Source organism: Trematomus bernacchii, unplaced genomic scaffold (genome assembly GCF_902827165.1).
Source record: "Trematomus bernacchii unplaced genomic scaffold, fTreBer1.1, whole genome shotgun sequence".
In the NCBI taxonomy this organism is placed as follows: Eukaryota; Metazoa; Chordata; class Actinopteri; order Perciformes; family Nototheniidae; genus Trematomus; species Trematomus bernacchii.
The window spans coordinates 14,906,577-15,021,252 of NW_022987564.1; the positions used below are offsets into that span (position 1 = coordinate 14,906,577).

The 114,676-nt window shown below is 40.6% G+C and overlaps 9 protein-coding genes and 1 non-coding gene across 13 annotated transcripts in view; 6 read left to right on the forward strand and 4 right to left on the reverse strand.

The window, feature by feature from the left end:
- The window catches only part of LOC117477562 (UPF0500 protein C1orf216 homolog), a 3,344-nt gene extending 2,152 nt beyond the window's left edge, over positions 1 to 1,192 (forward strand). For both annotated transcript variants that reach the window (XM_034124254.1, XM_034124252.1), the window contains exon 2: positions 1 to 1,192. This exon is cut by the window's left edge and continues 344 nt beyond it. In XM_034124254.1, coding sequence (XP_033980145.1) covers positions 1 to 767 — 767 coding nt within the window. In that variant the 3' untranslated portion in view covers positions 768 to 1,192.
- Positions 1,193 to 13,334: 12,142 nt separating this feature from the next.
- Positions 13,335 to 14,975, reverse strand: cdca5 (cell division cycle associated 5). Its single transcript, XM_034125139.1, has one exon. It carries the CDS (start codon positions 14,794 to 14,796, stop codon positions 14,029 to 14,031), a length of 768 nt encoding a protein of 255 aa, XP_033981030.1. The 5' UTR covers positions 14,797 to 14,975; the 3' UTR covers positions 13,335 to 14,028.
- Positions 14,923 to 28,950, forward strand: psmb2 (proteasome 20S subunit beta 2). Its single transcript, XM_034125141.1, has 6 exons — positions 14,923 to 15,163; positions 16,003 to 16,125; positions 16,299 to 16,369; positions 27,578 to 27,740; positions 28,072 to 28,121; positions 28,734 to 28,950. Exons 1-6 carry the CDS (start codon positions 15,073 to 15,075, stop codon positions 28,833 to 28,835), a joined length of 600 nt encoding a protein of 199 aa, XP_033981032.1. The 5' UTR covers positions 14,923 to 15,072; the 3' UTR covers positions 28,836 to 28,950.
- Positions 28,951 to 34,604: 5,654 nt separating this feature from the next.
- On the reverse strand, positions 34,605 to 45,517 carry tfap2e (transcription factor AP-2 epsilon). 2 transcript variants are annotated; one of them, XM_034125230.1, is made up of 7 exons: positions 45,288 to 45,517; positions 43,611 to 44,051; positions 41,537 to 41,591; positions 38,375 to 38,600; positions 36,509 to 36,627; positions 35,850 to 35,988; positions 34,605 to 34,916 (listed from the first exon to the last, which is right to left on the reverse strand). In XM_034125230.1, exons 1-7 carry the CDS (start codon positions 45,312 to 45,314, stop codon positions 34,655 to 34,657), a joined length of 1,269 nt encoding a protein of 422 aa, XP_033981121.1. In that variant the 5' UTR covers positions 45,315 to 45,517; the 3' UTR covers positions 34,605 to 34,654. The 2 variants fall into 2 exon arrangements, with proteins under 2 accessions (XP_033981121.1, XP_033981122.1); XM_034125231.1 differs by having other exon boundaries at positions 41,528 to 41,591.
- Positions 45,518 to 47,300: 1,783 nt separating this feature from the next.
- Positions 47,301 to 53,549, reverse strand: ncdn (neurochondrin). Its single transcript, XM_034124445.1, has 8 exons — positions 53,313 to 53,549; positions 52,825 to 53,125; positions 51,049 to 52,114; positions 50,335 to 50,501; positions 49,389 to 49,627; positions 49,058 to 49,273; positions 48,823 to 48,965; positions 47,301 to 48,035 (listed from the first exon to the last, which is right to left on the reverse strand). Exons 1-8 carry the CDS (start codon positions 53,465 to 53,467, stop codon positions 47,617 to 47,619), a joined length of 2,706 nt encoding a protein of 901 aa, XP_033980336.1. The 5' UTR covers positions 53,468 to 53,549; the 3' UTR covers positions 47,301 to 47,616.
- A 350-nt stretch (positions 53,550 to 53,899) lies between these two features.
- On the forward strand, positions 53,900 to 84,356 carry kiaa0319l (KIAA0319 like). Of its 2 annotated transcripts, XM_034124442.1 has the most exons (26): positions 53,900 to 54,040; positions 61,303 to 61,467; positions 63,894 to 64,000; positions 66,439 to 66,707; positions 67,033 to 67,113; positions 67,365 to 67,590; positions 69,188 to 69,286; positions 70,250 to 70,347; positions 70,504 to 70,591; positions 71,381 to 71,473; positions 71,614 to 71,746; positions 72,207 to 72,312; positions 72,438 to 72,560; positions 72,655 to 72,778; positions 73,955 to 74,087; positions 74,288 to 74,436; positions 74,894 to 74,896; positions 75,700 to 75,851; positions 75,948 to 76,086; positions 78,008 to 78,167; positions 78,681 to 78,823; positions 80,577 to 80,699; positions 80,856 to 80,946; positions 81,054 to 81,145; positions 81,845 to 82,002; positions 82,153 to 84,356. In XM_034124442.1, the coding sequence occupies exons 3-26, from the start codon at positions 63,907 to 63,909 to the stop codon at positions 82,282 to 82,284; spliced, it is 3,009 nt and encodes a 1,002-aa protein (XP_033980333.1). In that variant the 5' UTR covers positions 53,900 to 54,040; positions 61,303 to 61,467; positions 63,894 to 63,906; the 3' UTR covers positions 82,285 to 84,356. The 2 variants fall into 2 exon arrangements, with proteins under 2 accessions (XP_033980333.1, XP_033980334.1); XM_034124443.1 differs by lacking the exon at positions 74,894 to 74,896.
- Positions 84,357 to 85,649: 1,293 nt separating this feature from the next.
- cap1 (CAP, adenylate cyclase-associated protein 1 (yeast)) lies at positions 85,650 to 97,500 on the forward strand. The gene is made up of 12 exons (XM_034125383.1): positions 85,650 to 85,787; positions 90,062 to 90,166; positions 90,672 to 90,772; positions 91,090 to 91,167; positions 91,903 to 92,046; positions 92,855 to 92,940; positions 93,549 to 93,654; positions 94,236 to 94,601; positions 95,046 to 95,169; positions 95,340 to 95,422; positions 95,586 to 95,729; positions 96,318 to 97,500. The coding sequence occupies exons 2-12, from the start codon at positions 90,064 to 90,066 to the stop codon at positions 96,399 to 96,401; spliced, it is 1,419 nt and encodes a 472-aa protein (XP_033981274.1). The 5' UTR covers positions 85,650 to 85,787; positions 90,062 to 90,063; the 3' UTR covers positions 96,402 to 97,500.
- On the forward strand, positions 91,498 to 91,627 carry LOC117478460. Its single transcript, XR_004555425.1, has one exon. It is a non-coding gene; the product is annotated as a small nucleolar RNA SNORA35 (small nucleolar RNA).
- On the reverse strand, positions 97,498 to 106,004 carry ppt1 (palmitoyl-protein thioesterase 1 (ceroid-lipofuscinosis, neuronal 1, infantile)). Its single transcript, XM_034125386.1, has 10 exons — positions 105,918 to 106,004; positions 105,094 to 105,215; positions 104,066 to 104,175; positions 103,162 to 103,289; positions 102,893 to 102,963; positions 99,999 to 100,101; positions 99,792 to 99,882; positions 98,939 to 99,037; positions 98,788 to 98,859; positions 97,498 to 98,008 (listed from the first exon to the last, which is right to left on the reverse strand). Exons 2-10 carry the CDS (start codon positions 105,206 to 105,208, stop codon positions 97,886 to 97,888), a joined length of 912 nt encoding a protein of 303 aa, XP_033981277.1. The 5' UTR covers positions 105,209 to 105,215; positions 105,918 to 106,004; the 3' UTR covers positions 97,498 to 97,885.
- Positions 106,005 to 106,025: 21 nt separating this feature from the next.
- Positions 106,026 to 112,606, forward strand: rragcb (Ras-related GTP binding Cb). Its single transcript, XM_034125384.1, has 7 exons — positions 106,026 to 106,495; positions 107,008 to 107,211; positions 107,297 to 107,496; positions 110,315 to 110,429; positions 110,520 to 110,662; positions 110,753 to 110,901; positions 111,663 to 112,606. The coding sequence occupies exons 1-7, from the start codon at positions 106,313 to 106,315 to the stop codon at positions 111,788 to 111,790; spliced, it is 1,122 nt and encodes a 373-aa protein (XP_033981275.1). The 5' UTR covers positions 106,026 to 106,312; the 3' UTR covers positions 111,791 to 112,606.
- Positions 112,607 to 114,676: the final 2,070 nt, after the last annotated feature.

Genomic DNA, 114,676 nt, shown 5'->3' on the forward strand with positions numbered 1-114,676 from the left:
TCGAGTGTGGGGATGACGGTTATGGTCGAGTGCCCCCTGACGGAGCGGAGGAAGGTAGGATGCAGGAAGAGGAGAGGAAGGAGCTGATATACCGGCATGAGGAGAAGCAAAGAGAGAAAAGGGAGCAGCAGAGGAGGAAAAGCAGCTCGGGTTTCAGAGGAAAGGAGGAAGATGAAGACGAGGCGGCGCTGGAAGACGGTGACGAATGGGGCGACAGCGACTCTGAGTCTGAGTTCAGCCACCGGTCTGGCGGGAGCATGTCCTCCCTCAACATGGACATTGGAGGCGAAGGGATGCTCATGGGAGGCTGGGACCGCATCGGCGTTGGGGAACCGAGGTCCAACCACAATGAAAGTGACGCAAACCGAAACGGTGACGGAGACTCGGTCGGGCGACGCAGAAGCTTCGCCCGCAAGTCTCTGACAGGAAGCAACCTAGGAAATCTTCTGGAGGAAGGAGCGGAAGAGAAAGAAGACGACAACTGCTCCTCTGACTCAGACGGGGAGATCCCTGAGCTGATGGATGCGGTGTGGACGCTGCGAGACCGCGAGCGCTTCAAGGCCCAGGAGATGGAGAAGCACCAGGTGCAGCTGACCATGTACCGCCGCCTGGCGCTGATCCGCTGGGTCCGCACCCTGCAGAGCCGCATCCAGGAGCAGCAGAACCGCCTGCAGAGCAGCTTCGACATCATCCTCACGCAGAGGAAGGAACTACTGCGTATGGGTGCTGCTAACGCCGTCCCCGCTGCTGCCGTCAGCCAGTCGTGAGGAGAGAGAACTATGGGAGGAAACAGGAAGTGGTCTGATTGCTTCGGTCCTGAAAAAAAAAGACAATCTCCCATCATTCAGTCTGATGTTTTTAAGTTCCAGTCTCATGTTGCTGATTGTAATGACTTTAATTTCTTTACTGGTGTACCACCCAGAGCATCAATAAACCCTAACCCTAACTGTATGTACGTCAAATCATGATGAACACTTTGTTGTGGGAATAATATGATGTTTGTATCGAAAATAATCTGTGTCTGTGCAATGTCTTGGTTTGTCTTGACCTGTGAGTAGAAAGAAAAACCCTGCTGTACCAAAAAAAGAATTGAAAAATATAATGTAGATGTAAAAGATGATTTATACCCTGAGATAATGCTGTATAGAGAGATATTAAGAACATTTAAAGAATAAATAAAAGTATCTTCTATCTGATTTTTTGTGTCGTCTGTTTGTATTTCAGCTGATCTAATGAAAAGGAGTTATTGTAGTGAGTCATAATAGATACATCTTAAGGGGAAGTCCCCCCCAAAGTCTTCATTTCATTCCACATCATCATGTTGATCTCCTAAAGCTGGTTTATCAAAGCCCCCTCAGTGTAGATAGGACATTTTTTTAATCTTCTAGAGCTGTACTTGCTGTTGTGGAGCCTAAGGACGAATGACCTTTCAGCCAACAATTGCCTCTTTGTCAGCCGAACAAAGTTGGTTTGTATCTGCTCATCACACGGGGCTGGGGAGTGTGTGTTCTGCGGGGAGTGTGTGTGTTCTGCGGGGTGTGTGATAGCCGTGTGAGGCTCAGGCGTCAATCTCCATGGGCATGGCTGCTGCCGCGGGCACTCCACCATCATCTCACCTCCTTCCATGTGCATGTGTGTGTGTGTGTTCACAGAGATACCAGCCGCGTTGCCACCCTGTAATCTCCATCCTGAGCGGGTCGTGGTGGTGGGGGCCCCCGGGGAGCCTGTCAGTCTGCGCCCCGGGGCCCTGCAGGTCCTATCCGGCCGCGGTGAACAGACGCCGGTCCGGTTGCGCGCAGGAGAGCCAGAACCCCGGGGCAAGTTTGGGATAATCCCTAGCTATGCCTCTTAACTAACTCCAGTCTATTTTTTTCCCAAGCTTATCGCCTCCCCTGGACGCAGGCGTCGCAGAGAAAGTCTGAGTCGATTTACATATTGATCCCTTGTTCGCTGGCTGAAGCTCGGAGGTTTGGGAGGCATCAAAGCGCGAGGATAACATGTTTACACCGGAATGGTGACTTGTAAGACGTGCAAACAGACACCTCTGAAAAAAGGACATTTAGGAGGAACAAACACGCCTTTGATGCTGATTTTCTAAACCACCGTGACGTGATTTCAGGGTTAGGACAGGTTATTTATGTATCCAAACAAAGCGCATGAAACACGGAGATAAGTGAGCCTAAAAGCTGCTTTAACTCACAGGGAAAATTAACTGATCAGTTTCCCTCAGAAAAATGTGCTTCAGTATTTTTAGAACAATGACAGTATTGTTATATCTCTTTGTGGTTCAGGTATATTTCTTCCAGGGAAAATATAAAACACATTTAGATGCCATTTTCAATAAGGCACTCTTTATAAAGAGTCCATTATTGGTTAGTACATCATTTTCAAGAAGAGATAGCTGTGAGCCATGAATTATAACAGCTTTTTATCTCCAATAAAGCCTCAATAAAATCTTTCTAGTCATAAATCTGCAGCTTTTAATGTCAATGAGGTCATTAATACTAAGGTTCACATGTTTTTCCATTTTTCATAACCCAGAATCATGAGTTGTAAAAGTCATATGTAACTTGTAGTTCATCACTTCAAAAAATTGCACATGTTTAGTTACATAAATGAATGGATTGTTATCCAGATGCCCTTTTAAACCCTTTTAAAAAAAGGTCAGAGGTCATGTGGTCCCATGAGCAGATCTCCCTGATGAACTAGATGAATAGACAAAGGAAGTGACCACATCGGAGGAGGATAAAGACCATGCAGAAAGATAAACCAACATTACTGATGCATTCATGAAGACCTTTTTAGCTGATGAATCAACAATAAAGTGAAGTCAAACTGCCTTATCATACTGACATTTGCAAAAAGACAACATGATAGTTATATATCCATGTGACATTTAGAACAGAATGTTTGTGAGATTTGTACTCTACTCACCCGGAACACTTTCCTCGAGACGGCATGGACTCATGCTGTGTCTTTCTACTCTCTACACCTTTTAATTCAGGCAGTAATAAAAAAGGAAGGTAAACAATATATAAAAAAAGGCCAGGTGGATATTTTGTTTAATGTAGAACTTCCTGGAGAGCAGAGCGATGCGCACAGCGTGGCCTAGTGGCTCCCCCATGGCGACATACAGGGGCAGGAGGAGGATCTGTATTTTCATTATATTTTTAAATGAACTTTTCTTCAAAACAGTGTGAGCATGACAGGCCTGCATTTCAATCTCTGATAAAGATTTAAAAAAAAATTTTCCTGGCAGGGATAAAAACTTCTAGCCTATAGGCCAACATTAGTTCTATAATGTATTTGCAAGTATTAATACACAAATCATGTGACACAAATCATGTGATTCTTTATAAGAACAAGTACCTTTCCTCCACAAAGTCTGAATTATTATAAGTCTGCCATAATAGATCTTAGTCATACCAACATTTAAAGAAATATGAAGCCTAATTTATCTATCTATCTTTGAAAAAAAAAATCTTGATTGATTGATTGTAGGCCATTTAAATACACAATCATTCTGCACATCAGTGGTTGCAATACTACGCAATAATAAAAGCCCCGCCCTACAAACACACACACACGCACACACGCACACACACACACACACACACACACACACACACACACACACACACACACACACACACACACACACACACACACACACACACACACACACACACACACACACACACACACACACACACACACACACACACACACACACACACACCATGAAAACACTTAATTCATTCCTGATTTCTAATTCCTTTCAGTGAATTTGACACAAAACAAATACTATACAAGTAGAAAACATAGACGGTTGTTTTTAACTGCCCTTTTAACCCAAAGAAAACAAACAGTACATAAAGAGTGGCAAAGCTTACATGATCCAGGTTTCCTTCAAAATACAAACCAGGCTACAAAGGACTGCATTTTTCAGTTATGATTTAAAGAAGCAGGGACTATAAACGGTCAATAAACAAGTCTTCAGTGGAGTATTTAAAGACTGAATTTAATTTGCCTGAATTTCCCTCAGATTGCTGTTTCACATTTAAAAAAACATCCATTAGAATCTCTTTCTCACTCTCTCTCTGACTCAGAGGACACACAGGAGTGTCCAGTAGGGGGAGACACTCCATCACAGACCCTCATATCAGACCCCCACCTGCTGATGTTCCTACATGTGTTCAGACTCCAGGGGGCAGCTGTGTGCACCTGGGGAGGGGGAGGGGGAGGGGGGAGGTGGAGGGGTGATCATCCAGCAGTAGTGCACTCACAGGGGGACCACCTGGGAACTATGGGAGGGTTCCCACTGGGAGGCAGTGGATTGTTTTTCACTACATGTTGGATGATATAACGCAGCGGTTCCTGACCTGCAGATCAGGACACAAGAGGACAGCAAAGCAGTTTTCTTTTAGATGTACCTCTAGGTGTTTACCTAATTTTTTTGTGAACACATTTTCAGATGAAACAAAGCAAAAAATATAATTAATTGTTTTGTTGAACTGGTTGCAACCTGTAGGCTTAATATGCAATAATGTGAGGTTGCGAGGCGACATAGCTTTGTTTAAAGGGATCGCAAGCAAATGTTTTAGAATCACTGATTTAATATCTAAGGATGTTTTTGTTAATAGTTCTGTTATTTTAAGTTCTGGAAGCTTATCCATTATGAATTCCCTTTTCCTTTTTTAAAAGTGGATTTCTTTGGCGAGAGTTTTTTGTCAAATGTGCTTTACATTGAAAAGTTATCAGTGACATTCTCCTGTTATTGTGTTTCTGCCCCTCTGTGAACCATTTTAATTCCCTATGAGTGACCTTATCTTCTTCTATCCAATCTTCTGACAGTGTAACAAAAACATCTTTATTTAATTGTTCCGGCACTTGAAAAATAATAAAAATATGATGTACATTTCTCTGAAATTCACACTGGCATATTTAGTACTGATTGAAAAATTGTGATTAAGAATTGAATTAAAGCTATGTGATCTGGGGTAACTGCTAAAAAACTATAACTCAGAGGGTTGTTTTTAGTAGTTTATTGTAATTTTTTCTTTCTTGCTACTCTATAATTTTAATTCATATATATAAATTGTTACTGATTGTTAATCATTTGTGTATTCTTTACATTTTTCAAATGTCATTTTCACATTATTTTACAACTTGCAATACATTTGAGACAGTTTAAAGCAAAATTTGAAAACAAACTCTATGACTGGCTCAGAATTACTGCTGGGTTTACGTTAAACATGTTTTCCTACATTAGTTTATTCTCATTTCTTCGTTATTGTCTGCACACACTGTTTAAAAATAAGCTAAACTTAACGTCCTTTGCCTAAGTTCACCTCATTCTGCCCTGTAATGAAAGCAGATAGTGCTATTTAATGGATTTATAAACCTTTAATCTTTAACAGTTTTATCTTTCTGTCCCGCTTCACATTAGGATTCCTCAGGAGCCAATCGGAGGTCTGTCTTGTATTTGGATGCCCTTGACATGGAAAAGTTTGGGACTCCCTGCTGAAAGCCGGGGCTTTAGCTGTTGTGGAGCTTTTTGAACACAGATATACATATATACCCTATCATGCTCTCTCTCTCCCCTTCTTGCCTCTGCCTGATGTAGTGTGACAGTGTGTTTGCCCGCAGCACTCTGCTGGCGTGGAAACAATCAGCTTTGACAGAAAGGGGGTGGTGGGGTGGGGAGGATAGAGGGAGGTAGAGGAGTTGGGAGGGATGAAGGGAGGGTGGAGGGATGGAAGGGGGGAGGCTGCGGCCCGGGGCCTGTGTATGATGAACTGGATAGAAAGACCTGTCGTCAGAGGAGAAACACAACACATAGAGGGGGATATATAGACACATATACATATACAGATAGATAGATAGATAGATAGATAGATAGATAGTAAATACAAATATTTACGAATATAAGCTTTATGAAGGCTGTATTGTATTACTTTTGCACAAAGAGTACTTTATTCTTTAAATGAACAACTAAAACAATAGTAACTTTAATTACATTTAAAGCATTTTGTTTTTCAATGAATTTGCTCAAAGTTATTTGCTCTTATTATTAAAAATGTTTTCTGTAAAACACGCAGACATGACAAGTTATATGAAACTATCCTAAACAGTAGGTCACAGATATTTTAAAGCTTGATGGATGGATGTTTTAAGGAAGTGTGCTATTGTTGATCTTTTCTTTATTCTGGTACATTTTGTTGCTGTATGGTGTGTTTTAAAATAATAATTAGTATAGTAAAATATAGTGTTTGGACAAAAACTAATTGTATATAATGTTAAAGACACCCACCCTGAGTTCAAAGGAAAAAACTAAAATGATTAAGGTGTAATTCAAAGAGTACGGAGAAAGTTCCCATATTAATTACACAAAAGTGACATTTACATGTTTAATTAAATGTCTCATTGTACTCAACTGTTAATTATAATTGTTGTATTATTTTGCTCATGCCTGAAGAGACAAGTTATTACATTAAAATAATTAACAGCCTCATCAACAAAAGTTTTATAAAATCAAATTGTTCTTGTCAACCATCATGCTCTAAATTGACTTAATTTGAGCCTAAATTGAAAACCGTGGACAAAAACGACACATTGCTCAAACATTAATTGACAAAGAAGACAAAAACAGGTCAAATCCTCTTTGGAAATGTGAAACTTTATTAACTAAAACACCTAATAATGTATTGTACCAACCTGTTGACTGAAACAGAGAAGCACACTGCGTTTCAGGCCTCCGTGACCCCGGTGTCAGTCACACACTTGACTCTCTCCACTAATTCAGTTAAAGCAATCGGGTCCATTAAAGGGGCCCCTCTCAGGACGCAGCATTTAGTCAGAGTTTGATTCCTGGACTTAAAGCTTGTGTGTGTGAGGAGGAGGGGTGTGTGTTAATGGTTCAGCTGCCTCGTCTGCTATAACCAGCTAATAAATATGAAAACAGCAGGTTAAAACTTTTTTATTCGTCCCGTGCCTGAAAGGATTATACCCTTCTATAGAGTCCCGTGGAAAATCCCCCAAACCTCATAATGCCCAATGTTGTCCCATAAAACTGTGTTGGACAAAAGAAAGAGAAAGGGGGCTTTTTCACGCATAAGGGGTTTTCTCAAGAGCACATTGAGAGGAGCCCCGGCCCGGACCCGCCCATAGATTATCTGGCTGTCGGTGAAAGAGCGGCTGGGAGCGGCAGGTGCGTGTGCCAGGCACGGGGGTCGCGGGGGCCCGATGACCATGCAGAGGGTGGTGGACTATGGAGAATGCTAACGCAGCTGCCGGCAGGAATGTTTGCAGATTGTCACTTCCATTTAACTTGCTCTTTTTCTTTTTGTCTCACCCTTCCTCCCCCTCAGAGATGGAGCACGGTCTCCCCCACTTTCAAGCCGCGGAGAGGGCTAAACGGTGACACCCTGTCCACAAAAGCGACAAGCGGCGCGGGTCGTCCCCGCCTCAGCACCGTGAAATCGTGGATTAAACTGATAAGCAGCCAGAATGATACACATCCCACATTTTTTGAGCGAGTTTTATTGGACTAAGTGAGTGCCAAGTAACTCATGAGGCAGGGTTAACGCACTCTTTAACTCCGTCTCTCTTTGGTCCCCAGAGGCTTCTTTCATACAGGTTATTGGATTGCAGGTTTCTGAAGCGCACGGATCAACATATGGTGTTCTGTAGATGAAGCTGAAGCTCTTTAATAATGCAGCTCATGAATTTATCCCCGCAACTTTGCCAAAAAATTTATCAAATAACAAAGAATGCAAATTGTATAAGCTTTTGTCATGTAGGCCTCTTATGAACGCATCCCCTCTTATCTTAATTTTCATGCATTCAAAGTAAAATCTGTGTATTATTACCAGAATTAATTTATCAGAGAAGATAGTCTTCCCATGTATTGACCCACGCAGGCTGTCTTTGCCTGGAAATGGCCTCTTTGCACCAAACCTTGGTGTCTAATCTCTGTCGTCCAAACTGTGTCCCCTTTCCAAACTGTGGCCTAAGGCTATGTGTGGGTCCGCTGCATAATCCCCCTCAAAACTCTGCAGTCCCTTTTATTCCACTGGGGTTTGGCAAAAGTGCAGCACAACGCGGCTTTTTCACACCATCTTCTCGCAAAAAGGGGATTAATGTCGCCACCATTATGAATAATGAGAATGAATAACAAACAGCCGTCTGTTTATCCCGCATGATTAAATAAAGGAAAGAGTGTCCTTGTGCTTTTTTATTGAACAGTCTTTAGGGTGTTTTTGGAGGTGACAGAATGGGATGAAATGTGTGAGTTAAGTTACCATCTGATGCTTCAGGCCAAAGTACTGCCACTGAATTTATCTCTTAATTAATGTTGAAACAGAGAGCTTTAGCTTTTGTATGTTTTGTATGCATAGAAGACAACACAAGATCAGATTGATTCCACAGAAATGGAACCATGGTGTTAATATGTGCTCATGAAAAAATGAATAGACATTAATATATCAATGTGTATATTTGAGTACTTTAAGCACTCTGTTTAGAAATACAGTTTACACAAAGAGATAACTAAATTATACAAAAGGGGAAAACACAAAAATATATTCTCTTTTTCTTTGGGTTTCTGAAAGAGGTGTAGGCAATAGTGACCTTAGTGTTTCTGAAAGAAAATACTGCATTGTTCATGAGACAACATAAGCTCTTAGGAGAATTAAGACAGTCAGTCAGTGTGACCAAAACAACTTGTAATAATGAAAACTTGTGATCATCTTAAAATGAGACTATAACAATAAGACATTCTTCCTTTCACAAAAGTCTAATTAATTCTAACCAATACATTTAGGAGGTTTCCTGCAACAGCCTTTACCAGTCCAGTATGACCAATTGATTGTTATCTTTTGTTAGCTCATTTCAGCTATTGTTATCTTTTGTTAGCTAACTTTAGATATTGTTAGCTTATGCTAGCTATTGTTATATTTTCTTAGTTAATTTTTGCTATTGTTATCTTTTATTAGCTCATTTGAGCTATTGTTAGCTATTGTTATTTTATGTTAGCTGTTAGCTTTTGTTAGCTTCAATTCACTGGCTTTGTGACTTTTCTCTACCATTAAAGTACATAGACTTATACACTGTGTATATTTAAGCATTGATATACTGGCGTCAATGTGCGAGTGATATTGCGCCTAGCAGAAAAGTTTTGGTTTTCAACATAATGCGTCCTCTGCATTTTGGCCTTAACATTTCTCTTCCACACATCAGTTTTGCCCATTTTCTGTCATCACACACACCGGATTACAAGGGCCAACATGTACAGCAATACTGTAGAAACCATGTATTTTATGTATCACAGAATCATTCCTAATGCGACCAAATCAACATAAATAACAAAGAATTTAGAATTGAATGGCACCTTTTGGTCTTAAAGGTGGGGTAGGTAATTTTGGAGAAACCGGCTCGAGATCGCTAGAATTTGAAAATACACAACCGGAAAAAAATCTGCCACTTCCTTACAGAGCCCCTCCTCCAACACACACGAACGCGCACATGACCAATGAGGGCACGAGATACATTTGTGCCCCGATGGAAGGCTGACAGGCAGGTAGGCCATCCAGTTATTTTAGCCGGGCTGGCTAAAATGATTGGTCGTGCTTTTTACAGTATTACGGCTTCCACAGATGACATTTTTTGTCAAAGCACTTAAGATATTCATTGCTATCGGGATGTTAAGAGCATTCCATGGAATATAACAAAAAGTGTATCTCGAGCCGGTTTCTCAAACTTACCTACCCCACCTTTAAGTGTTGACTGAAGGGTTTTCAATGGATTATAACTCAGTCCACAGCTGCCAAAATGGATTATTGACCCAGCAACAAGAGTAGCCTTGTGATGACAATATGTGCAACATCGCTCATAGTAGACTTTTGGGACAAAGTGATGATTACAGCCAAATTAATTTTCTGTCCACCTTTAAACTCCACTACTTAATAGCCTATGTTCCAACATGCACTGGATCAAAACTCACATTAGGTAATGTAAATGAGCTACACTGCTTTAACAGAAATATGTATCTGATGGTCAATGTGATGAAATCCCATATGAAAGTGAGCAATAATGACACTCGTGGACCTCAGTGATGACAACAAGTGCCATGTATGTCTCCTTAAAGTGTTTTTTATGTATCATGACCTAAACCTTCCTCCTCTTTGCATTTTCTCCTTCTTTATCAGTATTCACAGAGTTTGCACCCACTGCTGCCAAAACGGACAATGCAGCTCGGAACGGGGATATGAAAATGAAATATGAAACAGTAGTGTGATAAACTGGTAGATAATCATCTTTTCATTAAACTTTCATCCCTAGTGACTTAAATATTCAAGAGCCCAATTACAGAGCTTGTATCTCTCTCTCTATGTCTCTCTCACTCTCGCTTTTCTTAACAAGAGCAGTCAGGGGGAGAGAGGAGGGTGAGTGGCTTAGGGGGTGAGTGAGAGCATCATTATGGAGCGGTCACACGGAGGGTGGGGGGGGAGAGAAAGAGATGACCCGTCGTCCCTCATCGAGGACGGGGAGCAGCAGGCCTGATGCTACTGTCCAAACACACCGGAATGGGAAGAAAGAGGGAAATAGAGATGAAGAGAGACAGACAGGCAGCAGATAGACATGTTAGCAGAGTGCAGCCATGCAGGTCTGACTGATGGAGGGAGGCTGATGGTAGGAGACAGAAAGAAGAGACAGAAACAGACAGAAGAGCTGAGAGGAGTATAGATTTTCCAAGCAGATAGTGGAAAGATGTGTGCATCCTGATGAGTGCCACAAACAGGGCACATGACTCTCTCTTGTCTGCCTGTTTCTGTGTGTGTGTGTGTGTGTGTGTGTGTGTGTGTGTGTGTGTGTGTGTGTGTGTGTGTGTGTGTGTGTGTGAAAGTGTGTGTCAGTGTATTAGCAGTCAGAGCACTGAAGCCCACGGGCGATTCCTGTGTGTGCTTGCGATAAAGGGAAAAAAGGGAGGAAGTATAACGGAGGGGGGAAGCGGGGCGTGGAGGAGGGGGTGAGAGGAGAGATGAGGAAGTTGGTTGGGGGGGTGGGGGGCAGTGTGTATGTGGGGGGTGGGGGGCAGTATGCATGGAGCAAAAAGAGGGAGAAAAAAAAGAAAGGAGAGAGGGAGGAAAGAGCATCCAGCAGAGCAGGGAGCTTCCTCTGTGCTGTCAAAGCCTCTGGATCATGTCCCCATTGGTCTCTCTCTCTCACACACACACACACACACACACACACACACACACACACACACACACACACACACACACACACACACACACACACACACACACACACACACACACACACACACACACACACACACACACACACGTTCCCTCACCCAATTGCTCCCTTCTCCCTCAAACCAACCTCCCTCCCTCCCTCCCCTCTCATGAAAAGAGTGTCTTGGCAGGGTAATTAAGAATGGCCTCTAAACACAGGAGAATGGCAAGAACGCTCCAGATGAAAGTAAATGATTAAAATAATTACAGGCTGAGAGCTGACGAGCCGGAGTGTGGGGTGGCCGCCGGACATTTGTCGGTAATTAGATAATTAATCTGAATGCAAATGATGAGCCCTAACGAAGCAGTCAAGCTGAACCAGCGACAACTGCCGTGAGTGAAATGTAGGGAGGGAGGAAGGGGGGGAGAGAGGGAAAAAAAGCAAGAGGGGAGAGGGTAAAAAAAACACATGAATATGAGTGTAAAAGACCCAACCTCCCCTAAAAAGATCTACATGAACAGACTCAAACCCAAGCAACAGCAGCATTGTAAATCAATAACTGTTTCTGGCAGTGGCAGCTCCAAAACACTCTACTTTCAGTCATAGTGACAAGCAGACATGAATACCTTGTTAAAAATATGCAGAAAAAAGAGGCAAGCCACCATGTGTTGTGCTCTGCAAAAAAAAGTTGAAATATGTCTCGTCTCCCAGGCAGCTGAAATGCCAAATGAAGGGTAAGAACATGAAATGGCACCTGAGGAAGAAAACAGAGCAGGCTTTGCACACCCTAAAATGCGTGAGCAAATTGTTGATTTACTCACTCGCTGCTACACACTCATTATAAGTCTCTTTTGCTCACACACACACAAATACTATCAGCATGTGTACGTGCTTTCAGCAGATGTAAACAACCAACTTCATAGTTTATAACGTTTTTTTTCAAGGTTGGTATAACAGGTGAAGATATAACTTGTCAGCATCCTAAAACTACGCTGGGTGACTTCTTTACATGTATATAAAGATCTTTTGGTTTTATTTATTGTGTATGTGGCAGTACTGGCGTTGTTTTAATTGGGTGCTGTTAAAACAACTAAGGGTTGAATAAAAGCTGGAATAAAGAGCATCTGGGAAATACACTTCAACACCAGTATGGATCAAGTGGCTCCCAAAACGTTCAAAAAAGATTGAATGAAATAATAAAATGTCTAAATATATTTTTTGAATAGTAAATGGAAGAGCATTTGTTTACTTCGGCTTTTAAGTACTGCTAGATTTACTGAGTTATATTACAAATACCAAGACAATACTAAATCACTGGAATTTCAAATGTCTTTACTTACAAGATATTCCCCATGCACATTTATGAATACAAATTGAAAAAATGTTGCATTCAAAGCCCAGCAGTAGTTGTTTCTGTCCCTTAATAAGATCCATAATGTCTAAGATAAAACTGTCATAAAATATTATTATTACAACATCAAGAAACCCTACTTTAAATAGAAATTATACATTTTTGTGATGTTGAAATTGCAAGAGCCATGATGACCCTTTGGTTTTATGAATGAAAGTTGGACCTGTATGAATCCATTCAGCTTATCTGAGAGGATGCTGCAGTTAGAGGCAGACATGACAGTTGATCACTCCCCCTCGTTAGAGCACATTATGCAACACAACCATTTACACCTTTAAGAGACTCTAGAGGAAAATGTTTTACCTGTCCACCATTCTCATTAAATCCAGACAGATCGCACAGACTGCCTCATTATAATCACTGGAGACCAGTGCTGCGTATAGGAATGTGTTGTTAGCATAAACTCTATATATAAAGGTTGAGACAGAAGCTTGTTAGGGCCCTGCGCAGGTTAACCTCATCACTAACAAGTGCCATCACTCTCCCTCACAGCTCCAACAGTCACTTTTTAAAGCTCAGAACACTTTTAATTATATTAATGTGTTTTGTATGACAGTCTCTTAACTGCAGTCATGTTTCAATATGTAAAGGACTGTGTTGTTTGTTCAAAGCCTGTGCTCTGCAAATTGGTTTTTCGTTTTATTAAATTTGAACTATTACTAAAAAAAAACACCTCAAAATGTATTGTTAAGGCAGAAGACACATATTTATTTAAAATAGACAGTATTGTTGCTGAAGGACCCTCTAAATCAGGGGATTTGATTTGTTGACATTTTATTTACAGGCAAGCAAAAATAAATATAGATTTCTTATATTTAAGAAAGGTCAGATGTATTTCTACTGGTATAAAAACATCCCTTTATAGCTTTCGGACCCTATCATTACTCAAAATAATGTTTAAAAGTTTCAAAACTACAGCTACCACATGGGATAACTATCCGTATTAAACTGTTGAATATTTTTCCAATTTTAGTTATTCGCTCCATCAATAAGTTTGGTATTCAAAATACAATTAAAACGTTTAAAACAATTTAAAATTAAATACATTTGTTTTTGTTTATGTTGGACCTTAAACATGACAGATAGAAGATATTTAAATCACAGTAAAGAAATCTGTATAATGTTTAAAAAAACAACAAAGAACAGGTTTAAGGGTTTACTTGTCTGCCTACTGATACATAGAACATGTCCCAAATAAACACAATGAGAGCATTTAACTGAACAACTCAAAAGAATGTACATGATATAAAGCTAGAAATATACAAAAACATGTAAGTGTGAATATCAGTGTTGTCCTCTCAGAAGCATGTTTTCCAGCATGTCTGCTAGAACATAGCATGCTATAACAAATTCCTTCAGTCTTTCAGTCACATTATTTACTCCACAAGCAACTCAAACTCCTCTGCCTTTTCAAACTCTTCGTTCATCTGGGCCGCCAGTGCCTCCATCTCTGTGGTGCCGATCTGCTGGACCTTATTCCTCCTTCTCTTCTGCTTCACCACAACTACTCCGGGGATGTTTAGGTCCATCTCAGGTATGGCTGATCCACAGTCCTCCGCCTCAAGCAGAGACGTGAATGAGTTCAGCCCAGACAAGGATCCAGAAAGCTCCAGACCTGCCTTCGGCCTCTCGACTCTCCGGATCACCTGTGGGGTGTTCATGTTCTGAAAGCCGAACATGTTCTCCTTGCAGTCGGGGCTGTTTATGGACTGGTCGCTGAGCCTGCTGTAGGAGCGGCGCACCTTCTGCGACCACACAGCGTCCCCTGGTTCCACTGTCGGGGGCTGGGGTTGAGAAGGGCCCGGCGGTGAGGAGGGGAGTATCGGGGAGAGGATAACGGCCTTCAGCTTCTTCTTCTTCGCCGAAGAGGAGCCCCCACGGCCTGGGACAGGATCCGGGGTGGAGACCTTCGGCTTATTCTGCTGGGCTGGCGTGTTTTCCTTGTTTTGCTCCGACGGAGCGACTGTTTTTCTGGGTGCTATTTTCCTCACAGTAATGGAGCGTTTAGCAGCAAACGCCATTTTGTTGTCAGGTTTAACCTGGATATTAGCCGGAGGAGAGCTCAACCGCGGTGACCGTCTTCTCTGCGAGTCGTTCATGGGTTTTAACTCAGCCATTATGTTTTTGGGCTTCCCCTCGTTCATACTGACCGTATCCTGGCGATATAACCGAGTATGTTTAGATGAGTTCTACACTGTAGAGTAATATCGCCACAAGGCTGTTACAAACAACAGCAGTCCGCTCAAATTGCCCGCCCGAGTCGCGTTGAAAGGACGTAGTCGCGGTTTCCGGTGACGACAACATCCCGCGCCACCTATCTCAAACTTTTGCTGTGTAATCTGGACAGTCGAGGCTAAAAGGAACTTGTGTGCTATTTCTATAATATTTAGGAATACTTCACGTCTTACCTGTTATACAAAATGGAATATTTAGTCGGGATACAGGGACCGGATTTCGTCCTGGTTGCCGCCGATAATGTTGCAGCCAGCAGTATCCTTCAGATGAAACACGGTATGACAACGCGTTAGCTTAGCATTAGCCATTATGTCGGTTGATTTTGCTATAACCTGCTAACAACACCTGTTTTTATAGTTCTTGTTCACACTTAAACCCGTTTCTGTTACTGACAGAGCATGCTTAAATAATTCCAATATCACGTTATATTGGTGTGTAATATATACATTATTCTAATATCACATAATTTACTCATATTCCGAATTGAATTTAAGCTAACAAAGCTAACCCTAGCTAACGTTACGTTAAAGTCGCGGATAATCTTACATATTCTGTTTGTACACAATTTCTTTCCATTACTCACATTTGCATGTGTGTAGGGGCAGAATAATGATTATGTACTGCACAGAGTTACATATATTTTACGTCTTTTAAATAAATAAAGAAGTTCGCCAGGTTAGCACTAGCTGCCAAGTCAGGCTTCTGACAGTGAAAGTGAAAGAGCTTACTGATTTCAAGTTACTCACTCTGGGAGTCGCTTAATGGCCAATTTCTGAAACCCTACAATCTATTTATGTTTCAGGGGATATATTTTTCACAGCCTATACACATACATATTTAGATACTACACCAAAACTTAATGTATTCAATAATCGCATGTCATGTCAGCCAAACAGAGTGTGCAGGGCTGCTGAAGTAACACAACTGTTGTTGTATGTCTGACTAGATAAAAGTAATATTTATGTGATAGTGTTTTGGGGGTAAGGGGTTGATCAGAGTAATTTGATATTGTGCTAGGCGTGTTATGACTCTGAGATTTACATCTGAATAACTGGGTATAGGAAGGCAGAACGCACAGGATAAATAAATTGTGGGTTTTTTGTGTTGCTTTTCAGACCAAGACAAGATGTTCAAACTAAGTGAGAAAATCTTGCTGCTGTGTGTTGGAGAAGCGGGAGACACGGCACAGTTTGCAGAGTACATTCAGAAGAACCTTCAGCTCTACAAAATGAGGAATGGTAAGGACCCCATGGCTGTTAATTCAGCTGTGAAACATTCATTCCTTTTTCTCGAAAGTGTCCTTTATCTCTAGATGTTGGCAAAGTTGCCATATTGGAAGGCAAATTGTATATGCCAGAGAAGAAGTGACCAGAAATGTTGTGTCTAATATTTTGTCTATTGTTTTTCTCAGGTTATGAACTCAGTCCATCAGCCGCCGCTAACTTCACAAGAAAGAATCTGGCAGACTACCTTAGAAGCAGGGTAACTATTATTATACACACTACTAATACAACACAATCAACACAGCTTATACAATTGTTTTTAATGTTCTGTTGGTTGAAATATAACAGCTACATATAATTTGCCAATTCAGATGAGTGTCTTATGACAAAACAATTTAAACTCTGTAGAGTGTAGGCCATATAATCCAGTTAGCTGTGTATGTCCACACAAACTGTAGGGATTTACAGGGTGCGTACGGGTGCTGGAAATCCTTGAAAATGCTTGAAATTGTACGAGGTGTTTTCAAGGTTTGAAAAGTGCTTGAATTTTGGGAATGGTGCTTGAATTTGGGATAAAGTGCTTGAAATTGTAAATGATTTACCTCGCTTTTTAGATTAAAAGAAAATAAAGAAGTCGGAGCGCGCTTAATTGCTTCGCTTTTACATAAAACAGCTCCGCTCCGGCCTTCCCGCGCAATGCGCGTGACCGGCAAGTGTTTTTGTTATGTGTGTGACCTGGGCATTCTGATGAGAGTGATAGATGACAGTATGCCAGGAGGTTGCCGTTTCAACGAGCGTTGGCTAGCAGAAGACAAATACAAGCCATGGCTAAGACGAGGGTCAAGCGAAGCCCAAGAGTAGCCTCCTGCAAAGTGTGCAACAATAACGATGCGAGAGTCTGCGCTGACGAGCCACACACCACACGAAAGGTACGCCGTAGTAGAGTATTTTAGATTAGGCTATCGTTGCATGTAAAATACATGACACTTTTCTCTGTGCGCGGCAAAACAAGCTCGCCAAAATGGCTTCACTAGTCTGGCAGTATTTTAAGTGTCCGAAAATGACAATAAAATAGCGGTATGCAACGTGTGTGTGAAGCAGAAATCCTGCAGCTCCACCCGCTGTGACGGACCGGTGAGCGGAGCAAAACACACATTAAGAGTTAGACCTAACACACTTAGCTATTTTATCTACCTCTGGAACAAGCTAAACTAGTTATAAATATATTTATTCTTCACTGTCGGGTCGCTCATTACTGGATCAGTGAGCTGCAGGAGATACTGACAGGCTGTCAGGAGAGAGAGAGAGGGGGAGAGAGGAAAAGAGAGCGATATCGGTATCGGCCGATACTGATTCCGGCGATCGGCTCTAAAATTGGCGATCGGAGCATCCCTAATAATTGTATATGATATGTTTTATAATGATTGATCATGAAAGTGTTCTCAAAGCTGGTAAAGGTGCAGCTAGTTTGAATGACTTTGTATACTACAGAGTAGCTTGTGAATTTACTCCAGGTGGAACTAAAGTCTGATTTAACACTTGATTATATTTCACATCATTCATCCACATCTGTAAAGTAACTAAAGGTATTAAATACATGTAGTGGAGTCAAAGTACACCATTTACCTCTGACTTGTGTTTACTGCCAACCTAAAAGTACCTCAAAAATAGTAATCAATAATATATTGAAAAGTTATTTGGCTGATTGTTTTATATTGGCTCAGCCAGGTTATATGGGATGCTCAGTCTACGTACAGATGGGTCACTCATTTTGAAATATTAAACTTAGTTTTCTTTTCTAACATTTTTAATTTTTCATCCTCATGTAGAATGCTATTATGAAACACACATTTGGTTGTTTATAGCATAAAGACCATCTGATTTAATGTGAGGTAGGGAAATAATCATTTGAGTATAAGTATGTGTATATAAATATGTAATTTACAACAGCTGTAAGATGCTTGAAAAGCTTGAAAATGCACCTTGAAAATGCTTGAAAACTGCTTGAATTTGACTTTGGAAAAGGTGTAAGAACCCTGGATTTAGCTGTTGTGGGTTTGTAAGGAAAAATGTGTAAACAATCAAACTTTTATAGCCAAAGCATTAAAAAGACCACATATCAAAGTGAAGAAAACTGCATTATGGTGTGTGTTACCTGACATATCCATTACAAATGTATCCCATTTCTTTTATTGATGTGTTGATTTGAAATTGTTGTCTGAAATAATGTGTTTCTGTTGGCACTGGTAGTTTCTAAATCCGATGGTCTTTTACTCTCAGCCCATTAAACAGCCATCAGCTTCCTAAAGCTGTGGTAGTAACTTTGATCTCTTTGAAATGTTTCCGTAGGGAAGATTTTGTTTGTTTTACAGTTTGATGAGAGATATGACAATAATCATAACCATAGTATGGAGCACATATCTTGTTTGAACCTCATTTCTGCACACTTTAGCATCAAGAGAAGATTTCTTCTGGTTGATCCACTTCAGGTCCTCACAGCAACTAGCCAATACAATTATAGTAGGGGGGTTTTGATAAAGAATAAAATCGCTTTGATAGTCAATCAGTTCCTATGCATGTATTTTCTTATTTAACAAGATAATCTCCACAATTTAACACACTTTTTAACAGAATAAGTTAATAATAATGCGTTTATTTTATATAGGCGCCTTTCAAAGCTCTCAAGGTCGCCGTACAAACACATAAAAAACAAGATACACAATACATAACACCAGCATAAGAGACATAAACAAGACAATGCAGTATATAAATCAATCAAATAAATAAAAACAGAGGATGTGTGATGGATAATGATCAGGGTGGATATGAGAGTGTGAAGAGATGTGTTTTGAGACGTGATTTGAAAATGGGGAGAGAGTCAGTATTGCGGATGTCAGGTGGGAGAGAGTTCCAGAGGCGGGGTGCAGAGCGGCTGAAGGCTCTAGACCCCATGGTGGTTAAACGGAAGGGGGGTGCAGTGAGGTGGAGGGAAGCAGAAGACCTGAGAGTGCGGATGGGTGTGTTGATGTGCAGGAGGTCGGAGAGGTACAGAGGAGTAACCCGTTTCTCAAAGTTCCCACCGGCCAAAAGGGTTTTCTAGATATGATAGAGCAACCAGCTAATTAATTCACCATATTTTGTTCTACTGTAATATACAATTAGTTTTTATTATACTGACTGATATGATTGTGTGAAATTCCAAAGAGGGAACTTTTGGATTTTAGCCCTTGGAGACCATTTACATAACAAAGAAACGCCATAATAGAGAACCGCAGTGACGTGTCCTAAAACCCGGAAGTAAGTTAGCATTTCTACCACTTCCGGTTCCTTCGACAAAAAGCAAAGCAATTTCTCCATAGGATTTTGGAAAATAGCTGGAAATAAGGTCTGTGGTTGACACAAATTGAAGAGACAGATCACGTTTTGTTCTACGACATTAAATACATCAGCAGTGACCCCACTGGTGATTTTTGAAGAGTTTACGTGTCTGAAAAACGATGGTTGTTAACAAGTGGCTGAATAGGACTACAGAAGTTGTCGAGGCCGTTTTACGTCATTACACCGAACACGTAAAACACTCCCGCTAAGTTTGTTTGCCCTGTTCTGCTTGAAAGCAAGTGCCTGCGCTCTTGCAAACTGTTAAAACAAATGCTTCAACTTGTACCATTTTGAATCTGTAGTTTTTAATATCGATCTTAAGTTGGCGTGACGTTGAAGCAGCGACCCTGCTGTAGTTCGTTTATAGCATAACGTTAGCATTTTGCTTCTGGCGACTAGATTTATGATTTAGAAAATTATAAAAGTAGGGTAGACATGTGGATATTATCCGGCTGAACAAAACGTGATCCGTCTCTTAAATGTGTGTCTATACCACAGACCTTATTTCGAGCTATTTTCCAAAATCCTATGGAGAAATTGCATTGGTTTTTGACGAAGGAACCGGAAGGAGTTTACTTCCGGGTTTTAGGACGCGTCACTGCAGTTCTCTATAAGCCCTTCTTTAAAAATATTTTTCAAACCATTGCAAAAACATTTAACATCTGTATCTTGTATATGTCCTCAGTTAACAAAACAGTATCTTATGAATCCTCTGTACTAGTCAATTAAGCATATTCATTATGCAGTAATTAGTGAACAAACTTATACATATTTTAATTTCTATTTCTACTTAATTACAATCCTCTGTTTGCATTTGCAATCTAATTTAGCTGCAGGGAACCAATGATCTAATCACAAATTAATTTATATACAAAAGTAATACTCACTTCACTCAAATGACAGCGACGGTAACATATGTGGAAGGTTTACTGATCCTAATCAAAGATGGAATTATCGATTTTTGGCTAAAACAAGAAACTCGGCACTCGAACACAACAGCGGCCATTCCTCTCTTAATGTCATCTCTAACATGACACTGCTGGGATGTAGTATTGGAGACGTTCTACTGGGAATTATGTCTCCCTTGTAATTAAAGCCCCTGTTTGTGCCCTTATCAGCTTGAGAACCAGTAGCATTTTGACAGAGCAGGTACATTTGTCAGCTTGTTGTGAGTGGTGACGGAGGTTTCTCCCTTTGAGACTTAATGAAACCACCTGAGCCTGCAGGAGTCTCTCACCATTACCCTCCAGTTTCCCAGGGTATATTCATATCAAACACTACCATTGCTTTGACCTTAAACACTTCAATACCCAAATCTGTCAAAAAATCTGTAAGAACAGAATTTTGCCTTTTTATTATTTAAGCCTTAGCTTAGTTTTCCAAAAGGAAAATAAACCAGAAACCATTAATCTTCAGTGCTTAAGGCCTGCGAGTCATGTAGAAGCAAAATACACTTTTATACCACAAACTACAGGGCAATAACTTGTTTTTATGTACATTTATACTATAAATTTAAACAAACTGTAAGACTTACAGTAGTTAATTTATCACTCAGAACTATAGGTTAAGTTTTAAAGGTCGGTTGATTTTCCATTACACCCCCATTTGCGCGAGTATTGAACATATCCATCAAGTACTGATTGTTTCTCTGTTAGGCAACTTTTTCTTCTTCTTTTTTAAAAGTGAAATGCATTCAGTTTATCCAAACTAATCTCACTAAAGTGCCTCATAGGGTTTTATGTTCTGTACAACAAACACAACCCTTGATGCTTAGAGGGAAACAAAAAACTAGAACAAAATATGCCAAACTGCTTAACACATCAAGGGTAAAGAACTTTAAAACAGTACATATTAGATTAAAGAGGAAGTAAAAGCATTTAAGAATGTCATTCAATACTCTATTTAAAAAAAGTAGTGAAGTTTGATACCCAGCCCTAGTAACACATATTATGCAGACTTGTTAGCACAAAGTGCCGCTTGTAAAACATTAGGATACCCTTTTCTATCAATTATTTAGATGTTCTACTGATCAGAATAAAGCCACATATATGACCTTTTGCACATAAGACTGAAAGCTGCACATTGTCACATTTAGGAAGCATTAACAGGCCAGTAATAAAAACAACTTCAAGTTTCTATCTCCGCTTCTTTCTATTTAGCTGTAAGCAGTTATTGCGGGTGTGTTTTGCGTCTTAGTTCCCAGAGATCCAAACAATGTCAACAATTGGGATTTTCCCCAGGAATGTCGCCAAAGACACTCAGTTCGTAAAACGACAAATGCAATGGCTTTCATCATTGGGCTGCTTCATCAGTCGGTCATAAATACGCACTATCATTGTGCGATAGATGATGACTCAACAGGCATTCATTAAAGGAAAATCTTTAAGAATATTACTTCGACTCCTTTTTTCAATTATTTCCATATTTTTCTTCTCATGGCCGTATCAAATGATCAACTAATGATCTTTAGCCCTGCCTATTCTACATTTGCTTTTACCTTGCAGCACTTACGTTACTGTTTGTGTACGTAATGACATATGTGCGTTGAGATGTCACGCCCATTGCTCTCGTCAGCTCCGCTTCTCGTATCCTGGCATCGTAACTCTTGCACTAATTTGTTAAGAGTAGTGCAGCCGCTGCCTGTCACAATAGCAGAAGGGTGAAAATAATTACAAAAAACAATTAGTGTGGCAGAGGAGGGAATGTGGGACACATCGAACGGGGGATAGGGGTAGAGCAGGAGCAGGAGGAGGGGGAGGAGGAGCGGGGGTCCCAGGGGGAAACAGCCAGGCCCAGTAGACAACAGCACACAGACCGGAGTGTGAGAACGAGTAGGAGTCAACATACACACAGAAATACAAGATGCAGGAGGGACCTATAGGATCGTTTTTATTCTGTCAAGGTTGCTCATGTTGTGGAGGATAACATTTATATTCATGTCTTGCCATAAGCTGCGAGTGTATCGTTATTTTTCGTGCCTCACGGTTATGAATTTGGTTTTTATGAGTGCAGGATTTACTAATGCTGCGTTCTCAGGAGTGCTCAGAAACTGAAGCAGTAGCAGTTTCTCCGCTGCTTCCCACACCTTCCTCCAGCTATGCTCTCCTCACATTCATCAACCTCCAGAGTACACAGACATTTGCAAATTATGTTGTATAAACAGTTTTTTTTGTAATGGTTTTTTTCCCCCCAGAACATCTTGAGTATGTGGAATAGTTAATGTGTGGTGTCCATTTGAATGTGAACATCTTTTAACATCAACTACAAGTAACACTTCTTTTACAAACGTGCAGAAGATCGAAAATGACCTGATTTTGTGTCTTATTTTGGTCGATAATGATTCCCTTTGAAGAAGTGTTAAACAAACAATTTCTACAATCACTCACAACTCTTATTTTCTCATAGATCAATCTATTCTCTTTCACATTCATATATTTATACCGTTAGATCTACAAAGTAGAAAAAATATATTTGTATTCAACCCTGAACTCCAAATATATTCAGTGATCAGCGTCACACCCTGACGTTTAGGAAGTAAATCATTCATTACTTGACACACTTGTTAAAATATGTCAGTTGTTTATACCATTTTTAGCTTTACACAATTTCTTTAAATGTAGGATAATAATATGTTTTACAGAACTTTCTACATCTATCAATACTTTGGTCAATTGAAGAAAAACTAAGTCTTACGTTATGGTGTTTGCTTTAAGGAAACACAACTTCCAAAATTGATTAAAGACAAATATATAAAGTTGTTGGATCCCAAACAAAACATTTCTAAAACATGTTCGGCATACATTAAGCCAATTAGTTGACTAAAGCAACATTTCATGTAAATGTTGGTATACACCGCCTGTAGTCCAAGACAATGCTCAGTCGCTGTCTGGGGAACTGGCTGCATATGTTGGACTTTATTTTAATTAATCTGATTAAATCATTCCAGATTCAAGTTGAGGCCAGACAGAAAGGAAAGATAATGATCTGCTTTTTGTATCAAATCTTTTTTTTTTCTACCATCCTTAAATCATCTTTCAAACAAAAAAAAAATCCTCATGTGATCCCACTGGCACATCCAGAGCCTTAGGTTAAAAACCACTGGCTGATAAATTAATCGGTGGTATATTGTTCATTCTGATGGCCTTATTCCTGCAGGATAAATTACAGACGAGTCCTTTAGTCTGAGAGATGTCATACCCCAGTGGCTGCAGACCTCCGGGAGGTGTAGTTAGCTAAAGTCAGCAGAGCATGTCGGCGCAGAGTAAGCGAAACCCCGTTCACATACGGCCGTGTGCTTACCAGCCGCCCGTCCACAAAAACAACTCCGCTAACCTCTGGAGTACTGCTCTCACTCAAGCTTTAGAGAGGAGACGAGAAGAAAAAAACCGGTAAGCAGAATCACCTGAGGCCTCGACTCTGCTGCCTGCGTATCGGTAATGATACACATGAAATTCACTGCAGAGCAAAACAACAACTGCTAAAGTTTTAAGGGCATTGAAACTCAGCATCTGCTCTGCCTCTATTGGTTTTAGCTTCCTGTCTGATGTGCTGCAATATTTGCCAAAGAATTGCAGATTGAAGAGGTGTGCAGATTAAATTGATATTGAATTGACGAATGTAAGACGTCTGAGACATGAGGTAAATAGATACAGGAAGTGGAGGCAGACAGGTTATAAATATCACTTCGATTTTCTTTTATTACATTTTTGTTTTACATATGTTTTGTGATATGAAGCCAAAAAACAAAAGCTATTTATTTTCAGATTTTCAATAGCCGCAGCAACAGTTAGCCTCTGAGTGCTGGTGGTCTACAGCTGGCCCCATATGGGTTTGTAAAATATTTTGTAGCAGGGGCGGGCACACAATGGTTACAAATAATTACTAGTGCCATATTGCGTACAGCTCCCCTGCTCCTGCACAGATGAACAATTAATACAGCAGATTGAGAGAAATGCCAATAAAGAGAACATGCCCCGGGGCAGGGTGCAAAAATAGGGGGAGAGGGAGGCAGTGGGAGGAAGGAACGGAGGGAGGGAGTGCTGGAACGTGGCAGCAGAGAGTTTGGGGATCAGTTTGCGATGATTTTTAGCGGCCTGACCTTAATTTGTGTAACAGCTAAAGCTCTTTTATAAAAATTGCTCAGAGTCTTACATTCATAATGTGTTTAAGGGAGAGATCGTCAATTTTCCTATTTTGTGTTGCGTTTGTTAAGAGAATCAATCGCACTCGTGTTCTCACACTGAATATGAAGCTACTTCTAGATGCCCGTTAGCTTAGCACAAAGACTAGAAACCGCTAGCTTGGCTCTTTCCAACGATAACTTGACAAAGCTCTCAAATTAAGAGTTCAACGTTTTAAAAATAATAATCCTGTAAGTCAGTGTACAACTGTGATTGAACATTTGATTGATTTGACAATTCGTTTTTGCCATTTTTAAAGCTTAAATTGTAATACTTTTTGTGTTTTGGGAAAATGTAGCTGCCATTTTTCACAAATAATGATGAAAATATTTGTTAGTTGCCGGCCTAATTACAACAATAATTTATCATTGTTGTTACTAACTTAAAAGCTACACTTGGTGGTTTATGGTAGTTTGAATTATCTCTCGGCTAGTTTTTTGTAAACCAGGCTAGCAGTTTCATTCAATTTCCAGTCTTTGTGCTAAGCTAAGCTCGTGCTAGCTGCGGCTTCATTTTGATCGTACTTGAAGGTGGTATCAATCTCATCAAGAATGAAAATAAAAGAATATTTTTAGAAAAATCCCTAAAAACAATTGGAGGTGGTTAGTGTCTGCTGAAGGCATCAGAAAAAACACACAGTTAAAGCTTTTGTTTCAACGGTCTCCTTGTTTGGCTGAGAAACAAACGGCAGCAGGGGTGGGGTGGGGGTTAAAACATATGATGTGTATTGTTTGTATGTGAACATGGGTGTGAGTTCAGGTGGCTGGGTTAACAAGGTGCCTGCTTCCCTCCTAGGTGACATGGGAAGGGAAGGTTATTTTGATGCCAAGTCCGTATTATTGTTACATTGTAACCAGCGAGACAGGTGTCTGGTGGGTGGGGGTGACACCACTGGGGCGTTCACATGCTCACGGAGGAGTTAAAGCACACACACACACACACACGTAGATATCCAACCTGAGAATCACGCCTGTTGTGCACACTAACAAACACACTCTCTCACATGTGTGCGTTCATCGTTAACACACAGACTAAAGCCTGCTCCACAGGGAGCATAACGATCATCATTGCCCTTGTGGCAAACACAGCTAACACACAAGTCACAGAAATAAGCAGGCTGCTCAGAGATAAATTGAAATGAGAGGGCAGGTGCGCAGATCACAACTCGCCTGGCGTCGTATGAATCACATTTGCCTCACTGCAGGATAGAAAATGCAGTATTATATTGTATTCTTCTTGCATTTCAACCCGACACAGCGCACTGCTTCTGACTCAGTCAAACATGTAGGCCATAAGTTGTTTTGAAATCTGCAAAAACTGTCTAGCTTTTAAAGGGATTTTTTTTAAATGAGGAACAGTAGCTTGCAACAACGAAGAGAGAAAATTAGTGTTTTGGAGGAAGAGAACGGAGAAGAGGCTGGAAGCGTAAAAGATGTAATTTAATAAGAGAGGAAGGGGGGAGGGAGGAAGGGGGCAAGAGAAACGACTTTAGAAGTTTTTAATGAGCCCTGGCACTACTCCAGGGCACAGGGTGAAGACGGCAGAGAGGGGAGGAGGGAGGGAGGTAAAGAAGGGATGAAGAGGGAGGGAGGGCGCGATGGAGGAGCAACAGGGGTGCTGACTCCCAGCAGATGTCACACTGCCGGTGACACCCTGATTTCCCCCCTCCTCTCCAACACACTCACCTCCTCTGTCCTGTGACGCCCTTTCACCTTCCCTAACCCTCCAACTCTCCCCGGCTACCCTCCCTGAGATCTCTCTCTCTGTTCTGGGTGCTGTGTTAAAGTTGCCGCCGTGAGAGTCACTTCATTCAGAGCCAGAAAGTCTGAGTTAAATAATAATCGCAATTAGTGCAGAAAGAAGTTGTGCTTTTCAAGTTGTAAGATGTCTCGATCGCGTGATCTGGTTCCTGAAACCTACTGATGGTAATGTTGGCGCCTCTAATTGGAGAGAAGAACTATTCATATGCAATATCGTGCAACATGACGATAAAATACACGCAGCATATACTCATGTTTACATATCCAGGCAGTTGCCAGCTGTTAAGCTTTCTGTAACGCTTTCTCTGGCGTAGTCTCCATACTGAGGAAGTGCCGTAGAGATACGTCTGGCTTTGCAACATGTATGTGGAAGCACATTTTCTCTATTCAATCTATGCAAAGTTACCGGAAGAAGGGAATCTGAGCCGGGTTTCGCATAATGTGGAAGTTATAAGTGTTCAATTTGCCTTAAATTGAGAGACGCTGCATCGCAAAAGCCTATCAGTCCTAAGATGCTCCTGAAATCGTTAAATCAGAAATGAAGGGAGAAAAAACCAACTGTGTGCACCCTTATGTCGCTGTGACATGCCTCATTTTTATGGAGTGTTATACAGGCATCCCTTTTGATTTGTTAATTGCTATTAAAGGGCCCTATTATGCTAATTGAAAGGTTGATATTTGTAATTTGTGCCTCTACTGGGACATGTTTACACACTTTAATGTTCAGAAAAGCTCTTTTTTTTTTTTCATACTGCCTGTGCTGCAGCACCTCTTTTCACCCTCTGTCTGAAACCAGAGCCCAGTCTGCTCTGATTGGTTAGCTGGCCGGCTATGCTGTGACTGATCAACCACTTAGGCTAAGGGGAGGGACATATCAATGTGTCACATTGTACATGCGCCCTAGCCAATTGAAGTGTGAGTGTTAGATTGTGACATCACTATGTTACGGGAGTAAACAAACTGCTGTAGTAAAGCGGATCAATAGCATAAAGAAACAACGTTTGTTTCTACATGTTAGTCCCTCGTCCTCTCAGCCTCCCAAGAGTCTGAATTAACACGAATGATCCCAAAGGCCAGACTCCATATTTGGTGTGAACAGCATTACACCTTGTTAAATCCCTGGATCCTAACCCTCCTCTCTGCCTTCAGACTCCTTACCATGTGAACCTGTTGCTGGCGGGCTACGATGAGACGGACGGCCCCGGTCTCTACTACATGGACTACCTGTCCTCCCTGTCCAAGGCCCCCTTCGCTGCCCACGGCTACGGAGCCTTCCTCACTCTCTCCATCCTTGACCAGCACTACAAACCAGGTCAGTGATGCCTCATGCATGATGTCTTTCTCTTTATCGCTCCTGTGAGACGAGAGAGAAATAAAGGAAATGATTCAGGACTGTAGTGGATTCACACTCTAGCCCCGGTACAGACTTGCATCACTGTAAGGGCTCTTTTCAAATGTAATCATTGAACCTAAATGCAAAGAGTAGTACGATTTGTATGTTTATGCCATGGCAGTATGAAGTGAAAATATCCCTGTTGAATCTGTAAAACTGGCATCAAATATTATTTTGCTTGATTTCTTAACTATTAAAGAAGTGTTTCCTCTTTGTTTTAATATGATAATAATATGTTTGTGTGTTCTAGATCTGACCCGAGAGGAGGCCGTGGATCTGCTGAAGAAGTGCATTGAGGAAGTGAGTTCAATACATTTAACTTATTCTGTCATTTCGTATTAATAGGAATTACAAGCACCTTATTAAACTATTATGATGTTGTTTAGCCTCTGCTAAACTTAGCTCTGCAAAAAAGTGACGTCTACAGGACCTCTGATTTGGCTCACATGGATGAGCCTCAAAAGCAAGATGTAGAAAACACAACATGATATTACATAACAATTGTATATCATATTTAGAATAACTAATTTTCCTCTATGTTTGGGATACTAACTAGCTTGCCATTGTAAATGACTATATTATCTAACATTACAAATCCATCAATGCCAGATCCATGTCACCTAGTTAAGTTACAGCTATGCGGCTAATTATTGCTTAGCTTGAGTTACAGTTAGCTAATCCCCTTGCCTTGCATCGCTCTTGGCTAGTAAAAAGGGAATGTTATTCACATTTACTTTGTACCGAAGCGTCATTTATATATTTATACATGTTAATGTATATAAACGTACATAGGTTCAGTAATGGCAGTATCCCACTTTGTTTATCATCCTGATTTTACATCCATTCTGCTTATTCGTGCCTCATCTTAATATTTCTCGTGTGTTTCCCCCCCCCCCCCCCCCCCCCCTCCAGCTGAGGAAGCGCTTCATCCTGAACCTTCCCTCCTTCACTGTCCGTTTGATTGACAAGGAGGGCATCCATGACCTGGAGAAGCTCTGCTCTGGCGCCAAGTGACCGCTCACTGCTTAACAACCGACCCTCACGCCCTCGTTTCTTTCCCTTTTTTTTGTACCATTGACCTCCTTGCTCTTTCTGTTCCAATAAAAAGTGACACACAGTTGAGATACAAGCTCTTTGTCCCTGTGGTGCTTTCTCGTTGCTCTCTAGTCTACTCATCTGCACATGGAAAGAGAACAGCCTTCTGGCTGTGTACTTTTGCACTTGTACTCAGTGAGTGTGCGTGTGCAATGTACACAGCTCGTGCTTGTACACGTGTAATAAAACAAACATGCACATATGATGTTACTTAAAAAAGGGAAAAGTAGATTTCTGATCAAATGTGTTCTGCAAATGAACAAACTACATGGTATTAATTGTTAAAGTAAAACCAAAGATATTTATTAGTTTCAAGCTAAGGCCTACTTTATTTATCCCTGCAGGGGAAATTCAATGTACAAACTATGTGATATAGTTTAATTAGGTATCTAAGAAATGGATGATATCTATTAAAACAAGGTATTTGTTAACATGAAACCCTGATATTATTGAAATCTATATATCCATGTAGTTAATTGAATGATCTCCAAAATATGACCTGAAATAGAGCTTTATCAAACCTCTGATGCAGTCGGTAAACAACCTGCACAGAGTTGGCATCAGATGCAGAACTAATGCTTCAGCTTAAGTGGTACAGGTGTTCTGATACTGATTCGCCTGAGCAGGGTTAAAAGTAAATCCAAGTTGAAATACTGTATGTGCTGTTATTGGTGCAGCCTCTGGTTATTTCACCACCAATACACTGAATTATGAAATATGAACCAAAGTGAATTATTATGTGCCAAAGACATCATCAGATATCCATTCTATCAACACTGCATTTTGAATAGGCCAACAAGCAGAAGATACAGATCAATCCAAGTGTTTGTGTTTTACTGCTGTTATTAAGGTGTAATCAAGGTCTGCTTTTCATGGGGATATTAATCACACCTCGCAGTCTTCATCAGCAGATGTAGTTCGCTCAGTTGTTCTAATAAGTTCTACACTCTCCAGAAAACAAACTTGTATTCTTTCTTTCTTTCTTTCTTTCCCCTTCTCTTTCAAATAATGCCCCAGATATCATCTTCTGAAAAGAAAGAAAGATCATTCTGGTCTTTTCAAAACAGTTTTTGGTTACACAATTTGACACTTTTCCTCACCAATTTCTACTAACAGTTAAAGTAACTATCAAGATTGACAGTCACTCAAGTCACATGCTGATGGGTCAGTAATTGAGCTATACATAATTATAGCTCATTATCAGGGTGCAATTGTATACAAATACACCAAATCTTAAATGTCTAAGTAGCTCAAAACCATGTTATTCACATCTGCTGGATAAGAACACGATAAGATTTAAATGAAAGCGTTGATTTCCTGCACACTGTCAGCACTATGATTATTGATACTGCACCGTCTCTGTTACCTCTGTCAGGCATCACATTCCTGATATGAAACAACTCCTCAATGCTAAAGCCACAGGCTGCATTTGAGTAGATGTGCTGACACTGTGCTAAAAAGAAAAAGTATTTGTTACTGAAATTAGTTTGGAAGTATCAAGGATGAGCCTGTAGGCAGTTGTGGAAAGTATATCTACGCAAGTACTGTACTTATTACACATTTTAGGTGCTTGTATTTTACTTTTAAGGCTTACACCACTACATTCAGAAATAAATATTATAATTTGTACTCATTTTATGAACCAGCTTTATTTACAATTTCAGATTTGTTCACACTGAGAGAAAATTAATTGCAATTTTTTTTTATTGTTCATAAGATTTTTGAAGCAGAATTATTTAATATATTAAGATATTCATTGCTATCGGGATGTTAAGAGCATTCCATGGAATATAACAAAAAGTGTATCTCAAGCCGGTTTCTCAAACTTACCTACCCCACCTTTAATTTGAATGCGAGATAGGATATAAATACTTCCTCGCACTGCCTGTGTTTACATGATGATCCTTTTGGGGGAAAAAACCCATCAGTTTAAATGATTTGCTAAAAAGATAGCTGCTGAAACAGATACATTTTGACTTTAGTGTAACAGTAAATGAGCATACTTATATACTGTATAAGCTGTAAATGCAAAAACCAGGCCAAGTTGGTAACATCACAGCTGAACGTGTGTGTGAGAGAGAGAGAGAGAGAGAGAGCGAGACAGCATGTGTACCAGAGTGTGTGTGTGTGTGTGGCTCTATCACCGTCTCCTCTCTCCACCACAGACAGGTGATTAATAAACATTAAACAATCCCTCCTCTCTCAAACACACCGGAATCTGACGGGAAGAGCAGCATATGTTTGCCTGCAGGCTCACGGAGAGATGGAGAGCGGCCCCGCTGAGTGTCAGATAGAGGGAGAGAATGGGGGGGGGGGGGGGGGGGGAGGAGGGGGGAGTTAGGTTACAGAGTGGGAGATGAAGGAAGGGGGGGGGGGGGGGTAATGAGATGGGAGGAGAGAAAGGGAGATATAGGCATAGGTAAGAAATGAGTGATGTTTGAGAGCGTGTACGAGCAGGCGACACGTGTATGTGTGCAGTCCCTGGAAAGCAGTAATTGCATTGAGTATCTCGTTCCTGGTTAAATAAAGTGAAGGACTGTGGAGGGTGGGGGGGGGGGCGAGAGGTGTTCTGTGGGAGAAAAACGTTGAACAGATGGATGGAGGGGGGGGGGGGGGAGCCGAGGTGTGTTGAGGCTTGTTGGGCGCTGGGGGTCGCACCGCTGCCTCCTCTCTCCCAGGTACAGTGTTCAGTGTTCAGGGCTGCAGCTGTGACGCCGCCCCCCCCCCCCCCCCCCCCCCCCCCCCCCCCCCCCCCTCCCAGCCCCTGCTGGAGCCCTGCATGCAATAGAGGGGCCCTGATTTCTCTCTCCTTTGAGTGGCCCCTTGGGGTGCACACAGAAATGTGTCCATGGCCTTTAAATCCGGAAAGCCTCAGCCCATGCGTTTCACACATACTAAGAGAATTAGTCAATTAATTGATTATAGTTTGACAGAAAATGAAGCAATATTTTGTGATGTAATGAGGGTCATTTATCAAGCTATAAGACTCAGAGTCTGCAGACAATTTAGCGGCTTTGTGACGCTTTCAGGCGGCGCTAAAAACCAATGGCTGTGAAAAAGAACGAAAGGCCCTTCAAGAACCAGAATGTGATCCTTCTGGGCTACTGTAAATGTATGGTTGGCTTTGTGGGAGGCCCTTGGGGAAAAGCGCCAGGCATCGCAGCTCATTTTCATAGTGGCCTGTGGGATTGCAACCTTTGGGTCAGTCACATGATGCTATTGGAGTCAGAAAGACATTGGGGAAGAGATCAGTGATGATATGAAGCCTGAGCTGTTGGACACTAGTGCACCTGCCCTTTATGACCCATTGATAGTAAAAAATGCAGGTGATTTTATTCTAAGAACTGTTTTGGCTTCACCGTTAACTTTCATAGGAAGGAGGAGTGACGCTCTGCAATGCTTTTCATTGTCTATACATCCATAATACAGATATGAATAACTCCTTGAAAGTTTAGACAGCTATTCTTAGTTTCAGGTGATTGAATTTTAATGAAAATATAGTTATCAATATTATATCCCATTTCTGCAAATAGAGACCCCTGAATAATACAGAGCTTTAAGCTTTGAGCTAAATGCTGACGTCAGCATGCTTTGCCGATGGTAAGCCTGTATTCTGTGTTTTCATTTTCTCTTTGGCAAAAACACAAATAAAAGCTGAAATGGATTGGAACATTTTTAAACATAACAAAGTATTGGATAAATTAATCTACAGATCTACAAATGTCATGCTCGTAGTACTGCTGGGCGAGAAGTCATAGAACCACGGAAGTCTTTTGGGTATATCCAGTGGTATAAAGTAATTACATTTCCTCAAGTAGTGTAACTTAAATACAATGTTTAGGTACTTGTAATTTTCTTGAGTATTTCCATTTTATGCTACTTTGTACTTATTCTCCTCTACAATTCAGAGGTAAATTGTGTACTTTTACTCCACTACATGTATTGAATACCTTTAGTTACTTTACAGATTTGGATTAATAATGTGAAATATAATCAACACTTAAATCAGACTACCCTGCAGTGTACAACGTCATTAAAACTAGCTGCACCTTTACCAGCTGTGATAACACTTTAATGCCTCAATATTTATAATCAAAACATATGGACCAATCTGCATAATGAGTACTTTACTTTTGGTACTTTAAGTCTATTTAGATGCCAATATTTTTCTACTTTTACTTGAGTAACCTTTTGAATGCAGGACTTTTACTTGTAACAGAGTATTCCTACACTCTGGTACTTATACTTATACTTAAGTACAAGATCTGAGTACTTTTTCCACCTCTGGGTATATCCTCTGGGCAACATGAATGTCACAAATCTTTGTACAAATCCATAAAGAAGATGCTGAGAAATGTCATGCGATAGGTAACACTTTGACCTGCTGATGGCAGATTGAAGAACATTCAGTAGGATTCATCTTCAGGGGAACATGACTGTCAAAGGTTAATCAAAATCCTTGTGATATTTGTTAAGAAATGTCGTTCTGGATCAAAGGGGTGGAACGACCGATATTGACATCCCTGCTTTTTTCTGTTTAAATCACAAGGAATTGTTTACATATATATTTGTTACTGTTGGTCATGTGACACAAAATGAAGACTCGAGGCTTGTTGGAAACTGTGACGGACATTTGTCACCACTTTCTGACATGTTATAGACAAAGCAATTAACCTAGAAAAAAAGCGACACATCAATCAATAATGAAATGAAATGTTATCTGCAGCTCTCGCTCTGACCTCTCTGTTGAAGTCACAAAAGACTTTGCCTACAGGGATCAATAAAAAATATCATTATTGCGACAAATGGAAAGAGGAAGCATTTAATGCGAGCACAATAAAAGACCATTGTCACGTTTGGATTTAAAGGAAGTTGAAGTGAGCAGTTGCATTTATGTTCTTAAAGGTGCCATTATTTTTTATGTTTCTGATACCCAGATGAAAACATACAAACCCAGTCGTGAAACTAAACCGATCAGTTCTTAATTCTTTAATAATATATTACATTTATGCAGTAATACAATAATAATAACAACAGTAATAACATTAATAATAAACATACACAGAAAGTACAAAATGATTTGTGTTCTTTTTCTTAAGTTACCAACACGTAGTACTTCAAAATAAAAGTAACCAATTCTCCTTTAGCTGCCTTTGTCTCCTCCTTACTGTTAGAGAACCCGGAGAACTCGATTTCCCATGACCACCCAGGAAGAAGAACTACATATGTCCAATCAGGTGGAGTTAAAAGTCTCCCAGAGTTCAAAAGGAGCAAAGAGCAGGTTGTTGTCTCGGATATGGCTTTACGACACTTCCCAGATGAGTTCAGTCCAAAGAAATGTGTATAAGTGTGTGTGTGACTGATGAAGGCAGGGGCTTCTAAAACGTAGACATGTTTACCAAAAAAAAGGGGGGGGGGGGGGGGGGGGGAAATAAATACAGCCGAATGTAGAAACTCATCCTGAAGAGGTGTTTTGTAGACGCCATCGTGACACAAACCAGCTACTGAGAAGAGAGGTCCATGCGCCGTGTTGAGTGAGGTGGACACACATTACAGTACAGATATCATCAAGACCCCCACCTCCTCGTCCAGGGGCCCGCAGAGGTTCTTCTGGGAGGTCAAAGTCTCAGTTTTTTTTCCTGAGGGCGAAGGTAAAGACCCAGAGGGGGTAATGGTCAGTCTTTCTCCCCTCTTTCTCTCGTCCTTTCCGCCTCTCACCCTCCATCACCGTCCTCCCTCTATTTGCGGTGCTTCATCTCCTTTTCGTGGTGGCTCTTTCCTCCTCCCTCTCCTTTTTCCAGCATTTTGATGGCCTCCATCAGGTAGCTCTGGAAGGCGGAGAGGGCGGCGCAGATGGCGGGGGTCCCAAAGCCGTGGGTGAGCAGGCTGAAGTGGGTGAGGCTGCCCTGGACGCCGGGCTCCAGGCAGGGGGTGGGCCGACTGCCGCCCAGCGGGGAGCGGTCCTGGGACATCATGTCCACAAACTCCTTACAGACCTCCCTGAGAGGAACACAGGCGAGACGTTGGTTACTTCATCTGTATTCATTTCCACATTTCCACATTTGATTCAGTTTAAGTCTTATTTAATGGTTTTTAAAAAAGTACAGTTCTCAACATTTTCGATCAATGCCAAGCCAGCACACTTTTAGGGTTGGATGTACTCTGATTAAAACCTGTATTAAGTGCCTCAGTAAAAATGTTATTCCCTCAACAGGCTACTGGAGTTTAGTGTACTTAGATAATTCCAACTTTTTAAAGGGGGATATAAATAACCTGATAGACCTGAAACATTTAAATATAGTTTTGTGCCCCTGACTATTGGTATATTTGTACCTACTGTAAATGAGTTCACCATATAGCTATGGATCTGTGTGACTTGGTTAGATTAGATTAGAAGCATTTATTGTCATTATACATGTACAATCAAAAAAGAGTATCTAGCTCTACTGATAAAAACTCTTAAAGACAGTCTTTTAGAATAAAAAAAGATTTCGACCTATCTGTGATGCTATAAAATATTAATATGATGCTGTAAAAATGAAAGGAGAGTGAATCCAGTATGTTTCAGTGCCAGTTTTGAAGTGTCAAATAAAGTAGGAAAAAACAACACTTTATTTGGCTTGTTGAATTGTTTGAATAATTTGACTTCTTAGTGAGGATAAAGCTCCAAAACAGTGGATCCTACACTTCCCATAATGCACTTAATGTAGTATTTTGTTAAACCCTCCCTATCTGTTTAATACACATCATTTAAACTCCATGCCCCTTGGTTTGTAACACATGTATTATGCTGTTAAATGTGCAGTCTCCAAGCCCCACTGACAAAACTCCTAGCCTTCCCCATCAACAGTAAATTGACATGTAAAATCAGTGGAGGGCCCCTTTAAAATGTACAGTCTGGGGGGGGGGGGGGGGGGGGGGGAGATCACTCACTTGGTGGCGAGCAGCATGCTGCGGCGTGTTGGGAGCTGGTCTGGCTCGCTCTGCCTGCACAGATACTCCGCTGTGGCTCTGGCTGGAAACTCTGTCTCACACACGTAACCAAAGTCCCGCGCCAGATGGACGGCCTCACCTGAGGGGGGGGGGGGGGGGGGGGGGGGGGGGGAGGAGAGGGAGGAGGAGAGTGAGAGTGAGAGTGTGTCTAACCAGTACAAAAAAAGGGGATATTATTCTGCATCAGTGAGACAAAAAGGCAGCTTCAGCTTCTGTGTGTTTTCAAGAGCCAAATGTCAGCGCTCCAGTTTAGATTTAATGTCAGATAAATTATCCATTTATATGCTTTGTGAATGATTCCTATTTACTGCTGTAGCGGCTCGGGGGTCGGGTCAGGTCAGGGGATAAACTCTGCAGCCATTCTTCTCACTTTCACCACTCAAACAGTTCACTGCTCTTTGGCTTTGTGAGGCGGCCGCGGCTTTTTCAAGTGACACCATCCGTGCATCCAGCCAGCCACGCTACGGCTTGTTTATTCATGTCTGCTCATGCGAGGAGATTTTCTATGTGAATATGTGTCTCTATCTGTCAGGATATATGCAGGTCACTGTATGTATTTGTGTGTGTGTATATGTGTGTGTGTGTGTGTTTGTCCCTACCCTCCACTAGAGATGTTAGCAGAGTGACGTTGGCGGCCTTGCGTCGCCCGGCGGGCAGGTTGAGGCCAATCTTCTCCAGACGCTCTCTCAGACAGCGGCCACCATTCTTTGACTTCGCCCTGAGGGGGGACAGGGAGACAGAGAGAGCATTTTTTTAGAAGATGGTCCTTCTATGTGTTTGTGTGTGCCTGGATGTGCCTGTGTGCATGCATTTGTGCATGTGCGTGTTTATGTAATTGAATGTGAAGCTGAAATCTCCCTACAGTATGTTCCCTGTCAACACTGATAGGATCTTGTATTTCCCTGTTTTTAGTCGTTACTCTTGCCTGTTCTCAACACTTTATTTATTCTTTAATACCTACATTTAAGAACATTTAAATATGTATTTATGTATATATTAGGCAGCAGTTTCAAAGGAAGTATTCAGAGCCTCTACTTAAGTAAAAGCAGTATAGTGTCCAAATATATCATGCTTTAACTGTAGTAAAAAAACAGATTAACAGACAAATGTTTTTTAAATATCCAAAGATAAATGAATTGTTATGTAGAAAACAGCCGCTGTGAATGATACTGTATATTTTTACATTAGTTGACAAAAACATTTGGTGTATTAGTGTGTAAGTAGCATTGTACTGTTGTAAGCTAATTCTTACTTCATATACTATTGAGTCTTTAATTTATTGTATTTTACTATAAAAATCTTGATTTCCGTATTTTCCATCTGAAATGCAGTCAAGTATAAACAAAACAAAAACATATATAGTTAAGTACCTAAAAATAATAGTGATTTGTTATCAGGGGTCGCTGTATCTCTCAGCTGAGGGGGTTGACGAGTGACTACCCTTTAGATCTTTTAATTATGTCCTTTTAAAGTATTTCTGCCTGCAACCCAAATCATAAAGTTGTTTTCTGGCCCCGAGGCCGTGGCTCATTAAACCACATTGCTCCTCTTGTGATTCAGTCCCATGACCCATTTTAGGTCCTCAGCTCTGGGCCTATGGTGAAGTGAACGTGCTCTGATTCTGAAGAGAGTACATGCTGGAGAGCAGAGGATGTACTGTAATCTTCACTAACTAACCCAGTGTGAAGAAGCAGCTTGAGGCCTATGCTTAAAGGTACAATGTGTAGTATTTCCAATGTATCTTTGCACTAATGCTATTGTTACACTTGTAAATGGCATTAAATAAAGAAAGTAAGCGCTTTGTCAGCTTCCATCTCTTCCCTGCTGGGTCGTCTGTGCGATAGAGTGAAGGCTTAATAAACGCTGGCTTGTTCTTTTCTTTGACTTATACCAAAAAGGATAATACCTCCCCAGAATCTGAACGCTTGTTCTTTTCACCTAAAGAACAACACAGCTATCATAAAGGAGCACTTTCTTTTTATAGGAGCGCTATAAAACATCCAATTTAAAATGCAATGTAAAAGCTGCCCCTATCCTAGCATTTTTTTATAATTATGAGTGAGTCTTTTAATCTGAAATACATCAGGAATTTGCGAGTTAACCCATCAAAGAAATTACAGAATAAAATGAGTAAAATAAGAAGTAATTGAATTTTGAATTCTGTCAGTTATTTACAGGACTAAGAAACACCATTAGAAATTAAATTGGCAGCAAACTGTAACAGCTGTTTGTATCCAAAGACATTGGTTATCATTGCATATGGTGTATGTGTCTTAGACAGTTAGAGGACAGAGTTTAAATGTTCACACTTTTAGAGGTAAACATGTAAGATGAATCAGACAAGGGTGTGAATCAATGGTAAAGGGTATGTGTTTGTCATTAAGCATTAAAGAACACCATTTTGACTCTGACCCTCCAAAAAACGACTCCACCCCCCCCCACTTTATTCCCCATCCCCCTCTCACCTGCGGAGGACTCCACCCAGCAGAGAGGCGTTGAGGCACTCCGGGGGGGAGAGGCGTCGCTGCACCTCCCCGACCGTCACCTTGTACTTGGACGTGGAGCTGAGCAGCGAGAGGCGACCCGGGACCGAACAGAAGACCTCCGCTGGGTTGGACACGGACCCCATACCCAGACCCTCCTTACAGAGGGACAGGGCGTGCATGCCATTCAACTTCGATGGCATGGGAACTGAGAGAGGAGAAGAAACGTTTAATTGCATTCAAACATGTACACTTTTCCACTTTATTGTGTGTCAAACCAAGGCTGCAGGAAGTTCACCAGCAACAAAAGCAAGATGCAAAGTGCAAGAAAAAGAGCTGAAGGATGAATAAAGATCATTAAAACATATGTGTTCAGCAGAGACAATGGTGTTGTGTGAATGACAGCGTGCCCCCCCCCTCTCATTAATCTATGCAGTGTCATGTTGTCCCCTGCGTCGGCAGCTCTAATTCTGGAGCGCTGCTTGTTGATTCTGTTGCTTAAACTGCAGGTGGTTACATTTGAGTCGCACGATCGCACATAGCCTCACTTCACACCTTCAAGAGCTCAGTTCACACTCACTTTTCTGCACTGTGGTAAACTTTTATGATGAGTTTTACTGTCTGTTTTCTTTTGGAAGAGGAGGAGGGGGTGTCAGGCAATCATATGAATACTTTTCTAGCCACTTTGGGAGTTTAGAGGGGTAACATGTCGTTTTTATGAAGCATCTCCTTGATTTGATGTTTTGTACTTCCTAGTAATGTTGGCATTTACAACCACAGTTTGTATGGGGGTTTTCAACCTTTGTTATATCATCTTTTAAAGGTGTTAATTGGTGGTGTTAAAATCATCTCTGTAATGTAGCATTTTAATTCCTGAATCCGCTAAATCTGCAGGTGTGTGGGCAGAAATCCTCTAAATGAACCGGATTAGAAGAAATTAGCCCCTTTGTGTGTGTGTGCTGATCTTCTTATGAGGACCACATTTTCTCACAAGCATAAGATGAAGTCGGTCTGTACCGCATTGGTTAAAGGTGTTTTTTTAAACGTCTTTTGGGGTTTATAGTCCTCAAAACATCTGTTTCTCCAGCCATGCAGATACATTTAGTTATATATGCCCAGGTTTTGACTATAGCCAATGTCTAAAATCTCTGCTTCCGCCCCAAAACAATGGAGGTGAATGTTCGAAAATACCCCCCAAAATGTCTGTAAAGAGTTTTCATTGGGACTACTTTTGGCAGACTATAGTGGGAACAGTTTACAGGTCATTCTGTGGTTAATTGGAAAACTCTATTTGGGAAAAAATACTTGCTGTTGCATATTTTGACTATGATTTTTCAATGCTGTAAGCACCAGCCCATTGACCTCCATTGTATTGCTGTGGAGGCAGAAACCCGGACAACCTTTGACAAATTAAACCAAAACTATCAGCATGACTGAAAACAACAAAATGCAAAGGAAAGAAATACAAAATATACAAGAGAATTCAAATGTATTGTTTTTAGAGATCGACAGAGGTTCATGTGATTTGTGTTAGTTAAGGTGTCAAATAAGCCAATAAAGGTTCCTGTAATTACTTAGAACTTATGTTTACAAGAATATGCAACTTGTATCTTTGCATCAGTGGTGACTTCAATCCTGATGGCTCTGCAGGTTTCCTATAGGTCTCTCTTTGAGTATATCTTTACCACTGTACAGTATGGGGCTGTCCCCTCGCTCTGTGTGGGCGGCGGGTGGTCTCTCTGCGAGGCCCTGCTGTGCAGCGCAGCCTGAAAATCCTCTCATTCACAAGCAGCCGGCGAGGCCACAGAGTTCCCTCTCTTTCTCCTTTGTCATCTCTCCGCCCCTCCCTCTCTTTCTCTTATCATATTTTGACTCTTTCTTGTGCCTCCCACTCTTTATCTCCCCCCTCTCTTTTCCCATACTCTGTCTCGTTTCTCCTCTCCCTGTTGAGTTTTTTCGTATTCATGAGGGCTTTAGGTTTGCTCTGCTATCTGCTGCTCTGCCGTGGAGAGTCTCGCTGTGGTAATTGATCAATTCGAAGCGTTTGGCAAACAAGTGGAATCACTGCCACTTCCTCAGATGAGTGCTGGTTTGCAGCCGTTTGAATCCAGCTACACGTGTACAGTAAGAGCTTCCCGTTCCTCAGGGACGCCATCTGGAGAATTAAACCCTTTTTTTGTGAGAACTTGACGACATGGAGAGGTAAGGCATTGGGATATTTAGATTCAGGAGGCCGAAATGCATTACACATGTGGCTGGGTGTTTTTAAATCCACATGTATTCTCTAACATCAGAGCCTCAAGGATGTTAACGCTTTATTTGTCAGCAAAAACACTTCATATTATGTTGTCAGTCATCTATAACACACTGGGTGTCATCTTTAGTGGGGTTTTTTTTTGCTGCAGCACTACACACCCAAACAGGCCCGTCTATCATATCAGTTTAGGTTTTTTTTCTTGCCCGAGAAAGGATTTCACAGTATCTTACGACTCCACCGGCAACAAATTCAACTTGAGTTTTCTAATCGTGCCCCTGTGTCTCCTGCAACTAACTCACAGTCGGTAATATTAGAGTGATCACACTCTGCACATTTCCCCACAACTCCTCTTTTATCATGTTCCCCTCCCTTTTCTTCTTTGCCCCACTTCTCTTCTCCTCTTCACTCTAATCCCTCTCTCTCTCTCTCACACACACACACACACATACACTCTCTCATATGACCATGAACAGTTCATTAAGAATGTGTGCCTTTGGGGTGAAGTCTGCAGCTGAGTATTAGAGGACTTCTTGACTTCAAATGAAATAGCAAAACAGAATTATTTATAGTGTGTGTGTGTGTGTGTGTGTGTGTGTGTGTGTGTGTGTGTGTGTGTGTGTGTGTGGCAGCAAGAGAAACTGGTGTTGGAGTGCCCCTAAACACAAAACCCCCTTCAGCATGTATAGCACAATTATATAGGTGCACACTTACACACTTACACACACACACACACACACACACACACACACACACACACACACACACACACACACACACACACACACACACACACACACACACACACACACACACACACACACACACACACACACACACACACACACACACCACACACACACACACACAAACACACACACACCTCTTACCTTTTTTAATGACAGAGTGGTCGAGGATGCCCAGGGCTGATCCTTCCTCCATTCCCTGTGTCAGACAGACAGACAGTCACTATCATTTATCCACTGGCCTCAACACACACACATTTTATATACACACATTTATATACACACACATAGAGCTTTTCTCTCAGGCCAAAGCAAGATGGACGGTCCAATGTTAGGTTTTCTCCCTTGAAGCACATATGAACAACTATCCATATGCGGGTAAATAATGCACTCTGTTACTCTTATTGGATTTAGCTTCTTCGTGCAGAATGGAAAGATGGTAAATGATGGGAGTTATGACGGATGATTTTAAAGAGTTCATCATTCTGCACAGCTTGACATCAAATGATTTGTTGTACCTTAAATGTTTAAAATGTTTTTTAATGTAATGTTTTTAGCTAAGTTTTTGATTTACAGTCTATTTTTTATCAGAAAAGTTGCCTTATGTAATCCATTATTTACTTAAAACACAATTAAATGAAAGAAATGCTGTCATCATTTTTAACAAAAAATTGCATATATTTTGTATCTCTCTCTATATAATTGTATCTATATTATTTTTAATAGAAATTGTAAAATTCCCATATCTAAAGTTACATTGCTCTCCATTTCTCTGAACATATAAATCATTTTGAGAAAGACTAATAGAAAAGAAGAAATAAAGTATTTTAAAACGGCCACATTAGCTAGCCAATTGAAAGAATAAATTAAATAGTCGCAGATTATTTGATCTTTTCATTCACTGAGGATGAAATTGTCTTGCAAGGCGATTCTCGGATGTCTCCTTTGTGGTGAATTTATAAGAGGATTCAAACGCGAAGGATATAATCCATTAATCAAATAAAAGGTCCTTGTCAAGTGGGAGCGTTTAACAGAAACATGCCCGGGTTGACTCCTTGCCTGGCGCTCGTCTCAGACGTTTCTTTTCTATTAATGACCGTGCACATCAATTGGTCTCGCTGTGTTTCTCTGCGAGGAGGCAACAAACAGCGTCTGCAGCTGCACCTGCTGCAGGGAAGCTGACTGCTCAATAAACCATAGAAACTATTCTTCTAAAAAAAAAAAAACTGCAGAAGGCAAGAGGACTGCAGGATCACTTTCTTTGTGCGAGACATCGGAGAATACTGCATGAATGTCCTGATGAATATTAAGACGGGCGGGTGTCAACCCACACAAAACCCACGTTTCTGGAATTAAATATTTTACAATCTGAGAAAAGTATTAGATATTTGTATTAATTCTAAAGCTTTACATTCCCACTGCTGTATATGAACAATATCAATTCCAATCATTGAGATCAACTTCAGCGTTACATTTGAGATAAACTCGAGACACATGTCAGTCTCAAAACGACGAAATAAAAAACGTATTCAACAGGCCAACCAAAATGTACATTTTAACAAATTGAGGATAGCTGTGAAATATTATTTTGTATTCATTATTGAACGAATTTTGAATAACAAATTGAGCATTTAAGCTGATATTGTTGTAGAAATGTATATTTCAGACCTGGAAGCAGTACATGTTTTAGTTGAGTGTTTTAGTCTTTTGTAGGCAATGCCACGCACAACTGGTTTCATTCTTATTTTGATATAAGACACCAAAACTGCTCATCTGAATTTGTATTGAAATTTCAGCTAAAATAAGCTATAACAGGATGTTTTAATATAAATAAATATACATAACAGGTTAAACATTTTTAGATGAATTAAAAATAAATAATAACATGTTGTAGTCCTTAATTAAATGTGTTGACTTAAAATCTAATTGATTAATGGGAGCTATTTCATCATGATTTGTGTCGTTTGAAGGAAATGGAGGATAAATTGCCTTAAGGGCCTGTTGCAATCATCCTCATCTTTTTAAGTAATATGGACATTTTTGCACTTTTTGTCTTTGATATTAGCTTTTTTGAAGATATTAAAATTGTAAAAATAATGAATCAAAGAGGCCCACATTTCGTTTTGCGCACTAGTGTGACTTTTACGCACGGCCTTTTCCAGTGCGCAAAGCTAACGCAACCAAAGAGTGTTTCGCCAAATTAAACATATGAACTCACCTGCAGATCATCCAGGCCGTGGTGTCCCATGTGCATGCCGAGGGGACCGTCCCCCAGAGCCGCAGCTCCTTCCCCGAGCCCGTGCAGCAGCCGGGGCACAGCTGCGTACTCCCGCCGGGGGTCGAGGCTCAAAGCCCGGTGCGACTGTGAAAGGAGCCCCCCGTCGTCGGAGCGCGACCTCTGCGAGTGCCATGCCACTTGCTGATGCTGATGGATGGAGTTGATGGAGGTGTAGGGGTCTGACAGGTGGGCATATGAGTCCTGGCTCTGGGAGTATGGCAGGGAGGACTGGGGGTAGGGGGGAGGGAAGTACGGAGGCTGGAAGTCAGAGGCCGGAGTGTGGCAGAGCGGGGGAGCCGAGGAGTACCCGGCCTGGTTCAGGGAGGACAGCTGGGAGAGACGGCCGCTCGGAGAAGAGCCGCTTAGTCCGTCCGCGCGCTCCTGCAGGGAATAACAAAAAGTTAGCTTCATATCAGGAGCCCAAAGTCATTCAAGTGTCCCCTTAAAATGCCACACGGGACTAAGTGTTCCATCTGTCAGAGAGATTACAATACTTAACGCATACATGGATAAAATAAACAACGTTTTTAATTTAAATGTAACATAAATCAGCTGAATAAATGTGTTTCTATTTTTATTAGGTGGTTGGAAATAGCAGCAGTCTTGAAGTGATGCGCACTGGCAGAGGACGCCCTTGGCATCGCTGCTGAACAGTGTCAGAAAGGTCACGGCCACCAAGAAGAAGCTGCACAAAGAATCAGGTAATGCACAACAACACGTTGCTCCGGGAGGGGGGTGGGGGTTTACATCTTTAAATAATATGTCATTGTGTCAACGAAACCACATTGACCCCATACATGGGAATTAAAGCGAATAAAGGTTACAAAATAAATAAATTTGACTTTACAAGTTTCCTGTGAAAGAAGAGGCAGCATGCAGCAGTGTGTGTAACAGCATGTAGTCCACTAGCCTACATTTCTGCTCACACACATCCTGGTGAAATTGGATTTTTGTAAAAAGCTGGGTCACCCGGATCAATGCTGTTGGTGTGGAGCAATGTCCATTATCAGCAGGGCAAAAGGCCATGGTTAAAAGCACACACACATATAGCCTAAGTAGAAATAAATGGACGACAATATTCACTAGTCTCTACGGGATTGTGTGTTCATCATTTTAGTGACACAAAAAGTTATATCTGACGCTGTAAAACGCTGCTCCAGAATGATGGACAGTGTCTCGGTATGTCACAGCTTGTCCAGTGAGTGGACACTTCACTGTCAGCAGGTCTCTCTCGCTGTGACACTGTGCAGACAAAGAGCATCTCGGCCGTGCCGCTACACTAAACTCACTGTCAGAAAGGCTCATTGAGAAGTATGGACATTTGACACTCAATATACTGCAGAGAAACACACCATTTACCAAACATATATTCAACGGCAGTCAAAGATATTCACCAACAGCCCTTAGGCAACTTTTCCAGTCGATTGTTAGAACGTTAATCAAATTATAAAGTATTTTTCAAACCGTTTTTAACTCCAAATTAGATTTTTTTTGAGTGAAGATGACACATTACGCGCATCTTTTGCAGGGTAGGACATAAACTCTTCCTTAAAATTAAGTCACTTTAGTCATTAAAATACATTATCTTAAATAACACGAGCCTTTTATCAAACTCACCATAGCGGAATAGGTGTGGATTAACATCTGGACCACACTGGATATCCCCGGATTTGAAATTCAACAAGACGCGCAGGTTTCCAAAGACTGAAGGATGTCACCAAATGCTCCGAGATGTAATCCAGGCTTGTTTACCGGTCCATTAATTTCAAAAAGTGTTATTTACTTTTCCTCCTCCTCTTCTTCTTCTTCTCTCTGTGACGGAGCTCTTTTACGCAGATGAAAAGCTGCTGTCAGATACACACGCGCACAACACACACAGAGTCCTACAGACTCTCCATGAGTGCACTACTTATAGGGTTTTGCGCGCACCCGGCAGAATGAGGGGAGGGGTCGACAGGGTCCACTTCTCTTAAAGAGATATATTCATTCAATTACGCTCCGTTAATTCAAACTCACACTGTGCCTCCATTTATTGTTTGTTTCGTTTTAACAATGGCACTGAATATTAGGAATTTTACGCACCGAGATATTATAAAATAGGAGAGTTTTGGTACTTTTATTGAGAATAATCTTTACAAAAAACACATTTAAAAAAGGAAATTATATTCTCTAATTTTTAATGTCCAAGTTTACGCTACAGTCGAATTTTACGCTCTGAAAACTAGATCCCTAGTCATAAAAATTACATTTTTTCTGTTTTATAATTCAAATAATGCAATTTTCTTCAAAATTGCACCCAACCTGAATAATTCACAAGTTTCATTACCGAATAAAGGGCATTTTTTAGATTCAGTTTCTGTTAAAAACAACTGCCCTTCATGTGCAGCATTTTGCGCAATATTTTCGGACGTGTGCACATGACAGACAGGTGACAGATACATTGTACAACTAAAAAAAGGAACACTTTGAGATTTTTTTTTTTTCTTTTACCTGCAGGACGTCGTTCTTGTTTCGGGATTTCCAGAGCATGGTGGTGCCGGTGGAGGAGCTGAGGGGTTAAAGTGACGCTGGGTGCAGAGGAGACGGGCTGAAGGTGCAGAGAGGAGTGAGTTAGTTAGGGAGACGATACACGAGTTTGTATGGATGGGTGTTACGGAGGGGGGTAAGGACAAAAAGAGGGCGGGAGGTGACAGGAGTCTCGGCGGGGGGTAACTAAAACTTTCTTCACGGTGTGTGCATAGACTATCAGGGATGAAGTGGTTAAACACATTGCTCTAATAACACGGCAGAGGAGCACCGATATTAAGAAAGTGATTTCTCTGAAACACCCTGCATTTTCTGCTTATTATTGTAAACCTACACATATGTTTAAATGATGTATGAAACCAAATATTTGGAGAACAATCATTGTAAACCTTTATGTTTTGTTAGGATGAGTCACTCATCAGCCACTTCTATAACAAAAAGCACTGTATTCAAAATAGTAAAAGTGTACTATTTGGGATAATCTTGATTTCTTTTAACTACTTTATCTTCTACTTTTTCCAACATTTCATATTCACATCTCCCTCTACAGATAAACAGACATATTCGTTAGTCAGTTTTAAATGCACACTAAATCTAGACAAGTATCAGTGCGCCATCTAGAGGTGGATGATGTAAAAGAGGACTTTTAGGAATAATAACAGAGATGCACCTTTACACAAGCTAGCTATGACATCCTACTTTGTAACATTTATAATAATGATAACTGGGTAAAAGCTTGATACTATTCAACTAATTTGAGAACTAAAAAAGATTATGACCTGATAAGTATTTCACCGTGTAGAAAAACAAATCCTTTTTGCATTGATATAAAAAGACACTGTAAAGGTTAAGTCTGGTGATATTTTCGGATTCCATTAAAAAACTAAAACACTGAGTTTCTGTCTCCCAATACTGGTTTGAACTGTCTGTGGCACAGCCCCCAAGCACATTTGTTTCTACAGAAGATCCTTTAAAGAAAATTAAAAGAGCTTGAGACTAGACTACCCACCCCCCATAATGACTATAGAAGTGTTCAACTAGGTGGTAGCAAAAGAAAAATCAGTACTACATGAAAAAAAACTCATGACCAAAAAGAGGTCCAGGTAGGTTTTCTAACAAAATAGCTTTTATTTAAGACATTAACATTTCACAATTGACATGTAAAAAAGTGTTTCTTTCCAGAGCACAGCTTTCTACAAACTTTGGAGTTTCTTTACAAAAAAATATGTTCATAATTTTGAGTGCCCTCTTTTCCACAAAAATTCATTTGCAAAAAACGGCAGCGCCATCTTCTCCTTATAATCAGTCAGGGTTAACAGTTCACACATGATTCAGTCAGATAAACACGCATGTTGGCTACAGCCCTTCTTTGTTACTTTATTTTGAAAAATGTAACCCGTAGAAGATGTCTGATTGGTTTTTACTTTACTCCCACTGACTTTTTCAGTTTCCTCAGAGAGATCAAAGCTCCTTTATCATTTCTCATGGCGTCTCCAATCTCCACCTTACACACAGGGCACTGGTCTGCCATGGCGCACAGAGCCTCCTCCAGCGCCCCCTGTGTGTGCTGCTCAGGCAGTGCACTACACTGACTCAGCATGGCCAGTGTGTGTTTGAGCCAACCTTCCTCTCGGACCAGGCTGCCGATCCAGGGCTGAGCGCGCACGCAGCCCCCCAGAGCCTGCAGACTCAGCCTCCACAGCTCCGCCGCCTCCTCCCAGCTCTCCGCCCAGCCGAGGCTCACCCTGACCGGGCCGGGGCTGGAGCCGGAGTCCAGGGCGCCGCGGAGGAACCGGAGGGCGGAGGAGAAGAACCGCCTCTGTCCGGCTTCCACTGAGCCTGGAAAAACAAAAAGCATGTGTGTAAGCAAAGTCATATGGGCATACTCAACAGTTACTTTATCACTTTATTTAAAAAACATTTTGTATTATTATTTTAATTTTTTTTATTCCATTTTGTCTTTATTTTTACCTTGTGTGAATCCTGTTTTGACCCTTTTGCTGATATAAATGCCTGAATTTCCCCAAGGGGATAAATAAAGTTCCATCTTATCTCATGGTGTTGATTGAAAGCTCTAAAAACAGGACATTAAAACAATTCTGAATCAAATTAAAAAAAAGAACAATAAAGAACACATTACTAGACTAAGAGTATAACAGTAAACACTTCTGTCCAACCTACAGCCGACATGATCTGAATTCCCTCAGGCGTTTTTCAAAGCTTTTATAGAAGGCAATGCATAAGGGTAACTAACAACATCAGTAATGGCTGCATTCTGCTCAGGTTTGCCAGTTTATCAGCTGTGGTATAGACCTTTTACCCAGAAGACACTTTGATATGTCGCAAGAGAGGAAACACAGAAATAAATAATTAATTTGAATTGCATTTATCGAGCTGATGTTGGATCATTGTCACTGTGAAGTTTGAATCGATTGATGGTTAGTGGTAATGTTGTGATTTCACGTTCTATGGCGTGTCAAATGTTGGCTGTATTGCAATGGAAAATACTGTGGAATTTGTATTTAAAAAAGGAACATGATACAAATGGCGCAGTGAATTTGCCATAAACAGCTGAAAAAAAAAAAGAACCAAGTGATTAATCAAAAATAAAATAAAAAATGTTTACCTGTAGGAGCTGATTTGAGTCTGCCAATCATCAGTCCCAGCGTGCAGTAATTTGCTGCCAGGACCAGGAGGCGGGGTTTGTGAACCAAAACAGGAAGTGCTTCACTCAGAAGGGCCTCCAGCGTTCTGAAACATGGGTCCTTCCTGGACGACCAAACAGAAAAAGTTTAAATGAACACCTTCAATATCTGTTAGTAAACAGCTTTAGATGAGTATTTCACTTGTAAACCAGCTACCTGACTCTCTCCGGCTCTGTGACGGTGAAGTTGAGGAGGGCTGAGCAGGCTGTCTCCATGCTGGGATCCCTGGCCGAGGACACCCCACCTTTCCCCTTGAGGGAGGTCCAGCACTGAGACAGGAAGTCCACCAGCAGTGCAGGGGTGTCGAGGGTGAGCAGCACCTTCCTGGGCTCTTCCTCTGCCGACAGGTGGCACAGAGCTGGAAGGAGATACCTGAAAAGAGCATGGCGGGTGTGAGGATTTAAGAGAAAGTACTGTTAGAAAACTGCAGATTCTATGGAATAAAGTATAAACTTTCTGACTGGTTCCCTCTGATAATTATCTTTACCTCAGAGCTTCTTTGCCCGTCCACGCCCCTGTCTCCTCTCTGACGGACATTTCGGACATCCAATCAGAGAGGCCGTGCTCCGGGCTCTCACCCTGCAGGTGGCTCCGGGAGTAGGCGATCAGGAACGGTAGCAGTCCGGTCACTTCCTCCTTCAGACAGGAAGTCTCCTCAGCCAGCCATGAGCACAGAGAGCGGAATGTGGCGAAAATAAAGGGGTCTCCATAGCGACTTTGATCCACCTACGAGAACAGGAAGAGACGAGGAAGTGAATGAAATGTTTTACTCTTTCTTTCAACACCTGAGATATTTACCCGCTGGTTCATCCGCAAAAACACGGCAGAAATGTTCCTATTGTTAGATTCCCTTAAAGTAATAGAACATTAACAATCTATAAAAATATCGCAGAGTACAAGGCCACAGAAGGCTGCAATGTCCTATCCAATCAAACAGACCAAAAGTTTAACATATTCAGTTTACTATCGAATAAGACAAACAGGAACAGCAAATCCTCACATTTAAGAAGGTAATAGTTGGCACTTAAAATAAGGAAATTACTTTAAAAATGTATTTTACTCAACTTGGTTGTTAATACTTTTCTGTGAATTAACTGGTTTAATAAGCTACAAAATGTTTCAACTCTATTTGGGAGCTAATTATAAAAAAATGTACTCCCCTATTATATTGTTGGCTAGTTCCGTTGACAGACATTAACTTAAAAATGTTATCCCATATTCTTTATTCCCTGAGGATATACATTTTGTCACAGCAGTAGGAAGACTCATTTGGCACACAATTAGTCATTAGATTTACAGAACTAGCAACTAGTAGCTTGTTGGATGCAAACAAATTATATAAATATAATATTTCAAAAATGTCCCAAATTGGGATCAATAACGTACCTATCTATCTATCTATCTATCTATCTATCCATCGGTCCTCCTCTCACCTGCTGCAGGTGGTACATGAGGGCGGCAAAGGCCTCCTCCAGCACCCCGAGGACCTGCCTGCTCTGCTGCAGACTGATGGAGGGGATGGAGCTCTGAGGAGGAGCGGTCTGGGACATCCCCACACAGCAGGCCTGCTCTATGGCAGCCTCCATGATTCTGTAACAGCCTGGGAAAAGGAAGTAAGGAGAAGGGTTTAAGTAACAGAGGGGGATGGAAGAATCACGTTTAAATTAAATACCTTACCAACATGGTTTGACATCACTAATGACTTATGACACATAAATGGACTATGAGAAATATAGAATGAAACCATGACAACCAAATAATTTATCAAACAAAACAAAAAAATATATTTTTATAATTAAAAAATAGGAGAGTAGTGGCGGTTATGTACCTAATATTTTATTTGTGGATTTTTGTTTCGAGATAAAAAACAGAATTGGACTCTTTTTCTTTATTAGAGTATTTAGAGAAAATGGGGAGACAGGCAGCAAAAGGCAAACATGGCTGCAGGTCTGAGTGAATCCCTTTTACACAGGGTGACATTTAGATATTTTTTGTCAAAATTCCTAAATCTGGCTATTTTAAAGAAAAAGAAAAATTGAAAAAAGGGATTTCAGAATTATTCATAAGATTGGTCAAGTTAAGAAAAGGTTAAGTGAAAGGCAGATGTTTAATTACAACCAATAAAGTATATTAAATAATCACACTACCTGTGAGAGTGTGCTGCAGCTCCGAGCTCAGTTCGTTCCCGGGCGGTTCCTCTAAGCCCATCCTGACCTCCACACAGGCTCGGTTCACCAGTAGGCAGCAGAACTTTGGCGTCCCGACAAACTCCCACCCGTACAAATCCAGCAGACAAGCGCTGAGGACAAGGATTGGCCCGATCTGACTTGGGGTCAGTTTAGCCTGCAACATGGGTCTCAACACCTCCCATACAGAGGCCACAACTTCTTTCAGCTCCTTGCTCTCTACTGCCACTCCTGCTGGGGGGAGAAACTGAACCAACTGGGCGCACATGTCCATCTTGGTCTGGTCTTTGGCTTGGCAGAAGTCTTTAGACAACTTGACCAGCAGAGTGAGGAGTTCTGCAGAGTGCTTACTCCACACTCTGTCCTTGGTTCTACCTGCTACAAGGCATCCCAGCAAGGGAAGCCCCTTCTCATGGCTGAAAGTCTGGTTTTGTTGCACTGCTTGGCACAGAGCGGGAACACCCCCCCTGCTCAGCAGCTGGTCGGGACCTCTGGGTAAAGCACACACAGCTGTGAGGATCTGGTAGCAGTCAGCAGCTATGGCCTCGTCCAGCTTTGAGGAAGGTAAGGCTTCTTGAAATGTTGATACTTTGTTTGCTAGACTGCTGTCGTCACTTTTTGGCTTGGTAGTCTTCCCCTCTCCTCCTGATTTGGCCTCATTGGAAAGATCACCTTCAGCGTTTGAACTCTCTGCTGATTGCACTTTAGAATCTGGACCCGTCTCTAAGTCTTGCGTTGGATCCTGGGCTTCCTGTTTCTGCTGGTTCAGAGGATCATTTGATAAAAGGCCCAGCAGGACCGGGATGGTGGTGAGGAGCTGGGGGTGGCAGGCCATGTCTGGGTCTGTGCTCAGAGCAGCCAACAGAGCCGTACCCAGCGAGAGGAGCTCCTGTGGGGGCAGGCCGGAGGTCTCATTCCCTCTGATGGCCGTCACCAAAAGACGAGCAGGAAGGTTCAGGCCAACAGCCTCGAAGATGCGCCTCAAGGTGGCTTTGTCTAGCTGGCTTGCTGGGCACAAGCGGGTTATCTGAAGACAGAGAGGAGAAAGAAAACACCAACCTGTCAGTGTTTAGGTCGGATTCTTTTTTCCCATAGATACATAACCCTATATAGACTCAGTTACACCTAGCTACAGGAAATGAATAGAGAAGCTTTGCTATAAACCTCTGTGAACTGAATGTAAACAGCAATGTAGTAAATGTATGTATGTAGGCAAGAGACTCTTGAACACTGCCTCCAAATAAGATTTCTGATGAAGGTTTCTTGACCAAAACTAAATTATTAATGAGCTCTGCGTGCAAGTTAAGAGGACAATGTGCTGGATTTACAAAGGACCAAAAAAAAACAACAGTTTTTACCCTGGGTTTATTTCTTATAGACTATTTTTATTTGCTAAAAACAAGCAAATAAATAACCTTCAGTAGGACTATAACAGAATTAAAAGTGCATAGATTATGTGAAGTCCATAATGACAAAAAATAAATAAATATGTGAAAAGGTGTTTTACAGTTTGTAAAAGAGTGGGTGAAGTATATAGTAGGTTACATTTCTAAGCAGATTTAATTAGCTCCTGTCAACCTCCGGTGTATTTTAAATGAAACTAACGCAGATATTTGTCTGCATGCCAGTGTATTACTTAAAGGTTTTTAAATGCAAAAAGTTAGTATACAAACACTATTGCTGGTAATGTTCAGTATATTCTCAGTTGAGTTAAACATCCCATAGACAGACACTTACCAGCAGCAGAGCAGCCAAAGTGTGACTGTCGTTTTGAGCCTGTTTGAGGGCCTGGAGACATCTGTCCAACACCTCTCTCTGGGCATCAGTCAACCCTCCTTCATCATCCCTCTCTGAGCCTCCTCCATCTTCTCCACCTTCTCCACCTTCTCCACCTCCTCCACCTTCTCCACCTTCTCCACCTTCTCCACCTCCTCCACCTTCTCCACCTTCTCCTCCTCCCTGCTCCTCTTTCTCAGGAGGCTGGCTGCTAACGACAAGTGAAACATCGTCGCTCTCAGCCATTACGACCTTGTAGTAGCTGTTAATAAAAAGCAAGATGGAAAATCAAACTGAATATCAGGATCATTAGCTCCACAACGTTGAAGGAAACAAAAGCAGGCTAATTTAACGATGTTCAGCTGGTTTTCTGAGTATTTTGTAAATAACGTTAGGTAGCAGTTGGACAGTTAAATCATAATTTGCAAACGTTTGTAAAATAACTTACTTTGTTGACAACTCTCTTATCACGCGCGGCAACAGCTCGTGAGCACACTATCCGGAAGTAAAGTGTCAAAATAAAGCTGAAAGCAACCAATGAAAGCTCTCCAAGGATCTCGGAGAACCAATCACAAGAGGGATAGTTGGAAGGCAGATACGCCATTTTGGATCGTGTTGCAACGTCGTAGAAGCGAAGCTACATTATAAATTGAGGTCACGGAAGACATTTTACTTTTATTATTTTGTTTTAGAAATAAATACAACATTAATTGACTAAAGCGCTGAAGGTTAATTGTTAACGTGTACCTTAATGTGGTCGTATTTGACAGCTGGTCGGCAGGTGGCGCAAGGCGGAAGTAGTCGGATTAATGTAAATAGTTTTCAATTTAATTTAAGACGCAGGGCAGGTAAAACTATTACCTAGTTACGGTCTGTGTACATACTATAAGGCTTATTTGGCGGACTACACACTCTTTCTGATAAGTATTGTTCATTTAAATCAGTGTGCGTGTTTCATCAGCCAAGGGTTTCAAAGGTTGTGAAACTAAGTGGTTTTATTTTGAAACATCCAGCCACCGGAAGCACTATTTATCACTTGACAGCACTGTGGTTTCACTGGCACATCAGCTGAACAAGCGAGAGGAACACTGACCTAATTATCTGTACCGGGGACAGCAGCAACAACGACGACACAACACATCACAGCGACCGACCGAAGTGACATTTCACTGTAAATGTAAGTCATTTTACTCTTCTCCGGCTTTAACAGTGCTGTGTCCATTTGCCATTGAAAACGCTCAGGGGGAATCCGTGGTGTACTTGCACCGTGTAGTGAAATAGCGATGCCAGCAGCTGGTATCCTCAAGATGGATTACACAGGTGATGTACATAATCGTGTTTTTATCTCTCAAGCTGTATGTCTCAGTATCGGCACGTCGTCGATTATTGTCAAAACGAAACGAAGGTCTGGTACTAGATACAAAGTGTTGTGTTATTGATTCAACCATTACCGTTTGTATGTGTGCACTGAACTACCCACAATGTAGTTATCGGCAATATTCTATTTTGTGACAGCTAGACACATGGTATGTCTTGAGGAAACACTGACTGTTTTCTGCCTGGTACGATACATAATGCAATAGCCTACCATTTTGGATGACATGTCTCATGCATTTCATCTGACTGACACACCACCATGCATGCGGTCGATCGTGCACATATTTGCACTCTAATCCGTCAGTAAATCCCTACTCTGCAAGAATCAATCACTCTTATAGAGTAGAGTTCAACATTGAATATATAATTGAATTGAAAAAGTAATAGTAGTTTAAAAAACAATATCCAGGCCACACAACCAGATAAAGATTGAAGACATTCCACTGCTTAAGGTTTAAACTGGCAAATGTTTGGTAGTCATGAATAGCTTTTATATTTAATAATGATCCATAAATCAACTTGTTGTCAGTTCAGTAATTGATTATAGTTCTGCAAAGGAAATCTGACTAGCAGCATAACAACAAAACAGACTCATCCATCAGTAAAACAGAAAACCATCAATTAGAATAAGTGTTATTATATAGCAGGAACATCAATAAGTGACAGCGTTAAGGATATCATTGGGCAAAGAAACAAGAACAAGTTAAAAACAGAAAAAGCTTTAAGCATGTTAATGTCTATTGCACATGTGTCAAACTCAAGGCCCTGGGGCCAAATCAGGCCCTTGGTGGATTTAATTTCGGCCCGCAGGATAATTTCTATTTCTATCTGTCACTGTGGCAGGACCACAGTGACAGGTTCAGCCACGACTCGAAGTCCAGGACTCAGATCAGGACTCAGGATCAGCCACGACTCAGGATCCCAGCGTAGATAGACACCAAAAAGAAATTTGGGGGAAGCTGGGTTATTCGGAACATGAGAGTACACAGGTACAGACAGAGAGAAGGAAGAAGTAAGGGGCAAAACTAGGGGCTGTACCTGCAGGTCCGCTGCAACTCTGACTACTTTTAAATCCAGGCTAAAGACTTTTCTTTTTGTCGCTGCTTTTAATTGAACTATTCACATCTTAAACTGCACTGTAACTTTTATCCATGTATTTTTTCTTTTAATGTTTATTTTATTATCTTTGCTTTTTAATGACTGATTTGAAATGCCATTTTCTTAATTTCTTTCATTTTTTGTAAAGCACTTTGAATTGCCTTGTGTTGAAAGGTGCTATATAAATAAAGCAAGCCTTGCCTTGAATCTAATCAGCCCTAACTAAAAGCTTTATCAAAAAGGAAGGTCTTAAGCGCACTCTTAAAAACGGATAGGGTGGCTGCCGCCCGAACACAAACTGGAAGCTGATTCCACAAAAGTGGAGCTCGATAAGAAAAAGCTCTGGCTCCCATTGTACTTTTAAAAACTCTAGGAACAACCAACAACCCTGCATTCTTGGAACGGAATGCCCTAGTAGGACAGTAGGGTATATTGAGTTCTTTAAGGTAAGATGGCGCCTGCCCATTAAGGGCTTTGTAGGCGAGAAGAAGAATTTAAAATTCTATCCTGTGTTCTATAGGGAGCCAGTGTAAGGCAGCCAGAACAGGAGTAATGTGGTCCCTTTTCCGAACTCTGGTTAGTACACGTGCTGCAGCATTTTGAATCAGCTGAAGCGACTTAACTGACTTCTTGGTACACCCTGATAATAAAGAGTTACAATAATCCAGCCTTGAAGTAACAAATGCATGGACTAGTTTCTCTGCATCGTTTTGAGGCAAGATATGCCTGATTTTTGCTATGTTACGTAGATGAAAAAAGGCGGTCCTTGAGATTGATTTTATGTGGGCGTTAAAGGATAAATCCTGATCAAATATAACACCAAGGTTCCTTACAGTCTCACTGGAGGCCAAATTAATGCCATCCATAGTTAATATATCTTTAGATAGTTTGTTTCGTAGAGTCTTTGGGCCGAGTACAATAACTTCAGTTTTGGCCGTGTTTAACATCAAAAAGTTTAAGGTCATCCACGTTTTTAAGTCCTTGAGGCAGTCTTGAATTTTATTTAGATGATTGTTTTCATCAGGCTTGATGGATAAATATAGTTGAGTATCATCCGCATAACAATGACAATGTACAGAGTGATTCCTTATAATATTGCCTAAGGGAAGCATATATAATGTGAACAAAATAGGTCCAAGCACTGAGCCCTGTGGCACTCCATGGCTAACTTTGGTTTGCATGGAAGATTCATCGTTGACACACACAAACTGAGAGCGTTCAGATAGATAGGACCTAAACCAGCCTAAAGCAGTTCCCTTTATGCCAACTAAGTGCTCTCGTCTTTGCAATAGGATATCATGGTCGATAGCATCAAATGCAGCACTGAGATCAAGCAAAACAACAATAGATACAAGTCCTTTGTCTGAGGCTATTAGAAGGTCATTTGTGACTTTAACCAGAGCTGTCTCTGTGCTATGATGTGTTCTAAAGCCAGACTGAAAATCCTCAAATAAATCATTGTTTTTTAAGTAATCTCACAACTGTTTAGCGACTGCTTTCTCAAGAATTTTTGAGAGGAACGGAAGATTAGAAATAGGTCTATAGTTGGCTAAAACCTCTGGATTGAGGTTGTGCTTTTTAAGAAGAGGTTTTATCACTGCTAAACGTGAAAATTAATAGAATATCCCCTCCCATCTTCAGAGCAATCTGACTATTATAATATTAGCGTTAAGAAAGCTTACTTAAATATCTGCCACGACATAAGTAACCGGATCAGAGTAACATTAAGTACAGTCCGCGGCACTGTGAGTGCAAACGTAGATGTGTCCCATTATCATTCATATCATATCACATCATAATGTATCATATATTTCCTTATTTGAGTCAGCTTCTTGAGCCGTATCTGGCCGTGCAACACTCACAGTGTCACATACTGTATGCAGAAGTATTATTTTAAGCAACACATTAAGTTGATGAAAACACTCGAGTCAAATTCTCCTAATTAAAGTCAGATCCACTCGTGTCTTGGACGGGGCAGTGATTTCATAAACCTGTTAATGTACGCATTCAAACACTTTTTCTTTTACCAGCTGTATTCACCTTGCAGGTGCAGCTATGTGGCTTTTATCCTGGATAAAGTGTTTAAGACATGGATGTTTAAAGTTTAACTTCTTCATATTTGACTAATATTAAAGTTCACTTTTCATTCAGGAAGTATGACGCTGCGCTGTCAGTACGCTTGTCCGTGTTTGAGATTGGTCGAGTGCTCCAAATACCACCCCTTTCATGTGAACGCGCACCTAACTAGATAGGACACGGCTGGCTTGAGCGATCCACTTGATAACCAGCGTCGTAGTACAGTTTAGCCAGAGCGCGTATGTTTTGGATTGGGCCAACCGGCTAACTCAAACATATCCAGGTTAGGTTGAACCAGCTTCGTAGTACAGGCCTCTGGTCTATTGCAATGAGTTCATACTATTAATAATATTTGTGCATGACAAAATCAATACAATGGATACAAAAAAGTGACTAAAGCAAATAAGATTAGTAGCTCAGTAGAAGTCCAGCTGATATAAGTCTGATGCTGTAAAATCTACAAGAAGTTGACTCGTAGTGTGTCTTTAAATGCAGATAGAGGTTTCACTCAGTTGTATAATACTTTTGAGTTTTCCTTTTTAAACTCTTATGATAATCTTGTGCACAGGGGGTTATGGTTTTGCTATGATGCTTGCATTGCATATTAATATTATCCAAGTATGAGAATCTTGTTGCCAAGGTTATTCTTATTATTGTGCAGATTTTTCTGCCTGGAGAGGAATACAAATCTTCATTTTCCTTTACTGTAGCTGCCAGAAGAGAGAGACTGTGTGTGGGCCTTGGTGTCATTACAGAGAAAGCTCCACCAACCTGTCTGCCTAGAAGCTGATACAGAGCTGACAAGTGTGCTATTGACTGCTGCAACTGAGAGAGAGGAAGAGGAGGAAGAAACAGCCACAAAAAAAGATAGAGGGAGAATTTTTTCTTTCTTGATCTCCGGTGTTTTGGTCACAGAGATCATTGTTTTCCAGAAGCATCTCAAGGGAAAAGTGGCTATTGAAAGGTCCATAATGGCTGAGCTGTCATCAGCCCAGGTGACTGAGTGCACCTGAGCATTTCTCCTGCTGGACTCACTCTAGTCTCTACCAGCCTGGGGGCACTTGCTGCGTAGTTTAAAAAAAATTGCAAGAGGAGGAAAACGTGACTGAATCCAGACATTTTTTTTGTGTGTGATTTATTTTTACCTGGGAAAGAAAAACAAGTGCTGGAGGACTGATGACCGTTTGTGGATTTGGGATTTACTGAGCTGTTGATTATAGCACTGAAGGAGAGTGCTGGGGCTCAAGCGTCCATTCGCAGGAATGCAGATTGACATATGGATCATACAGGTTTGTGTCAGCAGTTTGTGAGAGTGTGTGATCTGTGCCTAGTGATAACCTTTGAACATTTTTATATAACGGTTTTAACAGCCTTAACCAAGGTAATCTGCTATCTTGAAATATTAACTACAGAGTGGGAATTTACAGACCGAGTATCACCATGTGCATGTCTTTTTAAATACTGACAAACAGAGAAAAAGTAATATTATTTTCAACAATATGGATATACAGTGCTTAGCCAACATCTACACTGTCTGCACAGCAGTGAAAGCTGCTTGCTTCATTTCTACATTGCTCCATAATAGTCTCCTGGTGGGACGTTGTGGTAGAAGAAGCTTGCATACGTCTTGAACACAGTGTCCCAGAACTTGTACTGTTCACTCCCCCCTTTTTTTTCTTTTCTTTTTTTTTTTTTTCCCCATTCTGCTGTCAGAACTTGCAATGAAAATGTTGGAGGGGGAAACGTGCAGTACATCTGTTTTACATCATGCATTCCTCATCAAATCATGAGTGTGCCTTCCTGGAGTGTTAGTTTACCTGAAAGAATTTACTTTTGGATCTCAAGACAACAGATTCCTATAAGCTGGGAACCTATTGTTCATTGCTCATTCTTTTTTGTACAGTCCGCATCTTGATCCTTTTTCTTGTGACTCATTCAGCAAGGTAATTATTCTGCTGCATGAATGTATTATCTTCAGTAATTGCGTTAAAATGAGAAACTTCCTCATCACACTTCCTGTAGGAAAGAACATTAAGTGTTAGGATGTTACCCAAAGGGCCTGGAGGGCCTGTGATTTTATCATAACATGTTATATTTACTATAGTGTTGTTAAAATGGATAAAGTAACTTTAGATTGTGACGGCTCTTAAATCTCTAGACAAGACTTTAAGAAGAGGGGTAGACATGTTTATTTTTTGCATGCAGTCCCTTATACCCAGCTATTAACCACTTAAAATGTTCCCTTCTGTTATGAACATACAGGCTGGGTAATTTGTTGTTATGCTACGACCACAACCAATGACAGACAGATGACATAATAAACGTTGTTGTATAATGTTTTGAGATATGCCTCCGGCTATGACAGAGGTACTGTCGTAGAAGTACCTGTACCTGTCGTAGAAGGTACCCGTCGTACCTGTCGTAGAAGGTACCTGTCGTAGAAGGTACCCGTCGTACCTGTCGTAGAAGGTACCTGTCGTAGAAGGTACCCGTCGTACCTGTCGTAGAAGGTACCTGTCGTAGAAGGTACCTGTCGTAGAAGGTACCTGTCGTAGAAGGTACCTGTCGTACCAGGTACCTGTCGTACCTGTCGTAGAAGGTACCTGTCGTAGAAGGTACCTGTCGTACCTGTCGTAGAAGGTACCTGTCGTACCTGTCGTAGAAGGTACCTGTCGTAGAAGGTACCTGTCGTAGAAGGTACCTGTCGTAGAAGGTACCTGTCGTACCAGGTACCTGTCGTACCTGTCGTAGAAGGTACCTGTCGTACCTGTCGTAGAAGGTACCTGTCGTAGAAGGTACCTGTCGTAGAAGGTACCTGTCGTACCAGGTACCTGTCGTACCTGTCGTAGAAGGTACCTGTCGTAGAAGGTATCTGTCGTACCTGTCGTAGAAGGTACCTGTCGTAGAAGGTACCTGTCGTAGAAGGTACCTGTCGTAGAAGGTACCTGTCGTAGAAGGTACCTGTCGTACCAGGTACCTGTCGTACCTGTCGTAGAAGGTACCTGTCGTACCTGTCGTAGAAGGTACCTGTCGTACCTGTCGTAGAAGGTACCTGTCGTACCTGTCGTAGAAGGTACCTGTCGTACCTGTCGTAGAAGGTACCTGTCGTACCTGTCGTACCTGTCGTAGAAGTATGTTATTTAAATCGTAACTTTTACTTGTCACCTCTAATCACCTTTTACCTTATATGCAAAGTTATCATTAGCATATGAGTCGGGAGGAATGTGAAACATGTTTCACTTTCTTAAGAGTCACAGCCAACAGGATCTTAGCAGAATTTGTTATCGGCTAGGCTCAATCAGGAAATGTTTTTCTTTGTTGTAAATAATAACAAACGTAGATGGTATCCTAATGTCTTATATAAGCCAGAAGTGAAGTGTGTGTTTCCAACAGACCGCTAAACTATATAATTTATGTTTTCCTTCTTCCTCTGTGTTTTGATGACATAGTGTTTGTCATTACCATCTTTTCAATGCTACGTTCCAACTATACTTAAAGTAAAATGATTTGAAGAAACATACCTATTTTTGCTCTCTGCAGTTAAAGGAATTGAATGTAATTTGCATTAACTTTTGTTATAAAGTTGATGTTATATAAGCTTTTCAAATGATTTTGAGTGCTTCTCTAAAGAGCTAAAGCACTGTGTATAAAAAATGTCCCACTTGTCATGTGGAAAACAAAGACATCAATAACTCACTTTTGAGTTTGAGTTCGCATTGAAACATTTATTTGGACAACATAATAATGGAAAAAATTGATTCATTTCCACTAAGAGCCAGTATACGGTAATATTGAACGCTCAGTCCTATGTGGTCCAGGTTTGTTCATCAATGACATAAAATGATCCACTTGTAACCCCTTTTTATTCTCTTTTCTTGCACTCTCTAGTGTTGTTTGAGCTTTTGAGCCGGTGAAGGCCCCGGAGACGGCCATGTTGGATCTCCTCAGAGTGCTGGCGTTGACCCGTCTTCACCCGTCGCCCCACAGCACCTGGCTGCCCACCTAACTCCTCTCCCTCTCACTTCCTTCTTCCTCCGCCTGGCCGGGAGAAAGGTATTAAGTATATCTTCTTCTGCCATATGTTGATTGGGGATGAGAGATGTGATGAAATTAGAAATAACCTTCTAATCTAAATCTTTTCTTGTTCAGTCTCAGTATGACACTTACGGTTTTGTGAATGAATGCTTCCAATATCTTGAGTGTTTACCTCTCAAATTATTACAGACATGAATGTGTTTTCTCCTTTAACTCTTGGCATCAGAGCCAAAGTGTATTTAACTATTCCATTTAATGTTTTGTTATTTCATGTTATTTTGGTTGTCCACTTCTGTTAAATGAAGATAGAATTAACATTAAAACACACTAACCACTGAATTGTTAGCTAATCCAAAACTCAATCATGATTTTATTCAACAAAATAATCCTCCTCAATCCATATTTGTGGGCGTTCACCTTTTCAATGACACTATTTTCACTGCAGTCAAAAACCAGCCACCTCTTTGCTGCACTCAAAGGGAGGCACTCACCAAAATAACAATGTGGTCTGGCAGCATTTTAACAGCTCGATATATAACATTTCATTAACCACACAATCTGTTCTGGCTCGGAAAATATTACACTAAATAACTCAAGTCATACTGAGTTATATTCATTTAAGATAGTTGATGAACTATCACTATTACAGTATAAATTGAGTTATGTTCAATCATTCAAGTATTTTCTTTTAGGGTTAGGGTTATCGTAAAAATATTCCATTTGACGCTTCCTTTAAACACTCAATGAAAGTGTTAGATGCAAATATATATATATATATATATATATATATATATATATATATATATATATATATATATATATATATATATATATATATATATATATATATATATATATATATATATATATATATATATATATATATATATATATATATATATTTAAGCAATAGCTCACGACAGGCCGTGGTATATGCTCATTATATCACAGCTAAGGGGGTTGTCGACCCTCCGCTTCGCGTCGGGCCGAACCACGCCCCTTAGCTGTGATATAATGAGCATATACCACGGCCTGTCGTGAGCTATTGCTTTTATAAAACGGTTACCAAGTGTGGCAATATGAAAGAAAAATACACACTCTAATTTAAATAGTTTTTATTAGTAAATAATGATGTTCAAAATAAAATAGTCCCTCTGTTGCCTTCTGCACGAAACATAGTGCGAGGTGGTTGCTATGCAACAACACTAACAACAGCTAGCGAACATATTAGACAGAGAGCGTTGATCCATTATTTCGCTATTTATTTACATTAATGTGTATGTTGCCGTTTATTGTGCACCCACTGAAAAACTGTCCAGCATCAGTACCATGGCTTACGTGGTTACTTGTATAGGCTGAGGTTGTTCTAGGCTGTTGCTTGGCGTGGCGAGAATATTGCTCCACTTTCTCCGGTCCCCGAGATTCGGCTTCCAGTAGCTCTGGAGAGAGCTTTCGCACCTGTGGCCACTAACGGTCATAATTTCTCTGCTTTGTTTCAAGACCCGCATCAGAAAGCTTTGAATGGTGATACTTTTCCAGTTGGTCTACCTGCTCTTCACGTAGCTCTGCATGTCTTCGTTTAGCAGGGGGCTTTTGTTCTGGAGATAGGCACTCCTCCTCAAGCCACTCCTCCATAGTAAGACCACCCCGGAGGTCGAAGTTAATCTTAAATGTGTCCATGTTATGCTTTGTAAGTTTGTTTCGTAACGGAAGAAATGTAAATATATTTATAAACGGACAAGTCAAATCAAGCAATCTGATTGGTCGATAGCGTTTTTGCGGACCTTTTTGATTACAGATTTGAAAACATCGTTGCTTGCTTTAAAAGTAGCACAATTCATTATGTCAAACCTTGGAAAGTATCTAGATATCCCTGCCCTAATGCCAAAGGAACTGCACACTGAATATGTTTTGCCGTTTGATGTCTATGTCTGGACCGCTGCGTAAAAAGGAGGGTTTCTGCCCGTTACTTCTCCGCTGCTTTCTTGTTCCAGTTCGAAAAGCAAACTGCAGGCAGTTTGCTGCAGGCAGTTTGCTTTTCGGGCCAACTGTATACTGTTTATCTCAGACGCGGAGGGATACTGAGTTGTTGTGAAAAGTAACTTACAATTCTACCCGTGGTATACGCTCAGTATACCACGGCTAAGAACCAATCAGATTGCTTGATTTGGCTTGTCCGTTTTATAAATATATATATATATATATATAAAAAAAAGAAAAATGTCAGTCCCGCCTCAAAACTCATCTCTTCACCTCTGTCTACCCTTAAGCCCCCCCCCCATCAATCCATCCCTGTTGACTGTCTTTGTTTATCCACCCTGCCTTATACTGTAAAGAGTCTTTGAGTTTGAGGAAAGCGCTATATAAATATAATTCATTATTATTATTATTATTATTATTATTATTATTAATAATGCTAACTTGGTTTTATCACATTTTCCTAGGTCCTTGGTCGCCATGTCCTATGCACACCACAAGCTGCTCACCTGGAGCTTACCTCACCTCCTCCTCCTGACGTTGACCTACTTCTTAGTCTTGTCTTCTCCCACAGGTAAGACAAACAAGTGTCACCCTAAACACAACTGACTGAACCACAGTTGTTAATCTGCACTGTAGATTCACACGCCTTTGATTACTCAGGGCGGGACTGCATCCTTCTTGAAATCTTGTTATGATACTTTGATTGTTTTACATCCTGAGTTGGTGTTTACTGCCCTCCTAATCTGAGGCGGAGAGACACAGGACTGTTTGCAACCCTACTGTGTGTCTGTGTCTGTGTGTGCCTCTGTGAGTGGACATTGTGCATGTATGTGTTGAGGGGTGGGGGACAGACAAAGAGCGGGTGACTAAACAACAAACAAACTCAGGCTTCTGTGTGTTTCCTGTGTGGGGCAAGACCTGTGTTTTTCCAGACTTCAGTTAAACTGACATCCCATAAAGTCAACCTTAGCCTTCTTGTTGCCATGGCAGCAACAGTTATGGGTACAGCAGTGTCTCATAAACTATGTTTTTCAGGTTTTCCTTTGAGTTTAAGAAACACTAGTTTCAGAAATGCCGGTATTACATTTTATTATTCAGCAATTTGATTCACCTTTTTGTTATTGCCTCGTCATGAAAATAAGTTTTTATTGTAATAATAAAATACCTTGTTCATATGTGGGGATATTGACAAAAGCTCACATAAACATATATATATCTTTATTTATCCGGTCACTCGGCCTTGTAGAAGACTTTAGCTACATTTATTGACAGTAGATTTCCAAATGCAGTGCAGAATACTAGGCTGTTAATAAATGAATACAATGAAAACAACCAGTATTTCCATTATGGGATAGTACACTTGTTTTGATTTGATCAGCTTCCCTGTGTCGACCTTTCAGAACTGCAACACAGAAATAAAACCATTTTCATTGTCACCGCAGTTTCCATAATTTACAGTGACACAGCAGTTTTCATTTGTCTTTATGTATATATGGCTAGTTTGACCTTTTGTGTTTTGGTGGTCATTCATTTGAGTAGTTGTCAGTTATAACATCTCAATTCACCCTGTTTTACCGTCTGTAGTATTTTACATTCCGTAGTATTTCACAGTATGTGGTATTTAACAGTCTCTAGTATTCCATTGTAGCTGTCTACACAATTACTTGCGCATGTTAGAGAACAGCTGGATTTCATTGAGCTCATTTCATACTTGACTAAGATTAGTTTTTGGCAATGCCCTGGAAGAGTAACACGCACAAAGGGCAGCTTGGTGTACCAGCTCACTGCACTGCTGATGTGACTCTGATGTGTTCTGGCTCAGAGGGAGGAGTTTGGTGCGTACCGCAAACTGTGCTTTGGGTTTTAATCGGTGTCTTGTATTGTCAGGGAAAAGCTTCACTTCCTCTCTCCGCTACTGACTTGGCCGACTGCTGAAATCGCGGCTGCTTGTCTGCTCTTCTGAGAAACGTTCAGTCTGAGCCTAATCTGTGAAAAGTCTCACTCTGGGTTTCACTTTTGGCATTGTCGAAGGCAAAGGGGCAGAGTACCCAACAATGGCCTGATTGATATAAACAAGGGAAATCTTGAAAAGCCTGGGAAGCGCTGCCTGGTAGCGGATCCTTTGACAGATCCTTTTGATCAAACCACACGCTACACAAAACACTTTAGAGACTTTCTTTGCCATGAAAATGAGCTTATAGCATTTAACTGTTGTCCTCCATTTCACCCTCATAGTGTGCTGCAGGATTGAGTCGTAAAACACACTAATGAGTCCGCATCTTTGCAAATCCCTGTCCTCTATTCCAAAGTCAAATAAATGTTTAAAGTTTTTTTTTTTTTATGCCTGAAATCGGGTCTGTTGTTGACACACGCTTTAGGGACGTTCAGGCTTTGTTATGGGCCTTGAAAAACATTAGTAAATACTCCACTTGTGACTGTTTAAGTGGGTTATTGAGACTACAAAGGTTATCAGGGACATTAAACGTCATCGTGCCGAACAGTCATCTTCCTACTGCATTTTACTAGCGCTCTTGAAAAATAGTAATTTGACACAGCCATGACCACAAGCTAGATCACGTCACGCAAATAAGAAATGGAAGCTACAGAGGTCTGCCCACAAACTCAAATGACCAGTTAGAAGCGTAGTGCTGTCGTCATTGAAATCCTGCAACCGTAGCATGGTTAGTTTATAGCTCTTTACTTCTGGCGGCTGCATTTAAGCTCTAAAATCATAAAATGTGTGTTTATTTGTGAAGGTTATCTTGCTACATTTTTTGCCGCTGTTAATATTTATTGCAATGATCGGAAACCCAATGGAAAAATCCTATCGACTTTCTGTTTTCAAAACCACAGTCATTCTAATGTGTGAGCTTACCTAAAAAAATACGTCATCCCTTCAGCACTATATCATGACCAACTACCAATATGTTGCCACAGTACTGATCTCTCACAGGGATTGGACGTCAGTGCAGTACATCATTGTTTTCTCTTCCTTCTATCCCCCTCCAGGTGTTTCAGCAAATCTGTGCCGGGTGACTGGCGGGGTGTTGGGGATGCACTGGAGCAGCGCCATCGGCCTTGGATGGCACTCTCTGGCCAAAGGGAGAGGCGGGGCCACCTGTTGGGAGGCCTGCTGCTTGAACCCCAGCTGCACCGCTGTGTGGAGCCTCGGGGGCCAGTGTGTGTTCCTCCGCTGCACCAGGAAGTGGGGCTGCCCCATCAACACCCTGCCCCAACCCCACCAGGAGTCCCTCGGCCTCCTTCAGCTGCTCTCAAAGGTACGGAGCAACATCTCTAGACTTACTGAACATATTTGAACTGATTTGATCATTTTCCAAGATGGTTCTGTCATTTAGCTTAGGGTAAAGTCAACACAGTCAGTGTGGTTATAAAATCTGCTTTCAGTTACCTTCATTAAGTCACAGCCAGCTACTGACTTTCTTTTTAAATATCATAAATAAAATGATGCTGATACACAGAATGTTCAATTTGGGAGAGCATTTGGAATTGCTATCAGAAGATTTTTAAGTGTTTCTGTATATATAGGATTTCATAAAATATGTTTGTAAAAATAAAATGTCTTGTTTGCAACTTTACTTTAAGACCCCGACCATCAGAGCAAGATTTAGAAGAGCTCTAACCGCAGAGCCTGCAGGAAAACACACAGGAGACCAAACCAAAACGGTAACTTGACATAATATTGGTTATTTTTATATATAATTGTTGATCCTTTGCATCCTTTATCTTGTTTTTTTTGGAAGCAGATTGCTTTAATGCTCTTTGTAACAGCACTGAAATAAGTCTGCCATTTTGTTTGTCATACTTTTATTTCTAATACTTCCCATCATGCAATCACCCTTCCCACATGCTGCATCATAGAGGGTCGTTTACAAATAATCCTTGAAGGTTTCCATACTCTTTGACTCTTTCTACAGGAAAGTCCCAAACAGGAAACAGGTCACCCAACTCCCACAGAACCCAGCACCGTCGCCCAGGAGACCCATAGCCAGTTAGCCAATGGGAGTGCAGACAATGCTCCGGCTCCTTCCCAGCAGAACTCAACGGACACCGTAGATGTTGCTGCGTCTTCCAATGGCAGTTCCGTCATCACGCCTCCAAACACAGCTGCAGAGGCCTCCATCACACCTCCAACTCATGCCGGTAAGAACGCTGCTGTCTGCAGCAGTTAGTGTCAGCGATCACCTATTTTAGGCTTGTTCAGTAATATGTCTTGATTAATAATGAGCTACTAAATAATGTAGAAGCAGCAATGTGGTTTTGCAGCCCTGGAGCGAGATTTCACACAAGTTTCTTTTTTGACTCACATCTTTGTCCAGTTAAGCTTGCATATTTCTGCCTTTGTTTTCACTTTAGCTGATGATTGACAAAATAAAGGCGTACACTACCCACACATTTTATGGCAGACTGCTCAGGCGTTATATTTCCAGATGAAAGCAACACGTGCGACAGCCAAATGAGTCCAAGCAACAGGAATGTGCTGAGACAAGCTGGGCTTCTACAAACAGGAATAACTCGTATGATCAGGCTCTCCTCCCTAAAAGACAATAACACCATTTGAACAGATATTCTTTCACAAATATTTGTAGCTCTTTTAATGACTAATACCAATAAGAAAGCAAACAGTAACAGGAGGAGTTGGTTTAAACAAAAACACCCAAGTCATATGAAGGTCAACTGCTTTTTAGGAGGAGCTTAGACTTGAATAGGCCGTGACATTGAAAGGGACGCCTCACATTCACAGTTTGAAACACATTTTACACATCACGAGGAGAATACCAGTCTTCAGCTCTGAGGGGAGCTTCTCAAGTGTAGAGAAAATCCATCTGACCATGCAAAAAGTGTTTTTATTAAATGTTTTATGTCATTTGTTTGGGCCTTGAGACTAGAAAACGTTTTAATAGAAATCATGTGTTATGAATTGGCTTGTGAAATAAGTGACATACCGTTCTAATGAATACAAACTATTGCGTACTTCCTCTGTGAATTGTACAATATAGGATCCTTTCTGTAGCTGTATCCAAACTACAAACTATAAATCAAGATATTTCATCACTTAATGAGATCTGATGAACAGTGAAAGTGAATCGGACACGTTTGGATACGCTGATGGACTGTATCACATTTAGCTGTAAACGCAACTGAACGGCATTTCTTTTGGAGACATTGGAGAAAGCGAAACTCCTGAAGCACTCTTAATGTTTCGTAGAATACAATAACTCGGATTTATATTTTCAATTTCCATTTCACCAGTCCCCCAACTTTATGGTGTTGCAACAGTAAATCACTAGTGTACAGTTTTGTTGGTGAATTCACTCAGTTTTCTTTTATTTGTCTTTTCTAACAGTAGAAATGTAGCATAGGGTATTTAATAGGCTTCATTCTCAGTCTGTAGGGACTTTGCTTGGTCATCTAAGTGTCACCGGTACAAATTCCGATCCGACCAAAAATACAGAGTATTTAGCTGGTGCCAGTTCGCCTCCTGGCCACTGCCGAGGTGTCCTTGAGCAAGGCACCGAACTGCTCCATGGTGCCGAAACACTGGCAGCCTCTTCGCCAATTCTTTAATAGCTTTCAGTTGGTTACAATCTTTTGGAATCATTTCATTTGTGTTTCATGTGTAACTAGACCCAAGATGCTTTTATGTATTCTTCTCCTGTTGAATGAACACTGCCACTCGCACCATGCTGTACTTTTGGCTTCATCTCTGTTTGTTTTGTCCTGTTGTCCCTCCCCGCAGTGAGGGAGCTGGTGGTGTCAGCAGGAGAGAGTGTGGAGGTCACGTTACCACGCAGTGACATCGAGCTTAACGCCTTCGTGGTCCCACCACCCAAATCAGGTAAAACCATGGATATACTAGAAATATTACTGAAGTTTATCACCTGGAAACTAGTTACATAATGTTTTTAAATCATGTCATTTCAGATTGTTTGTGCAGAATTGTCATTAATATGTAAAATAATTGTATTACGTATGGATTTTTCTCTTTCCTCTATTGTGTTATATAGGTTTTCTGTGCATTTTAAATGGTCTGCAAAGACTAAAATCCCAAAGTTCCCTCCAGAGGGAGTTTCTCTCCCACACACTAATCGTTTGTTTACTTCCGTGGCATAGTGACATCACTATTTATCACTTGCGTTTCAATTGGCTAGCCCTCCAACACATTGTACGTGAAAGGCTAAGGGGCGTAACATCTCTAAGCGGTTGACCAATCATAACTGAGCTGGCCAGCTAACCAATCAGAGCAGACTGGGCTCTGGTTTCAGACAGAGGGTGAAAAGAGGTGCTGCTTGACAGGCAGTGTGAGAAAAATAAAGAGCTTTTTGAACATTAAAGCATGGAGACATGTCACAGTAGAGGCACAACATATACATGTAAACCTGAAAATGAGCAGAATAGGGCCCGTTTAATGCTTTTTTAGTGTAAGTATAAAGGAAATACTGTTTCTGTCTGAAAATCTCTGTTAAATTAATTAGATTTATTGCAGACTGAATGTCATTCATCATGTTTTGGTGTTTTTGGTGTTCAGTAATGCAGGAATGAATCACAACCTGCTTGACGGTTGTATTCCTGAATCTCCGTCAGCAAACTGTACGTCACACTAAACACCTGCAAGATCATTTCTTCCAGACTGAAAAAAAAGATTATGCAGTCACGAAGAGCTATGCACGTCCTCATTTTGTTAATCCCTTGATCTTTTCTCAAGGATAATTTCCATACGGCAGATTTTGTTATCTGTTATCTGATAGATTTGTAATTAAATGCATCAGCAGTTTTGTTAAATGTTGCCCTTTCTTCGCAGAGACAACCTATGCATTTGATTGGCGCCTGATCACTCATCCCAAAGATTACAGCGGGGAGATGGAAGGGAAGCAAAGCAAGACTCTCAAGCTCAGCAAGGTAAAGATCACAGATTTCAAAATCATGTACTGCTAAAAATAACAAATGCAGCTCTGTTGAATGTGTAAACAGAAGAATCAGTGGTGTGTGTGGAGGACACAGAAGAACAATCAAAGTTCCTCTTTCTGTATGCTTGACTCTTTCTCTTTCTCTCAGCTCACTGTGGGTCTGTATGAGTTCGAGGTGATGGTGGACGGGGAGGGGGCTCATGGCGAAGGTTACGTCAATGTCACAGTCAAACCAGGTGAGGTCGAAAAATCGTCATATTTTGTCATCTTAGTAGGATAGATTTATGTGCCACCTTTCAATATAAACCAAGGTAGCTGCATAAATAAATAAAAACTCGACATGATTTGATGTAAATTCTATACACAGTAGCGCACACATGTTAGTGTTTAAGGCTGATGCTGGTACACACATGGCAATAGTATGATGGAGAAGAGGTTGTCTGTTTTTGGGCATATTGATGTTGCTCAATGTCCCACCATATTGTCCCTTATATTCTTTCTATATCAGTATGTACAATCTATCTATATTTAATTCTGTACAGATTGAGACAAATATGTGATTAATGAGCCTAAATATTCCCAATAATTTATGTCTAACATGGAAATGCAAATACACAGGAGTAACATTCAATGAAAAACAGTTAAGGGCAACCTACAGCCTCAGAAATTATCAAGTTTTTGTTGTTGTTATTGCTCTGTGTAATTAGTCTTTTATATTGATTATGTCAGTTTCTTCTTATATTTGAAAGTGTTACTTAAAAGCTATTAAAGAAAACTTTTAAGAGACAACCATTTAAATGTAATTGTTATCTAATTTCACTGACTCCCTGTGTGTAGTCATCTGTACTGTCCTTTCTGTAATGGAAGTATGCAGCTTGATATCTTTGTCTAATAGTCCACATGCTAATGCTAGTTAGCCTCAGCAGTTACATGCTGTGTCTCTCCCGCTGCAGCAGGTGTTCAGAATGGCATGACTGACGCACAGCTCCATTAAACGTGTTAATTTCTTTCTTTCCACCTGACAGAGCCACGGGTAAACAAGCGCCCTGTTGCCGTAGTTTCCCCAAAGTTCCAGGAGATCTCCTTGCCAACCAGCTCTACGGTTATAGACGGCAGCCGTGAGTGTCCCATGACGCACAGGGAGAGAGAGACCTTGCATCTAAAATATGTTACCTTTTCCTTTCATGATATAAAACGCATTAAACTGTCCCATTCTGTGCCCTTCTTCCTCCTCTATGTCCCCCCCTCTTCCTCTCAGAGAGCACCGATGATGACAAGGTGGTGGCGTGGCACTGGGAAGAGGTTAAAGGGCCCCTGAGGGAGGAGAAGGCCATTGCTGACACACCCGTCCTCACCCTCACTGGCCTGGTGCCCGGGAACTACACATTCAAGTACAGATGCTCTTTGTTTCAATTGTATTTTTAGATAAATACATTGCAAGCTTCTTACTCAAGCATTAACAAAGAGTCAGGTTTTTTTTGGAACTGCGCCTCCTTTCTCTATTTATATGGCTATCATCATCAGTATAATATTAGAAATGCTAATAGAAGATTTCAAATCTATTGTAAGTTCAAATACGAAATTCAAATACGAAGTTGAAATACGAACTTCCTGCGACATGGTGTGTGGGTGTGTGCAACTGTGACGTTACAGTCTGTGCCACGGTGTGTGCAACCTAAATTGATATACTGTGTGAGATAAATTAGACTGATCAAACACTGTAAACCTGCTGTCAAATCGATCGGGGCATCTCACATTTTTTAGCTAGCTTTTATTTAAGTCAGAGGTTGAATTGCTTTGATTGGTGCAGTGCAGTTTGTATGTTCTACCCTAATAAATGTCCCTTCTCAGTTTGACTGTGACAGACTCAGACGGAGCCAAGAACTGGACACCGTCCACCCTCTTGGTCAACAAAGCCAAGGATTACCCGCCTGTGGCCAACGCCGGACCTAACCAGGTCGGAATTATTTTCTGTCATCTATCATATGATTCAGTTCTTTAATGCACTTAAGCACCATCTATGAATGTGAACTAGGTTGACTTAACATGCAAAATGCTTGTCTTTCCTCTTACTAAATCCAGGTAGTCCAATTGCCACGCAACTCCATCACCCTGTACGGTAACGAGAGCACGGACGACCACGACTCACTGTCCTACGAGTGGTCCCTCAGCCCTGAGAGCAAAGACAAAGTTGTGGAGATGCAGGTGAGATACTCAGGGACTGTGCATATCCTTATTTTTCAAATGTTTCACTGGATAAGAGAGTTATGGCTAACAGTGAGCTATCATGTTTATTTAGGGTGTGCGGACACCCATCTTGCAGCTGTCTGCTATGCAGGAGGGAGACTACACCTTCCAGCTGACTGTGACCGACTCCACTGGACAGCAGGAAACTGCCCAGGTCACCGTCATTGTGCAGCCAGGTACACGTCGTAGTAGAAAAAAAACTCTTGATTATAACAACTTAGCTCTTTTGAATAGTGTCTGCACTAAAAAGTTTGGAGGAATACTTTGTTAACAAGCTGCTGAAGGCATTGATTAAATACATTTCATTACAACTGTCACTAATGTCTTACATGTTTTGATAGCCTTGGGTTATTAAGCCTCTCTTATCACTTAAGCACCACTTAAACTACAATTAAACTATTACTTCGACATTTAAAATCCACCACATCTTTACTCAATATGCCCTGTGTTACCTTTGTTTGCCCTCACATTTTTCCACAGTTTATATAAAACATACACCTGAAGTGTGAGGTGCATACCGAGCACCAGTATATAATGTAGCTGTGTTTATACTCGGCCTAGATAATGTGCGAAGCTCTTGTCAGTACCTAAGCTGCTGTTTAAACGATCTGTTTGCTTAACCTGCATGTGTACGTTCAACCTGATAAGCACCCGGTGTGAACTGTAGACTGCAAACACAAACTTGCAAGACGCTCTGTAGAGTTTGAGCAGAAGCTTTTATGTGAGCACACATCCATCTGCAAGGTCAGTCAAGGTCAACCATGTGAGGCATACTATCTGAAAGAAACGGCAGTGTGTTAGTCAGAGTGTGGTATTTCAGAAAAGAACTGCTCTTCTTTGATAATGCACTTTAAACCTTATGCATCGGGTCGTCCTTTCTGTATCATAGTGGGCGGGGTTTATCGGTTGGTACTGTTTTTTACGCTTGGTTGGTGTCCTCTTCTCACTCTCATTCATTTTTTTGAATAAAGCACATTCACTTAATTTTCCTAACAAGAATTGGTCCAGCTGTCAAACTATTAATTTGTCAGGTCTATCTTCAGCTTTACTATAATAAAGGCAAACATAATCTTTAAAAAAAAAAGAGAGAGCATTCCTTATATGCAGAATTACATAGTTTTAAAAGGATTTCAATGCAACAGTATTGATTACATTTAATGATAGTTGTTGATGTTGATGATGATAGGATGTTGATTTTGTTGTGGGAGAAATGCTTCACATGGCTTTCTTCTATGCTCAGACGACAGCCACACACTTTCAACAGCCATCATCCCACTTACTCCTGTGTCTCTTTCTTGCTGGTTCTACAAAGGAGATGTATTTTTAGTTTCCTCTCACTCTCAATCCTCCAGAAAACAACAAGCCTCCAGTAGCAGATGCAGGACCGGAGAAAGAGCTGACGCTGCCGGTGGATCGAACCACGCTGGATGGCGGTAAGAGCAGAGACGACCAGAAGATAGCCACCTTCCACTGGAAACAAACCAAGTGAGTCAAACACAGACACATCCTCATGTCTGGAGGCTGTTTATATTGTCTGCAGACAACTAGTTGATTTAATAATTGAAACACAAGCGGATAAAAGCTTCATTGCGTATACAGTTTAATTCAAATGTTCAAGAATTGTTGTATTGTTCAGTATCAGGATGTTTCCTTTGACCCTCTTTCTGTTTCTGTCCATTCTCCAGGGGTCCTGATGGTGTGAAGATCGAAAATGCAGACAGTGCTGTTGCCACGGTGACAGGTCTCGGGGTGGGCACGTATGAGTTCACCCTGACCGTGACGGATGACAGGAACCTGCAGAGCAGCGACATCGTCACGGTGATCGTCAGAGAAGGTTAGTAGATATTAGTGTGTGCAGACTATTCCATCTCTCATAAGCAAATAAGATAACTAAAGTTGGAGTCAGACAGGTGATGATTATAGATGAATTATCCGCTGTTAAATGTATTTTAAGTGTCATTCTGTGTTTGTTTTGAAGCAGAGGTCGTTTTGGTCTGGTCATTTTTGTTTAAGATTGTCATTGGAATTTATCACACATTCTAAATCAGTCATATTCTTGTTGTTGTTTTGACCTTACAGTTGCTGACCCTGTGGTTTCTCTTCTCTGGAGAGAAATGTGTATACCTGCTGTCCTGTCTCTCTGTATACATTATTTGTGTTTCTGTGTGTCCGATATCTGTAGCAGACGTTCTGTTGTGAAGCTGGAAGTGATGGATTCTGTTCAATCCTTTTGACTCTTTATAAAAGACGATAGCTCTGTTCTAACTTCAAATGTTTTTATTTCTCACTAGAAGGTGATTACTTTTGGAATTACCATGACTAAGATGAGTTAAGAATACATGCCCGAGCATACTAACTCATTATTGTTTAATTGGTTTGTTAATTTTTTAACTCTTTTAGCTATTTCCTTTATAAAATCCACAACAAACATTTTCAGAAATACTGTATATCTGATAAGTAAACGCATTACACATACATAGTTACAAACACAGTATATGCACATAAGCATTTCCTGTACACACACACAATATACATCGTTCAATATTCTGTACTAAACTACATAGGATGAATATACAAATATTCCACAAAGTATTATAATATTATAAAATAAGTAAAGGTTGAAAAGCTATGGGAATAAGAATGTCTTAGTTTCCCTTGGGTCAAAGTCTCTCCTTGTCAATATGTACAAGTATTTTTCAAAACGGGGTTTTTCCTTCTTAATTGTCAAAAATAAATATCAAGCACTGTTTACTGAACATGTTGGGACCCACACACACACACACACACACACACACACACACACACACACACACACACACACACACATGCTCATACACACACACGTCTTATCTTGAACTGTGGTGGCGTTGGCAGCAACTAGTGTTGGTTGTGCAGCTCACATCCAAACAAATTACCAAAGTATTAAACTTGAAGATGCTAAGACATGTGCGACGCCTGCTGTTTTGGTGTGCTAGCATTTTCTACTTTGATAATTGCAACTGATATGTGTGGTGGCAGAGTTAATTCTCTAACAACTAACCCAACTCTCTGTGAATTGCAGCCACCTCAGTGAATGATCATGTGTATTTTCCTCCAGAACTGGACCAGCCTCCAGTGGCTCACGTTGTGTCGAGTCCGACCATCGCTCTGCCTGCCAGGACCGCCTCTCTGGATGGATCCCACTCCACTGACGACAAGGGTGGAGTCAGCTACCTGTGGACCAGAGACGATAGCAGCCCTGCAGCTGGGGTAATGTAGTTCGCAAAACTGCAAATAATCCACTTTACAAGAAAAAAACATTCAAAGGGAAACATGTTAACACCTCTTTGTGTTGTGTTCCAATAGGATGTACTGAACAACTCTAACCACCAGCCACTGCTGTTTCTGGGGAACCTGGTGGAGGGGAAGTACAGATTCACCCTGACTGTGACTGACAGTAAGGGGCAGACCAGTGCTGACAGTGGCACACTGGTGGTTAAACCAGGTAAAGTGAAAGGACTCAAAATCCTGTTGTTTTGTTATTTTTTCTATATATTTTGTCTTCGAAGGCTAAAATGTGGTTTCCTTTAAAGGTCACCTATTATGCAAAATCCACTTTTTCATGTCTTGTATACATAAACATGTGTTCCCTCTGTGTAAAGAGATTCTGAAAGTTTCAGGAAAAAAGATTCTCTCTCTTTTTGTCCTGATCCATTTATATAAAAATGAGCTGATCAGATTTTGGCCACTTTATGATGTCATTGGCTTGTGTAACCATTAGCTAATAACCAACCAAGGTAACCCCCCCACCATATCACCTGAATCTCCTCCTAGAGCACCATTGTGTTCTTTTTAACCAAATATCTCTCAGAGGGGCGTGGGGAGGGGCTCCTTATTTTCATCTAAAGTAACAGACAGAGAATCAGCACTTTTGAAACAGGGCTGAAAAACCTAAAGACACCTCCTCCATACCCATATTTGTTGAAACTGGGCATGGCCTCTGATGTGCAGGACGGGACATGTCCAGACCTATTCTATGGCTATGGCATAAACACATTTTTGGGGCCTTAGTATTTCTCCAACAAGTCAGGAGCCCCCCTCATGTGCACCGCTGTAAAAGCTGTTACACACCAAGCCGATTTTCGGCGTCGATAGATGTCGGACCGCCGATGAGCGTCGTGTAGCCCTACTCAGTTTGGTGTGTACTGCACTGTCGTGTCTTTTCGGCTGCGTCAAATAAATCACTCTTATTGGCTGTTCAGCTTAGCGAATCAGTGCATGAGAAGCGAAACAGAAGTGAGGGACCTAAACAAACTATTAAGAAGGCAAATCTGAGATTTCATTTAACTCCAGCTCTCGACACAGGTTCGGGAAAGCCCCATGAGCTTCTCGCTGTAGCAACAAATAACAACAAATAGCAACAAATAACAACAAATAGCGTGTGCGTTCCATTTTCACTAAATGGAACGCACACGCTATTTGTTGTTTGTTTATATCACGCAGTCTGTTCCTCTTCTCTCGGTGTATCACGCAGTCTGTCTTCCGGTTGTTGCCTCTTTTGAATGACTAATACACACTACCGCCGCCTGCTGGTAAGCGGTAATGCGCAGTTCGTACGTGCAACTTGGCCGTCGGCTGAAGTCTTTGCGGTGTGTTCCAGTGCAAAACATGGCCAAGACACAGGAGACGTGAGGCGACGTTCCGTCGGGACGTGTTCTTTGGTGTTCTTTGGTTTCAGTTTGGTATGTAAGAGGCTTAAGGGAAGAAACTGTCTCCCCTCTCTTATCAGTCACACCCATAAACTTTAACAGGATTCTAAACTCAACTTAACCAACCCCTTGTGTTTTGAATATACTGTGATTATAGAAAAACATAAAATATAATGCATTTTCATTTTGGGTTATACAAGAATATATTTGAGTATATTTGATTATAATTAACTTTCGTTTTAAGTATTCAACCTAATATGGAGACCTCAACATATGCTACAATGATCTGTTTGGTATTTTGAGCCAAACACTTCAGAGACATGTTTTGTATATATCTGAGACCTATAATATATTGATGAAAAACAGTATAATAGGGGACCTATAAAGTTAAATTGCAGTATTTTATCACAAAATTCCTGTTGGGATGTATTTGCATTTCGTTGTTTTACAATAGGACACTCAACAACTAACAGCAGCAGGTGGAGCAGGTCAGTGTGCAGCATATGGAGCACAGACACACACAGATACTAATCCCTCTCTCTGTGCTCTGGCCTGTTTCCCAGATTGCAAAGTGTCAGATGGTTCCTTCAATCAGTCCCATGTTTGTCTCCTTTTTCCCCTTTTCTCTCCCACTACAGTCCTCTGCATCATCTTCCCCCCTGTCTGTATTTCTACTGTGTTAAAGTCTGTATTCTCACCTTGTGTTTCTCTCACCAGACGTTTGGGAGCGGGACCTGGTGGAGCTGGTGCTGGAGGTCTCTGTGTCGCAGGTCTCCCACCGTCAGCGCGACATGCTGCTGCGCCAGGTCGGAGTTTTACTGGGCGTGCTCGACAGTGACATCACTGTGCGAGACATCAGTGCGTTTAATGAGCACAGGTGAGTCCTACTGCACCATTAAGGCTAACTTAAGGGAAAAGGGTATAACCTGGACCATGTTTTTCCATGTACGATCCTCTCCATAATGGTTTCAGGCACTCATAACAACAATCTCAGCAATTTGGCTGCAAGAAATGTAAGCAGGATTCCATTGGAACAGAAGGTTACTGTACTTTGCAACCGGTTAAACGACTGCTGGTTTAAGCTTTGTCCCTTTAATACTAGACCAATTCCTTAAATGTTTGTCTACATTAGTCACTTATACACAAGGGCAAATGGAGTCCTGGTAGTAAACATTCAAAAAGAGTCTTTTTAAGTTTTATATCTGGTCTGAAAAGCCTTTATTTTCTGACATCTGTTGTATGTCTGAATATAATTTTCAGTATAAGTTCACAACATTTTCAAAAGACATAACCATGAAAAAGGCTGGATTGAGATTGTCTTGGTTTAGCTCGATTAGAGGTCATTACTTTATAACTAAGATTTGATTTCTTCCTCTTCCTGCCTCCTCAGCACTCGTTTGGTCTTCCTGGTGTCGGGCGGTCCAGGGCGCCCTCCTCTGTCCGGCCACAGCGTTGCATTCAGCCTGCGCAACAAACTGCGCAAACAGAAAAATGACTTTCTCATCTACAAGGCCCGACGAGTGGATACAGTTAGTGAGTACCCAAGAAATATAGTTTGTAATAGATCCACACAACAAAGGCCATGGAGTAAAGAGACAGATATTGTTCATCTGAAGCAGAGCTAGGTGGTACTTTTGCTGGATATTCATTTAAGGCTAAGCTATGAAATAATATACAGTATATTAAAAGGTTCAAAGGTTTGAATGTCATTCACACAGCTAGAGTCTAGTTTTGCAATGGAAAAACCTCGGTCACAGGTTCCTAAAACAACAACAAACAACAACAATATTAGTTGACAAGCAGTTTTACACAGGATTTGCAGATAGAATCATCTACAATGCGTCCTTTCAAAATGTATTTGAACACTTTGTCGCATGATTTCTTTGCTTCATGGTCTTTCTCTTGAGACACCATAGGCCGGTCATAGGACCAGGCTGCTTTGACCTTTGACCCCTGTTTCCTCAGCTCAGATACTTTTCAGATAATGACGATAATACATAGGACTAGGGATGGGTATCGTTAAGGTTTTAACGGTACTACTACTTTTATCGATACCGCTTATCGGTCCGGTCTTTTAACGGTACTCTTATCGGTTCTTTTGGAGAGAAAAATGAGGTAAACTAACTATATGTTGTATGTCAGGGACTACGGATGGAAATTAGCTCAAAGCTAAAATCCGGCATATTTACACTTGAAGCATTATTTGTCTAAAGTGTTCATTAATGTGCATTGTCCCTATTCAAATAAACAATTAAATGAAAATTAACAAATTGTGAACAAAACTAACATTGCTTTTTATTTAAATAAAATACATAATATTTCACATCAACAGAAACAACAACGTTTTAACAAATCATATTAAATAATCTGATGACAGAACTGTGAACAGAATGGCTGAAACTTTAACAAACTAAATAACTCAGTTCCCTCTAATCATCAACCCATGTTTGAATCATTGAGTTAGCTCCGTGTGTTGCTGCTAGCATACATAATATACCTGACGTGGAAACGTTACTCGTGGATGGGGCTACAGAGCTACTAGAGAGACAGTCGAACCCGGTGCATTTCTCCGTCTGAACGTGGTGCACTTTTGCAAGATGTTTAGACAAATTGCTCGTGTTACCGCCCTGACATGCTAAACTCTTATTGCACTTTAGGCAACGAGCGAGACGGGTAAAGTTTAACCACACCTCGGAGCGCGTTCTCTCCGCCATCTCCTCCGTGTGTGTGTGTTGCTGCATGTAGCAGCTGCGTGTGTGTAAACTGCCCCGCCCCCTCGCACACAGGCGGGGGAGAGAGATCTCTCGTCTGGATTGGAGAGATCGAAAATACAAAAAATGACGCATTTTGCAGTCTTTTTGCGTATTAGAAACGGAGTTGGCGACACTAAAACTGCAATATAATGTTTGTGTAGCAATAATACACATGACATATTTTTTAGATGTCTCCAGTACCGATAAAAAGACCGATAACGTCGGAGCTTAACGGTACCACGGTCTTTAATAATTCAGCCCGTTTAATACCGGGGCTCGGTACCCATCCCTACATAGGACTCAGAGGTCAAATCTCCCAGATTATTGACTTGTCTCTACATGTTCATTTTGTTTCCATCTTGACTGAAAGTTGTACGTTATCTTACTAAAAGCAACTAGTTATTGTTTATGCTCTTTGATATTTACATGCTATGTTGTTGTTCCTTGGTTATCTGTTTGGTTTATTTACCACTATGGGATATTAAAGCTCTAGTCTCTCATTGAACATACACTCTTTCTCTCTCTGTCCTCAGTCTGCCAGCTGAACTGCTCGAGTCACGGCGAGTGTGACTCGTACACACGGAGCTGTGTCTGCCAGCCTTTCTGGATGGAGAACTTCGTCAGAGCTCAGCTCGGAGATGCAGAGAGCAATTGTGGTGAGATGAGTTAAAAATCTTAATAGAATATTTAAGTGCGTAAGATTTAATATGGCAGAAGCTCATTTGGCTATACTCTACTTGAATATTGATGTTCATTACATAGAAATATCATACTTTATTGTTGTGTCTTCACTAAACATTTTTTGTTTTCAGAGTGGAGCGTACTCTATGTGACGATAGCGTCATTTATGATTGTGGTTGCTATAGCAACAACTATCTGGGGAATGGTGTGTTGCTGCAACAGGTGAGCACAATTTCTAAAATATAAATTATTTATACGATTACTAACACAGTACTGCAGATGCATCATCTCTGTTAAACTGTCGTTGCTGTTTGTTCTTCTCCTCAAAGGCGTAAAAGCAAAGTCCGCAGAAGCAAAAGCAAATATAAAATGCTAGAAGCTGATGAGCAAGACAGTCTGGAGCTACATCCACCTAGAGCCGGTAAGATATACACATTTTCACCATCACCACCTCTACTGAAGTGAAGTGTCTTTTCCACTGTTTCATGTTTTTACCTGCAAATCCCAGGTAAAGTCTAAAACAATTGTTAACACGCACAATCTAATGCTCACACTGCCAGTAATTTAACTTTTAGTTTTATGGATGTTTAGGCTGCATTTCTATTAAAAAATTAAATATTATACTTGCATTTTGAATAGGGTACTGCGAAGGTAAACAAGTTGTTTGAACTGTAAACAAAATGATATGACTTTTCTATGATGAAACTCATCAATGCTCATCATGCCATCTTCTGTTTTAGATCAGCCCTGAACTATGCAAAGCAAATGCTTACATACAGTTGACCGGATAGGGATAGGACTTAGCTATGTCATGAAATGTATAATAAAATGAACTCTATTGCCTTCTAAACAGAACCCTAACTGAGTAATTACTGCCTCTAAGGCTGAGACCTGGGGGTGAGGTTACACTCATTAACCACTCTAATGTAAACATTTGAAATGTATTGGATTTGTTCTCAATATCAGTTTTTTTCTTCTTGGATTGTGCATTAGATCAAATATTTTGATATCTATGAAACTACCTGTTTAATCAAGAACACAATTATTTGCTTAGTTCATGTTTTGACAACGCATCATTTTAACATCCTATTTATTTCTGTCCACCTCTGCCTCCCACCAGCCCGCATGAAGCCGGCGCCCGCTCCCACCTCCTCCGCCCTCATGCACTCAGACTCTGACCTGGACAGTGATGAAGGGCAGGGCGGGCCGTGGACGGAGCAGGAGCGCGGGCATCTCCTGAGGCCCCAGAACGGCTCCCTGAGGAACGGACAGGGGCCGGTAAGGGGCAAAAAGCAAAGGGATGAGCGGCTATAGCAAGAGAGGAGGGGGCTCGCTGCTGGCCTCACACACACAAACACACAAACACCTCCTCCAGCTGACACTCCCTCTGTTCCTCACTCTTCCTGTTTCTCTTTTGTTGATCTTCAGCACAGAAACCTTGTACCTCTCATCCACGAAGAGAAACTGATCGATACGTCGATAAAGGAAGGGAACGAGAAGACGAGCATGCTGGAAACATGTTATCCCACTGTCACAGAAACAAAATCACCACTGTACTGACACTTCCCTGCTCCCACACTGAGCCACTATGGAGGAAAAACAAGCTGCCCTTTCGCTGAGAAGAAGGGTCGAGAACTGTGTTTTGAATGGTGTCAAAATATAACACAGATTCCTTTTATTGAACACAGAGACATGAAGAATGTACCGTAACCCATCTTACTAAAGGCACGCAAAGATGCCTGAGTGACAGTGAAAAAAGCTTCAATGCCACGAGAACCAGCCACTTGACACGCTCACACCTTGCCTCGTGTAGACACGCATGTACGCACACAAAGAGGTCGTTTTCACACTGTTCCAGGTCAACCTGATGCTACCAAACTGCCATGTTAAAACCCAATGGTGAACTCTGCTCTGAACATTTTTTGATAATGGGCTACATGGTGAGCCCTTGGAAGGAAAAACACAACCAAAACAAGAGCTACCAAAAGCAATGGATGCTGCTCCATTTAAACAACACAAATGTGCATGAAGAGTGACTGCAGTTCTGGTGCAATTTGATACTGGAATGATCGCCTGCATGTTTGTATGGGTGGCTGCTGTGTCAAACAATGTTTCTTTAGAGCCAAGTGAACGTTTTTATTTCTGTTATTAACCCGTGGAAGGAATATTTACAATGTTGCAAGCATTGGTGACCAGATTCTTTAAAAAAACAAAACATCATCATGCTTTTATTCTGAAGGTTGCTCTGCTGATGAAGGCTCTTGGACACACACTGGATTACACAACGTTAATGAGTTCGGTCTCAACGGAGACGATAACGAGGAGAAGTTCACAACACAACTAATGGGACTGCTTTCGTTTCTCACCTCGACATTCATTAATGTAACGACTGCTTGAACCATGAAAACCACTGAGTTCTTTTTTTGTTTTTCTACAAACAACCTTCAGGCTGTGATTAGATGTCGATGCACTTTGATTTCATGTCTGTCACCTTTAACCTAATTGTTTCTCTTGGTTGAAAAGGGAGATTTGTGATGTTGTTAAAGTTGGAAAAGCTCAGGATCGTCACATACCTGTAGGCTTGAAATGAAAAGGATGGTGTAAGCTCAATGTATTACAAAGACTTTAACTTTTTTTTTATCCTTTAGGGTAATTTTACAGTTTCTGTGCAATCTTTTTGGCCCCCAAATGTGATGACACATTTATCCTTGCTTTTCTTTTGGCAAATATTCATTCAATTTAAATGTGGGGATCATTAAAATAACTCAAAACAAATAAGATCTGAACGGCAGAACCGTGACCTTAAAACAAACGACAAATGACATTTTATTTGGGATGTAAGTGAGTTATGTTTCCAGAATGACCTGAAACTGTTAAAAAATGTCTTCCTACAAATAAAATGAGCAGGATGTTTGTCTGTTGGTAAAAATACAACAGGAATGCTGTTAGAACACAGAAGATCTATGCATATATGTTTCTGTGGATCTATTTTATGTGAAGACTTGAACCAAATGACTCTTCCCTTGCATGTGAAAAGTCCACAAATTGAGTCACTTTTTTGTTGAATGTTAAAGGAGTAAGTTTGGCTTCAGTTCAAATTCAGTAGTCAATGTGAAATATGCAATCATTTAAATGTATTTGCGTAAAATGTCTATTTGGTACTCTTAAGAGATCATGCAGATATACTGAATTTATCAGGCCTTCCTTTACTAATTTCTGTGAGGCAAACAAAAGTTATGCTGTACTCAAGTACCAACAATGTGAAATCTTTCAACATTATAATGTGTATACATCTTCCTGTGTTTTTGCACATAATAAGAAATGGCTTTTGGATACATCCCCAAGATTTGACATTGATTTGCTCTCGTTTCTCTCACACAACATGTGCTAGTCACTTTTGGGATTTATAGAAGTTAATGAATTGACCTTGACTCTGACAGAGTCCACTGTGAAGGCAGACAAAGAAAACGGCGAGAAACTGTAAAATGAAGGGAGTTTAATTTAAGATATTTTAGTTTGCTTTTAGTGAAGGATTTACCCCCTTCTTTACATTTGTGACCACATCTGATGCAACTGGATAATCTGTACATTAAAATAAAATGTTTCAGTTTGTTCTTGACTTTTAAAAAGGACATTTTTGTGCTTTATTCTTTGACAAACACGTCTGATGAAAGCCTCTGGCACAAAGGGTTCTCCTAAATGTATTCTATTTCCTCTTTGTACTTAGTTTCCACTCCAAGAATGCACACGAGCAACTTGCAAATTAGGACTTGTCCCCAGCCTCTGACTTCAGAATGAGGATTTGTTTGCTATTGTGCATATCTCATTATCATGGCAAATGCCTCCTCCTTGCATTGTAACATTTGTTATATAGTATTGCATATAGGATGTAATTTACTATACAACTTAACACCCCCATCTTTAACCCACCAGAGTGATATAAGCCATCATTGCATTCACATTCAGTATCTCCCTCATAGCTTCTCTCTGACTTGTAAGAGCCCATGGGCCTCTGTGGTTTTGCTTTCCAGCTCCATTATTTACGAGATGATGGCTTCCATATCAATTTATGGTGAAAGAATGTTGCTATACATTAACATGTAAGACAATGTAATGTAAATGTTTTTCACTATATAGATATAGATATAATCTCGTTCTTTTTTTGTTTACATCAAATGAAATTAATAAAATAGGGCTGTAACAATTGGTGGGGTGAATCAATTAGTCAAAGGACAAAAATAATCCTATAAATCAACATCCATTGTTTGTGCTCTTCAAAATATAAAGAGTATACTTTTCTTTTTTTTACTTATTATTTTGCACTTACTTTTGTTAATTGATAATGCATAGATTATTCAATTGTTGGGGAGAAAAAGCATTTTGAAAATTTGAACTCTGGAAATGTGTGTTAGGCTCTATGTTTTAATTTATTTTAAAGACAAATAATAAATACTCAATCAAATTCTTAGTTGCGTTCCCAAAGTATGAGTGCAGAATAGATTCATGTTCTGCATGGAATACTATTTGTTCTTGCTTGCAGATTTGCACTAGTGCATGTGTCTTTTTGAACAGAGAAAAATAAAAAAGACTGATTAGTTAAGTCCTATGCTTCCTGACTGAAAGAGGACAGCCCAGCAAACATGTTGAGGCATGACAGAGCACAGGAAGCATGCACCACAGAGATTGCATTAATACTGTATGTATTAATGCAAACTACATGCCTGCAGATGAAAATGCAGTATTTATGGGATATGTGTTCTTCTAAAGGCATTTTTAAAAAAGAATAAATGCTATGATGTATTATCTCTGCTGCAAAGCCTTCCGATGTGTCATGAGGAAGGAAAGCAGTAGTTTGTCTCTTTTTTCTTTATATTGCTGCCCTCTGCCTCTCGCTCCTTATATGGGAAAGGAATTAGTTGCGCGAACAAGGGCGGAAACGCTGCGCGGTGACAGCTGGGTAAATTCAGCGACATACAGGAAGAAAAAGAAGAAGCACACTGCTGCAAGCTGCACACTCCTACGGTGACATACAGGACCAAATCACTGCTTGACCCGTTTAGCAGGTAAGAAAGATGCAGTTGTTTGGATGTGCGGTTCGCTTTAGTGTAACACATACAGATAAAGAGACAACAGGGACACGCCGCTCCCTTCTTACCGCTGCAGCGAATCATGGAGAAATCATTTATTGAAATCGGTGTGATGCTAACACACCCGGCTAGCCTAGGATGCTAATGCCGTTAGCCGCAAAATCTGACGCTTAACCATTGCCTGACATACATACAGTTTCTGAATGTTTTATTCTTCTGTTAACTTCTTCTTTCTGTGATAAAACACGACGGCTTGATAAAATGTGGAAACTTCTTTTTTTTATGCAGACTGAGGCAACATTAGCTAATAGAGGGAGGGGTGTGTGAGAGGAAAAAAATCCAGGAAATGCCGAAACAGGACAGCAGCATATAGTCCACAACAGGGAGGGGAAATAACGGATCAATTGGTTTATAAAAAGCTACAACTCTAAACAATAACGCTTAATGTATGTTATAGGTTAGTCAAACAAAGGGTTTGTTACTTTAGCTCTGTCATTGTGGCCGATGGTGTTTTGACACATTGTGCACGCCCCGCGGACCTGCTTCCTCATTGATGAAGCTGCTGTCCAGAACAAGATAACATTATTTAGGAAAACATATGTTTACTTTTAACACTCAAGCTGTCAAAATTGTATCTTTTCCCCCCCTCATATTTAATATAAGCTTGACTTGTAGGTCTAGGGAGACTACACTTGCCGGGGACCCATTTCCACGCAACACCCACCGGCTCTGCTAGCTAGCATTAGCTTTAGCATCCCTGGCCGTCTGATTGACTGCAGAAATGTGGTCGCTTTATGAATACAAATGACATGTTATAAATTACACAATCCATTGGTTGACACTTTTTTAATTTCCAAAATGTTATTAACTAAAACATCTCGACAGTTTTAATGCAAATAAATGCATTTAGCATATTCAGCAATAGTTGTTTAATTAAGTAGCCTTACAAAAACAGAACAGGCACAAAGTACAGGTGAACTGTGTGCATACTATAACATGAGGTGGGGTGTGTTTTCTTTCGTGTATTTGTATTTGTTCTTTATCAAAGGCCACATGGAGGACTTTGCTCTTATAACACAAGAGGAGCACATCATGTTCATCTTTCATTTTCAACCAAATGTGTGAGTCAATTATCTATAAACATCATTAAATATTAAGAGAATAACCCGGTAGGTCATCTGGTAGAGTGGTACAATTTGGGACAACATTTGTTCTAAGTTTTAAAGAAAAAAGAAGAAGAAAAAAAAAGCCCAACAGAAGTTGGGTAACTTAAAATGAAACTGGTAAACTGAAGAGTTATCTCCTTGATAAACACTGTTTGTCAAACGTACTTTTAATGAATTAATAGCATTGGTTATCATGAAATAAATCATATTTTTATTACCACTTTACCTTGCACCTAAACAATGTAATTTTAATCTAATTGCACATTTTTCACTTAATATACGTTCAAATTTTATTTTGTAGTCTGATTACATAATCCCTATTAAATTTAGCCTGTTACTACCAATCCTGATCGCATTAACATCAGCGGCTTTGATTTGTTGTAGTCCTGGTCCCTCTGGAGTATGGACTGAACTCACCGACATTGTGTTGGATAACTACTACTTATCTGCTTCTAAAACAATTAAAAAGTTGATGTGTGTTTTTGCTTTATAGCAAAAGGACGGAAAGGCTACACAAAGAAAATGTTCTTTGTCTGAATGTCTTGCCCTCAGGCAGAGAAACCCTCACACAGGCCTAACCTACTTCACACGCCCTGAATGCTGATGGTGCTTTATGCACACATTTGTGCCATATGTCCACATAAGTAGGTCTATGAATTCTCAGTTTTTTCGACAACACGGAACGTGTGTTACAAGATTTCTCTGTTAACCATAAAAGGGATGTTTCCTCCACCTCTGAAGTTGTGGTTAGGCTCTACTTTTGCCTATTATAGAACTTTAATCTAAGGAAAATGTTATGAAAGGCATGATTCCCTGTCTTTACTCATTGCTATATCTGCCCCCACGTCTCTGGAAAGTTGTTTGCTGACAGTTGAGGTGGTCAGCACTTGGCTCAAAACATAGTATGTGGTCACTTTTCTTTGGTGCACTTACGGAAATGATTCCAAGCGTCTTAACTCATGTAGCAGCAGCGTAAGAAGTTTGTTAGTGACTGTGATATGAAGATCTTTTTTGATAGCAACTTATACATTTAGTATCATGTTTGACTCCCACATACACCTTTAGGGGGCCACTCCCTTCCTGTATTGCTGGTGAGTCATCTCTCAGCTGAGGGCAGCAAAGGTAACGTTGGACTCTGGTGCTGCTGTGGCACTGAACATTTAGGTCAAGGGTAGTAAGAGTTTGTGTCCTACTATGATCTAATTTAATCTTCAGGCCTTGTGGAGAAAATCATTTAAACTCTGTCTGAATGAGTGAGGCTGAAAAAGGGAAGTTTATGCATTTCAAAATGTGGCTGTAAGAGTAGTTTTCTGTTGGCCATGAAGAGTGGTTTGGCCTTTTTCTAAAAATGTCTCCTACATTATCAACTCATTGGGTATTAGTGATGCTGCTGACATACTGCCATATTGGTATGACTTCATCTAACAGCCTAAGGGCATACATATTTGACTAACTTTAACTATTTAACCTGCCTCACCCAATGGTGCTTTAAGGTACTGCTTCTAAAAATAGGATAATATTGACATCAGGTTTGTGTGGTATAAATAGATGATATCTCTTTGAACAACTTCTGGTTGGTACATTTAACATTTTGTGTAACATTATATAATAATCCATTTTGAGATAGAAGTTTGTCTTTCTACAAAAGCCTTTGTTAAATATCTGAAGACACATGAACTTTGCATAAATAAAACAAAGTTAATAGCAATTACTGAATAGTTTTCTTTTTCAGCTGCAGTGTTGATGTTTGATACCAAGCCACTTTCTTACGTATCCAAATTAAATTCTTTCCCTCCTGTATTAAGGGAAGTCTCTTCAAGTGTGCCCCTAGCTTCACAGCCAAAGATTTTAAGCGCTCTCTGTCATTAAATATCTAAAGATTTAGACTGGTGTAGTGAAAGTGACACTGTAGCAGCAGCTTTATCTCATGTGGCCTTATTAATGAGAGTGGCTGTGAGCACCATTCACCGTGAGCCAGGTGTAAGTACCTGAGACTGGAGGCACTCCGTCACACGGGCCGAGGCAGCGTCAGGTTACACGCATCTTATGTAACGTGAGTCTTTCTCATTAGTTGTGTGTGTATAAGAAGTTGGTTAATCATGTATTTAAAGGGGTAAGATAGGATAATCGGTTTCCATGTTGGCACACATTCCCGAGTCCCGACTGTGTTGTTTATCTGAGTAAGTGCCATGTTTGTCAGTGCTTCCTTAACTTGAAACTGTCGCTACTGGCCTTACAGTTTGGAAGTGTTTTGCTGTGAAACCGCTCTGCAGTTAACATATTTGGGATACAGGGCAGGTCTGCACTCTGCAGAGTCCGCGGTGACTTGTAGTGATCCACATACCTTTACTCAGCAAGTCCTGACCTGCTTACCAACACAACTGTTCTTCTTTTTCCTTACCACTTAAAAGGTGGAATTCACTGTCCGTCATAATGTTTAAGGGACATTAGAACGTTTAAAGCAGGCCTTTTCCCCTTTTTTGTTCTGTCCATTTATATAGATAAAAGGGTTAAATTATCTCCAGATTTAAGTTAGAAGAAGATTTTTGGTTGCAACCCTCGAGTTAACTATGAATGTTTGATGAACTATAATGCTGTGATGTGTAAATAGGAAGAACAAAATGCACAATATCCGTCCTATGTAGATGCGTTCAACTTGTATAACATAAACCTTTATCTAGGACAGCCTGATCTCTGTTTGCAGGCTTTAAAATATACTGTAGGCCTACGTCAATCAAGACTCTTTGGATACAATCAACCAAAGGGAACATGTGCTCAGGATCCCGCTGCTGTTTGTACTCCTACCAAAGCAGTGGATTTTAATTGCTGTGATAGCCTTCACATTGTGTCCCAGGAGTCATTCAATCCCCAATTAGAAGACTACTTGAACAGAAAATACTCCTGTAACTGGAAGATAACAAAAAGTACACACTGGGACAAACAAAAAAATAAGATCTTAAGAAGTAAAGAAGCTTGTGGAGTTGCTGGTTATTATGTAAATGTTTCTTGGTGTAACCAGGTACTAGTAAACCTTTTAGCTCCTTCATCTTTTCCTAAATCTGTTTTCCTACCCTTCCCTCGCAGGAATGGCTGAGTTGGCAGGTCTGGTGCAGCGGCTGGAGGTGGCGGTGGGTCGGTTGGAGTCCATGTCGGGCCCTGGAGGCAGCGGTGGAGCTTCTGCTGGTGGAGGTACATGATCAAGGGCCATTATCTTTGAAACATTCTGCTCCAAAAAACAAACAAAATCTGGAACCTCCTATTTGGTTTTAATTGAGTTTGCATCTTTTTTCAGTCATCAAGAGTTCAATATTTTTGCCCACAATTATTCTTCAAGTAGATAAACAAGACCGCCGCTGCACGGAAGTCATTTGGTTTGGATGTCCACATTCATGCATCTTAAACCAGTCGCCTGCTTTTTTGACTGCAGTTAAAGTCATTAAAAAGTGTAATGACTCCCTCATAAAACATGTATTAGGAGATGGTTTTATTCCAATAATTATTATAACAGATCTAATCCCAAATTTTATGAAATGATCTTCCCTGGACAACAATGTTGTTACCCCAATTTAACGACTTATTCATTTTAGGGATGTGTATCACTGGAGCTGCACACTTTATTTTCTTTTTTTCATGCCGTTTTCTTTTTTTACAATATGTTTTATTGCAATTGTTTGCGTGTTTTCTTTCTCTGTAGCTGTATCAGCGTACGTGGCGGCTTTTGATGTGATCGCCAGCGGCTCCTTGGCTCAGTACCTCTCCCTCAGCCAGAAGATCGGAGGCGATGTCCAGAAACATGTAAGCTGCAGGTTCAATGCAACATAATATACAAACATGAACAATACTAATCTGTTCTGTCATTTTTGCACATCAAGTGATCTCACTCTTGACACACCAACCAAATCATTCAGCCTTTGTTATTCAATTGATCCATTTTTAAAGTTGTGGTATAAAAAAATGCAAAACTTGACGTGACTGGTGTGGAGGATTTTTAATTGTTGTTTTTGTTATGTATGTGATGGTTAATTAAAGTATCAAAAGCATGCAGAACCAGCTGGATGACTCTTTGTTCCATGTTCAGAGGAAGTGAACTAACCTTCCTCTCTTCCTTGCAGGCAGACATGATGAAGCAGGCGTTCTCCATTCAGAAGCAACTGCTCCAAATGGCCTCCTCCTCCCAGAAGCCCTCTGATGTGAGTTAAACACACTTCCTAATTGCTCGGTCACCTAATTATCTCAGTTAACTAAATGGCCTTGATTAATCCATTTCAGCAGGATGAATAATTCATTATACTCGCCTCTTGTCTTTCATCCCTGCAGCCTCTTCACTCTTTTGTCTTTCATGGTGTTGTTTCTTCTTATTTCCTGCCCCATTATATTTGATATCTGTAGACTTTATTCAGACTTGATTCAAGCTTAATACATTCTTGTTGCAAATTGTAAACCAGAGCCCTGCCATATATATATCTACAAGCTTAGGTTTTGATTTATCATTTGGAGTTGGATTTTCATGAAGTTAATGGCCGCACTGCCAAGTGACTGGACTTCCTCTATCGTGGTCTTCCAATCTCATTCCAGTGCCAGATTGACCTCGGTTTGCAGAAGGGTTTAGCTAGACCACTGGCTCCCCCCTTTCGAAGGCTGAGAACAAATATCTACTTTAAAGCTTAGCAACAAGTTAGCATTGCTTAGCTGGTTTGAGCTCTATAATTCAAATGTTTTGTCATATTGTTTGTCTAAACTAGTTTGCGTCCCAACTGTAAATCCAAATTTAGTGGAAAGATGTTTGTCATATAACTTCTTGTAACAAAAAACATATTTTGTTGTTTTCAAAAAGTCACCAAGGTCTCCTGACTCTAAAACTCCAGTACTTGAAAGTTGCTTACAAGTTGTGTCTCTTCCCCCCCCCCCCCCCCTCCCCCATTCAGGCACTTTTGACCACCATCCTGCAGCCCATGTCCAAAATGATGCAGCAGGTGCAGACGTTCAGGGAGCAGAACCGCACCTCGCCGCACTTCAACCACCTGTCTGCCGTCAGCGAGAGCGTGCCCGCCCTCGGATGGGTCGCCATGGTGAGGCTGGGGGTGGGAGTGGGAGTGGTTCACGGGCAGGAAGGGAAGCTACTGGGAAATGTTTGTGTGTTACAGAGAGTGACTGTGCTTTGTGTGTGTGTGTGTGTGTGTGTGTGTGTGTGTGGGCAGATAAATGAGTGTATAATGGCAGGAAACAAGTCACTCATTGATTCTGTCATCACAGTCTGCTGAGCGACAGTTTTTTGGCTGACACACGGCCTCCCGCAACAGAGCTTCACTGTTTCATTCAGATGATGAACTCTTTGTTTGTTGTTCTTTTGATTCTCATGATTAATGCATCATGATGTCAAAAACACATAATGGATGCATTTATTCTTTTTACTTGTCGTGTAATCTAAATGAAATACCTGCACTACTCATTTATCACTGTACTGAGACATTTTAAGGAAGAGTTTTTCATTTGGGGAGATGCATGTATTCGCTTTCTTGCTTAGAGTCTGCCAGTCGGCAAGAGCCAGCAGTTGGTTAGCTTAGCATAAAGACTGCAAACGGAAGGAAACAGCTAGCCTATCTCTGTCCAGAAACCTTTCTCCAAACTTCCAGCAGAAAGCAAATGAGAGAATTCTCCAAAATCTCAAGTAATTTGTGAGCTTTATTTTTGAACTTTGAAAGAGCAGGGAACAATACGTGTCCCTGGTCCACCACCTTATTCTAAGCTAACACCTTTCCTCGTCTAACCTTTGACAAGAAAGCAAACGAGCATACTACCATAAATGTTTAATGTTTATTTCAAGCTCTTTTAAGACAGTGATGCATTTGTTTGACCTTCTTGCTCTCTGTGTCACAGGCTCCTAAGCCCGGCCCCTTTGTTAAAGAGATGCAGGACGCCGCCATGTTCTACACCAACCGTGTGCTCAAGGACTACAAGGAGAAGTAAGTGAAGCCTCTCTATATTCTGCTGTCCAAACACTCACTCAGGAAGTATTGTAAGAAAGTCAGGGGCTTACTTTTGCAATTTAGTACTTGTTAGGTTTTTTTAAACGGCATGATACGTGTTTGAAATGTTGTAACATCTGATAACTAAAAGGTTATCAGCCAAGCAGTTTGCTCAACACATCTGTCTTTCCTTCCTCCAGGCTCTGTATTTAAAGTCAGCGTTTCCACTTCAAACGCTGACTCATGCTGCTACTAGACTTCCTGTATTTAGACCTGAAAAGCGTTTGTGTTTACGAGCAGAGTGACAGTCAGGTTAGAAGTTAATGAGAGTAAAATCAGATGCACAGAAACAACTTTACAAACATGTCTGCAGAGTTGATGTATTCAAATAGTCAGTTTTTACAGTATGACATCTGAACTTGGTGGTTAATATTGGTAAGAAAAAAACTGCTGTATTTTTTTAAGTAGTTAATTCATTTTTCTCATTGAGTCATGTTACCTGTAAGAAGCAGAGACCAAAGTATCAATACATTGCTAGAGAGGGGGAAAAAACGAAAACCTAAAATGGCCGGACTTTAACTTCTGCTTCCGTCTCTTCCTCACAGGGACAAGGTACACGTGGACTGGGTGAAGGCCTACCTCTCCATCTGGACTGAGCTGCAGAACTACATCAAACAGCACCACACCACCGGGCTGACCTGGAGCAAGAGCGTGAGTCTCTTCAGAGTAACACTTAAGAATCCTCTCTAGAATCAAATGATAAAAAAGACCATTTCTATCAAGCGACTTGCCGTCACTAACAGGAAAGTGCGAGAGTAACCTTTTAAGAGCAGCTCTCGAGTGCTCAAATGATTACGCACATGTATGTTCTGAGCACGATGAGATTATCGGTGATAGCAATTTAGCCTGCCAGATATATAATTCTCTTAAAAACATCCATACATTATTACTATGCATTTAAAGGGGCCCTATTAAGCTTATTTTCAGGTTCATATTTGTATTGAGCCTCTACTGTGACATGCTTTCATGTTGATGACCAATCACAGAGTCAGCTAGCTAACCAATCAGAGCAGACTGGGCTCTGGTTTCAGACAGAGGGTGAAAAGACAGGCAGTATGAGGAAAAATAAAGGGCTTTTTGAACATTAGAGGTAAACATGTCACTGTAGAGATACAACATACCCAAGCATAATGGGGCCCCTTTAAACATAGCTTAACATAGCTTAGCTGAATCATATGCTGTGACATCGCATGTCTTCAGGTACAGTATTTCTGACTTCCTGTCCACCTCAGGGTCCCGTTGCCTCGGCCTCTGCAGCTGCCCCCAGGGCTCCTGCTGGTGGATGTGCTCCCCCTCCTCCCCCTGGACCCCCTCCTCCCCCCATGGACTGCAGCAGCTCCGGTGGTGGCGGGGGGGGCGATGGTGGTGCTGACACCCGCAACGCTCTGTTCGCCTCCCTCAACAAGGGAGGGGACGTCACCACCGGCCTGAAGCATGTGAGCGACGACCAGAAGACCCACAAGAACCCCACCCTGAGGGGCAACGCTCCAGTGCGTGCCGGACCCAAACCCTTCACCTCAGCCAAACCTGCTGCGGCCCCCGCCCCCACCCGCACTCTGCCCCCTGTGTTCGAGCTGGACGGGAAGAAGTGGAAAGTGGTAAGTCGTTTGTTTACTCTCAAACAAATAGTACCTAGAACATAAGAAATCACAGCCTCAGTGACACATTTTTGCTTGAAATAGGTTACTTTAGTGAGGACCCAAAAAAGGAATTAGCCAGAGTGACCGTTTTTAAATACTTATACACTACTACATATTTTGATATATAAATGTTATTTATTGCAGTGCAATGTGGACATTTCTTTTAATTCTTTTAGCTATTATTTTATTAATTCAAATCCAATTTCCTGCAGGATCACTAGTGTTCTGATGATTGACAAGAAAAGACTTGTTTATGCAGCAGGCTATTATGCTACCAGAATGAGCCATTATTATATACTTTTTTATAAAAGACTTATTTAACTCTTGCCTTTTTAATATTGTTTCCTCCACTCTTTAGCTCTGTTTAGTTCATTCTCTTGTTCTTTGTCTTGCCCTCTGCAGGAGAACCAGGAGGGAGTGCAGGACCTGGTGATCAGCGACACAGAGCTCAAACAAGTCGTTTATGCTTACAAGTGTAACAAGAGCACCCTGCAGGTCAAGGGCAAAATTAACTCCATCACAATAGGTAAGATCAAAACTGCGTGTCTGATGTTTAGAGATACTGAAACTCACTCGTCAGAACCTTCTGAAATATATGCGCTAGAGAAGATGGGTAGACGGGGTCTTACTTATTTACCAAACGTATAAATATATAGTCTTTGATCTTCTCTCTAAATATTTGTTTGTCTCCATCAGACAACTGTAAGAAGCTGGGCCTGGTGTTCGATGATGTGGTGGGCATCGTAGAGATCATCAACTGCAAGGACGTCAAGGTCCAGGTGTGTTTAAAAAGAAAAAGTGTTATTACCATTTAGTTTTTACTTCTTGTGTTACACACCGCTCAGTTTGACAGAGGTGCAGTGCAAATGTCCCATCAGATAGTGAGGACGAAATGGCTTCATCAACATGCTAATGGTTTTTGTTGCCTTTTTACGCATCCAGGTCATGGGTAAGATCCCCACTATCTCCATCAACAAGACGGACGGTTGCCATGTCTACCTGAGCCAGGACTCTCTGGCCTGTGAGATTGTCAGCGCCAAGAGCTCAGAGATGAATATCCTGGTACCCAACAAAGAGGGAGAGTTTGTAAGTATCCCTTTTTTAGGATGGAAATAATACAAAAGAATGTTTAAAAGATAAGTCTAGTGAAATTCTCAATTTCTTTTGTTCATGTTAGTAAATCTAAACCAATCCCACTTAAAGAAGGCATAGACCACGATGTTTGCCAAAAAACTCATCAAAGAGCAACACTGCTGCACTGTCAGACATCTTTGTTCATTAATTTGAATAAGACTGTAGTTTACTTTGAATTAATCCCACTCACTACCTTCCTGCAGCCGTGAATACTAACTAGTGGCAAATGTGTATCGGTGTGTTCATCCGCAGCTGAAAATAGTCCACAACACATGATGCATAATCTCCTCCTGATTGAGAAACATTTTGGTCTAACTCAATGTTCAGATTTGAGGAAATAAGCCTATAATTTTGTGTAGGAACCAATGAGTAAAAGAGCCCCTGGCAGAGTAGGAAAGTCAGAAAGTGCCGACCAATGGAAACGTTGTGTTTTTTTACAACAAATAAGAAGTCTTGCCTGCTTCATTATTTCTGCATGGGCATAAAAAACGGCTTTTTAAAAAAGGAAATATTTCACCATGACTTTTCTCTCTCCACTAGACGGAGCTCCCTGTTCCTGAGCAGTTCAAGACCGTCTGGGATGGCAAGAAGCTCGTTACCACATCAACAGAGATCGCTGGATAGATGGGGGCAGCATGCGATACCACGATCCCTTCACGGCACCATCCCCACCCCCTTTTTTTGCAAATGCCTTCTTGACTGATCGACCACCCCACCAGCTAACTCTCACATTGTAGACTGAGATTTGGACCTTGTTGCGTGTGTTATATCTCCCTCCCTTCTTTCCATTATCAGCCAATCACAGCTTAAGCTGTCCCTTCCAACAGCCAATGAGAGGAATGCTCACTTTTATCTGGCGCAAAATCCTCCAGCCAATCAGCAGGGAGCGGCTTGTGGTTCAAATTGGAGCACTTTTCAAAAACATTCATGAGTTTTGCCAATAGCTGCGATGCTCTGTATGATATTCTGTATCTATCTGGATAATGCTAAGCTAAATTTAACATGTAGAATAGCCAACATGGGAACAGAGATATTATTACTCTGCAACAATCAGGCTCCACTAGCAGGATGCTTCAGGGGCTTCTGGTTCTTTTTTAACCTTGATCTGTTCCATTATATGCAATTCACCGGTGAAGCACTTGTCAAACTAAGAGGATAATGGCATCCATATCACCTCCGCTGATGTTGACTATAATAATAATAATAACATTCATAGTGGATAATGTAAAAACACTCGGAGCACAAATAGTGGTAAAACAATGTGAAACTCATTTAGGTGATGTTGTAATAAGTAAAATAGCAGGAAAATGATCATTCCATGTGCTTTCCCTTAACCCACATAGGACATTCCTGAATATGAACAAAAAAAACATTCCATATAAAGGAGGCATGTAAGAAAAGGTTTGTGATAAAGAGCAAAGAGATGCTAAGTGGAAGAGATAGACATTGTAATTGTTAAATGCTTCACTTTAGTCTCTAGATTGGAAATATCTGCATCTGTAAAGATATTGATCATTATCAAAAAGTCTTAAATAAGCCTGACCATCGACGTCTCTCCACTCGCTCGCGTTATGCTCTTTGGTTAAATGTTCAGCTCGAGGCTCTTTGCTGAATTTTCTTTTATATTTTCTCTTTATTTACCTCTTTCTTTTCTGGGTCCAAAAATCTCAATTCTGCTCACTAGTACTGGAGATATCATTAAAAAGAATGTTGCAATAAATAATGTGCTTTGTCTTTATTGGATTAAACACATGATCTGTACAGAGGCTGTTAGATGATGTACATTAGGCTCCTACAACTAATACAATTAAAAGTCTCACATTTAGGAAACAAAACCTGATCATAATAACAGCTCACAGTGGAAATGTGAACAACTTCTAAAATCAACATAAAAAAACCAACATGCGACAAAATCAGTGCAATAGGAATGGATTATAATAATAATAGCTTGCATTTATATAGCGCCTTTCAAGAGACCCAAGGTCGCTTATGGGAGTTCTGAATCCCTGCTTAGTCGGTAAGCTTTTACTCTTAACTTGCAATATATTGCTCTTAAAATAGAATAGTCTGCTATTATATGTCTCTGAGATGACAGACTGGAAGGGTTTTTACTGTAGATAAGGCACCAGGTTTGCGGTGAACCACTCTCTGGAGAACTGCAGGTGGTCTCCCTTGGTCGCAAGAAAATCCAGCTTTCCAGCTTTGTCCATGGCAGCCAGACCCAGACGATCCTGCATGGAGACAAACATGATTCACCTTCAGGAAGTGAACTAAAAGGCAGTCCTCGCTGTAGGGTACCATGGCTGCAGTTGCATTTATCGTAATTATTTTGTTAAGGTAAATAACCAGGAAGTGGAAGCCATGATAGGAGCTATTTGAGTCCTCTAAATGCTTATAGGAATGATTTATTACATATATAGGCGAGAAAAAAGAAAGGAAATAATGCGATCCCAAAATCCCATACAGCAAGATCAAGCAAAACAAGTTTTAATAATATCTGTCTTAATCCTCAGTGCCCTAGGATTCTTTTAGACCCTTCCCTTTATTCCCCCACAAGTCTTTATAAATGATCTTTCCTTGACCTTAGGACAATGTTCGTCTTAAATCGAGTAAAGGTAATTCAGAAAAGAGAAGACTAAACGTTTTTCCTTGAGCTCTGTTTGTAACTTCAACACCTTTTTAACCGTGCAAAAAGAGTTGGGATGAAATGTACAACCGACTAGGCAAAATCAATAAGTCAGAATCGTTTTAAAAAGGTTAAAAGACCATTTCAAATGTCCGGTGGTTTAGTATTACATGTACAAGTTTAGGGATTGCAACTGTTTTCACAAGGTGCTATCCATGACAGACCAACTATACTTGTATAAAATCGTTGTAGAGCACATGACTAACCCTAACCCTGCTAAGACTGAGACTCTATGCTAATACAATTAGTTTCATCTAGTTCAAATATCATTACTAAAGATTGAAGAGAGGGGAACAAGCATCATGCTATCATAAACACACTTACCTCCTTGTAGAGAAGGCTCTCCTGTAGAGTTTCAGTCTCTTTGGCCTGTCCAGTCTTCAGGAAGCCAAACCACTACAGCGACAATCAGAGGTTTAGTGATGCTGCTTTATTATATTTAGTGTAACATACATATATAGAGTGTGTTTGTTACCTCTGTATCGACAGGGTCCACCACGGTGTCCTGCAGGAACTTCACCATGACGAACTTCTCCAGCAGCTGGAGGTTCTTCTTGTACGTCTCATTCACCGCCTTCAGAGCAGAAGGACGGGTGACATTAGAAACATACTGAGAAAGATGGCCAGTTTGATTCATACTATGAATACATAAATATCTCAATCAGCAACAGCAGCTTCTACAAACAGTGTGTACATCATTCAGACACACCATAGGAGGACTTTATTTTAAATCAATTGCATGCAATCCAATTACTTTTTGTATTTTAAGGGAAACTATGGTTTCTTTTATAGTAAATTTGACTTTTGCAAGACCTTTTTGTGAGAGACTATTTGATTAAATATTTTTGAAATACTATAAAAACACTATACTCTGACTTAGTATCAATTTTGTATGACATATCTACAGTTTATTTTTTAAATTGTATTAATAATTATCAACCATTAAATACATATGAGTTATAACTGTTTCTAAAGGGTGTCTTATTGGGAAATAATATGAAATACTTTTCTTACTTGCTTAATTGGTGATCTCAGTCTTAATATGTCAATGAAGTCTGCCAGATTCAGCAGGTTTAAGCCTCAAAAACAGCAAGTAAGAGGAGCTGTAGTTCCATGTATCTTATCAAACTACTTTCTTTAAAAAAACTATTACTTAACATTTTACTTTCCCACAATAGCCAATGCTTGCATGCTGCCCTCCCACTGCCTGAACTCATTGCACTGTATTTTGCATGAATGTTATATTTGCATTTGTTCCTCAGACTTCAGTTTGTCTGAGGTGCTGCAGCTGCAGACTGAAGCTGTCTTTATAAATCCTCCATACTGACCCTCTCCTGGTTGATGTCGGCCAGGAAGAGGCTGTGCTTCTTGTACAGGTCGTCGCTCAGCGGGTCGTGCCAGTACTGGGCCTGCACCAGGCTGATAACCACAAACACATCCGGTCAGTGAAAGTGTGACAGACAGCCAAACAACATCAACACTGCTGAACTCATCAGTGAGAGATAGACAATCCTTCAGAGAGGGAGGACACTCACTGTTTCTGAACCAAGTCGCTGTAAGCTCCGCTGTTCAGAGCTTTGCGGATCATGTCACAGATATGGGAGCTCTCTCCGGGACACCGGGGCAGCCCGTACACTCCTGAGGGGCGCAAACACAACAAGACAATTTGTGACCAGATAGTATTAAAGGTCCCCTATTATACTATTTTTCATCAATATATTATAGGGCTCGGATATATACAAAACATGTCTCTGAAGTGTTTGTCTTGAAATACCAAACAGATCATGCATTGTAGCATCCCATAATCCCCTCTGTTTCAGGCCTGTTTCAAAAGTGCTGATTCTCTGTCTGTTACTTTAGATGAAAATAAGGAGCCACTCCCCACGCCCCTCTGATGCTCCATTCACACCAACGCGGTTCCCGTTCTAGCACCGCGCTAGAGCTTTTCTGGTTCGGAACCGGTTTTTATTTTCAGCCCCCGTTTTGTTCACACCGCCCAGAGCCCGACTGGTGCTGCCGCTGCTGCGTCATGACGTCACCGTTTACGTCGCTGATTTCCCCCGGGAGAGTGCCGTGGTTCATTGTTTATTAATGTGTTGCAGCGGCATTTACCGACCGCTGCAGTGCTGCCCGCTGTTTGGCATCACAACACTGTTATGACAGTTTCTCTGGTATAAAATGGGTGATGTTAGCATAGCAACCGAAGCTAAACTGACTATCTTGAATCGTTGCTATCCTATTGTGGCATAAGCCGGCACATTTTACCGGCGTATTTTTCATTATGATTCTACTTGTGATAGTCGGACATGAGTCATGACAACCTGTGCAGCCTGTGTATTGATTCCATCCGATAGCTGCTATAATACAAAACAAAACGTCTGCCTGCTCTCCACAATGATCAATGACAGTGAACGGATGGTCAAAGTAAGGTACAAAGAAACAGAATCACACGAAGCCTGGTTAGTGTTGCCTGACTTTATAAAGTGTGTTTTTTTTAATAAGTGTGTGGTTGCGTTCTAGTCACTTTGGTCAGCGTTACTGCTTGTTACAACTTTTATTTGCCGTACTCGCCATAAACTGTTATAACGGGCCGTCTCCACGGCAGCGTTAAAAAATATCTTGAAACGCTTCTGCCCATTCACTTTGAATGGGGTGACGTCACTTTTTTTCGCTTTCGCCGAAATGCATTGTGGGCAGGCGAGCGGAGATTCTCAGGATTTTCAAGATCCAAAGTTGAACAATGTTCAACTTTTGAGGCTGAGGTGGAAGCGTCAGCCAATCAAATCCCGTGTACGCAAATCTGACAGTTCAAGCTCTAGCCAATCAAACGGCGTGTATGCTGGGAGAGAAATACCGCAGGTCATTTCCTCATATTCCAAAAAATGGAGGAGAAATTAGCGGTAGCGAATCAATCACCCGGTGCTTTATGACCAGACCCTACCGGGATATAAACCGGAGGAGCCAGGCATGGAGGGAGGGTGGCAGAGACAGTGGTATGTTTTCGCCTGTTTTGGGGAGTTTATATCCAGTTTACTTCGGGCTTTTTGGCTTCGTATGTCGCGGGCGGGAGATTCATGTGATTGGTTGATCGCAAAAAATCCTCAAGCTTCAGATACGCCCACATCCAAGATTTTTTTAACGCTGCCGTGGAGACGGCCCGTAACTGTTAACTGGTTGATCCCGCCCCTGCCCCCGCCTCCGACGTAAGCGTGACGTATGCGGTTCTTGCTTCTAGACCGACAATTTTTTTGGTGCTTGAAAAGCACCGGTTTTCGGAGCTTGGAGGCCGCTCCGCTGCGGTGTGAACAGGAAAAAACGGTGCTTTTCAGGCTCTAGCTCCGAACCGGCCCTGGAACCGCGTTGGTGTGAATGGGGCATGAGAGATATTTGGTTAAAAAGAACACAGTGGTGCTCTAGGAGGAGATTCAGGTGATAAGGGGGGGGGGGGGGGGGGGGGGGTGGTACCTTGGTTGGTTAATGGTTACACAAGCCAACAAATTATGACATCATAAAGTGGCCAAAATCTGATCAGCTCATTTTCAGACAGGTTTTTATATAAATGGATCAGGACAAAAAGAGAGACAATCTTTGTTCCTGAAACTTTCAGAATCTCTTTACACAGAGGGGACACATGGTGATGTATACAAGACATGAAAAAGTGGATCTTGCATAATAGGTGACCTTTAACACTAGAGGATCTGAAAATAAAACAGTGGTTCAACATGGAGAAGTCCTTCAAGTGCTCACAAAGAAATGACTGACAAAATGTATTTGGTCAGAGCAGCACTGATAAAATACATTGAGTAAGATCATGTGCTTTTATCCAAAGCTCAGTAAAGCTAATAAAGTGACCTTTTTGTTGAGAACTATTATTTTAAATATCAAGAATGAACTTTGAAACTTGAGTATTATTGGGATTAAACAATCACTGCTACACCACTTGACCAATTTGCATTTGATTCCAATGTTTTTTGCAAATGTAATTCACGTAGGAGAAAGCTGTTTTAATGTACACACTTGGTGACTATTTACAGCAGCAGGACAATGTTTGCAGTATTACAAAATAAACTACACTGCCCACGATCGTGGTAATGAAGAAACATGGTGCCTTTTTATAGTTTGGAGATAACAATGAAGCTCTTTGGCAGACGAAGAAAATGTATCTGACTTTGAAAACAAAGATGACACTAGTAAGTGTACCCATTTATTGTTGATTTTTAAGTATAATAGAGATTGTGTTATATACTAAAAGCATAATAGCAATATTTTAAGGATTTTATTATTACATGCGACTCCAACACGTTATATAGATGTATCCATTCATTAACTCTGTTTGATCAGTATACACCAAAAGAAACAGAAATGGTTTGCAGCAGCAGCTATGCCAAGGGAAGTGAGCTGTTTTTTTTTAATGAATGAATGATGTTACCTTGGTGCTGGCCCCCGACAGAGATCAGGTTTTTCATTGGTGGAGAGGGACAGCGCTGAGCCACGGCTCTCCTAGAAAAAGAGGAACCAGGAAGTATCAAAACCAAGCTTCCTGATTCTCACACAAAAACTTTTCTCTATGATGTTGCTATTTTTACAATAATTCCTTCCGCAGACAAGAAGGAAACTTCACACAAAAACAGAGAATTAGCTAATTGTCTACCACATGAATGTAAAAACCATCAAGTGTGCAGGACAGCAGTTACGTACAGAAACTGCGCCCCCTGGGAGAAGCCCATGGCGTTGTACCCTCCCTTCAGCTGAGGGTCCTGGGCCAGCTGACTGCACGCCATGGACACCTGCTCATTCACATTCAGGAAAAACCCATTTTCTGTGTCCTGCAGGAGGGGGAATATGAAAAGTTCAAAGCGTGACAGGCAGATTAAGACGAAGAAAACGAGCACCGTCCTGAGGAGAAACGCGGAGAGATGACTTCACGGTGTCACGACAGATCAAAGCAGAGTCATGCAGGTTTTCTATGAATATTAACGCTGAAAAATGACACCGTGAAGTTGTAAAAGAGCTCCTTTTCTGATGTAACCTGTGCCACTGGCATTGCAAATATCACAGGGTGGGAATCCTCACACGTCAGGTGGATGTATTCATCACACTATGATTGTTCGATTCACATGTGATGGTTAAACATGGTTGATGATGATGGTTGTGTGATTGTATTTGAAATGTTATTTTGTTCTCTATACTTGTGTTGTAAAGTGTTGTATTTTGTAAAACACCTTGTAAGCGCTTTTTAAAATTCCTATAAAAACAAAGTTAATTTTTGTATTAGTATTTGTAGTAGTAGAAGTACGTTTATTTGTATTATTATTATATGTTCAGATGTATTTGTTTGTACAAGAGGAATAAAGGAATTTGTTTCTATTTGATATAAAAATACATTATGAATTTATAAGTTTGGAGTTACAAAACTATAGGGAATCTATTTTATAGCTTGAGAAACACACAAAAAAACAATATAATATTTATAAAACATGTAAAATTAGCTCCAAAAAAAACAACGAATTGACAGAACAGACAGATATTCAATAATATTTCATTTCATATTATAAGTTCCTTTGTAAGGGGGTTGGTTGTGGCTGGGGAAGTGTTCAAGTACCTGAATGACATTCTTCCCAATCATCAGTGAGAGCACGTAGATGCCAGAGATTTCCTCCTCGATCATCTTCTTCATGGCCCCCATGCTGAGCGGGTTACAACAGCTGTCGCCTGGTGGACACATAAAACATTTCCTTTATTAGAATTCAAGATATTTAGCTCACATTGACTCACAAAAATAATAATACAGAGTGTATTGCTCATGAGGAAGCAGTGCATAAACACAAGACGTTTTTCAGAAACACACAGAACAATATTCTGCTGTTAAAACATGGGAGGAGCTTAAGTGGAATCATAATTGTGTGTAGAACTTAACCTCAGAGGTACCGGCCATTCTTGTTGAAGGAGAAGTGTTTTGTTTTTCACTTCCACAGTATGCAAGTTCTAAGTTTAACTTTGCACCTGCACGACACACCTCGCTCACATCATAGGTCTGGTCAGTCAGTTTGAATTTAAAAGTCTATAAAGAAGTGGTGGTTGGGTTTTCTTTGCTTTCACTTATCACAGCACTCACCTGCAGTACCTTTCCCTTTCTGTTGTGAAATAAGTCAGAGGCTCAAGAAACTGATTGTTTAAGTCTTCAAAGCAAGATCAGGAGCTTTATTTAGTCTCTTGTAAAGTCTTAGAATTGTAACACAAAGGAGATGCTTAAATATGTTCATTGTATAGTGTATAAAATGTCATCGCATTTAACATAACCTCACTTCCTGCTATAGGGTCCATAATTATAAAGTCATGCTGTGAAGCCAGACTCATCTTTAGTAGAGATGATATGAGATTTGTATTTGTATAATATGTCCCTTAGTTTTAACACCTTGTAGCTTCATTAAAGAGCTGGAACAAGCTGATATGAAATATGAAATAATTTTTTTAACTTAAAGATACGTTACAGAATTAAAGTGGGAAAATGGATGTTTAAGGGATAAATAAACAGATCAAATTATACCACAGGAAGGTTGATAAAACAGCTCCTTAATGTCATTTTTGTATTATTTCAGTGTAAGAATGGGCAGCAGCACCGTCACTCACCCATCCCATGCCAGATCACCAGTGGTACGGTCCCATTGTCGGATTTATAAACTGGGCTTCCGGCAACCAGCAGCACTGGAGCCACCAGGAGGAAACACAGGAGGGCTGCTCTCATTCTGGACCTTTAAACAAACACATGAGGGGTTGAATTTTGCATTTTTATGTTGTGAAATATGTAATACATATTTCCCTTTCTTAATGTTGTACTACTTTATCAAAACATAACACCGCAAGACAACAGGAGCTATTATATATTACATCTTCTTTTAATAAGAATGGCTTATTATTCATTTTTCTGTACATGTAACAACACTTAGAAATACTTCCTTGTTTTCACACATTAGGTAAACCTACAATTATTCCTGAATTACTCCCTTTTACGGATTTACTCCCAATTTGGGATAACTAAATGTTGCTGAAATGCTCTGTAGCAGTCATGTGACAGTCAGAAACTAAGCTGACAGCAGCATTTCCTATTATCTTCAATGCGTTCACTTCATTATAACTGCACATGGACTGTTTCAGATCTATCAGCAAAAGCCACAAAGCTAAGACAGGGAATTAGACCTTATAACGTACTTTTAAAACATAAAGGCAATTTAAATGACTCATTGCGGAAGTTAGCATGGACAAGCTAACTTACTAATCAAAGGAGTTAACATCAAATAAACCAATAAATAATTACAATGTTAAACGTGCAATTGCAGAATTTTAAATATGTAGAATTTTGAAAATCAACATAACGTTCAAAGCATGGAGCTTTAAGTTTAAAAGCAATATATAAGGTTTTAAAACACCCTAAATGTCCAAAAAACATTACTCACCGCTTGTGTTCTCTTCCTGATTCTGTTTGTCACATGACTATGTTTAGGGAGAACAGCCAATCAGCTTCAAGAAGCGTCTAACTTGTGACTAGCCTTTTTCTTTTTACTAATCCTGTCTGTTTTGTAACCTGCGTTACCCACATTTCTACCGACATTATGGTTATTTAACCTCTTGGTAACTTTTATTTTAAACCCCGTGTGGTTACGTGTCCGCCTGACTTGGCGTTTTTATATAAACACGGCGGTGACAGCTCCTAGCTAATTAGCTTGCCATGCTAGTTCGTCGTGAAAATCAACAACATTCCTGTCCGGATTTATTAGCCAGTTAGCTAAAACTTAAACTAAGGACAGTACATCTAAAAGAACAAAGAGTAGGCCGGAGAGAAAAGGACAGGATGTCTATTCAGTACGAGGACTCCACGTTAGCGGGCAGTTATGATGTTGTGGGGTCGTTTCCCAAAAGTTTTGGGTACGGGGTGGAGGAGCAGGATCTGGAGGAGAACTGCTCTTCATCAGCTGACAAACCCAGGATCCTGCTGATGGGACTGAGGCGCAGCGGGAAGTCATCAATTCAGAAGGTAGGGCACATATGCATTTAAAATATACACGTTCTACACATTTCATTAATGTTAGTGCCCCCAGAAGTAGTTGTTGTGCAACAGTAAGTCAATCTGCTTACTGCTAGACTGATACTTCCACTACAACTATTTGAGAGTTATATGAGCTAAATACTACAAATTAGGCTTTCAAATACAAAACATAGGATGACTTATGATGCATTGTGGTAGGTTAAACAAGCTTCCAGTTTATTAGAGCCCCCTGGCTAGAAATAATACACATATCCTACAATAAATCCCCAAAAAAGCAAAAAAGTCAGAAACTCAGGGAAAAGCTATTTGATAGAACCAGGATGGACAGACATGGAATAGGTGTTTATTTACAGATAAACAGAAGTAGCATGTATTTCCAAATCAATCACATTAACTTAATATCAAGGGCAATAAATGAAAGCAGAAAAACATAGGCGTAAAAGAATGAAGGCTGTGGATCAATCAAGAGATTGACCTTAATCCTCTTCTCCTCTGACCAGGTTGTTTTCCACAAGATGTCCCCCAATGAGACGCTGTTCCTGGAGAGCACCAACAAAATCTACAAGGACGACATCTCCGGCAGCTCCTTTGTCAACTTCCAGATCTGGGACTTTCCTGGCCAGGTGGACTTCTTGGACCCCACGTTTGACAGTGAGATGATCTTCAAGGGAACGGGCGCTTTGATATTTGTCATTGATGCTCAGGTGGGATACAAGAGAAGAACTTTGTAGGTTTCTAAAGGCTTCCTGTGTGACATGAAGTAACACGTCTCTTTTTATTTCTCGTCAGGATGACTACGTCGAGGCTCTCGAGCGGTTGCATCTCACCGTATCCAGAGCCTACAAAGTGAATCCAGACATCAACTTTGAGGTGTTCATCCATAAAGTTGACGGTCTGTCAGACGACCACAAAATAGAAACACAAAGGGACATTCATCAGAGGGCCAACGATGAGCTGACAGACGCTAACCTGGAGAAACTGCACCTCAGGTGAGCAAGATTAGCTGCAAGATTTAGCTCTAGAAATAGTGTTAAGTTCCTAGATTTAGCTAGAAATGATTAGTTCTAGTTGATTCTTTACAATATTTGGCACTATCTGCATTTAAGTGCTTAAAGTTTCAATTATCAATGTTTTTTACTTACAATCCTGCTTAGAAAATGTGTCTAATGTGAAAGATGTCGCTCATCTTGACAAACCCACAGATAATTCTCCAGTGACTTCTCAGTTATGCATGTGTTAATAGTCTACTTTTGCAAACTGTTCATTTTAAAAACGTTATAAGCTTAAGTTTGTTTGGCTTCTTATAAGCCTGTCCCTTTTCACTCAATTGGTTATTTGGTTAGTGCAGATAGGACTGTACCGAAAGATTCCAAGCTTCATTCATAATGATGACATCCAAACATTTCCACAAACTCCAGAGCTTTGTGTTGTCCAAAAGTCCAAATGTATTGGAAAAAAGATAGATAAGATCTTTTTTTAAATTCACAACATGTAAAATATCCTGTTACAATTCATAGTGGGTGGCCTTAAGTCTTGAAACAAAATAACATATTTACTGCAGTTGAAACTGTGCTTCCTGCTTGCCACACTAAGGGATGCAACTGTAGCAGAAATGTATTAGCACCATAAATTGCCTTTTACAACTAAAAAATCAATTGCAAAAATCAATTTCCCCCTATTTCTTTAAGCTTCATTTGAAAAACCTTAATAGAAGCTTGAATTCAGTCCAAAACGCATAGATCTAACAAATGAAGCTTGGACTGCAGCGGTGTCTTTTACCTTTTTGTGGGACACCTGTTGGTAATGTCAGACATTTGTAAAGTGTTATGTTTCTATTCTATTCTGTCTGTGGAGCCGTTGAACTGATTTGTTCTTATGTCCTCACAGTGAGCAGAAATCTTTAGTGTTATAGAAGGTTTCTCATTTCTCTAATTCCCCTCCTCGACTCCTATCCTCGACTCCTATCCTCGTGTCTTAGTCCCGCCCACAGGAGATGCGAGCATAGGAGTCGAGGAGGGGAACCGAGGAGAGAGGAGTGGAAGCAGCAGGCGTTTAGAGAAATGAGAAATCCTCTCCTCTGAGCGGTCATTTTAAAGAGACGTCCATTAATGATGACAGGAGGCACAGCAGCCCTCTGTCTGATGGACAGAACTGTGTTCATGACCACTTATATATTTACTTTTAATTCATTCACAGTGCGGTATAACGAGACAATAACAGGCTACAGATGCGGACATATACACACTAGGGATGGGAATTTGAAAGCAAATGTATATTCGAATATTCGGCCCCCAAAAAAACGGTTAACCGAAATGTACATATCCTATACAAAAAAAAAAAATGTGGGAAAAAAAATTACAAATTTTATTTTATTTTTTTAATTACATTTTGAAAAATAAATAAATACATGTTCAAATAAGTATACAAACCAATTCGAATTTGTCAAATGTATTGAACTGGTGATCACAGTTTGAACAGTTGACAGCTATAGGCCTACAGCTTTCATGCTTAAAACATAACTTGGTTTTCTGATGGATTTGGACATAAACGCGAGTGAAGTATAACCGGACGCGAGAGAGAGAGATCAGCACCTGCAGCTCTGCCCGCTGTGAGGGACCGGTGAGCGGAGCAAAACACACCTTTAGACCTAACACATTTAGCTATGGCACTGTCGTATACATTGAATTATTCCATTTGATAATATGTAATCAACTTAGGCATCCCTCCCAAAAAAAAAAAAAAAAAAAAATGACAATAAAACATATTCATAACTCATATTCTCATATTCGATTAACTGAATAATTTAGAGTATTCGATTAATCCTTCCCATCCCTAATACACACACATATATATTTATATATATATTTATATAAATATATACAATTTCAGAATCAAACAAGTATGAGAGCACTCACAGCATAATAACGTAACACATTCAGACACTGGATATATCCCCCCCCCCTCTTTGGTCGCTACAATGAGGAATTGAAATTACGGGCCAAAAGTTTTATTTACAAGTATTAAAAGTAAGCATAGGACACCAAACCACACACACACACACACACACACACACACACACACACACACACACACACACACACACACACACACACACACACACACACACACACACACACACACACACACACACACACACACACACACACACACACACACACACACACAGTACAACACGCACCTACACACTGTACAACACGCACCTACACACTGTACCACACACACACCTACAGCTCCTAAAGCATATAATATCAGGATACGGCCGTTGTGTATTTTATTATGTGAAGCACTAAATGGTTTTAGAAAAATATCGACTCTTTGTTTGTAGATATCTTCTAAACTAAAGCATACAAATAAAGAGAGTAATGTAGGCCTGTTATACTGAGTGATATATTATACACTGCTCTGCTTTCTGCACGGACCTCACAGCTGTTCTCACTGTAAACATTGCGTCGCGATGAAAGCAGTTACTAAAATAATATCCAGGGGATGCATGCAGAGCTGTCCGGCCGTGCGTCACGACTCTTTGAAACATCACTGTTGCCGGAAATACATCCGCGGAGGAGCCGTGGAGGACCCATCAGTGTACCCTCGATTATAGCTCCTCCAGAGAGCCTCCTCGATGCTCGATGCTCGGTCCTCGAAGTGCATTTAGAGAAATTAGATGTCCTTCAACATTTCCGGGTCACCGGAGGACCGAGGAGTCGAGGAGGGGAAATTAGAGAAATGAGAAACCTTCATAGTTTTAGAGACTTGTTTGGCTAACCTCTCTCTTGTTTCCCTCCTCAGCCTCTACCTAACCAGCATCTACGACCACTCCATATTCGAGGCCTTCAGTAAAGTCGTCCAGAAGCTGCTTCCTCAGTTACCAACACTGGAGAACCTTTTGAACATTTTCATCTCAGTATGTTCACTTTTAATGCACTGAATTACAGAAAAAAAACGTTTAAGTCTGTATTTGTACCGTCTTTATTTACATCCTTCCTGTTTACAGCATTCTGGGATCGAGAAAGCCTTCCTGTTTGATGTTGTTAGTAAGATTTACATCGCCACAGACAGCTCCCCGGTGGACATGCAGTCCTACGAACTCTGCTGCGATATGATCGATGTGGTCATTGATGTCTCCTGCATTTACGGGTGAGGAGATTTATATTTGTTTTAAGTGTTGGCACAGATAGTTTCCTGTGGTTTGAAAGTCTAAAGGTGCCTTCCTTCCCCTGTTGGCAGGCTGATGCAGGATGGCAGCGGCTGCGCCTACGACAAGGAGTCCTCGGCTATCATCAGGCTGAACAACACCACCGTGCTTTATTTGAAAGAGGTCACAAAGTTCCTCGCTCTCGTCTGCATCCTCAGGGAGGAGAGCTTCGAGAGGAAAGGTCAGTTACATTGGCACTAGTCGACAGCGGTTTGATTATACAGGAAAGAGGGAATGAGGTGTGCAGCTGCCAACTCAAAGGTGTCTAAAGCTAAAACAAGGTTTTATCCGGCTGTTTTATCATCAATTCTAAGCGGATTAAAAAACTTTCTGCACACATTAAGGCACCGTTTTTCATACCATAAATAGTCAACTTCTTTAAATTGGCCAGGTGTTTTGAATATTTAGCTTTAAAAAAGGAAGACTGAATGTGGGCAGTAAGATTAAGATCAAAAATGTATGTTGCGTTTATTTTTTATTGTGGTGTTTCATCTGAAATGTTATTCTGTTTATTTTTCACTGGTGGAGTGTAAGTCGATTTACTCAAGTACGTACTAAAGTAGACATTTGAGGTACTCGTACTTGTACTTATACTTTAGAATATTATACTTATTACTACACTACAATTATTTACAGCTAAAGATGCTAAAGTATACAAATGTTGTATACGTATGGAAAATATAATGCATTTTTTTAGGTTAAACTACAGTTTAAATAGCTCACATTTGCACCAATTACAACAGCAAGGCACATATTGATGTCAATATTACAATCTCAAACAATTTTCCTATTGTTTTCCTTTTCTAAGTGTGGAAGACAAAGCTAATATGTATTTTTCCCATTTACTCTGAGAGATTTGAACACTGTTTTTGGATGCTATGGTTGTAACATTTCTTATTAAATTAAATTCAGCTTTAAATGACTTGTGTGTTCTCTTGGCAGGTCTGATAGAGTACAACTTTCACTGTTTCCGAAAAGCCATCCACGAAGTGTTTGAAGTGGGAAACTTGCCTCAAGACGCCCTGACGGGACTAAAGTACGCCGGCGCGCACAACGGAAGTGCTGTTTAATACACAAAATGATGCACAAAAAACATGTGAAAGCAAACATTACTCCTTACAAGCACATGTTGCCTTATTGTGTGCAACAGAGTGTGAGTGTCAGCTGAATAATGAAAATAGACTAAATATGATCAAAGAAATATATGCTTTTAGAAATACACATCTGTCCAGTACTACAGGGGTGTTTTATGCCAAAAAAACACCCACTGTTTCCTAGTTTCTGCACATGTATCGGTATCGAGATGTCAGCTATGTTTACCTAATGGCCAGTTTCTTCTGTGTACTCATAAAAATACTCCTTAAGCGCTCATTGTGTGAGCGAAAAACTCCTTTGACAAGCTCTCAAATGCATTTCCTCCAACAAAACTTTACAGTCCAAACTTCTCTCATGTTCCTGCTTTATTTTGCTTTGAATTATAGAGTGCTGTGAAGGGATTTAATCCCTTGTATGAACAAAAGTCAGCAGAGTGTTTGTGCTGCTGTGTTTTCTGTTGATAATGACTCATGTGCTCTGCTCAGGATCCCCGCACTGTGCCAGTTTCACCATTAGAGCCTCGCTTCGATTCAACAGCGTGTTGGTCCTAATGGAGTCTGGAAATAACGGACGATGCCTTTCTCTCGTACAAACCCGCCCCCCCCCCCCCCCCCCCCCCCCCCTGCTGTCAACTTGTTTTTTTAGAGCTTGTGATGAAGCTTCTGAGCACATTTACTCCACAGTTTCCTTTTCGATGCAAGCGTTGAATAATATTGTCAGAGATTTGTTTTTTTATTATTGTACATAATTCTTTAATAAAATATGTTAAATATTTTGATGAGTCAAACTTACCTGTGTCTTTGGGATTACACTTTTTAAAAGCATAATAGGTATCTTAAAATTCTAAGATAGTAATTATAATATTTAATCATTTTGAGAAACACTATAACAATCTATTACATACTTAGACAAAAATATGACTACTACTTTTTATTATTGTTTAATGTCTTTCTACATTTATTTTGTGTATATTGAACACAAAGAAAGCATTCATCACATGGTGTTTTTTTATTACTACAATGCGAACTTGACTTAATAGTATTAATAATAATAATAATTATCATAAAGAATGTTGTGTAGAACCATTTAAAACGTTAGTGTTTTACAACAGGAACATTCTAAATAATCCAATTAAATGACAGTGTGAAAGCTTTATGAAAGGAACATAAAGATATTGAAAAAGCTACAACAATAACATTGAAAATTAGACATACACATGCAGCAAGGAAGTAAAGCACATAGTCAAGTCATGACATAATCAAGCCATTTTATGAATAACCTCAATCATTTTGAAGATTTCGCAAAGATTGGGACTGTTGTAAGTAGCAGATTTAAACAACAGGTGGCAGCATAATCAAATGTTAATATTTTACATTTTAGAAAGATGTACCAGATTTCACTCTACTGCTCGGGCAATAGTTCAAATAGATCAATATGTACCACGAATCCTCTACCATGAACTCTAACAGCCCATCATCAGCATCTGCAAATAAGCTTATAAATGCCACACACACACACGTGTGTTCAAAGCCTCCATCATGTACACATGCAGTGAGTCCTGAGTTAATGGGTAGTGGCAGTTTGGAGCCACAGCTGAAGCCTCTAATCGTCCCCAGACCTCCTGCTCACCACTGTGGAAAATAAAGGTCAATGAGAGGGAAAATGATATCTTGATTTTTCTTTTTTCCAGGACCCTGCAGTTTGCTCGTGACCGCAGAAGATTTCATGAAGCCGAGAAGGTTAGACTTGAGAGTGAAAAACAATACAGAAATTGTGGAGGGGTTAAAGTAACTGTTCACTATCCTCCAACTGTGCAGAGAAATGAAGCCAAACGGCAAAAAGGTTTTTATAACTTCACAGCCAGAATGTCTTAATGGCTTTCATAAGCCATTAAGACATTCTGTATAATTAATACACATCATATTAAAGGTTAGTTGTAGGCAGACACATTTTATAGAGTATATCTATAAAGTTAATATACATTTATTTTTATGATCATCACTCTCATAACATCTCTCTCAAGAAAGCCAGAAAAGTTCTGAGACATCCAGTGAGGGGAGTTTGAGTTAGGTTTTTTTTGTCAAAATTCTATTTTCAACTGAAACATTTTTGTCTAAAATGAATAAAAAGTAAATAAATATTTGTTATCATGTATAAACAGTAGATCAAATACTTTAAAACATGTAAAAAAGCTTTATAATTATAATTGTATCAACACGTTAATGTGCATTGATAGTATAATTGCCATGACATGTATAGCCTACACTTAATAAGTAACTTATAACACAGTATAAATTAAGATGTAATCATGAGTGCAGCATCTGTGTTATATTTGTACGTATATAATACATATAAGGTTAAGCTATTTGATAAAAAAATACACAAATAAACACAAAAGAATGTTCTCATATGAACTATGTTAAACTTAAAGGGGACCTATCATGCAAAATGCACTTTTGTACGTCTTTTATACATGAATATGTGTCCCCGGTGTTCCAGGGAACTCACCAAGTGTCAGAAAACACAACCCTCTCTATTTTCCTCCATACCCAAATCTCTAAAAAAGGGGCTGCAACGGATCTGATAAAAACTGATCCAGATTTGAACACTGTCCTGACGTCAGGACAGTGGCGCTACGGCTATTGGGCCAACTCCACCGGAGAATGGCCATTGCCGTTCGAAAGCGCTGGAGACGCTGTAGTACATATGCCAGGCCTCTAGATGGTGCTGTTGCTCACAGAATCAACCCTTGCAAAAACAGAGCTAACATTTTTCAAATTGAGCGAAATGAGGCATGGCTAAAATGCATGATCTGTTTGGTATTTTGAAGGAAAAAAAAGTATAAATATGCCTTATATAGG

Excerpts from the sequence above, each read along its gene's own strand:
- cdca5 (XM_034125139.1), bottom strand. The coding sequence starts at position 14,796 with ATGAACGAGGGGAAGCCCAAAAACATAATGGCTGAGTTAAAACCCATG.
- psmb2 (XM_034125141.1), top strand. The coding sequence starts at position 15,073 with ATGGAATATTTAGTCGGGATACAGGGACCGGATTTCGTCCTGGTTGCC. Across the intron at positions 16,126-16,298 it reads GCTCTACAAAATGAGGAATG|GTTATGAACTCAGTCCATCA; the intron begins GTAAGGACCCCA and ends TGTTTTTCTCAG. Across the intron at positions 16,370-27,577 it reads CAGACTACCTTAGAAGCAGG|ACTCCTTACCATGTGAACCT; the intron begins GTAACTATTATT and ends CTCTGCCTTCAG.
- tfap2e (XM_034125231.1), bottom strand. The coding sequence starts at position 45,314 with ATGTTAATCCACACCTATTCCGCTATG. Across the intron at positions 41,592-43,610 it reads ACGGCCTGGATGATCTGCAG|GGAATGGAGGAAGGATCAGC; the intron begins GTGAGTTCATAT and ends TGTCTGACACAG. Across the intron at positions 34,917-35,849 it reads AGCATGCTGCTCGCCACCAA|GGAGGTCTGTAAGGAGTTTG; the intron begins GTGAGTGATCTC and ends TGTTCCTCTCAG.
- ncdn (XM_034124445.1), bottom strand. The coding sequence starts at position 53,467 with ATGGCGTATCTGCCTTCCAACTATCCCTCTTGTGATTGGTTCTCCGAG. Across the intron at positions 53,126-53,312 it reads GATAAGAGAGTTGTCAACAA|CTACTACAAGGTCGTAATGG; the intron begins AGTAAGTTATTT and ends TTTTATTAACAG. Across the intron at positions 49,628-50,334 it reads TCATGTACCACCTGCAGCAG|GTGGATCAAAGTCGCTATGG; the intron begins GTGAGAGGAGGA and ends CTGTTCTCGTAG.
- kiaa0319l (XM_034124442.1), top strand. The coding sequence starts at position 63,907 with ATGTCCTATGCACACCACAAGCTGCTCACCTGGAGCTTACCTCACCTC. Across the intron at positions 66,708-67,032 it reads TCCTTCAGCTGCTCTCAAAG|ACCCCGACCATCAGAGCAAG; the intron begins GTACGGAGCAAC and ends CTTTACTTTAAG. Across the intron at positions 78,824-80,576 it reads CCGACGAGTGGATACAGTTA|TCTGCCAGCTGAACTGCTCG; the intron begins GTGAGTACCCAA and ends CTCTGTCCTCAG.
- cap1 (XM_034125383.1), top strand. The coding sequence starts at position 90,064 with ATGGCTGAGTTGGCAGGTCTGGTGCAGCGGCTGGAGGTGGCGGTGGGT. Across the intron at positions 91,168-91,902 it reads CCTCCCAGAAGCCCTCTGAT|GCACTTTTGACCACCATCCT; the intron begins GTGAGTTAAACA and ends TCCCCCATTCAG. Across the intron at positions 94,602-95,045 it reads ACGGGAAGAAGTGGAAAGTG|GAGAACCAGGAGGGAGTGCA; the intron begins GTAAGTCGTTTG and ends TGCCCTCTGCAG.
- ppt1 (XM_034125386.1), bottom strand. The coding sequence starts at position 105,208 with ATGAGAGCAGCCCTCCTGTGTTTCCTCCTGGTGGCTCCAGTGCTGCTG. Across the intron at positions 103,290-104,065 it reads TTGGGAAGAATGTCATTCAG|GACACAGAAAATGGGTTTTT; the intron begins GTACTTGAACAC and ends CCCCTCCTGCAG. Across the intron at positions 98,860-98,938 it reads TGGACCCTGTCGATACAGAG|TGGTTTGGCTTCCTGAAGAC; the intron begins GTAACAAACACA and ends TTGTCGCTGTAG.
- rragcb (XM_034125384.1), top strand. The coding sequence starts at position 106,313 with ATGTCTATTCAGTACGAGGACTCCACGTTAGCGGGCAGTTATGATGTT. Across the intron at positions 110,430-110,519 it reads TTTTGAACATTTTCATCTCA|CATTCTGGGATCGAGAAAGC; the intron begins GTATGTTCACTT and ends TCCTGTTTACAG. Across the intron at positions 110,663-110,752 it reads GATGTCTCCTGCATTTACGG|GCTGATGCAGGATGGCAGCG; the intron begins GTGAGGAGATTT and ends CCCTGTTGGCAG.